At 39.5% G+C, this 144,179-nt stretch overlaps 3 protein-coding genes across 3 annotated transcripts; 1 reads left to right on the top strand and 2 right to left on the bottom strand.

Annotated features, from left to right (window-relative positions):
* Positions 1-39,388: 39,388 nt before the first annotated feature.
* slc9a8 (solute carrier family 9 member 8) lies at positions 39,389-59,360 on the bottom strand. Its single transcript, XM_006796324.3, has 16 exons — positions 59,030-59,360; positions 58,408-58,592; positions 57,242-57,322; positions 54,241-54,299; positions 49,694-49,777; positions 49,130-49,231; positions 48,807-48,841; positions 47,692-47,835; positions 44,616-44,757; positions 44,409-44,514; positions 44,193-44,309; positions 44,024-44,106; positions 43,828-43,939; positions 42,324-42,544; positions 41,453-41,599; positions 39,389-40,920 (listed from the first exon to the last, which is right to left on the bottom strand). Exons 1-16 carry the CDS (start codon positions 59,266-59,268, stop codon positions 40,807-40,809), a joined length of 1,971 nt encoding a protein of 656 aa, XP_006796387.2. The 5' UTR covers positions 59,269-59,360; the 3' UTR covers positions 39,389-40,806.
* An 819-nt stretch (positions 59,361-60,179) lies between these two features.
* On the top strand, positions 60,180-92,245 carry b4galt5 (beta-1,4-galactosyltransferase 5). Its single transcript, XM_006796325.2, has 9 exons — positions 60,180-60,712; positions 81,184-81,303; positions 81,865-81,978; positions 82,422-82,549; positions 84,449-84,565; positions 84,730-84,917; positions 85,009-85,131; positions 85,584-85,685; positions 87,987-92,245. Exons 1-9 carry the CDS (start codon positions 60,607-60,609, stop codon positions 88,132-88,134), a joined length of 1,146 nt encoding a protein of 381 aa, XP_006796388.1. The 5' UTR covers positions 60,180-60,606; the 3' UTR covers positions 88,135-92,245.
* Positions 92,246-97,987: 5,742 nt separating this feature from the next.
* emilin3b (elastin microfibril interfacer 3b) lies at positions 97,988-114,348 on the bottom strand. The gene is made up of 6 exons (XM_006796326.3): positions 113,670-114,348; positions 103,123-103,245; positions 101,947-102,227; positions 101,409-101,755; positions 100,918-101,268; positions 97,988-100,236 (listed from the first exon to the last, which is right to left on the bottom strand). The coding sequence occupies exons 1-6, from the start codon at positions 113,852-113,854 to the stop codon at positions 99,091-99,093; spliced, it is 2,433 nt and encodes an 810-aa protein (XP_006796389.2). The 5' UTR covers positions 113,855-114,348; the 3' UTR covers positions 97,988-99,090.
* Between the last annotated feature and the right edge of the window lie 29,831 nt (positions 114,349-144,179).

Here is a 144,179-nt window from a genome sequence, read left to right on the forward strand (position 1 = left end):
CGTTTTACTGTTTCTTACAAGAAACTCACATAATTTATGTGAAATTCTAATTTTATTATGAATAATCGTCGGACACGGATCGGTAAGTTTCTTTTTAATCTTTGCCTGGTGTTACCCAAGTTGCCAAATTGTTTGTAAAACAAAGTGAAGGTAATCTCAACCCGTCTGTTACAGGAATTAGCGACCCAATATAAGGACCACATGCACAGCTGAGCAATTTGCAGGGAAAGTTAAATAGACACATTAAATTTGAACTTCACATGACAGTTATGCATAAGCAAAGTTAGTGTTTCATTCAAATTGCAGTAGATTCTCTGAGTGTGATGGATAGTAATAGCCCCTCTGTTCAGCGACCTGTGAAAGAACACAAATGCTGGTAGTTATGACTAACAGTGATGAAAAGCTAATGTGTGATCTGCGTCAAAAATGCATCCATAAATCTCAAAAGCAAAAAAGCTTCTCAGAACCAGTTCTTAAAATTTTACCACTCTGGAAAGTTATGCTTGCAGACTTTTAACCCTTGTTCACTACAGATGCAATATGAGCTTCCATTTATGATTGGCCTGTGCAGTGCACTTTCTGCTGTTTTGCAGCAAAAATGATGGTTAAGTCTGTTTTTTGTAAATCTGAAGCCTTAGTGTGCAAACAAAGTGATGTCACTGATATTAAAAAGAAGCTAGATGGAGATTTTAAATCTGTGAATCAATATAGCTAAGTAGAAACATTTTTGGCAACATATCGCTTTTGGTTTTTGATATTTACAGTTTCTCTTCTCTTTGATGTGATCACTGATGGATTGTTTCATGGGGACTAATCCGTATGTCCTTGGTTGTGATACAGTATACTATTTCATGGGTTCTCAGCTAGTGCAATTTTGTGTGTGAGACACAGAAATGTATGAATTTGATGGCATGAACAATGCATTGAGCCTGCTGCTATCAAGGTGAGATGATGAAACTTTCTTAATTAATTAAATTCAATTAAATGAATTAAAAGTTCAAAGGATTAGTCTGACCTCAGAAGAATCACTGCCTGTGCTCTAGACTATGCTGCTTTCTTAAACTTGTTTAAAGAATTGTTCATAATTGTTTATTTTCCTTTTTATTATCAGAGAAATTTTATTGTGGGTTTTCAAGTCTATTAAAATGCTCTCCATCCTTTTTCTGCTACACATCTGGTCTGGGTCACCGGGACAGGAGTCTTAGAAGACGTCTTTCCCTCTTCCTGACCACCTGCTCTAAAACACCAAGGTATTTCCAAGCAAGTCAAGAGATGTGGGTTTGACTCGAGGAAGTTTCAATAGCATCCAACTGCCAAGGCTTCTGCCTTTCATCTTTTGTCTCCATGCATTTTCCTTTGACGTTGTGTTTTGACCGCCACCCGATCCACATTGCATGGGACCCTTACTTCCCTTCTTGAAGGCGTTGGATCCACAGGAGGGCTGGCCCATGTGGCTCATTTGAGTTGAGGCCCAACAACTTTGTGCTTTGTGACAGCTCTCTCCTGAAGTGGGACTATGTTACCTCTGGGTGCAGTACCATAGTCCACTGTTTTTTATACCATAAATGCCTTGTGAATCACATTTAGTTTGACCCCTTCACCCAGGTGTTGAAAAACACTAATCTTAACCTTTGTGATCGCAACAGAACATGGGGCAGGTGCTGAGTGGATCATCTACCAATCTGAAGAGATTTCTGAGTCATGCAGCTTGCTGCAGCTTGTGGAAAAGGATCCTTAGTCAAGATACTGAACTCCGAGTTAACAACAGTGCATTCATCAGAGTTTGTCCTTAGGTATAGATAAAAGCATTGCATGTGTATTGAATGTGTGTGTTTGGGTGAATGAGACTTGAAAGCGCATTGAGTGGTCAAAATTAAACACCAGTCCATTTATCATTTATAAACCCGTCAACCACGGTAAGATGGCAATTCATAAAATTCGGTTAATATTGTTCTATGTACAGACAGAGCTCTTCTATCTTTCAAGGCAATAACTTCAATTAAATAGTGTTTTCAGCACAATGCAAAAACTTCAAGGACCACATAATTCTCTCACTTTGAGCATGCAATTTTTAAAGGTCTTTTTTATGGTTCTCGAAGGATAGCAGACAAAAGAAATCACTTGACTTTTGCTTTTTCCATAAATGAATCGCATGACTACCACTTTCACTAACTGAACCGGTGACGAAGGGCAGTTGACATCACACCTTAATCACCAAGCAACAATTACACTTTCTTTCACTTCTTTGACAGCTGATGTAATTCTAAGGTTACCGCCACACATCACTAACCGCAGTATTATTAAAGCAAGGCCAAGAAAAACACTACTGTGGTTACTAACGTGAATCATCCAACATCCGCTCAGACGTTTAGAAAAGTAAGCCGGTACAGGGCATGAGCATATCTGCAGACAAATACAGTGTTTATTCACATGAATTTCAGTGCATTTCCTGGAAGCAAAGATGTTTTCATTAACAGAAATGTGACGCAATGTAAAAGGTGAAACAGAACTGTGGATTTAATTTTCTGATAAGTGTATTTTTCTTCTGAAAGATGCACTAAAGGTGAATATGGAGGAACAAATTTGTCATTGTGTAATGATGTGAAAGCAGTGTTTGTCTTACATGAAAGCGTTATATGAAGGCTGTGTGCAGGCAGGAGTGGTAGTAGGAGGACCCAATGTGCAGACACTCAGAGGCGGAACGTGAACTCAAAACAGCTTTAATGCTGAACTCAAAAGGGCAACAAAACTAGGAATACAAAAGACACTTACGCAGACAGAACACACAGCTAGATAAGGGTAGATCGCAAAACCGACAAACTGAAACACAGGGCTTAAATACATAGAGGGAGCAATCAGGGAATGAGTAACAGGAGGGAAACACAGCTGGGGCAAATCAGGCCTAACGAGACAAAGGAAGCGCAACCAAACGCATTTACATGAGACACGGACTTTCAAAGTAAAACAGGAAACATAACACAGACTGAACTTACAGACTTAGAGACGTGGGACCAGGGCAGACACAGACACGGAGATATAGCCGACAGGGGAGACAGCAACTAAGGATTACATAGAGACATAAACCATAAGACAGAACTCTAACAAAGAAACCAAAGACTATGTCAATAGAAAATTGTACTGAGTAGTCAGTATAAGCTTTTAGTGATATAAGTTTATTGATGATAGAATACTGCATGATGACCTTTTCCTTGTTTAGAACTGATTGTTCTTTATGAAACGTGTTCTGATATTTGTATCTGGATCTTTCTACAGCGATAGTAAGAAGTTGAACAAGCAGTTCTGACCTTGCACACACACACACACACATACATACAAACACAATCACATACGCACATGCTCATGTCACTGAACAAATGTATTCATTTCCCTTGTATAAATAAAGAACGCAGACGGTGACAGAGCACAAGTCTGTGAGTGTCTCTTACGTGTAGGAGAGCTCTGTCACTTGTCCTCGCGAGTAAAGACAACTGCAGTGTTTGTGTTTTCTAACTCGGGTATCTCAGCTGAAGAATTGCGGGGTGATTTTAAGAAATCCCCTGTCAGACTAGAAATGATCAATAATATAATAAACTCAAAAACCCTGGGTCAACGACCCAGGCATCCTAACAGAAAGTGCAATTAAAATATTTTCTCTCAAAAATTCATGATTAATAATAGTCTCAATACTGATAAAAAATAATTGTGATAATTAATATGCAGTCCGATATAAATTGTTCCAGAGATTTAAAATATAGGATTGCACTTTTTAAATTAAATCTGCAAGAAAGACTAACATACCTTCAGTGCAGGATTGATTCCAGTCTGAAAAATAGTAACTTACACATTATAAGCCTTTAAAGCTGGCAACCACACTGATAAGATCCTGACGATGACCCACAGTAAGTCTGACTGTGCACTGGTCTTACAGTGAAAGTATTCATTACACGTGAGCTTGGAGTTCTTACCTTTAGGCGACTGTGAATTCCTCACTAATGTGCTATTTCCTGTTGCTATTCCTTACACACAGCAGCACAGCTTGAGCATGAGATGATGTTTAAACCATTAGAAAGAAAATCCATCAGACACACACTCCACTAAATAATTTTGATGGTGCAGGGTTGTTATAATTCTGAGTGCAAATGAAAACCTCAAATTGCAGCTGCCAGCTATTTTCACAGTCAAACCAGGACATGGTAGCTTTGTAAATAGTAAAGTAAATAACACACAGCTTCAGTCATGCATCTAGCAAGCTTCTTCCAACTATGGTTTCTGACTCAAATAATATACAAATGCAAGCAAAAATATTAACTGCAATTTGTCTGGAAATCCAAATATGATTAGTGCATGACAGTTATTTGTTTGACAGTTTAGCCTTCAGCAAGAGTATTTTATACATATGCAGCAAGAATCTAATAGCCGTCCCCTATAAACACCCATCGGCTCTAGACTTCAGCTAGGATTGTCTTCTCATATGCAGTGCACTGTTTGATACACAGCCACACCACAGGGAGCATCTCTACTGGTCTATGCATGGCTGAGCACCATCCTAACCACTGTCAACGTAAAGAACTATCAGCAGGCATTTAGTCCTAATTATGTCCCATCATTGTAATTAGCTTATGTGTCAGTCACAGAGGCAAAAGACTGCAATACAAAAATGTCCTACAAAAACTCATGCAGTCTGTATTCCTATATTTAATGCCATCATTAATGTGATCACTGTGTTACATATGAAGTTAAATCATGTGATCTGTGTCAGCAACTTCTTGGTCGCCATGCACTCATGTAGTTGCAGTAAGTGTGGTCTTAATATATAAGAACATATAGTATTAATATAGTCAGCTGCATTAAAACTGATTCAGAGTGCTGAGATTGATAGTGTCATTATCAAACAGTCAGTGTAACAGATGTGGTGATCCATCCTCTTCATCTTATTAAAGATGTGGCAATGGAGCTTTCATTATTTAACCTCCCTGACTGACAATAGCTGCTTGTTGAGTGACATAGGTGACAAGAAGGTTCATTTCAAAGGATTCTTCTTGTGTACATCAGTTCTTACGAGTAGATGGAAAATATTTCATACTGTACAACAAACCGCTGTCATTCTCGAAGCAACACATTATGAGTGTGAGTTGCTGGTATCTCAGATGTGCTTTAGGCATTCTTTGGCATCTGCATTAAGATGTTTCAGTAGGGTCATCCAGTCCCAACTGGTACATATGGACACTTGTAAAGGGCACTTTGGCATCAGATTTAAATACAGTGAGTAACCACCATCTTTAATGCAAAGTTTATTTACTTTACTTTACCATAACGAGAAAAAAATAGAAGCTATAAAAACAAGTCTAGTAATAACACTAGGGTTTAAATGTTCTTTTCCCAAGTGTTTCAATTAGTGAGCTATAAAGGGTAAATGTGTTAAGTGTTGTTAAGGGATGCATTTAACCACAATCCACTTTCTAACCCTATTAAACCTCTTAAATAATTAGGTGCAGATCTTTTAACTAAGAATTTGATCTAAGTGACCTAAACTTGTTTCCAGTTACTTTGGTCTTGTTCTTTGGATCTTTGGAACAAGCTGCCAGCTGACCTGAAGTCAGTATTTGTGTGTGTGTGTGTGTGTGTGTGTGTGTGTGTGTGTGTGTGTGTGTGTGTACATGTGTTGACTTGTATTACATTTCTTTGTACATTTTACTCTGTTGTTTTTATTACTTTAAAGAAAAGTGTACCCACATAGGTTTACCAAATACGTTTTTGTCTTTAATGTTTACATGTAATGAAAAAAATATAAAAATAAAATGGGCTTTGCCATCTTGTTCCCCTACACCTAACAGTAATTTTTGGTGCGTGAACCTTTTAGTTTATAGCTGAAGAAAAAATGGGAAAAAAAGAAGAAGAGAAAACTAAGCAAGTGAAAGCAAAGCACAACAGTATAAAGTGCAAACCTCTCAAAAAGGGTATGACCCATACCGTTTTGGTTAAAAAAAGATAGCTATCTGCTGGCATCTAATATTATAGCTGCTGTTACATCAAGCCATCAACACCAGGGACACATTGTGTTTATGTGGCAGTATGGGAGAGTGTATATCATATAATCTCACTATATTACACTATTATTTAAAAGTATTATTTAAAAACAAAGAAAAACTGTTTTATTGTAAAAGTTCTACTGGGGCATACATTTATGTATTTAAAATCTTCTGTATTCTGTTTTCTTTGCATTAGGTATTGTTACAGTGTCAAAAAAAAAGAAAAGAAAAGAAAGAAAGACACTATTACAACAAAATACAAAACTTAAAAATTGATAACAATTACAGGAATCTTCACAATTCACCTTTTTTTCACAGAAATTTTCATTCACAGAAATGATGCAGTGACACATTCAAACATCATTGACAGCATAGGTGATTATAACAGCTGGCTGTTCTCTAAGTTTGTTGCTTTTAGTGGAAAGGAAGCATTAGACAAGACAGGAAAGGAAAACCTGGTGGAAGGAATTATGATAATAGAAGAAATGACAAAGAAAGAAGGACAATCAGACGTGAAAGACATAAAGCAAATATCACAAGAGATGCTGCATCCAGGTGCAAATAACTCTAACATGCTTCTTAAAATGCAGTGCTATTCACAGTGTGGGGCTATGATATGATAAACAGCAATCACCTGCAGACAATGTGCCTTAAAAGAAGCAAAAGGTAAGATGCTTTTTTTAAAGGGTTTTTACCAGAGAAACTGAATCAATCAAGCAACCATATAAATGTTGACTGGGTACATAAATCTTCTCTTTCTTCCTTCACATTACGCCTTCACATTTTAATTATGAAACATTTTCCATTAAAATCCAGTCAGCTGCATATGGAAGCCAGCAGTTCCACTGCATGTGCCGTGCAAGTGATGAGAGGAAACCAGGTATTGTGTGTGCACATGCACTGGTGTATACTATCCACATTTATTAAGCCTGCAATATTATATGGCTAATTGAACTGACAGAGTGTGAATTCAATAACCAGGCCACTCTGAGGATGTGTTGACCTTTAATGCTGATACAGCAGCCACACTCCATGGATGGATTGTGTTGGACTGTAATCGACATGTGAGAGGTTTAAACAGCTTTGGAGACTGAGGTGCAATAAGCCTCTTTTCAATACCATAATCACTTACCTGCTGCTACACCAAGTTGGTGTTGTATTGACAAATACACAGATAGCTTAAGGCACACAGTCGAGTGTTTGTGCATAGGTGATTGCAGGCGTGTATACTTTTGTTTGTGTTGCAGCATCTATGGGTTTTCAATTTTACTTAGAAATGGATTTCAGATGCATTGTCCAGTGTTTTGATGGGGTAACTGGGATGTGTATGATATAAATACAGGACTGATGGAAGCATTGAGTGAGTGGTGCCTTCAAATAACCATTGTCAGCTTTTAAATTGGTTCTGCCTATGCATTCCTCTTCTCACTGAGCGTAGAAAGGTGTGAGCGTGTAAAGATAGAGGGGTGCAGTGGGTAGAGCTATTAAACCAGACATTTAATTTAGCAGTTAATAAAAATTGCCTACACCAGTCATGACGTAAATGGCCAGGAGTATAAAATTCATGCAGCATAGGCGACATTTACAGAGAACTAATAGAAAGTCCTATTACACTGGAGAATGAAATCTTTTTCTCACAGTCGATGCATGCGAAGGCATGATAAACTTCAAGCAACACATAGAGTGATGCCATGAGGCAATTATTATTACTTTCGCTTATTTTACTTTGTATTTGTGTAAGATAGGAGCAAAGGTGGGCTTGGAATATGAGCACAATGTACTTACAATTTGTAATTTTCAGTTTTCTTGGGAATAAAATATGTTTTTGCACTGTTTCCTGATAGTTGGTAGTTTATCTTGTTTTTACTTTTTTAGACCAACTGAATGCATTATAAACAGGTCTTATACATGCTCGGAGACAACTGGAACACAAAATTTTAAATGCAAATACCAGTTTGAGACCATTTGTGTGGATGTATAAAGACTAGAAGTGTTATTTTGACTCTGCAAAAACAGCAGTAATGGCAGAAAAGTCCATTTGTTGAGGAAGTTTTTAACTATCAGAGTACACTTCATTTCAGTTTGGAATGATAAAATATATTTCAGAATCTGAACAAGTTATTGCCTACAAAAAAGAAGATAATTTATATTTTACTAAATTAATTATTCTGAAAGTAGAACAGTGGAACTTTATCACAGCATCCATAGCTGCCTCCTTTTCACCAGACCTCTCTATCTGTCATCCAACATCCACTCTGCAGTCCTTCACCTCTTCAGCTCTGCTCCTCAAGGCCTGAAACGCATCCACATGTCTCTTTTTTTCCATGTGATGAATAAACATGAAATATGAAAGACGAAGGGGTTCTATTCTTGCAGAGTTTATGATTTTAAAATGGCAAAGAAGTTTAGCAGTTTGAGTATTACAAAGAATTTGGATGTCAAGTTGACCTGTTATTTTAATGTGTTGTTTTCAGCAGTCTACAACGCCCGGTCTTGCCACTGCCAGGTCATTTACAGCTATTTATCTTACAGAGAGAAGTCTATTATGTGTCGTTTTATCAGTTTTTTCTCCTGTCCAGTTCTGCGTCACACATTTTGTTCTGCTGATATTGGTTGTAAGTTTATCCAACTGTGTCCAGAGGCAAACTGAACTCAGGGCTTCCACACTCAGTCACATTTGTACATTTGTCTGGTCATGTCAGACTCTGGAGAGCTCTCATTTGTTCAAACAAAATCAGTGTGAAATCAGGACAATCCCATGGGATCTTTCATGGACCACACAAATTTTATGAAAGGTGTAATGCTGTCCACATTTTTAAATACAGAATGAGTTGTTAGAATGTAGTGTATAATTGCATATCAGCTCTGTAGAATGTAGAATTCTTTTGCAAAATCCAATGCACTCAATCCAGTGCAATTAAGCATGCTGTTCTGTAAATGTATCTGATAAACTTATCGCAGTCAGTTCTCCAGGGTTTTAAAAAAAGAAAGTGATTATAGTGTAATGAGCTAAAGCACGCTGAAGACAAAGCTCACAAATGGCAATTCAATAACCTGTCCAATGTATAGAAAAAAAAGGTATTTTTATTTGGCACTCAGTAACTCTTACAAGAAATGTAAAAATAGCAAATTTCAGAATCACAAATTCACAATCTGCAAATGGTCATGTGACACAAAGATGGCATATAGATCATCCAATACTCATCCATTCTTCTTGACATACAGTACTGTGCAAAAGTTTTAGGCAGGTGAAAGAAAAATGCTGTAAACAAAGACTGCTTTCAAAAATGTAAGTGTTAATGATTGATTTTTCATCAATCAACAAAATGCAGTGAATGAACAAAAGAGAAATCCAAATAAAAATCAATATTTGGTGTGATATTTGCCTTCAAAACAGCATCAATTCTTCTTGGTAGACTTGCAGAGTTTTTGAAGGAATTTGGCTGGTGGTTGTTCCAAACATCTTGGAGAACTAACCACAGATCTTCAGTGCTGGGTAAGTTACTTTAAAAAAGTAATTGATTACTAATTACTAATTACTTAATCAATATTGTATTTAAAATACTTATCTAATTACTGTGTCTGAAAAGTAACTTAATTACTCAATAAGTAATTTAACTAAATACTTCTTAAAATCCCTATAAACCTTGAGTGGACAAACAATAGAAATTAAACTCTTTAAATAATAAAAAATAAATAAATTTAAAGACGGAGACTCTACAGTACGCAGCGGTAGCATCTCTTCCACAATGTAGCCTGCAATCATTTTTTTAAGCTCACCTTCAGATGCTTTCTGTGCTGCTGAAGTAAAATCACGTTTTGCCTGCTTAGCAGGAGTTGCCGCGGTGTTATCCATGGATGATGAACAAGGATCACTCAGAAGTGTTTGTCTATGCTCTCGTGTCAGGCGCTTCAGTAGATTACTCGTGCTATTAACAGCAGCCGATAGTTTTTACATATTACTGTAATGTTCTTGTCTGCTTGTTTCAGAAAAGTGAAGAGACGGGAATATGTCCATTTTATAAAACAGCCACTCGCTTCAGCTGAGTCCGATATCTTCCGCTTTAGAATACGACTATGCAGCAAACTGGCGCGAAATGACGCGCAGCTGCACTACAGCGATGTTAAAGCGGCAGAGTTTACTTTTAGATAAATTATTGAAATTAAATAATGATATTCAGCGAGTTTAATTATTTTACAATGTAACGCAAGTACATTGTAAGTAACTGTAATTAAAATGCCTAAAAATGAACAGTAATCGGTTACTCTATTTTTTCAGTGGAAAAGTAATTTAAATACTAACGCGTTACACCCAACACTGCAGATCTTCTGTGGATGTAGGCTTCCTCACATCCTTCCAGTTTCAGTTTCAGTTTCAGTTTTATTTGTCATATGCAAGTTAGCACAGGGTCAACATTGCAATGAAATGTGTTTTCCGACTCTTCATGTAATCTCAGACACATTCAATGATGTTGAGATCAGGGCTCTGTGGGGGCCATACCGTCACTTCCAGTACTTCTTGTTCTTCTTTACGCTGAAATAGTTCTTAATGACTTTGGCTGTATGTTTGGGGTTGTTGTCCCGATGCAGAATACATTTGGGGCCAATAAACAATCATTTATATTTCTGAAAGCATTCATTTACAGCATTTTTTCACACCTGCCTAAAATGTTTGCAAAGTACTGTACATGCTAATCAAATCTATGTAATGTGTACTTCACAGTTTTGATTGTTGCTACAATGAAAAAACCATTTTAAAATGCAGTTTAAAGTTTTATTTGAACTTTTTAATTACACCAGTCATTACGGTACACACCATATCACCACACACATAGAGGGAGGGTTCCCACCAAGACCCTGGTTCGTACCAGGGTGGCCGGCCTATTGTGGGATTGGGTGCCCTTTGCCTCTGGTCCTCTGGGACTCTCACCCTTTGGCCGTGAGTACCCCATCTGGGCCCTCCCTCCTTCTCCTGCTGGGATGGATGTGTGGATGTCACTGAGATGTGTGGCCTCGGGTCTTCGGTACTCTTGGGGGCCTGGTTCTCCTGGATCTATCTTTGTCCACACACATACAGGTGCTGTATGTTTGCTTTTCTTACAGGAGCTGTTGATGATACGCTGTGCATTTCTATGTGTACTCTATCCTTTTATTATATTTTTCCCTATTTTCTCCGCCCTTCCCTTTTTTTCCCTCCAGCTCTACCTGCTGTAGACACTGTCATACCATATCACACATAATGTAATAACTGAAATAACACAAATACAAAAACAGCTCTGATTGGATTAATATATGTTGTGACCATTTGCTTATACAGAGTTTTAGTATCAACATTTGGGTTCTGCGAATGGTTTCATTGTTTTGCTTCATTTCTAGTTGTGTTTGGGTTTATGGTGTTGGTCAAGTTCCTTTTAATTTTGTATTGTTTTATGTGGCAGATATTTCCTGGTTGGTTTCTTTATGCTTATATTCTCACTTTTAGTTGTTGGTACTTTTTGACATGTAGTAGTTACTGTTTGCCTTAGTTGTAGGTTATATTCAGCTGCTTGAGTTTCAGTTTATGCTGTTTCCCCTGTGTTCTCTTATGTATTGCTGTGAAGTATATGTGCTCCATGTTTTCCCTGTATTAAGTGCTTTCTTTTGGTATTAATTTTTCTCTCATGACATCTATTTCATTTTCCTTTTGTGTCATTATCTCACCTAGTTTCAGCGATATCTAGTTCCCAAGAGGTCTCCACTTGTCTCCTTATCTTCAGTGTATATAAAGCCTCAGTGTCTGTTCACCCCAGTCTTGTGTGTCTCTTTTTGTGTCCCAATGAGCTTTTGGTTTGTTTTTAAGCCTGCCTTGTGAGTCCTGCATTTGCATCCTTTTCTATTCCCTGCTTCACACTCCAAAATGGCAATCGTTCTGGGGTCTTTTTGAAGGTATTTCCCACTCTACCCACTGTCATCCTAACCCAGTCTTCTTTGAACTCTTCACATGCAATAGATTTTACATTTTAAGAGCAGGAAAGAACAAAATAAATGATAAAGATAATGAGTAAAATGGATAATGATGAAGTAATACATTTATTATGGAAGATGGGAAAAATAAAGTTTTGTTGCACTGGTCCAAAGAGCCACCATACAATGCTGTTATTCTTTGATCATGACATTAAAATCTGTGGCTCCATTAGGATTGGTAATGACTAAATCAAATGTCAGTCTGTTCTTAAGCGTACTCTGCTTTGCTTCACCTGCCTCACCCTGTTGCTATGCTTTTATACTAACAGCAGGGCTGTCAGAGCTGTCATAGTAGTTGCAAAATTGCAGTACTGAACTAAAACATTATGCATGTGCATTAAGATAATACTATGATTATTATAATTGAAGTAAAAATATACATGCCATATGGCAATTGTGCAAATAATGGTTGAAGTTCTTAAAGATGGGAAAAAATGAGTGTTGCTACTAGTTTACTTTCCTTATTAATATTTAAGAGTCATAATTGGGAGAGGTTATCTGTCATTTTCGAGTTTAATAACTTTGAGACTGACACCCATTGGTTTGTCCTTGCTAAGTGGAAAACAGCTCGGATAATTTGGTTATCTGCCTCCCCATCTTAAAACATTAAAAATTTGCTAGTTTTGATTAGCATTCTTTCCTTATAATTTGCTCTTGATCAAAACATAAACAGACCGTCCGTATTGAAAGGTAAAAGGAGCCGTCCTCAAAAAAGAAAAATCCCACCTGTTACTGTGGAGTTGTCACTGCTACTGGATACTCTGCTGGAACACAGTAAAGCTGTGGGTTGTGGGAATGACCCATAATATTTATCTAGGGGTCTAGATTTATGCTTGGAGTGCACTGCCATGTAAATAATTTGCATTTACTGAATATGTACTGACTGAGTACCACTGTTCAAAAGTTGAATAAAGAAACAAACTCATTTTTGCCTTTTTTTTTTTTTTCAATTAAAACCACTTTGTAGAACATCACATCAGTTACAATGTAGAATTCATGTCATTCAAAGTTTACAAATGACAAAATGTTTACACAAAAGCATGACAGCGTTTACATGATATCACCCCCTACTAACACTACTTAATTTACTGTATCTTCTGAAAAATTACCACTTTTTATACAGCACAAGACTTAAGAATATTTAACAAGAGCAAGTTTCATTTTTTTCTGGTTTTACTACCACACTGTTCACCAAAATGCAGCAACTCTATAAATAGAAGGTAGTTCTGCAAAATCACTCAGTAGGATGTTTGTTCTAATTTGCTATGACCTCAGAGTGCAACCGACCGCACAGCAAATACGAACCATGGCTGATGTATGTGCTTTCGCTCCTCTTTCGCTTAAGCTTTGTTTGGCCCAGGAAGATGGCGCCTCAACCAAAAATCCTGGCCACGCCCCCTCTCGTGACATCACGCTCCAAAGCCCTATATCTTCTTCTACAATCTAAACAAGTGCATTAAATGGTTGATAAATGGTGATTCTAAATTGGCCACAAGTGTGAATGAGAGTGTGAATTACTGTCTGTCTTTGTGTGTTAGCACTGTCCAGAGTGCAATACGCCTCTTGCCCTATGACATCAGAGCTGTCTCGATGAGGGTTGTACTCTGAGTGCATTTCAGGGATGTTGTTTTTTTTTTTTCTATTTTCTTGCTTCCAGTCATCTGACGATTTACAGCTCTGCATAAGAAACAGCTGTGAATGCATTTTCTGAAGTCAACAGCCACGTTTTGACACTTTGTAACTTGTGTCATTAGATGCTATTAGCTGTATTTACTGGCTAAGATAACTGGATTTCCATTGGGGAAAATGTATATACAAGTACGTGTAATTTAATTGTGTTTTGGGATGGGGCTTTTGTTTCCTAATACTGCAAATCATCAAATCATTAAAGGTTTTGGCTAGTATTTGGGTACGTCTCCATTAATATGAAAACGAAAAGATATTTCATAAAGTCCCCTGAGGTGCTAGAAACACACACACACACACACACACACACACACACACACACACATAAACATATTTTTCTGTTTGCTTTCCATATGTCAGTTTAAGTCATGTTTGTATCTACGTCCCAGTGAACAAAGTTACATAATCAAAACCCCAACAGGGAGAAAGAAAAAGAGAAGAAAACATAACAGAAGTCATTACGAGATGAGGCTAATTCTCCTCTTGGCTCAGGCCCCTGACGAGATTCTGAGATGCTTAAAATAACCAGAGTCAGCAGCATCCCACTGTGGACCAAAGTCAGAGAGAGAGTGATAAATCAGCAGCCTGATGTGGCAAATGCAGAGTGGAGGCAAGTCACCAGGCTGTACAAATGCAATATATGTGGTTACATGTGTGTGAAGCATTAATAAGTATCATATTAAATCTTGATACTTTTTGGTGTTACTTATATTTATTTTATTTTATTCTAAAAATAATCCAAGGAAATTTTTACTTTGGTATTTGGATTGCATAAAGTACTTAATTTCAAAAATGTAATGAGATCTAAAGTGTAGATGGGATGCAAATATGAAGTGGGTGAAAATTATTGTACAGGTCAGTGGAACGAATGTATGTCAGTGCTGGGGCACAGGAGAGGGAAGGTGAAGCCACAGAGAGCACAGAGGAATCAGAGCACAGCAGTTCTTGTTTTGCCTGATATCCTCCTCAGTGACACCTTCTTCCTCAGGGTATTGTGACGTCCAGAGGACATGTCTAAGCAACTCTTATCAGGCTTTACAACACACACACACACACACACACACACACACACACACACACACACACACACACACACACACACACACACACACACACACACACAAACAGTATGAGCCCCACTCAGGCCCCAGCTTAAGAAAAGTGTCCACAGTGTGGGTGCATGATAACAAAACTGTTCTATTTGATGCCTTCCTCTTTCAGTACAGATCTGTTGCAGTTATTTGTCTATTTATTTGTTGCAGAGGCTTCATGCTCAGGCTAATGGCGTAAGTGTGACCTCTACAGAATCTCTTCAAACATATATATGTGGACTGCATCATTAGGATGCCTCTCTGTCTTCAGATCCCCAGTAAGCTTGGGACCATTCATGGTTCATTTAAAGGCGAGCTATTTCTGTGCTGCACATCATGCGTAACGTAACATGCATGAAGGCATGGCATGCTTTTGGCCTTCATGGCACTTAGATTACATGGCACTATTGGGACTATATGTGGCTGTAGCTGAAGTGCAGATAAATGTCACTGCAGGTTTAGGCAGCCTGCCATGTGGGTATATGACAGATGAAGGTGACATGGTAAGTAGACGAGATCGGGTTGTTATTGTTGTAATGTTAGAGTCTGTTTGGTTAGAAGAACTGACCTAAAAAAATGTATTCTTTTAGGTTTTTGTTTCACACTACAGTAGACATGTTTTCCATTCTCAACCCAGAGGGACAGCTCAGGTTGAGCGATTTCAAAACAAAGTTAGAGAAGCAAGGCTGGGATGGTTTGGTACAGATAAGGATTAGGGCCACACACACACACACAAAATGGGCACGTCTTTTTTTCTTCTTTTCCAGAATTCTGAGAAATTATTCAGAATTCTGACTTTTTTCGCAATATTACCCAGTTACACTAGTTTTTCCAGAATTCACAGAATTCTGAGAATTTTTTTTTTTTTTTGTGGCTCTAATCCTCTTCTGTAGTTTGAACATGTACAGAGGAGGGAGAGTGGATATATATGAAAAAGCTTGTAAAAGATGGAGATGCCATGGGCGGGGGAAAAGATGAAGACCCCAGAGAAGATTCATGGAGATAGTGAAGGAGGGCATGCAGAGGGTTGATGTAATAGAGGAGGATGTAAGGATAGGATGAGATGGAGGCAGATGATCCACTTTGACGACACCTAAAGGGAGAAAAAAGAAGAAAAAGGCGAGCATGTCTGTGTAGATTCCCAGTCATCCACGCCATGGTAGTCTCAGGAGAAAGAAAGCAACTGTATCAAGAAAAATCAAAATTACCCAGATACACTAGTTTTAATACCTAATTAATGCATTACTAATGTGTGAGATATTAATTTATTATTGTCTTTGTAATCGAAAACATTTACTTTCAAATTGAATATACTTTAATTAAACACATAATTTTGTGTTTTCATCTTATGTATATTGTACTTAATTTAATAATCTATTTTACAAATCTTCATTATATTTTTTAATTAAAAGTCCTGGAACAATACTCAAGCTTATTCTAGTCTACTTTTGTTAGACTAGTTTAATCATGGAGCAACTGAATAAAAGACTACATTTTTTAAACCTCTGAAAATTGTCTAATAAAGTGCAGCTATCTTAAAGGTATGCTACTTCATATAGGAGAGGGTTAAGTGTATATACATCAGGGCAGATATCCCAACAGCAGACCATGATGCCTTTCAGCCAGAGACTGTTTATCAGAAATGGATGTATTTATTATGACATCAACCACTGGTTAGTGAAATCCTGTCTTGAAGCCTTAAACTCAGTCTTTTCGTGGTGTTTTGATACAGAACGTGACAAGCAGGGTGGATGTGACTGAAAAACAAAGTGACGCTGTACACTCGTGCTACAACACTATATCCGGTGCGACAACATATCCTGCTTTAATAAAGCTTGAAACTAACAACTGAGACCATAAACTCTTGAAGTAAGGCTGTGTTTGTAAATGGAGTGAGCCGCAGGGTTATTTACACAAACATTTATCATTTTTTAGCTAGAGGATCGGTCACCTGTGTGTCACAGAAGTTTTCTTTTATACACTCTAAGCTTATAGCACCACATGAATGGAATTTTAATACATTTATCTCTTAAAAATGTTTGTAACAAATACATGTAACTGAAGGTTAAATGTTTACAATACAATCTAGAATGCATTAAATCAAACCCTGAATATGTGTAATGAATGCATATGTTCAGGGCATGTTGTTGAATACGCTGAGCAATAGTCAGAATAGATTTAGAGTAGAGTTTTTATAGATGTGGCCAGCAGAGAACACCATCAGGAAGAAGGAGCACTAGAAAACATCAGTGTACAATGGGATGAAGCAACAACTGGAGCAGATGTAGAAGGTACAGTCCAAAGTGGTCCCAGTGGTAGTAGGAGCATTAGGAGGTATAACCTGTCTCCAGCAGATTCCAGGCACATTAGCTAAGATACGCTAAAACTCCCAAGCCTCTGGTAGAGAATCTGAGCTTGAGGAACATGCACATGCACCCTCACCCATTTTATTTAAAAAAAATGTAAATACAATTTGTATGCCTGTTTTTTTCTCTTGTATTCTTGAATCTATTAGAAGACACAAATTGAGGCGATGCCCTTAAGCTGGCCAAAGCTCTTGCTGTGAGTCCTGTGTTTGTGCCAAAGATGTGGTCTTATGGGTAGGACAACATCTAACGAGTTTGTTACACTGAAAGGCCAATCTATGGCTGCCATAAGATAATGACCATTCACCTGTGAATCATGATTAAATAGTAATTCATTTTTATTTTTCAGTGATGCAAAGCTAATCTAGTAGAGTTCAAGAATATTTTTTATAATGGGCTCACTTATGAGTACCTCAAACAATACTTGAGTTAATGCACCACTGCTTGTGTTTCCATTTATTAATAGTAAAGTCATGTAAAGCCAATCCAGTGAGGGACCTCTATCAAACATTTTATATTCACTGCAAGATTTTCTTAGATGAGGGTGCATTTACATATAAATATCAGTTCACTCTCCATTTACATTATTTAATGACACAGACACACAAATATGCAAAAAAAAGGGAAAAAAGATGATTAACTGGCAAAAATTAGATGCGGAGAAAAAGAAAAGGAGTTGATGAGAATAAGGAGAAAGCACAGGCATTGCGAGGCTTTTTATTGAGTGTGTGCTAGTGCGAGTGGAACAGCTGGAGGGAGCAGATGTTACATGGTGTCCCAGGGGTTGCAAAAGGCCACGCACCATCTCGCATCTCCCAGTACTTACAAAGACAGGCTGGCTTAAGGTGAGGACTAGACAGGCTGAATGCTGCAGGGGCAGCGCAGGGAAACACGCTCACTCATCACTGACTCTAATTAATGCTGAGAGATGCAGTGCTGCACACCAATCTCCAGCTTAGCTCATTAAAAGGGCCAGCTCCTCTGCCGTGTTTTACTCATTCCTGCTTGGTGTCTTTGATTTTTCTTTTTGAAATGATCGACCTTTTTTTTCATTTTTACATATTGGTCCAAATTATTTTTTATATACCCAGTTTGTTTCTAATGATTTCAAGTAGTTTTCAGTTCCAGGAATTTATTACATTTCTTTTAAACATAAGGTTACCAGATTCCAGGATATTTCCGTAATGCAAGTAATTAACAAGGAAATATTGCTGCATGAAAAAAAAGAAGCCGTTATTCAGACTTGATTGCTCTGAAATTAAGCACAGTCTTAAAAATGACTGTCTCTACAGTCGTCCTGGTGCACTTATCTGCCTAGAGTACTGAGTGGCTTGTTGGTGGGGATTTTTACACCTTACAATTAAGCACAGTCATCCACAGACCTTATGACATGTATTTGATACATGTAGAAGAACATGAATTCTCATCGCCTACTATGATCACATACATACTGTAAGAAGACTGTATTTTTAATCAACCACATGAACAAAACAAAAACAATTCTCTAAAATCCATCAGGTACAGGCCAGACCTTTGCAGGTGAACTTTAAACAAGTTCAGTTTAAGTAGATCCAAACACAATGTGAGAAAAGCTTTTTAACATGTTTAAATTGTGGTAATGATCTTAAGCTGAAGGCAACTGACTTTTTTTAGGCTCATGAAGACAATTCACTTATTATTCGAGGGTATTTAACCTCCAGCAATGTGGCCACCTTGGAGTTTGAAGGTTGTTGACACATCCTGCCATCACCGAGTAATTATGGTCAAATGGGTCAAAGTGTGAGTGGAGATTTAATATCTCAAGACTGCATTATAGACTGCACTGATGGTTGGTGTCAAAGTCCCCACCTGTATTCATTGATGGTCTCTCTGTTTAAAATGTGAACATTGGTACCCTCAAAGGACTGCCTTTCCTCCTTAAAGTACAAAGGAGAAGTGTCTCTCCATGTTGTGCTATGTATCTGTGGAGTCGATGTTTTGTCTCTCCCTGTTTTGCGAGTTTCATGCCTTATTAAAGTAGAGACAACTCAGGTGTGCATGACTATCCTGAGCTGGATCACTGAGAACCTGAAGATGGAAATAGTGACAGATAAATGAGGAGCAATAAATTAAGTTAGAGGATAGAGGATGTGGTTTTATAAAGGCCTTGTGGCGTGGTCCCGTGTCCAAATTCCTATAAAACCTTGTGCAAATATACTTTTTCTGTTATGTATTGAATGACAAGAGCATTGTATTGGTGCATGTTATGTTCACATTCCATACATTTTTATTATAGCAGGTAACTAGCACACTATCACCTTGTAACGTGTGACCAACTATTCATTTCATATTAATTTACCCCAGGGGGTGTATATTTCACAAAGCATGGAAAATGCCTCCGAAGGTCTGTGATAAGAGTTCACAATATGGAGTTATAATGCCGCCACCTGACTTTCTTAGCACCTGACTCATTGTAAGTCACATCACTCCTCATAGTATTTTAGTCAGGCAGCACCCTGCACTCACGGTCAATTACAATCCCTCTGCTGCTTTATGGGGTGTTGTTTGGTAGGAATGCAACGGGTGTTTATGTTAAAGTTAATGTTACTTTCAAACAAACAAAAAACAAAACAGAAAAAAAAACAACCTGTCCTCGAAAGAAACACAAAGGTAATCCCATTTAACTTGTTGTAAACACTCCTGTCATGTCAAACACATCAGCAGACCGAAAACATGTTAATTAATTCAATTATTATAAAAAGTAAATATTTAAAATGAAAGGCAATTCTAGAAAAGAGGTGACAAATGCGTAAATTGCATGAATATTGCTGGTTTGTTTATAAAATCTGCCTAAATAACAAAACATATGACAATACTTTAAGCACTTCCTGATATGCCTGAGCGCATTCAAGCATTCTTCATAGAATATTTGCATTAACAGGGCAATTTGTATACAGTGTGGTCGTTAAGAAAAGCTGTAGGCTTGAAATGCCATATGCAGTTCTATTTCCTTAAGAACCTATTAATTTTTGCAGTAGCATGGGATCATGACACACACAGGAATTACCATCAAGTGCTTAATGTTCATATGGCTGATACAGACTTAATTTTGATGTGTTTACACAAGAGTGTGTTGAAAAAAAAAGAAAAAAAGAGGAAAGAAGAATCCAATATCTAGACATTTTCAATGCTAAACCGGTGCTGAGGGGATCAGGGTAGGTGGCATTTTCTCTCTTGTCAATACACAGAACCCCACAGGCTCTCAAACAGTGTCTGCAATAAAAAAAAATAAAAAATAAAGAGGGGTGGTGGGTCTATAATTCGCTAAGCAAGATTGCATATTTTGAAAGACCTCATGGGGGATGTCCATGTATTAAAAAGTTTCAGCAAATATGCCCTTGGTTAGATCAGCACCCTGGACAGCAGCCAAGCAAACCTCTTGATTTAGTGAAGCAACATCGACATGCAACATCTGCACAGAGATGCAGTTAGTGTGTCTCGCTGGCATCTGGGTAGCTTTGCTGTCCTGACCAGGTCAATAGTGCTTCTTTTTCTGCTATCAAATGCCCGCTCAAAAACTGTCAAACACTCTAATGTATGTTAATGTGTCCTCCTTTCCATCATCTCTGCTTTGTTCTGCTGCATATAGAAACACAAGTGGCAGCTTTGGCCTATTTAAACTGCTGTAGCGATAAGAGGTGCAGCTGTGGAACTGTGTCTGTTATTAAACATCTATTACAAAATGCTAATGTTTAACCAGTAGAGACAACTCGATCCCCTTAATTCTGAATAATAAAGGTATTGAACTGGAAAATCGAAAGAATTTTAAGTTGGGGATTTGTGCTGTTGATTTGAGCAGACTGGCTGGTTTCATAAATTCCTTCTCGACACCTTCTTACAAAACAGCCGCAGGTGTTATCCCTTTAAAGGTGTGCAGTTGTTTTTACATATGTTTCTACTCTTCTTTTTCCCAACAGGGAAGTGTTACATGTGTCCTTAACAGGCAACATACTGTTTAACATTTAGATGAATTGCATGGACCCATGACCTCGATTCAGTATCAAGTTCCTTTTATTTAGGAGCAGAACAGTAAGGCTACAATTTAATACTGACAATAAAAGTACAAACTTAATGCAAAGTTACACCCTTGATTTATTTTTCTGAAAAAGAACAGCTTCATCTAAAGGATGTCAGCTGTGAGCATGACCATGAGCTTATGTGACACTTTGGCCTTCAGAGGGAAAAACACATTTCTCTCACATTCTCTGCTTCGCTCTCATTATTATTGTGCTTTTCTTTTATTCCTCATTCTGTCACTCTTCATTTCACTCTTTGCCACCTCTGCTTCCTACTGACTCACACACAGTAGCCCTGTCGTGATGCGCACTATAGCACTTTGTCATCGTGTTAGATAAAGGGGCAATTTGTTGATGATGCACATTCCAAGGTTGTTTTACCACTCGGGGTGCTTGTCAGAGAACATTTAAAATATACAGCCAGGGCTTTGTGTTGAAAAAAATGGATGCCAATTTATTATCCAGTGTACATATTTACACATAAATCCTGCTTTATGCTTTGGAGGTGAATCCCCAGAAAATTGAAACCCTATCTAAAGGGTAATGAAAGTTTCACATAGATAATAAATGCGTAAATACAGGTTTTTGCTCAGTTGTCAGTTGCAGACATTGAGCTGCTTTATTTATGTGCACCTGGCTTAGAAGGAGGTCACTGACCTTATGAATGCCCTTGCCTGCCAGTATTTGATAAAACTAATCTATCCATGATGAGACTTACTCATGCTCATCAGCAGGCTGTACCTTTCCAGCTGACAATTAGGAGTTAGAACTCCTCAAAAAAAGAAAAAAACAGACACAACGTTACCCATTTCACACTGGTCCAAAGTCTAAAGTCTGATCTTTTTAGTAAGCCAGAAATTCTAAGTTTATGGGTTAGGGTGTTCTATGAAGGTGTCATTTATAATGTAGCAGAACGAATGTCAAATACAGATCCATATCTATGATATTCAGTCACGACCACCTTGGTTTGCAGTGTCCATCCTTCGTATGTCACAAAAACAGCTCCAACATTCCGAAGAATGTGCTCCAAAAGGGTGGAGCTGAAAGATGCCCATCTTTCAACAACTTGATGCTGGCTCGTGTTGTGTCCCTTCTTTGGACCATTGTTGATTGATACTCATCACTATCTAGCCTTAATATTTCAGAGATGCGCAAATTAAGTTAACCGACCATAAAAACGTGACCTTTTTCCAAAACTGGTCAGTCTTCACTCCTGCCAAACATCAAATCGATCGTGGGTCAAGAGTTGGGAGTTCGCCTTGTAATCGGAAGGTTGCCGGTTCGAGCCCCGGCTTGGACAGTCTTGGTCATTGTGTCCTTGGGCAAGACATTTCACCCGTTGAAATGTCCTCTGACCACACCGGGCCCTCTGACCACTACTGGTGGTGGTCAGAGGGCCCGGTGGCGCCAGTGTCTGGCAGCCTTGCCTCTGTCAGTGCGCCCCAGGGTGGCTGTGGCTACAATGTAGCTTGCCATCACCAGTGTGTGTGTGAATGGGTGCATGACTGGTTGTGTAAAGCGCTTTGGGGTCCTTAGGGACTAGTAGTGCTATACAAATACAGGCCATTACCATTTACCAAATCGGCTATCCCAAACAAAAGTTTTGGTACTTTAACATATCAAAATTGAAGCAGTAGAACTTATCATTGGTTTTATGATAATAATGGTTAATGTAGCCTCAAATCTACAAATGTAGTTTCTAGGTCTTGGTGACTACTTCTCATACTTCTTTGTAAATTCATTGGATACTGACATTGCAAACCTACTGCAATGTCAGCATCCAAACATAGTGGCTGTGTAACTGTGTATGGCTGTGTGAGCAGTGGGCACATCTGTAAGCTAAATAGCTTAATGTTATAAGCTACTTGATCTATACCTATTTGTCTTCAGAAAAATGCAACCAATTATATATTAGAGCTGCTGAACACACTTCCCTTAAATCTTGGCCACTGGCAGGCTTTCAGGAGCTGATCTGACTAAGGCTTAAAGTTGTGGGAATTTTTTCTTCCTGTGTTGAATAAGTAATGTGTAGGATGTTAATTAAGTGTAAAAAGTCAGAGGTAATATATTTAAATTCCTGCAAAAATATGCACAGAGACGATCATTAATTCCACAATATTCAGGTTTTACTTCCACTCCACTATGCTTTTTGCATGACTACATTATAAAAAGGTGAAAACCTGCAGTAAATGCTGGGGTCAGCCCCACAAAGGAGCTGTTGAGGGCTGTCAGTCTTCGGTGATGCATCACACCCTCTGTGGTGAACATGAGTTGTGACCTTCATACCTTCCAGGGTTGGTCTGATAAATCTGATTGATATGTTATGTGTCATTGCATTATGAGTTACTGAAACAACATAAATTTGCTTTCACATTATATGTTCAGCTCCGAGCTGTTGCTTTTGACAAATCAGAAAGAAGGACGGTTCTTTTTCTTCTCCTTCAGTTTCTTGAAGGCAGTTTTAGGTGCATTTTGCACTGGGTAATGGATTAAGAAAAGTGCTCAGTGCTGAAGCCTTCCAAATCCACTCTGAATTCTGAGTGAATTTGCTTCCTAATTCAGAATACCTTTAGCTTGATAATATGTCTCATTATTTATGTGCGTCTGAGGTTTTGAAGTACTCTAAGCCTGTGAGTTGTGTCTAACACTTGTTAACAGCGTTTATCCTAAAATGTCGGCTGCTGGTATGTGCAGCTTGGCTTCACCCAGAAGTGAAGCATTGTAATGTTGCTCACACGCCAATCTAATGTCACAAACTAGTAGCTGAGGTGCTGGTAGCTGACACACAGGAATTGGTGGTCACTTTGGCAACTGAGCAAACTACTGGTTTCCCTAATACACACATTAGTAACACTGGGGAGCCTTGTAAAGAAGAAGGCTTCTGGTTAATGTCAGTTCATAATAGTTCATAACTGAGCCCGTTTAATGCTGCTAGATGCAGTAGATGTTTCCAAACTACTGATTTTGCATACGTGCTTAGATTCCATTAGGGGATGGATGGCTGATAACTTTCTTCAGCTAAATGAGGAGAAATCTGAAGTCCTTGTTTGTGCTCCCAAAAAATTGGTACCTTTGGTTATGGAAAACTTCGCTACTCTCTCGCTACTTTTGCCAAACCTTCTATCAGGAACCTTGGTGTAACTTTTGACTCAGCTCTGACTTTGGACACGCATGCTAATTTATTGGTTCACTCCTGTTTTTATCATTTAAAAAATAATGCTAAGCTGAGTCCCATTGTTTCACACTCAGAACTAGAAATGGTCATCCATGCATTTGTCTCATCTCGTTTGGATTATTGCAATTCTTTGTTCACTTGTTTAAGTAAAGCCTCTGCAAATCATTTGCAAGTTGTTCAGAATGCTGCCGCAAAGTTTCTGAACAAATCTTCTAAATACTCCCACGTTACACCCCTGCTGATCCAGCTGCACTGGCTCCCCATAAAATTCAGAATCCACTTCAAGATTTTGACATTGACAGGGCTCTGCATGGACAAGCACCAACCTACATCAGAGATCTTTTACATCAGTACATCCCCAGCAGGTCCCTGAGGTCATGTGATCAGGGCTTGCTGGTCGTCCAACATACGAGGCTGAAAACGAAAGGCGATGTAACTGTGGCCCCCAGACTCTGGAACTCCCTTCCTTTAAGCCTGAGATCTGTGGACTCGGTGGTTTCATTTAAAAAACAGCTAAAAACCCATTTTTTTTTTAGCTGTTAGCTGTAAAAACCCAGAAATCAACCAAACTTGCTTTTGGTTGATTTATGTTTTTATGTTTTAGCTTTTCTGTGAAGCACTTTGTGATTTTTCTCTTGAAAGGTGCTATACAAATAAAATGTTACTTTACTATCTGTATATAAATGATGGATATGCAGTCTCAGTAAGAAAAAAGAACACCCTCTAAGGTTTTACATATCAGGGCATAGTAAAAAATGATCTGGTCCTACCTTGTAAATGTTAAATTCCATATATATGTTCCCATACAGCTTGATTATGTAGCATGCAAAGAAGATGAATAAATATACATGTGTGTATATATATATATATATATATATATATATATATGCGCACACCTTTGAATGAATGAACGAATGAATATATATATATATATATACATATATATATATATATATACATATATATATATATATATATATATATTCATTCATTCATTCATTCGGACGTCGCCCGGATCAACAAGGTCCGCGTCAGGTGTTGAGGAACCAGGGCACCCTGACGAGAAGTGGGCTACTGAAACAAGAAGGTATCGGTGGGCAAGAGACGAAAACAGGGCGTTGTTGGAATGCTACTACGCAAGTAACCCCGGTGGAAGGGGCTACATGAATAGGATGAGGGACCTATGGATTCTTCGATACCCAACATCCACAATGACGGCGAAACAACTAGTAGCTCAGTGTTCCAACATTCGAAAGAAGGGACTGCTTTCACAGCTAGAGATTGACGAGGTACAACATAAATGCTATGGCAAGGAGGAGTCAGGACGCCAGGTCAGGGGGGAGATATCATCACCCCCACCCGAGATTGGGTACATAGTCCCAAGTGTGACAGGAGAAGGATCGTTGAGTGCGAGAGGAACTGACCTGAAATATAGGATCATGGCCAAGCTTGAAACCTGGATCCCCCGAAGCCGGTTACCAAGATTACGTGAAGTACCCTCAGAAGGTCTGCTAGAGGACAACGGACTACGGACAATACCTACAACCACAATTACCGACACTAACAAGCTGATCTACAATACAGCAGCAGTGATCAGTGAGATGCTTGGCTACAAGTTGAACAGCCACAAGGGGCAGTACCCTCCATGGAGAAGGAGGTTAGAGGGCAAGATCAAAGTAGCACGGAGGGAGGTTAGCCAACTAACGGAGTTGCAGAAAGGTGCGACAAAGAAGGTGCATAAGAAATACAGCAAGCTGTCCATACATGAGGCCTTGGAAACTGCCAAGCAAAGACTCACAGCCTTGGCCAGCCGCTTGAGGAGGTACACCAGAGAGATAGAAGGCAGGAGAATAAACCAGCTGTTCTCCACAGAACCAGCAAAGGTGTACTCTCAGTGGCAAGGGAACAATAATAAGAGAACAGCACCACCAAGGCTGGAGACGGAGCAATACTGGAAGAGCATATGGGAGAAGGACGCAACCCATAGTACTACATGAAAGCTCCTGTCAGGCAGGCATCATATCGGCTAAGATGAACAGGCACATGGGTCAATACATGAGCAGGACACAGAAAGGAATTGGCAAGAATACCGGAGGTGCAAAACACCAGCTACTGGTTGACAGAACAGTCAGCCGAGACTGCAAGACCTGACTGACCAACCTGTGCACTGCCTGGATTGATTACAAGAAGGCCTATGACTCAATGCCCCACAGCTGGATACTGGAATGCCTAGAATTGTACAAGATCAATGGAACCCTAAGAGCCTTCATCAGGAACTCAATGGGGATGTGGCGTACAACACTAGAGGCCAACTCCAATCCCATAGCACAAGTCACCATCAAGTGCGGGATCTACCAAGGAGATGCTCTGTCCCCACTGCTGTTCTGCATAGGCCTGAACCCCCTCAGTGAGATCATTAACAAGACTGGCTACGGATACTGGCTACGGATACCGACTACGGAACGGAGCGGTTGTCAGCCACCTCCTGCACATGGATGACATCAAGCTGTATGCCAAGAGTGAACGAGACATCGATTCACTGATCCACACTACCAGGCTATACAGCAATGACATTGGAATGTCGTTCGGACTGGAGAAGTGTAGTCGGATGGTAACAAAGAGAGGGAAGGTAGTCAGAACTGAGGGGATTGAACTACCAGAAGGCAACATTGCAGACATAGAGGACAGTTACAAGTACCTGGGGATCCCGCAGGCGAATGGGAACCATGAAGAGGCCGCTAGAAAAGCTGCAACCACCAAGTACCTGCAGAGGGTCAGGCAAGTCCTGAGGAGTCAGTTGAACGGTAAGAACAGGATCCGGGCCATCAACATGTACGCCCTGCCCGTGATCAGGTACCCTGCTGGGGTAATAGGCTGGCCAAAGGAGGAGATAGAAGCCACTGACATAAAGACAAGAAAGCTCCTTACTATGCATGGAGGGTTTCACCCCAAGTCCAGCACCCTGAGGCTGTACACTAAGCGGAAGGAAGGGGGCCGGAGACTGGTGAATGTCAGCACCACAGTCCAGGATGAGACAACGAACATCCAAGAATACATTGGGAAGATGGCCCCAACTGACCGAGTGCTCAGTGAATACCTCAGGCAGCAGAAACCCAAGAAAGAGGAGGGATACGAGGAACCATCATGGAAGGACAGGCCCCTGCACGGTATGTACCACTGGCAGATAGAGGAGGTGGCTGATATCCAGAAATCCTACCAGTGGCTGGACAAAGCTGGACTGAAAGATAGCACAGAGGCACTAATCATGGCAGCACAAGAACAAGCTCTGAGTACAAGATCCATAGAGGCTGGGGTCTATCACACCAGGCAAGACCCCAGGTGCAGGCTGTGTAAAGATGCCCCAGAGACAATCCAACACATAACAGCAGGGTGCAAGATGCTAGCAGGCAAGGCATACATGGAACGCCATAACCAAGTGGCCGGCATAGTGTACAGGAACATCTGTGCCGAGTATAACCTGGAAGTCCCGAGGTCAAAATGGGAGATGCCCCCAAGGGTGGTGGAGAATGACCGAGCTAAGATCCTGTGGGACTTCCAGATACAGACGGACAAAATGGTGGTGGCTAACCAACCGGACATAGTGGTGGTAAACAAACAGAAGAAGACGGCTGTAGTGATTGATGTAGCGGTTCTGAATGACAGCAATATCAGGAAGAAGGAACACGAGAAGCTGGAGAAATACCAAGGGCTCAGAGAAGAGCTCGAGAGGATGTGGAGGGTGAAAGTAACGGTGGTCCCCGTGGTAATCGGAGCACTAGGTGCGGTGACTCCCAAGCTAGGCGAGTGGCTCCAGCAGATCCCGGGAATAACATCGGAGATCTCTGTCCAGAAGAGCGCAGTCCTGGGAACAGCTAAGATACTGCGCAGGACCCTCAAACTCCCAGGCCTCTGGTAGAGGACCCGAGCTTGAAGGATAAACCGCCCGCAGGGGCGTGCTGGGTGTAGTAGTAGTTACAGTGGCCCTGAGAGGCCAAACGGACTGCAACTTCAGAAAACACTTGCAAAAAGAAAAATGCTGCAAAAAGAAAAATGCTGCAAAAAGAAAAACACCTGCAAAAAGAAAAACACTTGCAAAAAGAAAAGCGCTGCAAAAAGAAAAACACTTGCAAAAAGAAAAACACTTGCAATAACAAAAAGCGCTGCAAAAAGAAAAACACTTGCAAAAACAAAAAGCGCTGCAAAAAGAAAAACACTTGCAAAAACAAAAAGCGCTGCAAAAAGAAAAACACTTGCAAAAACAAAAAGCGCTTGCAAAAACAAAAAGCGCTGCAAAAAGAAAAACACTTGCAAAAAGAAAAACACTTGCAAAAACAAAAAGCACTGCAAAAAGAAAAACACTTGCAAAAACAAAAAGCGCTGCAAAAAGAAAAACACTTGCAAAAACAAAAAGCGCTGCAAAAAGAAAAACACTTGCAAAAACAAAAAGCGCTGCAAAAAGAAAAACACTTGCAAAAAGAAAAGCGCTGCAAAAAGAAAAGCGCTGCAAAAGCACACACAACACAACGGAAATAGGAAAAAACACAACGGAAATGTTTCTGGGGAGACAATAATCAGACGGACCAGTTGACCAAAACATGCTAACAAGTGCACTGGGACTGGGAGACACTTCAACGAAGTGGAAGCAGAGCGGCCAAAGAGTAAACTTCCAAAAGTAAGTTCTGAATATTATGTCACTTATTTATGTGCAAATGTTTAATAACAAGGAACATTAAAACATTACTGTTGGCCACATGCCGGCAAAGTTATGTGACATTAGCGATGTTTGTACTTTCAGCGTTTACTTTGTTTTAAAGTCTTTACTTTATACGCCGTTAGATAGTCGACCTTAATCTTACAGAGAATGTGATGATTTTGTGGATAATTAAAGTCACTCATATATCCACAAACACAACAGGCTGAAAGTCAGTGATGCTGCTCTGTTTGCAGTCCTGAATATCACGGCACAAGCAGGATTCACTGCACTGTTAATGTTAACTATGTTATATTGCTGCCTCTGTTCGGTGGTGTTGAGCCAAACGGACTTTAACGTGTGTTTGAACAAGCTGACGGTTCACTCATTGTAGCGACTTCCACAGTTGCTAGAGCCCGGGGATGGAGCCCGCCTATTTGCCTGACGCGCTGTCAACTTTAGCAATAATGCGAGAGGTGGAATTGTTTGCTTGTTTATTAAAGTGTTTACAGAGTAATGTCATCTCGAGATTTGGACTCTTACAACGTCACAGGCTCTAATGTAACAAGACGAAACATGTTGTGCAGCGGTCAACAAAAACTACGGCTACCCAGCCCTCCTCTCTGTCAAAATCAAAACCAGTGAATGACAGACTGACAACGCCCTCTTAATGTCACCGCTAGCACCCACGTGACTCCCATTACACATCACCATAGCAACCAAACAAATGAAAACCCAGTGATCATCAAAAAATTCAATACATTTAATTATGGTTCCTACACTCATTAAGCTGAAAGAAAGATGCTTTAATCACAGCAGTCACACATGTGTCCACTGTACCAGCTGGGAACTCTTCTTGTTCAGCACTCGTAATAACACTAAATCCTCCTGTTTGTAGCAGTGTATACACCTGAGACTGTCACCTGTCTGTCTGTCCTGCACTCTGTCTCTGTTTCTTTCTCTCTGATTGTGGAATAAAAGTATGAACATGTATTTATAAGTTACACTTGTGTTTGAATCCTGCAGCTTATCACACATTTGATTTCCATGTGTGACGACTGCAAGTGTCCAGAGTGAGGACAGACTGAGGGACCCACTGCTGCACATCATCTGTGAGGCTTTGCACCCCCAATGATCCACCAGGAGAAACTCAGCAGTGTGTGAGGAAGAGGAGGAGGAAGAGCCAGCAGCAGCTGACAGATGGAGAGAATAGACAGACTGTTCCCTGTTTGTGAAGGACTGCTAGGAAAGTTTAACATAACTAATTGTCTGTCCTGAATCAGTCTTATTAGGTAATGTTCAAATAATGTTATCATCCCAGTGTTTTCAGTGTGGGAGAAAGTACTCAGGGCCTTCAAGTTACACACTATGAAAGGCAGCAACAAGTTTAATATTCAGAAACCTAAAGTATGTATCAGCAGCAGAATGGAGCTAAAAATAAATGTTTGTTTCAGTTCTATGAAGCTTTGAGTATTTTGGATCAGTAGCACTGCTGTGTTTGTTGCATCATATTGCTGTAATTGTTTATATGCTTTATATATTCTGAGGTAAGTTGATCTATAGTGTTACATCATATTCTATAAGGATGTTATGTGTTTGTAGACTTTCTGCCCAGTTTGACCCATTTAGCAGAAGTCAGCCTGTTTAAGGCTCTGATATCTATTCTGTATGACTTAAAGCAGTTATGACATGGTCTGATTTTCTCACCCAATAAAGGAATATTTCATATATCAGTCTACTCTTCATTCTATCAGAAACAATTATCACAGCTCGTACATTTGCTTCTTCCACACATATGTAAGCATTGAGCCAAATTTAGTAATAATGCCAACATATTAAAAGAACAATATTCGTCTCTTATATATAATACATCTATATATACACTGTCACAGATACTTGAGTGTCTTTAAGGGAAGATTTAAGGTGATAGGAAATATAAATAAATGCAACTTGAATCTTTACTGAAGCTCAGTGTTTGACACAGAGTTCACTCACATGTGCTGTACCAGTGTACCTGCACATGTGATGTGACAATAGAAGTGATTTGATTTGAGAGTTCAAACTCACTGCTGTAATAACTGATAATGATTAATATAATAACTATAATATTGGCCATCTCATATTTACACTGACTTTAGTCTCATGAACAACATTAGCTAATTGTTATTTACTAGCTAATCTTATATGACTGTTCAGTACAGAAATGAAGCCCAACAATCACGTTTTACAGTCCTGTGGTCTCAGCCTCAGATACTTATTAAATCACACAAAGCTCGTGTAGAAACAAACAAACGAACAAAATATGTTCTCCTTCATTTCTGTCAACCACACGTTTCCGCTGTCATGGTTGCTAGGCGACCGTCCCATTTCAGACCCTGAATTGGGAAACAGTCCCTGAATTGCTGTATCCCAATTCAGGGTCTGCAGCCTTAAAGTACGCAGCCTCAACGGTCCTCAAGGGCCGCGTACTCAAAGACCGCTAAGGCCGGAAGTGTCAGGCTTGTGAAATGGGACATCTAGCCTCCGTCGCGCTGCCCAGGTTGCCTAGCAACCATGATAGCGGGAAACGTGTGGTTGACAGAAATGAAGGAGAACATATTTTGTTCGTTTGTTTGTTTCTACACGAGCTTTGTGTGATTTAATAAGTATCTGAGGCTGAGACCACAGGACTGTAAAACGTGATTGTTGGGCTTCATTTCTGTACTGAACAGTCATATAAGATTAGCTAGTAAATAACAATTAGCTAATGTTGTTCATGAGACTAAAGTCAGTGTAAATATGAGATGGCCAATATTATAGTTATTATATTAATCATTATCAGTTATTACAGCAGTGAGTTTGAACTCTCAAATCAAATCACTTCTATTGTCACATCACATGTGCAGGTACACTGGTACAGCACATGTGAGTGAACTCTGTGTCAAACACTGAGCTTCAGTAAAGATTCAAGTATCTGTGACAGTGTATATATAGATGTATTATATATAAGAGACGAATATTGTTCTTTTAATATGTTGGCATTATTACTAAATTTGGCTCAATGCTTACATATGTGTGGAAGAAGCAAATGTACGAGCTGTGATAATTGTTTCTGATAGAATGAAGAGTAGACTGATATATGAAATATTCCTTTATTGGGTGAGAAAATCAGACCATGTCATAACTGCTTTAAGTCATACAGAATAGATATCAGAGCCTTAAACAGGCTGACTTCTGCTAAATGGGTCAAACTGGGCAGAAAGTCTACAAACACATAACATCCTTATAGAATATGATGTAACACTATAGATCAACTTACCTCAGAATATATAAAGCATATAAACAATTACAGCAATATGATGCAACAAACACAGCAGTGCTACTGATCCAAAATACTCAAAGCTTCATAGAACTGAAACAAACATTTATTTTTAGCTCCATTCTGCTGCTGATACATACTTTAGGTTTCTGAATATTAAACTTGTTGCTGCCTTTCATAGTGTGTAACTTGAAGGCCCTGAGTACTTTCTCCCACACTGAAAACACTGGGATGATAACATTATTTGAACATTACCTAATAAGACTGATTCAGGACAGACAATTAGTTATGTTAAACTTTCCTAGCAGTCCTTCACAAACAGGGAACAGTCTGTCTATTCTCTCCATCTGTCAGCTGCTGCTGGCTCTTCCTCCTCCTCTTCCTCACACACTGCTGAGTTTCTCCTGGTGGATCATTGGGGGTGCAAAGCCTCACAGATGATGTGCAGCAGTGGGTCCCTCAGTCTGTCCTCACTCTGGACACTTGCAGTCGTCACACATGGAAATCAAATGTGTGATAAGCTGCAGGATTCAAACACAAGTGTAACTTATAAATACATGTTCATACTTTTATTCCACAATCAGAGAGAAAGAAACAGAGACAGAGTGCAGGACAGACAGACAGGTGACAGTCTCAGGTGTATACACTGCTACAAACAGGAGGATTTAGTGTTATTACGAGTGCTGAACAAGAAGAGTTCCCAGCTGGTACAGTGGACACATGTGTGACTGCTGTGATTAAAGCATCTTTCTTTCAGCTTAATGAGTGTAGGAACCATAATTAAATGTATTGAATTTTTTGATGATCACTGGGTTTTCATTTGTTTGGTTGCTATGGTGATGTGTAATGGGAGTCACGTGGGTGCTAGCGGTGACATTAAGAGGGCGTTGTCAGTCTGTCATTCACTGGTTTTGATTTTGACAGAGAGGAGGGCTGGGTAGCCGTAGTTTTTGTTGACCGCTGCACAACATGTTTCGTCTTGTTACATTAGAGCCTGTGACGTTGTAAGAGTCCAAATCTCGAGATGACATTACTCTGTAAACACTTTAATAAACAAGCAAACAATTCCACCTCTCGCATTATTGCTAAAGTTGACAGCGCGTCAGGCAAATAGGCGGGCTCCATCCCCGGGCTCTAGCAACTGTGGAAGTCGCTACAATGAGTGAACCGTCAGCTCGTTCAAACACACGTTAAAGTCCGTTTGGCTCAACACCACCGAACAGAGGCAGCAATATAACATAGTTAACATTAACAGTGCAGTGAATCCTGCTTGTGCCGTGATATTCAGGACTGCAAACAGAGCAGCATCACTGACTTTCAGCCTGTTGTGTTTGTGGATATATGACTGACTTTAATTATCCACAAAATCATCACATTCTCTGTAAGATTAAGGTCGACTATCTAACGGCGTATAAAGTAAAGACTTTAAAACAAAGTAAACGCTGAAAGTACAAACATCGCTAATGTCACATAACTTTGCCACATTACTGTTGGCAACATGTGGCCAACAGTAATGTTTTAATGTTCCTCGTTATTAAACATTTGCACATAAATAAGTGACATAATATTCAGAACTTACTTTTGGAAGTTTACTCTTTGGCCGCTCTGCTTCCACTTCGTTGAAGTGTCTCCCAGTTGTGTTGTGTGTGCTTTTGCAGCGCTTTTCTTTTTGCAGCGCTTTTCTTTTTGCAAGTGTTTTTCTTTTTGCAGCGCTTTTTGTTTTTGCAAGTGTTTTTCTTTTTGCAAGTGTTTTTCTTTTTGCAGCGCTTTTTGTTTGTGCAAGTGTTTTTCTTTTTGCAGCGCTTTTCTTTTTGCAAGTGTTTTTCTTTTTGCAGGTGTTTTTCTTTTTGCAGCATTTTTCTTTTTGCAAGTGTTTTCTGAAGTTGCACGGCACATTCTGCACCACATCTCTGTGCGTTCATCATTTGTTTGAAGCCAGCTCACCTCCTGCAACCACTTTTCCGAGAATACGCGCTTCTTTTGTGGTTCGGACTCCTTCTGACATTTCTTTGGAGGTGGAGGAACATCACAGTAATTGCTTAAAGGAGCTTGCTTCTTCGACATCTTTAAGAGTTCTAAACAAATGTCTGTCCTCCTCCTGAAAATCATTGTACGCAAAAATTATGTACGCAAACACGCGTTGCAACTTCTTATCTTGTGCGCGTTTTTTATTTTGACAGCGAATGCGCACCTGTGGACCACTTATGTGCAGCCCTAGTTATTTAGCTCGTCATATTGCAGCCACAGAAATTCTTTTGTCCATGGAACCATAAAGCTGCACTTTCTTTTTGCCTTATAGTCTGATTTGTCATAACTTTTCCGTTTTGTGGTAAGCTTTTCTTTGGCTGTCACTTCTTCACCCTGACCTGTCTTATTTGGCTCAGCAGAACTAAAATATATATCCTGCTGCTTTTACACACGCACTCACATAACGCTCAGCGATTCTCTGCGAGATCAACCTCTCACATGTTTAAGCTTGCTGCGGGAGATTTCACTTGTCATGTTTGCATAGTAAGCTAACGATTGATAAGACGATGTCAGAGGAATTGGTGCAAAAATTATCATTACTCACCAATCAGTACTGTCGCTCTCTATACACAGTTCGCGTGATTGCAAAGTGAAAGCAAAAAACAAGCGCAAATTCAAACGCGATTTCAATATGTCACATATTGACAGTGGCTCACCGATGCCAATGACATAATTACCCAGCTACATTTCCGAAAGAATGCAAAAGCATTGACATATATTTTTCCTTCCTACGATAGGCCGACGGGCAGGGCAGAGATAGATTTTGGTAGCCCGACTGGAAAAAAGCCCCGGGACGTCGGGCTAGCGATTTTGCGAGCCCTGTATCTGATTGAGGAATCACTCATCTTTGGAAAAGAGAGTTTTTTTTACAGAGAAATGGCTCTTTCCAAAATAAAAGCTATACTATACGCTTCTTCTGGGGTATATTCTCAGCAGCATATTAAACATATCAGGTCCCCATAAGGAGAATCATGTGCTAACGGCTGTCTAAATGACTCGGGTAAAGTTTGTAGCATGCGTGCTTGTTGTTTTTGTCTGCTTCCACTTGTCTGTGCACTAGGATGATGTCGGCATAAATGTGCAGTCATATTCGTTGTGTTCCCACTAGTGCTGTCAGCGTAAATCTTGTTGAAATGACGTTAACGCCACAACACGGCAAATCTCCGTTAATGAGCTACCGCGGATCGCCCCGTGCGTGGGGCTGGACGGCCAACACGTTAACGAGCTAACTGCGCTAACACACTAGTTCCCACCCATGTAATTGAGCATTGCTGGCACATCCAACATACTGTTTTACTTTAGTCCATGACGCTCTTACCTTCAGGGTCATACGTCACATGAAAACCAAAATAGTTCCAAACACCAGATCTGAATGAGGGTAGGGGAGGTTCAATTTGCCATGTTGCAAGGAGAGCTTAACTTCTGTCTCGCTAGCTTGCCCTCCGCTCAGTGAATCTGCGTTCGACTACTCCGCCTAGGCTGCACTCTCTAGCGCAGATCTACTGAGTGCTCAACACAGACAGCACCGTCAGAAGGAAAGTTGATAAAATAAATTAAAAATTTTGTATTGTTCGATACATATGCGTACCGAACCAAAAGCACTGTACCGAACGGTTCAATATCGATACGAGTATCGTTGCACCCCTAATATATATATATATATATATATATATATATATATATATATATATATATATAAGCTAAATTAACCATACATATCTGTACCATACATGAGGAAAGCAAAAACGTGCTGCAGTCTAGTAAAAGAATAATAACAAACAAGCACTAAAGTGACACAGAGCTGAGTGAATAAAAAAAAAAAAGAAACATACAGTTGAATTAAATGAAAATCCGACAAACTCCTAACTCCAGCACTGGAATAAATAGTGTTTATGACAAAATAATGGCTTATCCTCAAAAGTGATGTTCAGGTGAGTGACAGGTAGGTGTTTCAGTGCTGTGCAGAACACATTGGGCGTAACTATTGATGTTACAGGATGTCTAATGAAATGTCAATAAGGTTAGCCACAATAAGCCTCTAAATCTTGTGATCTAATTACCACGAAGTCCATATGTGTATTATTGATTACTCTCATTGCCGCCATTGACTTTACGTCTCTTTGTGCTGAGTGGTCAATTCAGCCAGTGAATAAACACTTCAAGCTTTCTCTCTTTTGTTATCCTCCGAGCACACATTTGAGAAACAGATCATTACTTTGCACAGACTAACAGTGCAGTTGTTAATTCCTTAAAAACAAAGTTCATATATGAAATAGAAGTACTCACCGGCACAGTTATTAGGCACACCTGTTCAACTCCTCTTTAATCAGCCAATCACATGGCAGCTACTCAATGCATGTAAGCATGTAGACAAGGTCGAAACAACCTGCTGAAGTTTAAACCAAGCATCAGAATAGAGAAGAAACATAATTATTAGTTGCCATTGATGCTGATGCCAGAGTGAACTGGTATTTCTGAAACTGCTGGTCTACTGGGATCCCCCCCCCCCCCCCCCCCCCCCATACATCCATCTCCATGGCTTATAGAAAATGGTCAGAAAAAACAAAAATATCCAGTGAATGGCATTTCTCTGGGTGAACATGTTTATTGGAGGTCAAAGGAGAATGGCCACAATGCTTTGCTTTGAGCTGATAGGAAGGCAACAGTAACTTCAGTGGAGTGTGGTGACTTTTACAGAAAGGTAAGCAGAGATGATCACAGCCCCACTATTAGTATCATCACTAATCATGATATTGACCTGTTGCCAATGAGCCTATTAGCTGTGAATTGTTCCTCCAGCTGTTTCCTTTTAGTACCATTAATTTAGTAGTACAGCCTTTTGTTTCTCTGCTTAGCTTTTCTGAGGCATGGACCTTCTGTGATACACAGAGTTTTTCTTCTACACCATGTTTACCCCTGCTGATGACAATTTTTTGTCTTCTCTTTCCTATAATCTGTGTTTTGTCATTGTCTCCCCCGCCCTGAGCCTGGTTCTGTTAGATGTTTCTTCCTTTTAAAAAGGCATTTGTCCATCCCACCATCGCCTGGTGTTTGTCCAGAGGAATTTGTCTGATTGTTCAGTCTTCTTTCTAATATTGTAAGATCTTTTTTATGCACTATAAAATTCCTGGAGGTGACTGTTCTTGATTTGTTGTTGATTTAGTGCTGTATAAATAAACTTGAACTGAGCTGTCTACCCTAAGGCTTATTTTTGTGTGCTAAAATCCAAATTCCTATCATTTGGGGATTTTAGATTCCATGATTAAATGTGGCTGGCTATTGTCATCTTACTAAATACAAAGAAGCCATCATATGAAATGTGATTTCATGTTATTTTGTTATATTCAGTTACATAATCAAGGTCAAAGAATGAACACTTCAAGTCTTGCATTACTGAGTGAACAGGTTGAGCAGAAGTAACGCTAATGTTCTTTTTATACATGACTTTTTCTCTTTACTGTACAGCATATTGGTTTAATATTTAAATGTATAGATATTTCCTTTAAAAGACTGCTCACAACATTTGCAGCCCCAGCGACTGGATTTCATGCAACAGAATCCAAGTGCAATACATTCTGGTACAGGGCCCATTTTCATTTTGCTTCTCCATGATATGCTTTCTGTATTCCAACACCTCCATGTCCAGTGAAAACTATGACAAACTAAGATCAAACCACACTCAAAACACCTGGTGTGACATGTACTTTTCTTTGATGAAAAATCTGAACTCAACCATCCAGCCATCTGCTGCCTGTTGTGGCTGTGTTTTCTTTGTCTTTATTCCGGGAAAGAAAACACACGCACCCCCCCCCCTCCAGACAAACAAGGATCACTGGGGGCAGCTGGTATAAGTATTTGCTTTGCCTTCCGAGGTGACTTTATATGTGACAGAAGACAAAAAGCTGTTGTTCTTTTACTTTGGTTTTTCTCTAAACGAGCGCTGATGCAAAGACTGCTGGTAAACTGTACTGATATATACTAGTAAATAAATTGACATATATTACTCTTTGTGGTGCAAAAGAGTAAAACCATGATGCCCAGATATATCGCTTAAGTTTATTTTTCTCCATTAAACCACGAGTCTCTGTTTAAGTACTGGATATTTATGTGCTGTACTTCTCCCGGATGGTCTTTCCTCAATTTGCTTGCTGCCTTTGAACATTAATGTCATAATAGTGAATTACTTTAGCAAGTTTCCATAGTTAAAAGCTGAAGCAATTCTCAGCATATGGAGACTGCTGTGACATATAGGGAAACTATAAAAACTGTAGCTTCTGATTCCAAATATGAGCAAATTAACCAGTGAAATCCCCTGCTGTAGAGCTGAAATCGAATTCTCATTTGCGTGCATATGCATGTGTGCATAATCAGAAACTGTAAGTGTGCCAGAGTGGGATATTAATTCACACCTATACCAATGTAATGCAAATTCCATCAACATATTATTTATTTATTTTTTACTGTTTGGCAGAGGACCAGACTCAATTCAGTCACTCTGCAGTTTTTAATTTTTCCATCTAACCTCAAAAAAAAAAGAAAAGAAAAGCTGTCCACTTGCATGTAAAAAAACAAACACAAAAAAATTGTATACAGTTCAAAAACTCTTTTCCATTAGATTAAATTTTGTCCTCAGATAGAGAACACTGTTTACATATAACAAATGCACAAAATCAAAACCATGCGCAGAGATATGCTGTATGTGGACCAACTGGCCGCATTCATTTATGTTCTACCTCCAGTTAAACACTGTCACTTCTTCATCAATATGCCTAATGAGTTCCCACAAGATGGTTCAAGGGTATAATAGTCTGGTGTTATCAGGACTGGACATGAGAGCTTTGACTGTATGGGTATAGGATAATTTCCCAGCAGGATAATGCATTGACCTTTTTATGTATTCTAATTACTCTGTGGACCAGTCTGGCTTCCTGTCTATGTCAGACACATTTAACCTTCCACTTCCACTTACTACAGTCTATGAACTAATTAGTTCCTGCAGCTTAAGAATGGAAAGTGAACCCTGCAAAAATAATGCTCAACGAGTGATTATCACTGAAATTCACATTAAAACCTGTTAATGTCTTAAACACTGTGTTATCTAAGATATATTTAGGAGACATGAGTGCACAAGTTGAATTTTATTCATATATTATTTTATCCAGAATAATAGTGTGCTATAAAAAGACGTGACTAATATTTCAAGTGAAAATGTGTGAAACCACTTACTTTACGCACCTAGGTTGCCTAACTCCAGTACTAATGCATTCAATTATTAACAGTATTATTTTTTTATATTATACGTTATATTATATGTATGTGTGTATATGTGTGTACATATGTGTACATATATATGTGTATATAAATGAGAGAGATATTTATTTCTTTATTTTTATCATCTTGTGGTACTCACAGAGCTTGTATAGAAGCCATTATCCATAAACGGCACATAAATATTCTTCAAATAAATACAAAAAAAAAAGACATTGCCATCTGACATTCATTGGTGCCCATGATCAAAAGAAATACTTTGTGAACAAGGTCCACTTTTAGACAGTGTAGTGACAGAAATCTTACCCACAAATCAGCATAAACACATGGAAGTTAATTGTTTTTAGAGCTAAAGTATACATAGAAATGAAAGCAATTTCCCATTTTTCAGAGAAATAATCTGGAATTTAGCATTTAATTATTAGTTTTATCCCACCTGCTAAACTAGTTTTAACTCTCTCCTGCATTTGTTTTGGTGCGCGGTACTTGGTCCTTTTTAAAAATCTTTATTACATATGTATCAATATATATGCTTAAAATTTACTCAGAATAATTAATTAACAAAAATGTGGAGACTTGGAGAGAATTAAATCCAGTTGAATAGCTATTCAAACCTCTGGCAGTATATAAACATTGGCGCCATTGTATTGTATCTTTCCCCTCACAATCTTTAAAACTTCCATTGTACTTTTAACTAAGCAAGGGACAAATAGAAATGACCCATACAAATGGGAAGAGATAAGGTGCTTTAGAACTGAACATTTTCATCACAGTATCACTTGAGTTTTCCCTTGGATTGAAAGATTCATACAAAAAAAGAAAGAAAAACACAGGAAAGGTTTCTGAGAATCAGCAAAACTCTCTTCCTGCTGTTCAACATGTCAATGGTGCATACAATCAGATATCCTGCCAATTTCTTTACAAAGTAACAACATGTTTTTCTCATTCAGTTTTACAGTGTTAAATGTGAGTTTTACTCAGGCTGTGACTTGACACATTCCACACATTCCTGTGGGGGAAATGAAAAGTATGCTCATTTTCACAGAGGGACACACAAACCACAGCCCACACAATGTCCATAAATTGCCTTACAAAAAAAAACAAACAGTGAAAGTAATCAGAGAAGTTCGGCTTCTTCTTCGTCGTCCTCAGAGCCCGACGGCCCTTGTCGAACTTCTTCGTACCACTTGTTGGTCAGAGTCTTCATTTGGATCCGGCCATGTAACAGGTCCTGTTAAAACACATCGGACACACAAAAATTTGGCAATATGTTGGAACGAACATGCACATACAGAAATAATCACACAAAGATGCAGAGAACTGGACAAAACAAAAGATCTGGAAACGCAATGGCCCTGCAGTAAGATCCAACTTGCTAAACAATCTAATGTTCAGTGTTTTTCTGTTACTTTGGTGCATTTCTTAGATGAAAAGACCTGCTTGTTCACATGCTTGTGCACATCATAAAAGGAATTTCTCATTCTTCTAACCAATATTGGCAACTTTTTCGCAGATGGTTCATGCAGCCATCTTTACACATTTCCTGACGACACAGATTCTCATCCAAATCAAAACGCCCATCCTCCCCTCGCAATGAATAAATACATCATGATAATGTGAGATATATATTAATTGTGGATAAATCACAATGACTGGGGACAAAGCATGACAACTGGAAAATAATAAAGTATTAACAAAGGATTGTGATTGGGTTTTTTTAAGCTTTATGTGCCACACAAAAGATTTCTCCCCGATTCGCTTACCTCCTGTGTAAGCCTGCGAGTGAAGAAGGGGTTAAGGTACTTAGCATCCAGCCACATGAAGCCCTTTAGGTCTTGCCTCTGGTAGATTTGAGCCTCATACTCCTCCTCTGTCAGTTCTGATAGATGCTCTGACTCAATGGTATTACCCTGTAGAGAAAGATGAGCACAGAGGCTGAAGTCATATAAACATATAAAGCACTTAAATGAGAGGGGGCAACAACGCAAGGAGGAGAAAAATATGAACGCAGGAAAAAGTTCAAATGGCAGAAAAGCGGTGAGACTGGTGAGTCAAGATCACACACAGAAGGAACAAAGACGAGAGGGAAAGAGCAAAGGGACCAAAGAGTGAATTACATCAAAGAGGGCTGGAGACCCGTAAGGAAAAATAGGGATTTGATAGATCTAGCAGCTAGTACCTCAGGGGGTAACACTTAGCTTTGGAAGACATCAAACATGCAAATACTATACATGCAAGTCATGGAAATACACCACCATTAGCTTCAAATGACCTCAATAATAGGATCTGCTTCAAAAGAATGACCCATTATATTGAGCTAGAGCTAATACAGTTAACTGAAATATTAAACACAAGAGCTTGATCTGGGAAAATCTTTTTATTAGTGCCACTGGCTAAGGTCTATTTGTGCCTGTCAGAGGTTTGGTGTTTTCAAGTGTGAATCTCTATGATAGCAGTCCATTCCCCCTCACTGATTCAGTGTCCTTCACAATCAACCCTTTGATGTTTTTTCCCTCTGAAGTGCGCAGAAAGAGCCTGATGGCAGATGAGAGGATGGCGCAGCTAGTACCAATACAGACAACAAACTCTCTGTGTGCCCCCGTGTACTAGAACCCTGGGTGCTTCAATCATTACCATCTTTTGTGTCTTGCTGAGATTGACGTCCTTCTTGTTTTTACGCCGTGACTGGCTATCCTCAATGTCCATGATGCGGATGAGTGGCATGGTGCCACCCCCGAGGAAAAGAATGGTAAAGAGCACGATGATGATGGTGGTGGTGCCGATTAGCTGACGCTTCTCAATGGGTTCCAAACCCAAATGAAGGCTCAAGGCATAGGGAATAGCACCTCGCAAACCTAGCAAAGAAGGGAAAAAAAAGCAGAATGAATGGAAAAATAAAATATTTAGCATAATGGCTTTCACAAGAAATGGTTATTATATAAAGCTCGATGTGTTTTGACTTTTTCCACATTTTAGTTTTAATGCACAAGATATACAACAGGAGCACATCTCTGTTTAGTTAAATACATGATGATGTTTATTGTGTTCAAAAACAGTAAGACAATGGTTGTCTGCTATATCAAAAACTAGAAGTTTAGACTTACTAAACAGGCACCGCAGTGTGAAGTCTTTGCTAAAAAAGTTGGTCCACTTTTTTCTCTTTGAGCTTTACTGCTTCAGTGCTTCATACACCCACCTTTATTTTCAATGACAGACTCAGACCTCCTCAGCATGATTGATAGCATCATAGCACAAATTTCTGGAGAGATTTTCTGACTATCTTTAGAGACGTTTTTTCAGATGCTCTTTGCTGTAGTGGTGTGTTCCTCTAACTCTCTCTTTGAACTACCCCGACTGCATTCCACAACACTCAGCCTGCTTGTTCTGGTCAGTTTTCAATTCTTCAGAAACTCTTTGCAAAATTATCACGATAAAATATTTTGCTGCTAAAGAGTCTTGAGACTGGAAGTCATCTTGTTAAGCAGTACTTTGTTACTCCTACAGGCACTTTTGATGCAGTCGACAAATTTATTGTCCGACCTCACAGTGATCACAGGTTTATTCACTTCTGTTGCGGTGTCTACTAAACAAACAAAGAACGAGTTAATAAATAAAGTCGAAGCAAAATATTCATTTTATCTCTAAATAACTACACAGAATTCAGTGACTATCTTAATCTTGGAATACAGAAAATGCTGCTTCAGTGATGCTTTTCTTTTTTCACTAGTTGTCGCATTCACTCGCATCAATTTGAAACTCATGCATTGTCTCGTTATCGCATTCCCAAAACACAATGCATCTCACATGCAGTATGTAGCAGCGTTCTGGGACACTAAGTTTTACCAAGCCAAAAAACATAAATTATGAATTCATTTTTATATTATAAAGCAGAGAAAAAGAAATCAGACATTCTTTTGATAAGGATAAGCTAAAATCAGTGAATTTTAGATGTCCATGTTTTATCAAAAATGTGATAAACGCAACCGATTTTTCCAAAACAGCTGCAGAATAACACAAACTCTGCTTTCATTTGCAGCTGGAGATGTGCGCAGTGTGTTAGTGTAATGAGTGTGGTTTAGACACCAATAAAAAGATGACGCCCTGTAATTAACAAAACACATTAGTCATGTCATCTTACCACTAAACCACATGATGAACATCATCTTGGGTGTGATCTTGTGGTCCCTGCAGAAGTTCAGCAAAAATGACAGAGGGAAGATGTTCACAGCACGGCCAAGAAGAACCAGGACCTACAGAGAGAGAACAGCTGTCATTCCTGATTACCGTGGGAATAAGCAGACAGATTAAAATGACATCAATAAAAGACAACTTACTATGCACCAGATTACAAATGACATTTCAAATTTATGAGGAAAGCTGAAGATGGAGAGGCCGAGGAACGCAAACACACACGTCTCTGGAGAAAGAATTTAAGAAAACAGTGAAAACTTCTGATAATGACAGCCAGTGGTGAACTGGGATGCTAAGCGAGAATCTACTGACCACACATAAAGGCCACAGTGCGCAGTGTCTGCTGCATAAGGATCTGGGTGACAGGAGATAGGTTGTGATGGGTGTAATGAGACATCACAATTCCCGCAAACAGGATAGACATTATTCCTGTAGGTGGAAACAGATGGGAGATGGAGGTCAGAGGAAAAGTCAAACATACAAAACTATTCATGTATTCATTATGTGCATGTGATTGTATTGACCCACCAGACAATTTGATTCCCTCTGCCAGTCCATAGGGAAGATAGGCAAAGATGATCATCATCCCAAACTCCAGCGATGGTGTGTTCCTCAGGTCAAAGTGTTTCAGAAACTGATTCAGTAAGTTAGGAATTGAAATAAGGCCAGACCAAAAAATAAAATTCTTACACATATAAAGTACAAACAGATGCAAGGAGAATGGCGGCTGGATACAAGAGCTGAGATGAGTCCAGTGAGGGTTCCCAGTGCAGCAGAACCGAAAAACATGTTAAGGAAATAACCCAGAGCTTGTAGAAAAGTCTCCCAGCCTGTTACCGTGGAGTTGTCTGAGCGGGAAAAGAAACCCTCCGCTGTGCTGAAAAACAAAAAAGGGAGGAAAGTAACAAATTAAATCTCAGTGGCACTGTGATGCATTTAGTCTTGTAATATCTTCAGCTGACACTAGAGGGCAGAAACACTCCACCAAATTAGGAGCTGGAGAGAGCAGGCATACTGCAACTATCACATTCCTGTTGGTTCAACTGAGACATTTCAACTTGTTTCTTTATTTTCATCACAATAAGAAACAAACTGTAAGACAAAAGTTCCCAAACATTTACTGTGATCTGGGATTACCAGAAACACCAAAATCTCTTATAGCGTGACAAATGATTATCTTGTTGCTGGCACCAAAAATGTTGCATGTTGTGTATTTTATAAATATTAGTTTAGCTGGGTTCACAGTTTACATCCTATTTATAATCACAATGTTTATTAACAACCTTCCAAGGTAAAGCATTAGCTTCTGTGTGGCGTTTGGAAATGGCTGGGCCAAACTACATGATCGCTTTCTAAGAAAACCACTTTGTTGGGTGCTAACAATAAGCACACTGCCAGGGCTGCTCAGTCAGCCTATTTATTATTTATGCACTCATTTAGACCTCAGAGACACCCGGATACTTAAGATCACTTTGCACATTTATCCTGTAGTGAGTAGGAGAGATAAGGAAGCAATAAAGGGAGTGCAGATACTGAAGCTAGTGTGTGAACAGGAATCCCGAACACTGTTTCTGTCAAACTTGTCTGTCAAGTTTCTGTCGCCTGTCTGAGGTACTCAGTAAGCAGATAACAGTAGGAACTAGATAAACATTTCTGAGTAGCAGATATTCTGAATAAAATCTAAAGGTGCGTCAAGACAAACTTCAGTGATAAGTTCAGACATTGACCACTTTCAGCCTTCCAGCCACTGGGTTTCATCCTTTTCCCGATTTTGATGGCAGCCTGCTCACATCCAGTAATTTGATGTCTATAAAAACAAAATATATTGCTATTTCTATCCTCTGCAGTCTTACCCATGAAAGTAAAATGAGTCATCTGCAAAAACTAGGTCAAGTTCAAAGGTTGGAAAATGCCTGACATCAAAATTTTAAGCCACCGGTGTGTCACTGTTGGTGTGTTTAAGAGGTCTACTGCACTCAACCAAATAATTAAGCCTTGAGGACAATATAAGTCAGCACAAGAGCACATGACTATATGTTTTAATATGAAAAATATCCCTCTCTCTCTCTCCTTGCTTTCTCCTCATGTAACCTGGTCGAGGCAGGTGGCTGTCCTATCTGAGCTTGGTTCAAGAATGTTCTTCTTGTTAGAATAGTTTTTTCTCTCCTCACTATTGCAAACATCAGTATTTAGTATAACGTGAGACAGCAGGCTATACAAATACATATGCCCTGAGATCCTGAGTTGAGTGCTGTTATGAATGAAGCGCTATATAAAGAAAATGAACTGAAATTTAATTTTAAAAAATACTGAAAATGTAGGCATTTTATACATATACATCAGTAGATCTTTATTGTGTTACTTAATGATGTATTTTTCACAGAGTTGTATAGATTGTATATAGATTGTAACTCTTGTGGTTGGCAGATCATGCTATTGTTTCCTGTTTCTGTTCAAAGTGCAATATGCCACCCAATTTAGAAAAATGATAACTTGCTCTTACATCCTCTTACAGGATGTAAGAGCAAGTTGGTTATCACAAAGATGCCTCTTAGACTTTGCTCACCAAAGGATAATTAAAGGTCCCTTCTGTCAGTATTATATTATCTGTTGGTGTCACTAATTTATACCCAGTTTGAAACATGCTTGTGAAAATTTTCGCAGTAATAACTGCATTATTACCTAATCCACCACCCATTCTCTCTCAAGTGTTGTGCGGAGGAGCTAAAGCCTATCACAGTGGCCATAGGATGAGAGGCAGGGTACACCTTGGCCAGGTTGCCAGTGTGTCCGAACATAAACAATGGCTAATGTTTATGTTTATTCTGTTAACTTCATGGTCTTCTTGTAAATGAAATGCCACTGTTTACTTTAAAATGATTGCATTTCCTTCTCTTCTTTTGTGAACTCAATGGCCTTTGTTTCAAAATGGGAAAAAATGTTAAGCTTATTTTATGCACCAACAATGTGATTGAATAAAATTAAACTGATCAGGAGAGCTGCAGTTCAGTAAGTGCTGTAATGGGCTAATATGATTTCAGCTAAAAGCAGGTACTGCTATTCTGATCCCACTTTATAGCTAGTATTTGTTTGCATTTTGTCTAACTGGTACCTGTAAAAGCAATCTGAATGAACTAATAGCAGTCCGTGCTTGTAACAAAGGTTGAATTACTTTGAAAACTGAAGAAATCTTAGAAGTGTAGTACTTGTGATGTTTTGAAACATGTAATTTTTTGCTGATTTCTATGAGCATTTGGGCATCTTTATTTGTTGTTATATGACTGCCACAGTAAATGTCTATTACAGACCACAAAATGCCACAATGGACCTTAATGAGGTGATCACAGTCAAGCAAGTTGGGCATATTAATATGTTTTCATATGAAACAATTTTTACTATAATTAAACATAGCATCCAGTGAAGTGTTTTAAGAATTGAAATATTGACACTTTTGGAAATCCTGCTGATCCTTATTAGCTAGAAATTGTTTTAGTCTGAACAAACAGCAGCAGCTATTGCTTTATCGTGCTAGTAGTGCCTACATGCCAAGGTTATTAAATGAACTTCATCTGTACAGTGATCAATGTAAAAAGCTGTTTTAATATGAAAACAGAAGTTTGGATTTGGCCTCAGTTGCTGTTAGATTTTAAGACGCTATGTTGTGTTGTACATCTAACCCTTGTATAACATCTGCAGAGTGCAGACTCTATGCATGCTGTCCTTAGGCCTACTTTTTGATAAAGACTGGGAAAATGTAAATGTGCCAGTGTGTGCAATGGAGAATATTCAAGTCATGAAGGAGTGTCCTTACTTGGTGAGGACAATGGAGACAGCATCGTTGAGAATGCTTTCACCAAACACCAGCATATTAAGGACTGGGTCCACGTTGAGTGCATTGAATATGGCAATGGTAGCTACGGGGTCCACAGCTGAGATCAGTGAGCCAAAGGCAAAACTACAGCAAAGTAGAAGGGAATGAGAAAGATTTACTTCATTCATAAAAGAAATTAAGACACAAACACATATGGGCAGTATAAGAGGAAAAACATTTCCAAAATAAATAAGAGGAAGCAGGAGACAAGAAATATGATTTTTACTTTCTCTGACTTTAAAAGAGTCAGAATGCATACAAAGTAGCACACTTTAGTACTAGGAAAATAAAACATTAGAAGATTATCAAAAGTTTCCTGGAGAAAAAAACTGACAAAAACCAACCAAACAAAAAACCGCAGAAACAGGTGTAAAAATGGAGCAATTACTCAAGAAGTCAAGAGGCTGTATTGGGCCTTTCCATCAGAAAATCTATTAAGCTATGTACCCTACATTCTAAAAAATCCCCCAAATGTAAACTCCTTTAAGTTATTTCTGAGTTATATATTTTGCTTCATTCAAAAACAAATAAAATACATAGGCTAAAGTACTGCCGGAATGTGCTAGTTGCTAGAAAAAACACATGGGTGTGGAGTAACATGCTGTGTTTGTACTGGATATGTCTCTGGTAGGTGGATTATCCTGTTACTTTGAACTCCTAAAAGACAAACCCTTCAGATGCAGAGGGCACAGTTCAAACTAAGTAGGCAGAGGGTGTTATTAAGAATAGAGGGGGGGAAAAACAGAATAAGATAAGATAACCTTTATTAGTCCCACACGTGGGAAATTTGTTAATTTCCCCACGTGAGTAAGTTACACTAGTGAGTAAGTTTTGACCTTTTGTGGCTCACGTAAAAAATGGTAAATTCAAAGAATTCACACTAGCAGAAAATTATCTCAGCTCAGTATGTGATTTCATCAGTGAAATACATGTTTAGTCCAAGACTAGGCTTTACACCTGTCAAGCAAAACCGAGCCAAGTTTTATCTGACACAGAAAAATTCCATCACAATGAAGTAAGAAAGCTCACAGTAAATGCTTAGAAAAAAATCTCACCTATCAGTCATGGTCATCTTATAGATAACATCAGCCTGTGAGGAGGATTATCAAAAAAAACAAAAAAACAAAATCCCAGATTGTTAAGCTGCAAGAACATCTGATTACGTCGATATCAGTGTTACAGATTTGTACAATAAGAAAGTGATAATGGTGATGCAGCAATAATTTATTTTTGAGCATATCCCATTAAACATTTCCTGTACTAACAAAACCCTGACAGAACATTGAAAATATTATATCATGAGGTCACATACTCTTTAACTGAATGAGGGCTGTGTGTCACGGGCCTGTGTTGATTACTAGATTAATAGAAACATCACCTGGCCAAGGAAATAGATGCCTCCTCCAACTATGAAGGCAGAGATAGCTGTGCCGATCACAGCAAAGAGGGTAATGGAACCAATGTTCTGGAAGAAGTTACCCTGAAGACACAAGAACATGCAGGTTAAGTATTAGGTACTACCAGCATAAAAAAAATTATAGCATAATTTCACAGAGAGTTGTAAAAAACTAAAAAGACTGTGACCTTTTAGTTGTTTGGAAAAAATGAAGCCAGTTAATAATATAAAAAATAAATAAAATATTGATAAAATAAAAACAAAGGGAGCAAAAACTCAATTATCAAAACAGAAAACACAGACAGGTGACCTGCTTAAGCCTCTTGCTGCTTTTGAATGATTTGTAGTTACTGCATTTGTAAATGTAACACACATACTAAAAGGCTCCAGCTTATTGCTGGGTTGCTCAGACTTTTGGTCTCATGAGTCTTATTCCGTCACGCCTAAAGGTCAGTTTTGTCCTTTATAAATATACGTGTTGGTTTGTACTGCTCTAAGAACACGAGGGTGCTGGTTGTGTAAATCCAGCCTCATACACACACGTACCTTATGTAAAGAGTATCCAGATTCAAAGATGATTGGTGGCAAAAGCAAAAGGAAGAACATGTTGGGTCTGAACATTTCCTCCTCCTTTTAGGAAAATAAAAAACAAAACATTTTATTGCTTAATAAACTGCAGCAGAGAGGCGACAAAATGCTGCCTTTAACCTTAAATTAGAGCTGCAAACTGGTCAATAGTAACAAACTGATGAGGTACAAGTACAATTGCAAGAGTCATTACTGTAAAATGAGACATGTACAAGCATTGAGTCATAGTTTCAAATTTAAAGAAAACATTTGAAAACGTTAAAGGGAAATGTAACTGGTGCTATTCAAAGAAAAACGGCACTTAAATAATTTGGACTGTTACACATTTGACATTGTTAATCTAAACAGGAATTCTTAGCAATACTGTTAAGTATTAAGTATGTACATGCCAGTAAATGATAAAACACTAACTTGTGGTTACGCATTCAACAAACACTCCAGATTATTCATCGGACACATGAAAGCCGGTACAGTGACCATCAGCTGACCTAATGAGTCATGGGGGAGGAGAAACTGTGAGGGCAAGGGGGGCTGCCTGAGCTGTTCTAGTTACAGCTCTTTATCTGACAAAACAAATTTGGATGTCGACTCCTCAACAATGAGCACACACACACCCAACAGGTATTTGTCTAAGGACCGCCTGCCCTGCCTTCCTATTAGGCAACTCACCATTCTATAGAAGCTTTTAAACATGCTCACTTCAACATGCTGTAAACAGGCTGTGAGCTCATCGTTCATATAAACAAGAACACACACACACAGGGACCTTGGCTCTCTGATTATTTCAGCAAAATAATGCAATCTTTGTTGCTTCTCAGCTAAATGGGCCAGCCTCCAAGATCAGGCACAGGCATCATGTGCCCATGCCTTACGCTCTAGCTGCCAATGTGTCTGTGCATCATGCACCGTGTGTTCTTGTGTTAGCCAAAGTGTGTTTGGACGGGTGTGTCAACACAGTATGCATTAATAAATGTTCATGCACAAGTTATATTTCTGAGCGGTTGATACAGCGGTTGCTTCTGTTAGAAAGTTTGAAAAAGGCAGAGCCATATTTACACCACTCAGTCAACAATCTCCCTCTTTGTATTATGAAAGCCTGTCATCACAGCTGGTTGAACCTGAATTTCAATCCCAACAACCCCATTAGCAGATGGACGTTTAAACAGTTATTGCCACAGTTGATGTGGCTTTCCTGAAAAGTATTGCAACAGGCTGGCAACGCCTGAGTGTGTAATTAGATCGAGGACTTTTTTCTCACATACACAATCCCCATTCCACAATCCTCCAATTTACTATTTTTGAGACACTATTTTTATAGAATTTGATATCAAACACGATAAGTAGTTTATTAACTACTTGTTTTTATTAAGTAGTTAATAAAAAGGTTTAAGAACTTTTAGGGGTAGTAGATTTTAATTGAAAATATGCTGGCATAACTTCTTGCATAATCTTCTGCTTTTAGGTATTTGTTTTTTCCCTTTCTAAGTAATCATTTAGAATTAAAAGAGTATAACTGGAGTGATATAAGATGAGACAGAACCACAAAAAAAGAAACCAAACGTGTGGGTGCAGGAGCAGTCATTTTAGTTCAGATGGTAAATTTCTCAACATCAACAAAACCATGGCTACAAGCACAGAGGGTCAAGCATTGAGGACAGCCTGCGGAGGATGTACTGTATGCTTATGCTAAAAGGCTATGCCCTTGCTTACTTTGTTTTTCCAAAACATTCAAATTTCAGGAAAAGTAGACCAACTCTTGCTTCCAGGTTACCAGTTTCTCTCGACATTTAGGTCAAGCAGAAGTCTTCAGGCCAGGTGCTCAGGAATGAATATTAACACCGGAGATACATGAAAGTATGCCATGCGTGCACTGCGACCTGACGTCTACCACTGTACTCCCGAGGCACCAATGCACGTGTTCCTTTAATGCAAATAAAAATGCCAACTGGGAGGACTGCACAAGTGCACATTGGTTTTTCTCTACACATACCTCAAAGGATTCTCATTAATTTGCAGGTAAGAGACTGGTTAAAAGTGGAGTGCAATAAATAATATTTATCAATGAATAAAACAATTAAATAAATTGTTAAATAAAACAGTCTAAAGAAGAAAGAGGTGTTCTTTAGAATTTTGGGTCAAACAAATGTTGTTGGGCATTACATTTATACTGACTGACAAAACACTAGACTTTAGGCAAGATAGCGCTGCAATCTCCTCCTGAAACTATGGAGAAAGTTATGGACTGATGAGGAGTAATGAGATTTCAGAAGCTGAAAGGAAAGATGAAATGGATAAAACCAGAAAGCTGACGATGGGTATACTCTGGAGAAGAGCTGATACAGAACTTGAACTAAATGAGAAAAGATGAATGCCAACGATGAAGAGAACACAGTTAAAAGAGAGTTGAGAGATAACAAAAAATATGAGTGCAGATGTTGAAGAGACCTTCATTTATAGTACAGGGTCCCTGGAGGCTTGATTTTGACAACCGGTGAAATCACCACATAAAAAAAAAAGCACAAAAAAGCCCCTAAAACCACAATTAAAACTTCTCTCATTCTGTCGCTCTCTCTCTCTCCGTGGCGTGGGAGACATCTAATAAAATATGTGCAGCCCTTTGGGGCTAAAACACACCACTGCTGCCACTGAAGCAAAGTGACAAGCCCAGATAGGACAATACAGAAAAGCTTAAACAGAGAGAGAGGTCTTGTTTGGAGTACAAATATTCTTGTTTATCTCTCTCTGTTTTGGCGATGAGACAAATTTCTACTATTGTAATACTTAATACTAGCATGCTACTTCCACAGTCTGTGTCAGAAAACATGGGAGAGACGGGGGGGATGAAGGTAAGTATAAAAAACTGAGAGGCTTTCCCGGCATGTGCTAGAAAAAAAAGCATACAGGAAAAGGCTCTCTTTGTATGGTGGGTTGTAGTGAGTGCACTGAAGATAGAAAGCTCAGTTGTCAAAAGCAAAGACAGCAGATTGGTGGTAAAAAGGAAAGAGCAAATCCAGCAATAACAGGATGCTGCTGCCTGAGGGAGTTGTACACCCTTCAGGCAGGGTATAAGGCAGTCCTCCAGGCTGGCGAGATTAACCAAGTGGGCCAGCTGTAGAAATGCTCTAGTTGGATGAGGTGGCGCCAGCCTTACAGGCAGCTACCAAAAGACATTGATCAGGGAGAATAGATCCCTTTAATTAACTATAAAAATAAAGCACAAACCTACAACCAAACGTACAATTTCAAAACAGCTGCAATTGAAAGTAAACAATAAAAAAAAAAATCCTGCTTACAGAAGCCCAGTTCTGCCACTGGCAATCTTACTTCAAACTGGTTTCATCGTGCTTCATGGAAGCTTTTTAAAAAACAAATAGGTCAGACATAATTCATTTGCATTGTGTCCTAGGTCTTTTCAGGTCTCAAATGGGCTATAAACCACTTAGCATATCCATGCTCCTGCAAAGAAGCAGCTGCAAGCCATAGTGTAATTCATATGACTTTACTACTATTGAAGTCACTGCTGCCTGGACATAGACAGGAGAGCAGGCTTGTTTGCTACAACTTAAACACAAATACAGACATAGCAGTCTAGAGATTCACAGGACTGGGGCAATGTGTGGAAAGGGGCTCCAGGGGCTCTGGTTACTAATGTAGATGACTCAGCAATACCCTGGGGGCTCCAAGCTTAAAAGACAATGGGACCCTGTGTGCAAGAAACATTGGCATAACCTGTCCTCTTTTCCTGCCTCCCTTTCACTCTGCATATCCTTCCCTGTACCTCTCCTGTTCACTTGTTTTCTAACTCACTGGCAGAGAACAGGGAATGTTAATTAAATGGTCCGAGAACTGCGGGGGGGGAAAAGGCTTGTGGGGGGGGCGGGCATACCAAGCACAAAAATGGTGCATGTTACAGGTCAATAACAAAGTTTGCATGATATGAATGATGACATTTGTGACAACAGGAACCAGGAAATTAATGAATGAGTGAAGAAAGAAATACGATGCAAAGATGAAAAATGAAAGCAGATGTTTAGGGCAGGCGTGGGAAGGGATTTTCTAGAGAATTTGTTGCATGACAAGTTACTACAAGTTACAGGACTGTGCATTACGTAGGAGTGCAACTGCACTAAATATGATCAATCACTGTATCTATCCAAAGTATAAAATGGGCAAAGGTTTTAGAGAATACTTTTGTATATTTTTTGTGCATTTGTGGGAATGTAATTATTTTACTCTATACTAAGAAAATCAAGCAACACTAAGAACCACACATTTTGAATCTGAGAGCAGTGAGTGTGTGTGGAGATAAGAAAGGTTGCTATGGGTTAAGCTGTGGACATGCACTGCATATGTGTATTTGTTTGTGTGCTTGCAGTGTAGACGAATGTGATTATTTTACCTAATGCTAAAGTAATCAAAACCAAAAAAGTTACATTTTAAATTTGGACCAAGTGCAGTGCTGACAGAAGAAAAGAAAGACATGTTGAAACCCAGTAAAACCATACCTTCCAGTTGGCCAGTTCCTGGAACTCAATGATCTTAATGAAGCCTCCCATTAGAATCCCTGGAAAGAGTAAGGAAATACCAGTGTTTGAAAAAAACAAGTTTACTACTTAATTTCATGAAAATCACGCGACACATGCTATTTTAGTGGTTTACAGTAAATACCTCATAAATGTCATCATAGTTCAAATATAACTTGTTTAAAAGAGCTATGGTTATACTTTTGTCTTTGAGAACATCCTGCTGGGGCTTCCGCTCTCTTTCTACACAACCCAGCAGAACATTAATTAAAAGGGTGATGAAACACAGAGCTTTGTAAAGAGTCGAGAAAAGGAGATAGATAAGATGAAGACAGAAATTAAACACGAGCCTCAAAGCTGTGTGTAAGTCCTAGATATATTGGCAGATGGAGAGTGATAGTGCAGAGGAAGACATACAAAGAATAGATAGGGGAAAAGGAAGTGATGAGGAAGGAAAAGCAGCCTTTTCTGATTTGTAAGCAGTGCGTTATCTCTCTTCAGCAGAGTCCCCTGTGACGAGGCCCATCTTATATGCAGCAAGCAGGTCGTGCAAAAGCAAAAGGCCTTCAGGGTGAAGACAGATGGGTGTCACTGAATTATAGTAAGTGTAACTGCACAGACATGTAAAGAGGAAGCTGGTGGAGAGAATTAGAAGCAGAATTAACCTAAATTGACCGCACAGAGGAAGCAAAGCTGCACCTCAGGAGAAAAATTAAATACATCTTGGTTTTTTTTTTGTTTTTTTAAATTAAGTACTTCTTAAATATTGAATAAGGCTGCAAATGGCGCCAATGAGTTAGTGTTTGCTCATCTTAAATCACACAGACAACCTAAAGAAAAATTATTTCCCTTAGGTCGTCTACCCTGTTTCATTTTGTTGCATAACACAGATGAAAACTGAGTCTCTGTGTGTGTATAGAACATATGAGTAATATATGAAGTCTTGTGAAAAACTAATTACCCCCCCACCCCTTAATGCTGCCATAAGAATTAACATAAAAATGAATAGACTTTTACTGTAATTGTACATGTACAACGAAAGAGGTAATATGTCTGATTAACTGTTTATCAGCAAGTGTGTGTTACCTCTATAAAAGCTGAAGCCTGGGGTGTTAACCCAAGTGCTACATCTCAGACACTACAGCCCTGAGTGAAGCGTGTTAGAAAAAGACTGAACAAATACCGCTTGCTTTTAACAGCTGCCAGGAGAAGCCACTTCTCTTTAAAAATGATTTGATCTTGTTTTGCAGCCACAGGATCTGGGTACCATGCTGTTGTGGAGTCAACCGTGAACTCCTCTGTATACCAAAGTATTTTTGCTTTAAATGTGTGGCTATCTGCATGAAAGTTAAAGGTTGGCCAAAATTGGCTCATGGAAAAGGACTGAATGGCTGAAAAAAAAAAAAAAGAATCAAGGTGCTGCAATGGCCCAATCAAAGTTCAGATGTCAACCTGATTGCAATCCTTAACAGAGCTGTGCGTGAAGAAATTCCAGCAAAATTCAATGAAGTGAAGCAACGTTGTAAAGAATTTCCTCCACAATGCTGCGAGAGATTGTTCATTTATACAAAAATCAATTACTTCCAAGTTTTTGCTGGAAAGGTTCTTCTACAAGCTACTGATTTGTGTTTTTAACAAAAATGCAAAGACATCTCAACATTTAAAATAATCCATATGCTTTAGTGCAATTCATCTACTGTCTGAAATAAGCCATTTCTGCTCTTCTGCCTTTAAGGCCACACCAATTTGAAGGAAAATTACTTCTGTTTGGCTGCTCCTCACAAACAGAAGGTTCAAACATTAGATGGTTGAGGCTGCTCTGCCGTGAGCTCTTAATATCCGATTGAGGATTAACCTCTTTGACATAATAAAGTTCCTTACAGAACGTTCATTGTAAAATGCTAAAAACTGGTGATTCAGATAAATCTGAAGGCTAAGCGTTTTATCTAAATTAGGCAAGGCAAGTTTATTTATATAGCAAAATTCAACAGCAAGGTGATTCAAAGTGTCTTACAGAGACATAACAAACCAAAAACAAATAAAAAGGATGATTTAAGATGAAAAAAAGGAGCAGTAGATAAAATCAGTAGTTAAAATATAAGTTTTGAAATTTAAGCTTAAAAGTAAAACAATGCGGATTTGGTGCTTTATTCAAATGCAGATGAGTCAGGTGAGTCTTCAACCTGGATTTAAATAAACTGAATGTTTCAGCTGATCTGAGGCTTTCTGGGAGTTTGTTCCAGATATAAGGAGAATAAAAGCTGAATGCAGCTTCTCCGTGTTTGGTTCTGACTCTGGGAACTGATAAAAGACCAGATCCAGATGACCTGAGGGATCAGGAAGGTTCATACTGGGTCAGGAGGTCACTGATGTATTTTGGTCCTAAACCATTCAGAGCTTTATAGACCAGCATCAAAACTTTAAAGTCTATCCTCTGACGGACAGGCAGCCAGCGTAAAGACCTCAGAGCTGGACTGATGTGGTCCACTTTTTTGGTCTTAGTGAGGACTCGAGCAGCAGAGTTCTGAATGAGCTGTAGTTGTCTGACTGATTTTTTAGGTAGACCTGTAAAGATGCTGTTACAGTAATCAAGCCTACTAAAGATGAATGCATGGACTAGTTTTTCCAGGTCCTGTTGAGACATCAGATCTTTAGTAAGATAGTAAGCTGACTTTGCTATTGTCTTAATGTGTTTTTCTAAGTTTAGGTCTGAGTCCATCACTACACCCATATTTCTGGCCTAGTTGGTGGTTTTTAAATTAAATGGAAATATGTTGACATAATATATATATATTTTTGTGAACCTCCTTATTTAAACATAAATATAAATATTTATATAAATATTACCTTATGTAAACATAAATATGACAGATAACAAGAAATACAATTCTGCTTTAATTACTTGGACAAATACACTTATGATGTTAAAATTTTAGCATGATGCCAAATGGAATTACAAATATAATACATAAGCAGTACTTACCTAAGGACACAACAGCCACACTCTCTGGAAGAAAATGTAGCTTGAACTTGATGAGCAGGTGCACCAATATGATGCAAATACCTGGGGGTGAGTGTTAGGATGTTAATAAAATCACACCGTCTCCCAAATATTACAGTATTTTCATCTTTTCTCAAGCTGCCTTCCTTCCAGTACCCAGGTGCACAGGGATGTCAATGAGAGACGAAGAGTACCATTGAGCTCCAATTAAATTTCTTAATTAAATTTAATTTCTTGGACACTGAATCCAGGAGAGATTTACTGATTAAATCTGAATTATTAGTCATATGGGAAATGCTGAATTAAATGGCCTGTATTTGTTACACATTCAATCATCCACTTATTCACACACACTGGTGACGGCAAGCTACATTGTAGCCACAGCCGCCCTGGGGCGCACTGACAGAGGCGAGGCTGCCGGACACTGGCGCCACCGGGCCCTCTGACCAGCACCAGTCGGCAACGGGTGAAGTGTCTTGCCCAAGGACACAACCACCGAGACTGTCCGAGCCAGGGCTCGAACGGGCAACCTTCCGATTAAAAGACAAACTCCCAACTCTTGAGCCATGATCACCCCGAGGCCAAATTCATTCATGCAAGGTAATGAGAGGCAACTTTACAACATATACAACTATGTGGCTTCTAAACTGCTCTCTGAGATAATTTTTCCATTTTCCTAGTTTAGTAAACATTTTTTTTCATATGTTTCTTTAAACCGATGAGATGTTTTCTTAGTTTACAACTAAAACTGCATGCTTTCGCAGTGTAAATCAGTCTAAATAGTAAGTACATGTGTCACTCATGATAGTATCTTGGTTTATAATCTGACAGCAAGATAGTGGACTAATGTGCATAATGGCTACTTTAGGTGGTATTTCATGGCCATTCAGTGTGTAACCACATCCTCTATATGCACTGGTATCATCCTAGATCCCCATCTACAAACCTGATTTAATAAAACACTAAATTGGTTCTCCATTATTATGGGTATGGGATGAATTATGCATGCTTTGTTAACCACAAGATGCATATTTCCTGCTGTAAAACAATTTACTTCTTTTGGTCTATCCTGTTTGCTCAGACAAACAGTGATCTTGACAGACAATATGGAGTCAGACTTATTCGGTGATGGGTGAAAACACACTAACCAATAACAAGCAGGCTGAAGAATATGGTCATCCCGCTGGACTGTTCTTCTTCTTGGGCCTTAACCCCTGTCTGCACTGGCAGAATGGGCTTGACTGTTGGGGGTGCCGGGGTAGTTGGCTTGACAGTAGTTGTTGTTGAGTGAAGGGTGTCATTGTAGTAGTTGTCGGTGGTGTCATTGGACTTACTGTAAGGTGACAGACAAGAGATTAGATTCAGAGGTGACTATGTCAGTTATCTCAATATGGCTCAGTTAGGTCTTGCATTTAAACAGCTGCCATTTTGATCTAGTCTAAGTTTAAGTTAGACAGAGCTGAATGAAGCACATAAAAACATTTACCCAGTTTAAACAGATGGGATACAGATTTTGTTTTGGTGGAATTATGTTTGTCTATGTATTTTTGTACTTGTAATATTATAAAGTATAAATATTTATTTGGCATCCATACAAAAAATGATTAAACTACTGAAACTACTTCTAGCTAGGAACAATGTGCCAAGTTAAATGGTAAATGGCCTGCATTTGTATAGCGCTTTACTCAGTCCCTAAGGACCCCAAAGCGCTTTACACTACATTAAGTTAATCCAAAGAGAGTACTGAAATTAGTTTTTGTCGTCTCTGACCTGACCGATGACCCATCCTTCTGTAACTCGTTTGAATCGAGGTTCGAACCATGTTCTGTTTCATGGTTTTCTACTGACTGCCCTTCCTCGGCTATAATATTGTCCTGTTGTTTCACATTTCCTCCATCGTCATCTCTCTCATGCAAGGCAAGTGAGTTTTCCCTCTCTGCTCGCTCTGATGCACAAAAACTTACGAACAACAGAAAAAAGGACAAGACTTTAACAATAACGCCTCTCATCCTCAACCGACTCTTTTAAACATTAAAGCTACGTTTTGTAATTAAAAAAGATCGTCTGTTTCATGTCGACAGCTCCATGTATCTGTTGACATTTCGACTCTACTTCCGGTTAAATCTTTTGCTGGGAGTTGTAGTTTCTTTAGCTACCGCGCAAGGCGGTATTAACTAAGGTTAAGGGAACATTCAAAAGTTGTTGATGTGTTCGTTTAAAAAAAGATAGATATAGATATTTGGTCCCGTGAATAATTCAACTTTCATGTGTACGTACGAAATGTTGGCGTTTACAATTCTTGTATTTCCACTTTCCCATGAGCCATTGTAATCTAACGTCAACCGTCTTCTTGGTGCTTCGTGGGTATTGTAGTTTTATTGTGGCTTGCGCTGTTTGCGAAGTACCAGATGTGTATTACATAACACTAAGACACCTTCCACCTTGTAGTCAGTCATATAAGATGCCTGCGAAGATTCTGCTATCTATAAAAAGAAAAAAAATAAATGGTTTGCCCAAATACGTAATAGAGGTCTGTGTTTTAAATGGACAGACTTTAGGGCTTCTAGGTTAAAAATAGTCTTGTATTTACATCCAAACAGTGGTCACAGTATACTCATGGAAGGAGGGAGTGGACACCCAGTATTTACGTCCCCTATGATTTTTTTAATCCCAATATTGCTAATAAATTAGCCAACTGTCTAGCTCAAGTAGTGCTGTGAAAAGCTCTTTAACCATTACGCCATAACGGGTGCAACGTCTATCGAAGCGGGCATCTTATTCGAATTTTTTCTCGCCGGTGTTACGTCGGTAAACGTCGGGCGCGTACATGTTTGCTAGGCCCGAGCTGAGCTGTTGTGAACGCCCACTTCAGCTACTGCTGCTTTTTTTTTTTTTTTTTTTTTTTTTTTGCGGAGGGACAGCTCCATTCATAGGGCTGGGCAGGCGAGGCAAGGCAGAACGCAGGAGCGGCAACACCATCGGCGACTAGTGTGAAACCCAGATGATGGTCTCACAGTAAGTGTATCAGGCCAGTTCAAAGCGTGCTGCCGTTATCAGACCTTTCTTCATCGGACCCGCAGCGAACCTAAACCAAAACAGTAATGGAATTTAAGTGCATTTCCTAAATATTGGTGGTCCTATACTCGCCCTGCCGCGGAAATAGACGGACTTCCTAGACGCCTGGCTCACCGCTGCCGCTGCCGCTGCCGCAGCCCTGCCACTCCACTCGGCTCATTTAACCCACACCGCCACCGGACTACTGGCTCTGGCATCTGGATACATCGAAACGGATCTGCCATTGTTTTAGAAACGCGAACGTGCCTGTGTGTGCTTCTGTTGCCTGTATAATGCCGACACATTTGCGGTTCCGGAGAAGGTCATTCCTTGGGCTTTTATTCCTTTTTACGCTGTCCACCTCGGCACTGTATTTCATCTACTCCGCCCCCGGAATCGGTAAGTCAAGTCAAATTGATGAATTTATTCCAAAAATTGTAGGTGATGAAGATGTAGTGAGGTTGTTTGTATGGGCTGTTAGGTCATGTGTGACAGCTTGGCTGAGAAAAGACGTTGCCATGCGCCTGTACTCATCTTCCAATCTATGATGATGATGATGGCCATCTGGGTTGCTGGAGCTCAGTCTATAATATCCATGTACCTGGACACTATAATAATAGCATTACTGATGAGCGTGTCTATTATATTCATCCCGATGTTAGCAGGCCTAACGGCTATGATTATATTGCTCATCGTATCGTCAGGGACCACAGAAAAAATGTGATATTTTGGCCCTCATCTCTTATACCCTGATGTCACTGATAGACTTATCAACGCCGAGTCATCTCAATTTTACAGTTCTTTCTCTCTTTTTTTGATATACTTTATGAATCTTGGATACATGAGCCTTAATGACATCTGCGGTGTCAACCTGAGCATAGGGATCACTTACAAGCGAGTCATTCCTAGATCATATGCCGCCTGTTAGTCACATGCAATTGTGTAATATCACATGTCCTGAATACCTCCTATAATTAATTCATTAACGTTTCCCATCATCTCCACCCTTCTCTTCTTCGTTTACTCTCTGTGTGCCTTACTGAGTGTGTGTGTGGACATCCCCGTCACCTCAGCATCTGGCACATCCTTGTTTTAGGGCCTTGTAGCTTCAGCCGTGGCCCATTCATCCTATCAGCCTGGATAACTAGGCATGCTATTTTGGACTAACACCAGCTAATTCTTTCGCGCTCATCATATGTACACTTAATTAAATTTGGACTTTTACCTCTGCTTACAGTAAGTTTCCACTAATTAGCTTTAAGAACATTGACAAACCTTAATGTCACCCAATAAAATATGGACCTTGCCAACAATTGTTCCTTTAGCTGGACTTTAAAACGCTGACGGATATGATAAGAAGCATATATTGTCACTGTTTACAGGGTGCAGTGAAGTTGCAGGTGCTCTGACAGTGACATTACAAAACACATGCATGCATACATCCATACATAGGCTATGCCCAGTCATACACACGATCATTTTCAGCCTGTCACAAAACCATATAGCATAAGGGGATAAAAAAACAAAACAGAAAAGGCAGGCTATGATAGGGCGTTTTTTTGTGTACAATATGTAAATGAGGAGCAAAATCATGGCTTTGAATATTATTCTATATTTAGACAAGGAGAAAAGGAAAGTAAACATACATTTTTGAGGAAGTCAAGACTGAAGTTAAAAGTGCTTAAAAGTTAGAAATACTTTGATGCTTGACTATTTACTGACTGGATGTCCTGTTTGGGCTAACTGTGTTGGTAGTTAAAGCCAGGCTCTCTTAAAGCATAGTGAAGTAGTAACTGCTTGTTTTAGTTCTATTCTTAGATGTCACAAATCATCAATCTGAGCCAAAATAAACCAAGAGATTGTTTGTCTGAAGAACAGCTTCTTTCCTTTCTTTTCTCCGTGTTTGAATAAAATCGCAAGACAATTAGTTTTTCTACCCTACCACCACCACCACCACCACACAAAAAAAGAGGATGGCATAGAATGTAGTGGACTTTTGTCTTTGCTTATTATAAGTTTCCACTAATTAGCTTTAAGAACATTGACAAACCTTAATATCACCCAATAAAATATGGACCTTGCCAACAATTGTTCCTTTAGCTGGATTTTAAAACGCTGACGGATATGATAAGAAGCATTTATTGTCACTATTTACAGGTTGCAGTGAAATTGACGACATTGATACTCGCCTAATAAAATATGGACTTTGCCTCCAATTTGCTCCACTAACTGGATTTATGGACGGTGAGAGAGATGTCACTGCGCACAGGGTTGCAGCAACATTACAAAACACAGGGTTGCAGCAACATTACAAAACACATTGTTGCGTATGTATGGATACATGCAGTCAGGCGCATGATTCACTTAAACAAAACTATACAGCCAAAGAAAAGAAAAAACAGTCAAGACAGGATGACATGAGGCGTTTGCATGTTTAATGTATAAATAAGGCGCAACAGCATGGCTATGCATACATAGATAATTTCCATATGATCCATAATTATTTGTTTTTTTTTCTTCTTGTTTGACTAAAATAGAAAGACAATTCCATTACCAACACTACCACCAACATTACAACCAGCACAAAAAAAAGATGACATAGAATTCATGTGATCCAACTGTAGCCTTTCTAAAACATCAAAGAAAAAGCTTTTACTTCTTCCTCATCTAAATGGATATTGATCTATTCACGCTTTTTACAAGCTTTGGACAACTTAATCAATAATCAAATCAATTCTCATATGGAGAAAACATTGCTGACAGGAATAGCCTGTGTTGGGTCTGAGTAACAGAGACCAATGATTTCTCTAAATGTGAAAATCCTTCATTTAGTTGACTATTTTCCAGCTCGAGCATTGATGGTGTCTAGTAACTGACAGAGAGCTGCACATGCCTGTATTCATCTTCCTAGGTGTCAGCTATTGTGTGGCTGTAATGGTCACATGGATTAATGGGGTTTGGTTTAGAAGCAGAAGAAGAACCAGAAGCGCCAGTCTATTAATTATAGATGGTAACCAGGAAAACAAGGCAGCTTTGCTGCTGTTACTAAAAGCCTCACTTTAGTCTTTTACACTTGGGGAGCCTGGGTGAGCTCTGGCAGCAGACCTTAACTGAAGGTTTGTCGATGGTGCTTAAAAAGGGAGTGGTTTGTTCTTTATTTTTAATCATATGTTGTGATCTTTTACCTTTTACTCACTGGCAGTGTTATTGATTCAGAGACATACGCAGAAGTTTCACATTCTGTGGTCAGTGATGCATCAGTGAGCTTACACATAAGTATAAATTGAACATCTGAAACAATGACACAATGATACAGTTCGAATGAAATTTCCCCAACAGAATACATCATTTTGAATGGCTTTAATCTCTTGGACCTACGTGCCTACCTAAAATAAGTTGATAATAATATGATACAGACAAGTTTGAATGATAAATCAACAATCAGACATACAAAATGCTGTTACCTGGTGTGTATACTCTGAGTATTAAAAACTGTCGGGTTGATATTTTAATGTTAGTGTTGATTTGATAAACTGTGACCACACTCTCCACATTGTAGTCTGAACTTCCCTTAGCTTTGACCACATTTTTAAGATTTGAACAATGAAAATGCAGTTCTCGGAATGTTTTTCTGTGAAACGGCTGCTACATTCTACACAAATAATCCAAGAAAATACTTAGGAGTAGCTTTACTTTTGCAGTTGTTTTCTCCCAGCATGCAATGTGCGTTTAATAAGTTAAACAACAAAATCCTGTACCATTAAGCAACACGTATGACCATCTTTCCAACCCTTGATAAATATATGAAATACATCATTTTGGGCTGCCACACATTTTAATATGAACTGAAAAGTAAATCAGAATAGTTCAGAGTATAGAGAGGAAATTTCACAATTAAAAAGGGCAAGAGGGTTAGGAGGGGAAATGGAGAGGGGAGGATGAAAGAGCTGAACTGAGCTCCTTTCCTTCTGCTGGTTTGCACATTGGGGAACCCATCCAGAGCACCTGAACAGGGCTTCCTATGATACTCAGGTGGCTTTAGTGCACCATGCCCCAATTTCACAGCTTACTCTGTCTCTCTCTTTGCCGCTCTCTGTGCACTTTCTCCCTCCCTCAGTTTCTCTGTCTGCATGTACTCATATGCACTGATACCACATCCTCTATGTTGTCCCTGACCACGGATGCTGACTGACGCAGACTGGGGATGCAGGGCACAGCTGGGCGTGATAGAAGCAGTTTATTTAATTAAAACATGTGAGGATCCCACTGGAGCGAGCGCTAGGGAAGACACAGCCTCTATTTATAGGTCTGAACACCGACGCGCACACACACCTCCATATCCAGGGAGAGCAAGGAAGACAAGAAACCAGGTGCCTCTCTTTGACACTGGAGACCCTGTTTACCCTTCCATCAATATGGAAAAGTGCAGGCGAAACTCCTTATGTAATGACATTTCCATTTTACCTTGTACCTGACTCAAATCTAGGTGTGCCCTGATGATAGTACACACCTTGACAGTGTGTGTCATTCATGTTTTTTTTATAATGTAATAATAAGGTATACTTTATTGATCCCCGTAGGGAAATTACTCCTCTGCATTTAACCCATTCATCCAGTGAAGCAGTGGGCAGCCACCAATACAGCGACCGGGGAGCAGTGTGTAGGGACAGTACCTTGCTCAGGGGTACCTCAGGGTAGCCGTTCAGTGGAGTTGAACCCCTGATCATAGGGCAACCACTCTACCTACTGAACTATTCCTGCCCCTGCAATTTTTAAATTGACTACTACAAAGCAAACACACACTCAAGTTATGTGGTTACCACACATCCTCTCGGCTGCACAGGAAATATTTGTCTTGCCCTAACTAACTATTTAGAATTTCTAAATGTAGACGGTCAAATCTAATTTGAATTTGCTAAAATAATCTATAAAAAATATGTTTTTTTTGTTTTCTTTTGTTTGTTTGTTTTTGTTTTTTAGCAATATCTGCAGGGTTGATCTTTTCTTTCACCGAAACATGCTTCGGAAATCATAAAAATTTCTTTTTTAAAAACTCATAGAAACTCTGAGAAAGAATATGAATTAGGTGTGAATCGTGAATCATATCTTTTGCAATGTAATGACATCAATCAAGCAATTTCTTATCTTGCGCTAATGAAAACCACACCTTTCATTTGCAAAACACATTTTAGCATGTTTGAATTTCAACATATTGGTAGTTTATGGCTACACATTTAAATGATGTAACATGTGGCGTTTTGTGTGTTTAAAAACGTATATATTTATTGCTATAGAATTATTCCCAGTGGATGTCAGTGGAAATGTAATTTAAAAAAATCTATTTCTTGTAGCTTATTTTCTTACAATAGATCACCACTTGCAGAATGCATTTGCAGTTGATAATCTAACTTCAATCGCAATGTCATCCCTTGTTCGCTTTGCAGTAGTACTATAGTATGAGAAATATATGCTGATGGCATTCTCCCCACCCTGTCTCAAGAAATTACTTGCAGAAGGACCACGTTCTGAATTTTTGCTTGGCATTGTGCCCTTTCATCACTTTACGGGCAGAGCCATCAGGGCAGTTCTATGTTGTCATGCTGCTTGCAGTGTGTTTCTGAGAAAGCTGTTTTCCCAGAGCAGTTTCCATTTCCTCTGGCCACGCCCACTATGTGTTGCAAACTTGCTTGATTCACTTATGTGCATCTATTTGTTTGTGCAGCCACTTACTGCCTGGAAAAGTTTCCAACTTAAGTTTCTACCTTACTTCGGGATCATTTGAATCCTAATTTGAGTAAAAAATTACTTCTGAGGTGGGAAGGTTTACGGGAGGAAGACTCTTATAATGATAAGACAGATAATATTTTTAAATTTGCAGTTTGGAATTTCTAGGGAAGCCCACATTAGGTCTGCATAGTACATGTTTGTAACAACAACATGTTCAATGCAGCCCTGTTACTCTAGTCTGAATGGGGTAAATCATTAATTTTGTCAAGGTGCATTACACTTTAGTTCATTATGCTTAATGGATTTGTTAAATTGGTACTTTGACTAAGAACAAACAGGCGGTTGATGAGCATTTTAAGTACCACTAGAAGAATTAAAATCCAAATAAGTACTAGTTGTAGTAAAACTGCCTCTGTTAAGTCTTGTATTGTTGGTGTTTATACTCAGAGTTTAAAAGCATGGCTGATGGTAACCATAGAACTAAAAATTGGCTGTACTCCAGTAGAGATCCACTTGTAATAATAATGGTGTCTGTGCACTGCAGTGTTAAGTGAGTGTGTATGCGCGTGTGTATTTAAGTGCAAGTGAGTAGAGTTGTCTGTGGAAAATGCGGCCTGTTGTGTGTCATAATACTTGGAGCCCATTTGTGCTTGATGGGTCGGTTACTTCTGTGCTGATGCTGGTGTCTCAATGTTAATGCCTGTGCTTCTCTGGCACTCTTAAAGCAATTTATCCTGGTCCTAGAGGTCCAGTGTAGTACTATTCTTACTCCCTCTAACACCTTCCTGCTACATGAAGTTGCTGGAATTAGCCAGCAACCTCAGGCTAATTTCCAGAAGCTAGAGAGAGCCAGGGTGAAATATTAACTGTGTGCCAAGCTGCCTCAGGTGGATTTCATTGTGAATAGACAAGCGTGCTGAATAGGGATTAATTATGTAGCTTTAAGTTTTGTGACTCTCTTTAGACAGTTGCAAATGGACGTCTCTGATTTAATAGTAAGTAGAAAACTGTATGAAATCTAAACACACACACAAAGTTGAATGCCTGAGAGTCCAGACACTAAAATTCCTCTACTTTGGTGTTTGACATTTTCACTGCAGTTGCCATGGTTCCCTCAGGACTTGTTCCCATCCAGGACTGACTAGTTTTTATTGTCACAGGAACCAAAGAGACAGACCATCCTGCTTCCCATGATGGTCTGTATGATGACAAATCCTCATTGATACAGCCATTATAGTAATTTGGGATTTTTGATAGAGACATTTCTTTTGGATTGAGATTGTATAGATAGGACCTCTCAGTAAACTTCAATAGAACTAGTATAAATAAAACAAAGTAACCCTGATGACTCAGAAGAGCGCTTGCCTTGCCTTTCAATAAACACATATAAATTGTTATTTCTGCTTCAGTGTAGACCCTTTTCATATGTGTAAATGCATGTGCATGTGACTTAAAACTCTGCCACTGCAGGAAGCAGTAAACAAGATTAAATTGATTAAACTGTAAGCACAGTGAAGAAATGAAAATATCCTGATACATGTTTATTGTGTGATATTCTTTACATGGCATGTTTGAGTGAAGTTTTCAATATATAATAAATATAAATATATTGACAATCAGTGTCCAGCCTACTACTGGTCATTCCTGATCTTTCTAATTTCCTTTATCGATAAATACAACTTTTACATACGGGTTGCAGACAGTAGTGTGAAAATACCAGTCATCAGTTCCAGATATGTCACCAGATATTCTACTAAGATATTCATGTACACCTCTCTAGGACTTACAGAGAATAGGCAAAGTGGAGTAACTAGTGAAGTAGAGTAATGGTTTGGTAGAAATTGATGATTATTAACTGGCACAATCTACCTGAGTATTGCTGTTGTTGTTGTTCTTTAATGAACACAGAGCTAGCATCATCTAATGACTGCTATCAGCACGATAACGGCCATGTATGCTTGAAACACATTTTTATTTCCTGGCTTTTAATACAGCATGAGAGTTATTTGTTAATTCATATTTGGTGTTTGCTATCAATACAAGTACCAAAGTACTTGACAGCACTTTGGTCAACGCTCCTGTTGTAATTAAATACACTATAAATAATAATGTACAAGCTCATTTAATTTTAGACAGGTTGCCTAAATGTGAGAATGAGTTCCCTGTGATCAAATAAGCAACTGGAAGGGATAGCTCAATAGGTAGAGTGGTGGCCCCGTGACCGGAAGGTCCGGAGTTTGAATCCACTGAATGGCTACCCTGAGGTATCCTTGAGGTAGGTACCGTCCCTACACACTGCTCCCCAGGCGCCCAATGGCTGCCCACTGCTTCACTGAGTGAATGGGTTAAATGCAGAGAGGAATTTCCCCACGGGGATCAATAAAGTATACATTTATTTTATTTTTTTATCACCAGATCTCGATCCAAAAGAGCGTGTTTGGGATGTGGGGGAACAAAAGATGAGTAACTTGAAGGTGCTGCCCACAGATCTGCAACATCTGTGTAGTGCTGTCATGTCAACATGGATCAGAATCTCAGAGGAATGGTTCAAGCACTTTGATTTTGATAGAGGCCACAAAGAATAAAGGTGAGGGTCTATTCGGTAGTAGTAGAGAGAATCTAATACTGAAGTGAAACGTGCTGAACAGTTCACTTAATCTCAGCAGTGTTGGTTTAATAAATTATGATAAAGAACCTAAACTCTGATTTACTCAAATTTAAAATGTCTTTCTCATTTTATTTTATTGGTTTGTTCCTGTTTTTTTTACTTGTAGCTTCTTTGAGATACAAGTAGAAGGGCATAGCAAGCACAGTCATATGCTCAATCATTTTTCTGTAAAATGACTCCTTAGCTGCCTGGATATTTGATCAACAGATAGCTAGTGGAGGTGAGCGTTGGTATACCACTGCTTACACCTTGATTATAGTCTGTTATGGACACGGACAGCTAGAGACAGTACAGCAGAGTAGTCATTCCTCTTAAACCTTGATTATACTCTGTTGCGGACAGTTGGAGACAGACACAGAAAGTAGTCATTCCTGATATTCTTCTTTGACGTCTGGGACTGCATCTGGGACACATGCACAGTTGGTGTATTGTAATGTAAAATCCCTGGGGTGGAGTTCAAGCATTCTCAAAAAATTAGCAGGCACATGTCAGTACGGACCTTCGCACTCAGTGTATGATGACAAAGTTTCAGTTGCTCAGACCCTAACGGACTCTCAGAAACAACAAAGTATAATTAAGGCCTTAGCTGGAGGGCAGTGAGTTATTTTAGAGGCTTACTGAGGGTCTTGTGTTGGGGCACTAATCATTTATGTAACCTAATCATCTGGGGGAGAATCCCAGTCTTTGTTGACCTGGTCTGAGCCTCCCTTTGTTTTTGAGACGGTTACCGTGGTTACTTTTGGTCAAATGTTTGAGGGCAGTCAAACATGCTGGTGAGGCATAATCCAAATGCACACAGTGTGTTGATGAGTGACGCACTGCTGATTCTAGGGGATCATTATTGCAGGGACAGCATTGGTTTTAAACTTTGCTCGCAAAAGCCATTTACTGAAAGCAAATATTCGCTGTCTAAGCTTTACATGAAAACATAGTGGAAATTCCAGTTTTGTTTCATGGAGACATTAAACTGTAAAGTTTTGCTCATCTACCATTATTTGCTTTAAGCATATTCCATTTGGACTAGTTTCTATACCTTGACATAAAAATAAAGGTGAGGTAAAAGTAATGATAGAGTCACAGCAAGCTGTCCAGTTCTATCCTTAAAAAGTAGTTATGCTTCATGCTGTGGGTGCTCTTGGCCACAACAGATTACTGGATTCAGTGGCTGCGTGTAATTATTGGAAAAATCTGCTTACTTTTGCTAAATAAATCACCTGACTGACACATGACACTGACAAACGCTTGTGTCATATAAGTGTACATGAAAATGTCTGCCAGTATGAAGTGCAACCTTTGCAACCTTGTAGCAAATCTGGTCACCCCTGATCAAAGAATGTGGGAGAAAGGCTGATTATTTACCCAATATGGACTTACAAGTAACTTTTGACTGAAATCGTCAGCATTGCCAAGTGTACCTGTAGCCATAGCTGTTTTACAGCCCCTGTGCTGATTTAAAAAATAAAAATAAAGAGTGATTATTAATGTGTGTCTGCAACAGATATCACTGTAACCAGAACTATATTTATTAGGGGGATTTAACCGTCAAGATTCCAATTCATTCACTTCATGCGCGATCTAAAAATTTATGATAAAATAATGAAATTGAATATTGTCAAAGGACAGCTTCACATCATGTTATACAAAACCACATTTCTGGCCATTACTCAATACGTTAAAGCAGGAACTGAAAAGTAGGCAAAGGTGTAAAGCTGCAGTGTTCAGTAATATTGTTTGCTACTTGGATTTTGGAGTGATTTGCATTTTGCAAATAAAAAGTTGTAATGATTTTAGAGATAAACCATTTCATCTTTTTCCTGTTCGGGTATCTGTTTATATCAAATAACAGTCTAGTAACAGTATTAAATTATTAAGCTGTTTTCCTCGTTGTGAGATCTTGGAGTCATCTTTCACATGTAAGGCAACACAAGGCTCAGCTTAAACACTGCTTTTCTATCTTTAGAAGATAAACATAATTCATACATAAATATAAATGTAATGACTTGGTATTTCTTGGTTAAATAACCCATGACTTTAGGCTCAAAGGTGATAAAATTATCTTTTATTTTTTATTATTATATTTTTTTATTATTATTATTATTATTATTATTAAAATGAAAAAATGCCTCAACATTAATCATCTGTTTAATCTGCTGTCAGTGCAAAGTGAATCAGTACAGCTGCACCTGTTTGTCTGTTTATCCAGCACCACTTCCTTCTTCCCCATTCATTTGGCTCAGACACGGGAACAGTAGGGGAAATACAAAAAATTGTGTTTTTTTAAATCTGTGCAGGGTTTCATCTGAACAAGGAAATGTTCTAATGAAGTTAAGTAGAAATGCATGGCTGAGTAAAGAGATTTGTTATTTCCATATGCATCATTTGCATTAAAACAGAAGTACTATTATTCTCATGAAATATTAAATGTATCAAATGCAGCTCCAAAGCCTTAGCAGTTTTTTTTTAATGTTATCTAATTAATGCATACATACACATGCATGCAGTATAAAATAGCACAGACATACATTATTTATTCCATATTATTAACTTGGAATATCATCTCATATGTTTTCCAAAATCATTACACAGTTTATGTTGCAGCTAAGCAGATAGAGTTTTTAATTTAGCATTGATGTGATTAACCATAATATCGAAGAGTGTTTCAAATGTGGGCATTGAAACCTCGGTGCTGTGCACAGTTGATGTATTTTGAAGGATTTCGAATGGTAGCTCTAGCGTGCCTTGTAGATAGTTGAATGTGTATATCACAAGGAAAGGTTGCGTTATTCTGCATCTTGTTCCACTATATGTCACTACTACTATTGTGCAGCGTGCAGCATTTGCTTGCCGCTCTGGCCCATTGCTCAGTCAACAGGAGTAACCTCCAGCTGTGAAGAGACTTCAGCTTTGTGGTGGGGGAGATTGGTAGGAAAATATCAAGCAGCAGGAAATGTGCTGTACAGTGTATGTTTGGGGGTTGGGGTCCATGTGTACCTGTCTGTGCATGTCCTTTGTTTGCCCATTATTAAGAGCCACTGCAATAACACAGGAATTCATTGGACAACTGCCAAATATAAAAGCAGGAGGAAAGGGGTGAGATGAAGCTGTGGGTGTACTGGAGGAATGAAGCAATGCCCTGTCTTAGCAACACTGCAACTGTCTTGCATATTGTGACTTGGCAGTTTTTTCGTCATACAGATCGGAAGGTCAGTTGGTTCTACCAAGGTTAGATGTGCAAAATAAGTAAACTCTACAATTTCAGATTTTGTGAAATGAAGAGGCAAGAAAGGAAGTTGCAGGTCGGGTTAGCTGGCGAAATACAAGAGAAAAACAGAAGCATCTGGCAAAAGACCAAAAGCTACGTGAAAAGAACCCAGTCATGTTGAGCTGGTTTAATGATCTGCATAGTTGTATTTGGCAGGAACTGTTTTGTTGTTCACAAAACGGGCACTTGAGATATTCTTGGCATACTACAGTAGAAAAAAAGTGCAGGAGAAAGGAGGAGAAGGGCGCTCTCCAACTGGGGGCAGACTTGCTTCAGAGGGCTAACAGCAACTGGAAATAAAACATGCTCTAAAATGATAAAACTTAGATTTTTATTGCTCCTAATCTGTGTCCTGGCACTTAAACTTCAGTCCGAATGCTGAATATTCCATTTTGTTATGCTGGGAATTACATAAAGAAATTCTGTAAACTGTGGCCTACAGTATATATTTGTTATTGTTAATGAAGTTGTGCTTTTAATAGTTGTGCATCCTTATTATTATTATTTTTTATTTAGGCATGGAGCAGTTCTGAAACACTATAAAACTGTGAAAGGCTCTCTTAAACGTCATAGAAATCCACCTATAGTTGGGCACAGGCTTCCCTGTAGCTAGCAATGAAGTCACCAATTTACTTTAGAGCTAAAAATAAAACTGCCTATCAGGAGAACCAGAACATTTCCTGGTGGCTCTAGGGTTTTCTGCACGAACAGTCAGCTTGTCCAGCAATAATAAAACAGCTTTCAGAATCCCGGCATCAGGCAGACTTTCTCACTTTTGTTGCAGTTGTGCGCCTGTTAGATAAACAAGGAGCTGAATTTGTTGTAAAGCTTGATAAACCAGAGGAGGGCTGCAGATTCGATGTGATTATTCTCAAGATGTTTATCACTTCAAGCAGTGCAGTTCATGTGGGTACACTTAACACTTTAATACTTAAATAAAAGTATGTTTATTAAACCGTGCAACAAGCAATGGTTTGTTTATTTGTTGTTTTTTAATGGAGGCGGTTAACTACTGTCATCAACGGCAGCAGATAACTCTCTGGTATAACATCAGTTGTAATACATATGACCTCTTTATTTCCTTTTTGTAACTGACCTGAAGAGGAACCATAGGTTTTCCTTCACTTCTCACTTCTCAGTGATTTCATTGTTCCTCATGTCATGTTGCCACCCTGTGATCACACACCCAGTCATTTCTTTCATTCTGATCTGAACTCTTTTCGGACAAAATCTTGGACCATTTATAAACAAACATTTCCCATAGTCATGATTGAGTGAACAAACTGGGAAATAACCTTCTGTTTCATCCTGCCTGCTCTTATCACTTACAAAAATGTCCCATTAGGATGAGAATGTGAGCGCGCACTAGTAAGGGAGAATCTCTCTCCATCTTGAGCTAACACCCATATGTATCAACAATCTGTCCATCTCCCTCTTTTCCTCTCTCTTAGTCTTTCCTTTAGATCTGTTTTCCAGTATTTGCCAGCAGCAGGGTGAAAACAAGGGGTCCTGGCACCACTGTGTCGTTTATGTAATTCTCACTGCCACTTCTGGTCCCCCATGCTTCTCTGCCATGTAGTGGCTCAGCAGACATAACGAGTCAGGGGGGGGGGGTCAGATATGCAGACAAAAAGGCTGATATGAGCATGTTCACATTCACAGACACACACACAGACACACACACATATCCATACATTTGGGAGAGCAGAACAGATGGAGGGACAGAATGGCTAGTGCAAAACCAATAATGAACTCAAACTGCACCTCATGTTGTCCCTGCTGGCATGTGTTAGTGTATACTGTGTCTGAGCATGATTACATTATGTGGCTTTTTTTTTTTTTTTTATAAATAGACAGCGATAATTTTTCCATTACAGTTACACTTTATGTACAGTCAATTCCTACATCTATAAAATATTCTATTCTACATTTCATACATATAATATAGTATGCCTGTTTCCTGCAGTCTTTCAAGAAGTGTGTTTCTTCTTCCAGCCACAAAGTTTCAGGCATTTATGTCCCCTCCATCTTTGCAAATTGCTGGTTAGTTTCTTTAGCACAAACAGAGCTGACGCTAAACAGATATGAGATGTTTTGCAAACTTTGGAATACGACAGGCATTTCCAAAGAGTGGTTCTAAAGCCCCAGTAACGTTCGCGTATCACGTCTTAATCCAAAAATGCTACATCCAAAATGTCCCAGTTAAAAAAAAACACTGTTTGCATGACCCACCTTAAATCCATTTTCAGAATTATAGTGATCGTATAAATATAGTTGGTGACTAACGAGGGAAGTTCAAAGCAAACTTAGAACCTAGCGGTCAAGAATGAGGCAGTCTCTGTAAGAAGGTTTGAGTTTCAAGCAATATTCCTCTCTTAAAACATTCACATTTAAAGCTCTTTAAATTCAAAAGTGAATAGGAAGGGAGTTCCTTTTTAAAACTGGTGTTTTCCCCATTTTTACTCTGCTTCCTGTGCTCACAGTCTTTGAGCACATGAATCATTGATCAGTATTCACCTCCAATTTTAGATCAATAAAAAAAACAAAATATAATGGTAAAAATTTTGCTAGAGGGTATAAATCCACTCTTACGTCTAATCTCTGTAGGTATTCCCATTTGTTCTTATCTGAAAAAACTGAATGTAGGATTTATGTTTCTCGTATGCTCATATCTGCTCATAATGAATGAATAACTTAACCTTTGATTATGTATCTATTCTAATGTCTGATATCCCAGAAGTATGAAAAATAAAAAATAAAATGGCAAAATGTAAATACAAGCATGTTATGGGAAGAGCCAGGAAAAGGACCATGATCATTAACAGGAGGGAAGTTAAGTTCTTAACTTCCTCCTTGAGGTCAATTCAGATTTAGACTTTTTTTTTTCTCTTATTTCTTTTTCCTTTGTCGACATGCAGTATAGGGATTTCAGAGCGCACTGCTTTCACTTCTGATGCAAGTCACACACAGTATGAAACTGATATTTTCACTGACAGTAACGGTGGCATAACAAAAGAGTAGTTTACTTTTCCAGACATCTCTCCATAGCAGGCATTTACCACCAGCAGAGATATTGTGGAGGGGGAGGCAGCATTTCAGAGATACTGTGGATAACAATGATTGATTGAATTCAGTTGTTACAAGAGGAGGTTAGAAGCTTTTAGAAGGCAGGGGGGTGGTTCCCACGTCCCTGGGAAGTGGGCACACAGCCATGAACATAAGTACTGACGTCATTTAATTTACGGTAAAAGAGTACTGATCTTGTCAAAAAAAAAAAAAAAAAAAGGCGTAGAGTGCACTAAGAATGTAGACTTTAAGGCATTTTTCTTTTTTTGGGAGCAGGTCTGCATTCCTGTGCACGTGACGAGCATTCTGGTCAGTGCACGCATGATGGTTTTCCTGTGATTTTATTTTTATACACAGCGCTATTTGGAGTTAGTCTAGATGTAATGTGAAACAGACTCTGTGTGTGTGTGTGTGTGTGTGTGTGTGTGTGTGTGTGTGTGTGTGTGTGTGTGTGTGTGTGTGTGTGTGTGTGTGTGTGTGTGCTCATCAGTGTGTCATGCGTGTGTGTGTGCAGGGGAGCTGTAAGTTTAGTGGAAGCTTCCTGATCTAGTTATGACGAAGTGTAACGTAGCCGTAACTAGCACAGCTGGCATTCCCTTTGTTCTTGTTGGTATGTTTCAGATTCTCTGAGCAAAATCACATTTTCATTTGCGCAGTTGGTCAGATAAAAAACGAAAAAGATTGACCATTATTACTCTCTCTAACTTTCTGTTTTGTTTTTTTTTGTTTCAGGGTTTTTTGTTTTGTTTTTTTTGTTGGGGGGGGGGGGGGGGTCACACCTATCAATGGGTAAAGGGAGGGGGGAGGATGTAGAATGTTCTCTGTGGTAACACGGCATTGTTCATTTCACATGTGCGTGCATTTGTATGGGTTCACTGACTGAGGCATGGCTGTGGGTGGTGAGTGTCAATCCACTGTAGCTTATGTATTTCTCACCATCATTTGCAAACAGTCCAACAAGGTAATAACAAGTGTTTTCTTGGCGTGGCTCTGTCGGTGTCAGTGATATACAGCTGCATTAAAATGAACATTTTGAAAATGACTATGGTGCATGCATGCAGAAAGCTTTTCTGGTCTGAGGTAAAAAAAAAAAAAAAAAATGCCTTTCAGCTCTTATCGCCTAGCTAGCAGAACAGGGGAAATCACCTCCCACTGCTGAGCTGTATCAGTGTGCAGTTAATTGCCTTTTTAGAGAAAAAACAAAGGGGTATGTGCGTGTGTTTACTTTTTTTTTTAGTTCTTTCCATTTTCTTTTTCGATTAACCTCTCTCGCACTACAATATGATGCAGGGTCGGTGCCTGGAATTGTCCCCATAAGCCTGCAATCCATCATTCAGCTCATTTGCTTAAAATGAAAGCAACAGACGGACTTGACAGAAAGTGATACAAACCACATTACACAGAGACGGCAGCACAATTAGATGAAGGGGGAGATAGAGGAAATGACAGATAAGTGGGAAGAGGGAGTGATATGGAGAAAGAGACAAGGATAGGTGGGCTGTGCTTGGCGTGACGGCTGGATGTTCTCTGAGAGCTATAGAAGACAAGGTCATTCAAGGTTGCCTGTTGTGCTTGATGGGTTACAGTGAGTGGTGCTGATGGGATGAAGAGCTGGAAGGGTTTGGCTGGGGAGGGGGTCCTACATGTCTCCATGTCTCATTTATATAGTTGTATATGCCGACACTGACACACTGACAAAGCTCTGTGGTGATACATGCCTCCTCTGTCCTGATATGTCCAGTGTTAATGGCCTTGTGTTGTAACCTGCTATGTTAGTTTCCTCTAAAGCCAAGGTCTCTCATGGCTATTGCATTTGTCACAGTTTATAGCCTTGCCTACCTCACCATAAACCATTAATCCAGCCTCTAGAGTGCATGTTAGATGTGAGAGAAATTGTAAGCCCACTGCTCTGTATAGCACAAACCAGTGGGCACAGCAGATGACAGTGTTGACCTTTTTTTATGTTGCTACATGGCTGTGTTTTAGTTTGTAATTTCGACTAGTCACGATTACGTCGACTATTAAAATCGTCGACGACTAATTTAATAGTCGACACATGGTTTGATGCTTTGTAAGATCCCAAAAGACGCAGGAATAAGTAGTAGGATTTAAGAGTGTAATAACGGACTGAAACAGAAGATGGCAGCACTGCATGTACAAGGATGCCAGCTGCCGTTAAACCCTGAAGAAGAACAAGCTGTGTCCCAGAATTCATAGCACGGCCCAGCGCAGTTGTCAACAATGGCGGCAGCTAGTTAGTTTTAATGTTACTGTTATTATTCTTTCTGGGTCACAAAATAAATTATTAACATATTTTCAGGCGAAAATGTAGCTGTGTAAACCTAAAATATCTGCTCAGTTTATCAAGACACCACATACTTTCAAAAGCGCTCCGACGTTTTCGGAGATGTCTGTTACCCACCAGCTCGATAGCGAGCCGGGGTTCAATGCTAACTAGAGCCGGTGAGAACACCGGACTCCCGGCAAATCGTTTTCAAACCCACCGTCTTTCGCTACTCAGGTTAAACATGATATACAAGTCACTTAGATAACTTAAAAATGTTATTGTTTGGCTTTTTTTAGTATTTTATTTGTTCCTGATTAAATCGGTTTGGCTGAGATTAAAGTTACAGTTTTTACACAGTTGAATAAACGTCAAGCAGATTAAACTCCATTGAAACAATCTGCAAATGTCATTAAAATTTAATAAACTCTCATCTTGTCTTTATTTTTAGTTAGCACATACCTTAAACACTTAAAGCTGTAAGCTAATGATAGTTATATAAGTGCAGATGCATGCTGGTGCAATAAGCTGTATGTTTTACGTCCAATGGATGCATGATCTGATTAGTCGACTAATCCCAAAAATAATCGGTGACTAGTCGACTATATATATATATATATATATATATATATATATATATATATATATATATATATATGTGTGTATATGTATGTATGTATGTATGTATGTATGTGTATATATATATATAGATAGATAGATAGATATATACATATATTACGCCAAAGAAAAGACTTCTTGGCTTTGCTTTAATCTTTGTATGCTGCTGTTTGGTACAGTATGATAGGGTAGTTAATATATAATATACTCACGGTAAAATGAAAGTACACCCTTTTTCAATTCACCACTTTCAGGTTCTTAAATATCAGGGTATAATGATAATCTGGTACTCAACAGGTCTTTAAATGGCACATCTTTACTACTTCCATAGAAATTAGGAGGGTTAGTACTAGCCCATTGCCAGTCTTCCCAGGAGTGTACAGATACCCAGGAAATTCATCCAAAGAGCTGGCCGTGCAATGTTTACAGAAAATCCAAAAGAAAACCCAGGAACAATATCTCAGATTCTAAAGGCTTCGGTTGGCATGTAAATGCTAGTTTACGAAGAGTACATTCATATTTCTTTAGTCTTGTTCTGACTTGGACAGGTTGCAGGGGAAAGATATTCTTTCTAAGTTCAAAGAATAATATGGCAGTATGGCTTAGGTTTACAAAGGATGTTTTTCCAGAAAGAAGTCTTGTGACTTGTGGAAAAACATCCTTTGGACACATGAGACCAAAGTGAGGATGTTTGGCTTTAATGCACAGCAACACATTTAGTGAAAGCTAAACACAGCATGTCAACACTAACACCTCATATTAAATGTCAAGCATGGTGGAGGAGGGGTGATGATTTGGGCTTGTTTTGCAGCCACAGGCCTAAATTCTACCGTCACCGAGTCAACCGCAAACTTTTTTTATATATTGAAGTATGAGGCAAATGTGAAGCATCTGTACGATAGCTAAAGCTTGGCCAAAGCAGGACAATGATCCCAAGAACGGACTGTCCATAAACCTCAGTGAACAGAAGTAACGGTGTAAAGAAGAGTGGACCAAAGTGCTTTCACCACAATTTAAGAGTCTTCTCATTTGACATTGTTTAGCTCATTTAAAATCTGCTATGATATACACCTGCTTATTATGTTGTGGCAGGGTATTTTTTTGGCTTTTTAGTTTTTTTTACTGTATATTCATATGCTTGGCAGGCATGAGAAAAAGACTTGTCAAAATATGTTGGTGGCTTGCACTGGGTCACACTCCAGACGCCTCTTAGCCTTTTTCCATCCATATGGTGCCTCAGAAGGGCATCAGTTAATGCGTGTGTGTGCGCATGCATGTTTGTGCGCACATTTGAACATGCATGCGTGTCGCGCTTCCTCTACATGCTACAGTGCAAGTGAAGAGAATCTGTTGTCTGTTCCATTGTCGTCTTCTGCGGTTCCAGCTGCACTGTACAGTTTGAGTGCTGCAGAAGTAAAATGAGAACATTGATTTCAGCTAACGCTCAGCCACTAGTCTCTGATCCTGCAAGCCTGGCATTTTGTATAAGATAAGATAAATGTGATGGAAACTGTAACTCAATTACCATGACAAATCACATCCAGGGGATTTCTAGCTCAGCAGTATACATGCCATCCACACAGATACGATGTCCGCAATAATGCAGATCATCTTGACACTGCCGGTGTTGGACACAGAGCTACAAAGGCAGAGAAGTTATTCTATGAGCTGTGTTTTTGCCTATTTTGTTTGACTTCTGAAACTTGATTCAGTGTTTTAAATGTTTTTTGAATGTTTTTAAAGCTTCTTACTATGCACATAGTATGTCATACTTCTTTACTGTACACCAAAGAGTGCATGCATCACTAGGTGTATTCAGCTATTCACAGTTAGTGACCAAAGTGAGGATGTTTGGCTTTAATGCACAGCAGCACATTTAGTGAAAGCTAAACACAGCATGTCAACACTAACACCTCATATTAAATGTCAAGCATGGTGGAGGAGGGGTGATGGTTTGGGCTTGTTTTGCAGCCACAGGCCTAAATTCTACCGTCACCGAGTCAACCGCAAACTTTTTTTATATATTGAAGTATGAGGCAAATGTGAAGCATCTGTATGATAGCTAAAGCTTGGCCAAAGCAGGACAATGATCCCAAGAATGGACTGTCCATAAACCTCAGTGAACAGAAGTAACGGTGTAAAGAAGAGTGGACCAAAGTGCTTTCACCACAATCTAAGAGTCTTCTCATTTGACATTGTTTAGCTCATTTAAAATCTGCTATGATATACACCTGCTTATTATGTTGTGGCAGGGTATTTTTTTTTGGCTTTTTAGTTTTTTTTACTGTATATTCATATGCTTGGCAGGCATGAGAAAAAGACTTGTCAAAATATGTTGGTGGCTTGCACTGGGTCTAATATCTTTTGTAGTTAGACAGTTAGACCACATAACCCCCTTTTGTTCCACTACATTGCTTGGCAGGTTAACCACTGTTGTGGTGTTTATTTAGGTCAGTTTCATGCTGACTGGAACGCTCACTAAGCCTCTCTGGTGTAGTTCCCAATTATAGTTAGGAATAAATCGACTGAACTGTTATAGCAAACAGATCTACTACATAATATTGTGTCAGCTTGATGAGATGTCGCTGGTACAATAGAAATCTCACTACAATCCCAGATTGGCACATTCTCATTCACCTAGAATCTCTTGCTACTTCCTGTTTCCTGTATGTGACTACTCTGTGCTGTGTAGTTTAACCCACATCCTATATGTGCCTGTCACATTTTCTCACGAAAAAGAGTGCTTCATAACGATACAGTGGTTTCCAGACCTTTATGACTGGAAATAGCTTAGTGAAATAGAGTAAAATATTGCAGAAGGAAGTTAATCAATCATTAAAAATCTATTTTCATTTATTCCTCCTTCTTAAAAAAAGTTTAAGTTTAACCTCTTATCCCACTGCTTCTCTTCAACATAGATTAACATGCCATCGGTCGGCCTCTTGATATTTAGTTGGGAAATTCCCTCCTTACTAAGCACACCCATGCTGTTTGCAGTGCAACCGCATTTCTTAAACATGAATATTTTTTGAAATAATTCTCAGAAAGAAGAAGTGAAAGGATAAGTGATCTGAGAATGAATACATGCATTCTCAGACATTTCATACATTTTTAAAAGTGGTTTTGCATTAACATAATATGATTCATGTCTGTGCTTGGGTTTCTCAAATACATGCCTCGAGTCTGTGTTTAATAATAAAGTGTATTAATTCTTTTTTTTCGCCTGTTTTTTCTTCTGTCCATAGTGAATGAGTATGTGTTTATGGTCCAGGCCAGAGGGATCCAGATCAGAGAGAACGTGAAGAACATTGGAGCTCAGGTTCTGGAGCAAGTAGTGAGGGGGGCTTACAGCATAAATGGCACAGGTAAAAACATGCCCATGCACACTAGTTTATTAGAAATGTTTAGCACAAATGCTGTTTTTCATATCCTCACAAGAGAATGAGTGCAGTGTCAAACAATGTTTAAATAAGGAAGTAAAAGAAAAAGCGCTATGGTGTTTTCACAGTTAAGTCTGTTTGCTTTCCAGTAAGTGACTCATGCTTGCCTTTACTACAAAAGATATTTTGAATGACAGTGAAAAGCTGTCGGTAAAATACAGGGTGTATCAAAAAGAATCAATCAATTTCAAAGTCCTTTAGTTCTGCAGCTGTTTGCTGGTAATGACTGAAACACGTGCTGTTGGAAAAAGGGGAATTGTAAGTTTCACGTGATTGCCTGTTGGTGGCATTAGTGGCTCCAGACATGCTCGCCAAAGTATGGGACAAGTTTGACTATAATACAGACATGTATTCATATTGTATAAATTACTGTTAGCTTCTGTGTACATTACTTTAGAAAATGTCCACCTCCTGAAATCATTTTCTTTTTTTATACACGCTGTACATTAAAGCATGAAGCCGGTCATGTTTTTTTTTCACTTTCAGATTATTCTTATGACTTCAACTTCAGCGAAAGCGATGCTCTTCCCACTACATACCTCCCCGAGGGTTTCACCTACCTCCCCTCACAAGTTTGCCCTGAGAGGCTGCCCTCCATGAGTAAGTGCACTGTTAAAGTTATGATTTTAAATTTAATTTGAATTCTTTCCTTAGAACCAAACTCCTTATTCTGTAATAACAAGTAGGTAACAAATGAAAAACAAAAGGCTCTCAGTGGAAATGTTCCTTATGCCTCTGTACTTATTTGTTGTAGTATTGAGCTGTGAAACTGTTCCAAGAATATGTTTTATATTAGCTTTGATTGATGACGCATCAAATACAGTATTGTGTTATAGCACAAGCAGACAATTTATGTCCCAGATTTCTCAAATGTTGCAGGCTTTGACATTTTCTTAGTCACATTCCTATGATCTTTTTCCTCTCGCTACTGTTCTTCTTTACTCGTACACCGTGTCTCTTATATTCTCCCCCACGCTCTTGACCTTTCTTGCTTCATGACTGTTGCTTGACTCCCTCTCACTCTCTCTTTCCCCCACGCACAGAGGGCAGGTTGGAAGTGAATATGAGTGAGATATCTCTTGAAGAAGTGGAAAGATCCTTGCTGGAGGGAAAGCCCAACATTGCCCCTGGAGGCTACTGGAAGCCCACAGACTGTTTACCTCGCTGGAAGGTAAGTGCCCACTGAAAAAAAAACAATCTGTGGCCGGTGGAGCAAGAAATAGAGTGGCTTCATAGAATGGTTTGTATATTGTTAAAGCACAGCAAACAGAACTTTTTGAGGAATGTTGCTTAACCCTCCTGTGACATTGCAAAGAGACATTTAAGCCCTGCACGCTATAGCATGCATGTGCTCTTTACACTTGGGTTTCTATTGAATTGTCACCTTTTTATAGATAGTTGAATGGTTGTGCAAGTGTTTCCGGATGACTTTTTCCATTTCGTATATAAAAGATGCCTCTCACACAGTGCAGCAGCATTAGGTTTGTAGCGCTGGACCTGCTAAAACCCGCCTTTGCCCCACAATAACACCGATATATGTGCATGCTTAGTTGCTATGTTTTTTTAACACGTTGCTAAAAGTAATGTAGGCAATAGTAATGCAAGAGTTTCTACTCTGAGTGTTCAGTGTTTCAGTGCAGAGTTTGCATAGCAATGTCAAATGAACAGCAAAACCTTAAAACTGGAATGAAGACAAAAATATTGTTTCCACAAAGGTTCTGTTTTTTTGTGCGTTTCTGGGGCATTAGACAGCAGCAGAAACTCTCCATGAGAACACGAGAAAGGTGTGTTTATTTATACACAGAGCATAGCATAGCAGGAGTTACTTCATAAATTACTTATGATAAATTATCAGACACTGAGACAGGATCGATCTGAAATCTCACAGCAAATAAGTATTATGTATAATAAATAAGCAATAGCAGTTTAATAATGGTCTGATCTGTTGACGTCTATGCATGTGTTTAGCACACATAATATCGGTCAAGTACTGTGACTGATTCCGGCATGTCTGACTGAAGCTGTGAAGAACATGTGAAGCTTAGCCATAAATACTATCACCGTAACATAAGTAAAGCCAGCAATATAACATATTCTCTACCTCAACAGGGCTTTAATGTCACCATGGAAAGGAAATGATGAGAGGAATTATCAGAATTTCTCCTATGTGTACCTTTCCTTTTATGCCCTTTCTTTTATTCTGTTGCTCCCTGTGCAAATAAGATTGATGGAGCTCTTCTATTTGACATTCAAATTCCAGAAAAAGTACACATAAACACAAAGTACAGGAAGTAACCTAAATTCCAGCCTGCGTTTGTGCTTTGCAGTATTGTTTCAGTCTTTAATCTTTAGCCTAACAGTACTTTTTTTTCTGCCCAGTAGAGTGATCTTGCCTTCCATCTGTCTGTATCTCTCTCACATTCCTTTGCCCCAAAGGACCGTGTATGGTCTGACAGCATTTTTTCCCCTGTTTATCTCATTAGCCAGCAGTCTTTCTCTCTCTCCCCCTCTCTCTCTGTCTCTTTCTCTCTCTCCCTCTCTCTCTCTCTCTCTCTGTCGCTTTCTCTCTCTCTCTCTTTTTTTTTTTTACACCTGTCTCTTTCTTAGCGTCTCCTAGCCAGTTATATTCTGTGAATATTTCACTTTTTTATTGATCTTCAAAAGAAAGTGCAAAACAAGAACAACCATTATTACAAATCTATGGAGAAAAATAAATGCTACACAGTCATTCAGCAGCTCAGTGGGGTGTTTTTTTTTTTTTTTTGGGGGGGGGGGGGGGGGGGGGGGTCGGACTGATCCATGTCACTTCTCATTGTGGAAATGACACTCTGCCAATCTTGTGATGAGTCAGGTGCTAATTGGAATATTTTAGTGGTTTCACACAGCACACACTAAGATACTGATCAAGATATCCACATCAGACATTGGGGAAAGTATTATAATGAAACATGTCAGTATTAGTGTTGATTTGGACATGTAAAGGTGCTATCTACGCTAACTCTACTCTAAATTTATCCCTATATCTTTGCAATTTATTCAAGTCCCATGTTATTCTCCTTTGTGTACCTAGGTGGCAATCCTAGTTCCCTTCAGGAACCGACATGAACACTTGCCCATTCTCCTGAGACACCTGGTGCCAGTGCTGCAGAAACAGAGACTCCACTTTGCCTTTTATATAATAGAACAAGTAGGTTCACTTATTTTCACAATCAATCAATCAATTGAATTCAGAGGTAAACAACTAAATGAATTTCATCTCAAGCCACTGTTTTATAGAAGTTATAACCCATTATCTTCCCCCTTTTTTTATGAAAAGGCAGCTATACCAAAGTATCATCTTTTTTTCTTTAGGCGGGTACAGAGCCATTTAACCGAGCCATGTTATTCAATGTGGGCTACAAGGAAGCTATGAAGGACATGAACTGGGACTGTCTGATCTTCCATGATGTAGACCATCTAATGGAGAATGACAGAAACTACTACGGCTGTACGGACATGCCCCGACACTTTGCGGTCAAACTGGACAAGTATTCTTACATGTGAGTCCTGATTATTGTCTTTGGGGAATTACAGAGTACATGTGTTCGGATGCAAAAAATGAATCTCAATATGCATAACTGTCCCTCAAAGGCTTCCGTATAATGAGTTCTTCGGCGGTGTCAGTGGCCTGATGGTTAAGCAGTTCAAAAAGATTAACGGATTTCCCAATGCGTTCTGGGGCTGGGGAGGAGAGGACGATGACCTGTGGAACAGGTGAGGGCAACTTGTACAGACAAACACACACTGGCCTTTCTGATAGAGCTGCAGCATGTGGTTAACAGTAGTGTTGACATTAGGCATCCTCAAGTGATGAGGTAGGCCATTTGGCACATAGAAGGCTTTTGTAATTTATTGTTTTTTCCCACTTCGGCCCAGAGCGTTTCCCCCACCTACACAACTCACAGGCAGCTGTACACACAGAGTAAATCTGTGTGTACTGTAAATACTGATTCTCTTGTATATTTGTTTCCATGAAATCCTTCCTTTTTGCCTTTACTATGAAATCTTTCTGATGTATTTGGAGCATGTTATTAACTATTTACAATATTATAGCTCAGCTATCAGAGGCATTATTGTGATAATTATTATAGCAGGATCATAAACACAATGCCTTTTCCTCCCAACTGTGTACAATATGGATTAAAAATTTAAAAATGTTTCTGTAGGGTGCAGTTTGCCAATTACACAGTAAGCAGACCACACGGAGACCTGGGACGCTACATGTCCATTCCACATCACCATCGTGGAGAAGTGCAGTTCCTGGGAAGGTTAGTGTCCTAGGTTTTCACAGCTCACTTACAAACAGTACATAATACACACTCCCAACCAAAGGAGGAAGCTGATAATTGCAATGAGGCTTAGACTCATGTGATGTAAGCCAGTCACATGAAAAGCCAAAGCAGTACCTTTGATAGAATTTCCACTCTTTTAAAGACTTTGCATGTGATATGCTCCTATGCTTCAGGGCTAAATTCCTGAGTAACTTAAAAATGGCCCAAAGAGTAAATGTTTCTTTCATATAATTTTACATAGTGCCACAGTACTAAGTGGAATTTATTTTTCACTTTCACAACTTTAAAATAAGCTGTAAATTTAAGCTTCTCATATACTCATATCATTTAGAGATCTACTAGAATACGTTTGCATATTTTATGTCAAATTATTTTATCCCCCCCTGTTTGAAATATTATGTTTTAGCGCCTTTCTCTTCTAAGCCCAGCCTGGTGGTCACTTTGCCTGACTAAACTGAGGCAGCAGGGGTGTAGACCTCTGCCTCAGTTTAGTCAGCTTTCACTTTTACTCTTTAATTTACATGAATGAGGATATTTGTCACACAGTGCAGCTGTTTGTTAAGGAATTTCTGCAGTCCAGAGCTGGACTTTGGCAGCTCGCCTGAATGTGAAGGGTGGTTTCCATTAATGAAGTCGAGTAACTTTTATTCATATCACACCCTGATATGAATTGATCCAAAGCACTTTCCAGCTTTTTAGTCATCTAGTATGCAAAAGTTTTCTTCTGTTGAAAAATGCATGAAATCGATGGTACAACATAGCAGGAGACTAAAAGAGTGCAAGGGTGTATATATAGTCTGTGTTAGGCCTGCAGCAGACTCCCCCCTTGCCAACTCTGAGATATTTTAGAATTGTTTAAAAAAACCCGCTGTGGTTAGAATTAGGGGTGGGTTTTTATAATCGATTTATCGATTAAAATCGATTCTGGCTTGGATAACGTAAAATCGATTCATTAAAATCCTGAATCGATTTTTTAATATAAATTTATTTTGCCCAAAATGCCAGAATCTCTGGTGAAACCTCACAAAATTTCAACAACCACCAAACAGCTAAGACAGTAAATGAGAGCAGGAACACGGATTCTGCACAAAGACTTAAACACACAGCGCGACCCGCGGATCAGAATCAGTTAGATGTCGCCTTTCTCACTGTCGGGGCTGAAAGCCGACAGCTCGCTGATTCTGATCTGTCGGCGGGTCCGCACTTTGTGTTCACGCCCTTTATGCGCTGATTCTAAAGCTGTTAGTTTGATGTCTCTCCAAACAATATTAACCGAACCAGCAGCAAAAGAAGATCCAAACTACGCTTCACATAAACATCGTCATGAATTCACTCTGACTTTTACTGTTTTGCTTCCAACACGATGCACAGCTCTCTCTCTCTCTCTCCCTCTCTCTCTCTAAAGATCTGTTTTCTTCAATATTCGCTTGCTTGTTACGCACAAGTCTACCGTTGTTTACAGCGCTGTCGGCCGCTGTTTTTTTTTCCCTTTTACATTCTTCCGAAAAGAAAGCCTCATTTCTGCCGTTCAATACTGAACCAATTTAAACTTTTTAAAATTATGCAAAATGCAAAACGCTTAGCTGTGTCTCTAATAAAAACCGCTGTAACGTCAGAGGTGATGTTCATGTGTTGATTAATGGTTTTCTTTTGTTTTTGATGTACTGCAGAATATTTTTATAAAATCCCAGGCCAGGAAAATCATCTTCATGTTTTTCTGTGTTTATCTTCAGCTACTTTGACACAAAGGCATCTGCTGTGATGCTCACACCTTTGATAAAGTCTTGCATGTGTCAGCTTCCTTTTTATAGATACAAAAATATGTAATTGCAGTGATCTGAATTATAATATTTCTGACTGTCAAAATTTCCCAGATTCAAATCAAATTGAATCGAATCGAATCGAATTAAATCGAATCGTGGATCGAATCAATTCAGGACCTTGTGAATCGGAATTGAATCGATTCTAGAAATCAGTGACGATACCCAGCCCTAGTTAGAATCAGTGGCTGATTGAGAGGCAGTGGGCTCTTGCTTAGTTTTGTTGAGGCAACTGCTCATTCTTTGTCAAACTTGTAGCTTCGCACATTTAGTGATGTACATAAGTAGTAGATTACAATCCTGGGCCACAAATAAGGTATTTTTGGCTGTTTAGACAAGAATCACTCCATTCGGCACAAACGCTGGACTTTTTACATTTTGCCATCCTTTTCACATGTAATGAGAGAAAAGTGCTTCTTACAGTGTTCTGTTTTCTCCTCTCATTTTGCACCTGCAGGTATAGTCTTCTCCGTCACTCAAAGGAGAGACAGAAGGTGGATGGTCTTAACAACCTAAACTACTCCCCCCTAGTGTCCAGAAGGCCTCTCTACACCAACATCACAGTCAGCTTGAGCAGAAAGCTTGCACCAATAGCTGACTACTGACGTAGGCAGAGCTGGACTTCAAAATCAAAGTCCTTTGGGACATCAGCCATATCTCACCAGTTGCAACACTGCTTAGGACTTTTTAGTTGACAGATTTACTGCTTTGTTTATTTTGGTTGTATGCAAAAAAAAAAAAGAAGGAGAATCAAAAGCATATGTTTGATAAATCATATAAGAAAATAGGGATAAATGCTGCACTTGTTTGTGCCACAGTCCATCACTCCTCTCATCTGGGCTTATCTAGACTTCAGTCTCCACATGCCTTTTGCACCATTTTGGCCTTCAGCATTCATTCCTCAATTCATTTTCTTCTTCTGTCCATCACTAGCTCCACGTGGCACCTCTGTGCTCGATGATTTCGATAGGTTATGGTACACATACGTTTAAGTGCACGCAGGTATAAACACACACACACACACACACACCACACATGCACGCAGAGTTTGGCTTAAATGTGCTGACATTGTCCTAAGGCTATGACTTTTTTTTTTTTTAATTACTTTTTCTCTTGCACTTCTTCTTTCATAAATGCAGTACGCCTGTGAAAACATTTGCATGCACACATAACACGACACATCATCTTTAAGCGAGTGGACTCTTGCAGCTGGTTCTGCATACAGTATGCCAAATCTACAAGAAAAGAGAGCAAGAGAAGACGACATAGGGAGTTAGAGGCTGTGGTTATATGTTGTATGTGAAATAGTTTTTCTTTCTGAGTTTAGAGAATATTGTTTCCTTAACCATCTCTTGTGTTTTGTCTTTCAAGCACACGATTTAAAGACTGATGTTTGCGTAATTGCATGGAATGTCCTGCCTGCCTGCAAGTGGCTGTATGTTGGAGTGCAATGTTCATCCTGTTAGCAATAAGCTGTAATATCAGACAGCAGAACTTTAGCCCTGACTTCCTCACTATACAGATGCAATAGCGCGGGTGCTAGCATGCCCTCATTGGACTAGAGAGAAGAAGTGACTGCGTATGCAAACTTCACACTCAACCCAACTTTGCCTAAGCAAACATGCCACCATGTTCAGAAGTTGCGTGTGCCTGTTTGCGTGTCTGTGTGTAAGTGAGGGAGAGCTATGCAAATGGCCTGTATGTATCTTGTTGTCGGTTCAAAGTTATCGGGGTGACCTCCCGGGAGACTTTGCTTCTGAAGCTTTGACCGGCAGGTTGCAGACCTCACTTGGCATGCGGGTGTGAATTCGGGCCAGGGAGAGATAAACGCTTGCCGTTTTTTATTTTTAGGTTTCGCGTCTTCAATGTTTACTCACCTTCATTGTGACAAAAGAGAATTGGAATTAGAAAATACTTGATTGCTGTAACTGTCACTGGTGTTTACAGAAGCATTTGCTTTGTTATTTTGCAGATTGTGTAGTCTTTGTGATACTGTTAGCCAGCCCTGCTTCACTTTGGGCCCTGTGAAAATACAACTACCATTCGATGGCTGCCTTTACTTTTTAAATGACACCTCTTTCTTTATCAACATTTCGATTGGGGGAAAAAAACACAGCTTGTCTCAATCCTTATCTGAAGTGTCAGGTTATAACCACTGATTAGCTTTGTTAACTTGTGGCCAGGCTTTGGCTTGTGCGATTTCTTGTGAAATTCTTTTTTTTTTTTGGTGGAGGGAGTTGCTCTAAACAGAGGTTTATGTTCAGTGGCATGCAGCCTTTCACTGTGCATTAGACACAGACTCTGGCAGTACATAGAAGTGTAATGCTCCTCTCTGATTTGTGTATTTGACAGTGTTGATTTCAGTAAAATCCCAATACTGTAAATGAAGTTCCTTTTTAATATATCGTACAGACTTTACTGTCCTCACTGTCTGTCCTCTAGTCATGCAGCTACTTCATTTCACACAAATCGCCTTGTACGCATTACTTAACATGTACCTTTTTGAGGAAAATATTGGTGATTGACTTACTGTTGTTCCCACAATGAAATATGGAGCAAAGAGGCTGGACCTCATTTTATTTATTTTTTTGGATTATTTTCCTTAATTGTTCCGTTTTTATTTTATTTTGCAGTTAATGTGACAGTTTAATAGGTGACACAAACTGATATAGATGCACTGAAATGTAGTCATGCGTAATTGTGCGGGACGGTGAGGTTCAGGTCTGTGTAAATGAGGTATATTCCATTTCATTCGGATTCAGATTCCCTCTTAAGATAAAGCATAGATAGATAGATAACTGCTTCTAATGAAATGGAATGGGACCTGTAGCCTGGTATTAAATTGTAATCTCCTGAGCAGACATATTGGAGGAGGCCATTTTGTGTGACAACCACAGGAAGAGCAAGACACAGAATCAGACAATGCTACTGGTCACTGTCTTTCACTGATCACCTCCATTATACTAATTGATGATCAATGGTGCTGACCTTTCAGAGGTCCCTTCCAGGGACTCTCTCTGCGTGCTTACTGGAACTAATCCCAACATCACAGAGGCTGGTATTGACAGGCAAAACATCCTTCAAACTTTATATTTTAATTCCAATTACAGGAGCAGATGTTGAGCATGTTTACATCCATACATTTGTAAGCCTGTTGCCTTTCCACCTTAAAGTTGATCCAAATTGCCGCAAGCAGAAGCACGTTTACTTCCTAGCCTATCACCCAGGAGGTGTCCAGTGGAAGTCACAGACAGTAGCAGCATTTTAGTTGAGTTTTCTTTTCCACGTGCGTTTGAGTGAAATGGCTAAACCTTTCCGAGGTCTACCTATCCTCCTAGGTTTCAAAGTTTCTGTTTTGTTTTGGGTTTTTTCCTTTTGGTTTTGCAGCACTGATGACAAAATTATTTATAGTGACCTTGTTGTGAACAACTGGTAGGTTATTATTCTAGGTCTTGATACCTACATAATGCACTGTATATTATATCTTTTTTATGTTTCATTGCTTTAAATTAAAAGCTAGGTGGACTTATAGCAAAAGCCAAATGGTTTTAAATTGAGTGTTCAGGTAAAGAGATGGACCACACGGGACCTCTTAATACAAAGAGGCCCTCTGATTGAGGCCTGGTTAGGGTCAGTATTAGGCTCTATACTCCACAATGAAGAATGAGCAGCTTCATAAGCCAACACCATCTTTGAGGAGACTAGTACACAGCTTTGACTATTTTGTGACCTTGCAACAAGGACAAGTGAGTCAGTACTTCTGATTTGATCTAAAACAGTAAGTAGATTGATTTCACTTGGTGATAAGAGCATGTTGGCTAGTCTTGTTCCAGTTCTATCTACATAAATAAAATAAACCTGGTGTCAGTCCAGACCCAGACCAAGACTGCTGCTCACTAAAGAGTCTTCATCGTTCCATTATCTCACCTCATCCATTCTGTGCCAGTTTAAATGAAGGGACCATTCTTTGGGCATCTGACAAAACTGGCAGCCTTAAAGCTTCTTAATTTATTGCAGTGTTTTTTGGGTTTGTTCTTGTTTTTGTTGTTTCGTTTTTTTTCCATTCAAGTTTTTATTTTATTTTTTTATAAGCAAAAATATTTAAATTGAAAAAAAGTGCATATCAAGATAATTATCATTGTAAATATTGTTGTGTGTAGTGTTTTAGAAATTCTATAAGGTCTTAATTCACTACAGATGCTAAAGAACAAGGCTTCGGGAGGGTTTGGCTTGTGGGTTTATCCGGTGCCATTTAAGTGCTAGTAAAGCTTACAGAGTGACATCAATGTTTTTACATCACTGCTTCCCAGCACAGACTTTTTGTTTCTGATGGAAAGAATAACCTCATTTCATAAATTTTCAATTCCTCTCACGATCTCAGAGGTGTTCTGCATCCCGCAGACCTCCCTGTATTTTAACGCGCTGTCGCAATGCAAGGCACACGTCGTGGCAGACGGACACGTAAAATCCTTTGATGAATTTAACTGTCCTTGTGTCTGCACGTGACGTTTCTTTTTAATAGTGACAGCAGCTGAGATAAGGCGCAGGTCACAGGAGAGCGCTGCGGGATAGCAGTGTTTCAGCCAAAAAAACAACACCTTATGCTTACAATGCAATGAAACACAGGCACCCAAACCAGCGACCACAATCCACTCCAAAATCCACACAAATTATTTTTTTGTATGAAAGCTAACTATTAAAAAAAAAAAAAAGAAAGAGAAACAATACAGCTAAATTTAAAATTTATCTCCTCTGATTGTAAGGAGAGACGATCTCCTTGAACTGAAGCCATTTGAAGCCACTTGTCAAAACTTGATGTCAGCCTTATGTGGATCCGTTTGTGTATCGGCATATTATCTTTTGATTATTGAAATTTGTATGATGGAGATTTTTCTTTTATACCATCATTGTTATTGTCAGAGTACACCAATAAAAGTAAAACTTGTAAAGATAGCTTTCTGCCTGCCTGTGTGTTTGTTTCTCTGTCTGTGTTGAGATCAATCTCCATTCTGGGAGCTGACTGGAACGGCTGCCTCTTCCCAGTGTGGTCAGTGACTCTTAAATATTATAAATCACAACAAGGATACACTTCGCACACGACGACTACTTCACAGTGTAAACACGTACACGCAGACACGCTTGCTCTTAAGAGACCTTCAGTTTATATTTCATCACTTGAACAAGATGCGGAACACAAACTGGCCAAGTCGGTCAAGAGCAGCTAATACTGGAGCTCAGCTGGAAGTTGCATGCAGTAGCTTGAAATGACCTCCGCTAGGCTCCTTAATTAATTTTACTAAAAACATAAATGCATGCACGAGTGCAGAAGGGCTCTACGTTGACAGCAGGGGATATAAACGGCATCCTGTTCCTTCTAAAACTCCTTCCTTAACAGAGGTTTTTTGTCTGTATTTTTGGCCTGTGGATCTTGTGATTCACAGTTAACAACAAAGTTCCAGTATGCTGCGGCCAGATTCTTCTTTTTCTTTAAGTGCAGTCCTGTTCTTCCCCACTGATGTCACTCTGAATGCTCTGCTGTCAGTTAATACTGTACAGACCGGATCCTCAGACAAAAATGATCCTTATTCAGACCCTCTGACTTATCACCCAGCGGGGGAAAAAACAAAAACAAAATGAGTAAAACCCCAGTGAGGTCATTTAAGACTCATTTAATCAAAGCAGCTCCAGCCCTATGGCGTTTAGCACATTTAGCTGAGTATCTCCAGTGGTTAACAGAAGTGACATCTGATATTGAATTATCTTATCAGAAAAGGAAATGCAAAACGACAGGGAAGAAACTCAGAGTGAATTCCATGGACTTTGTGCTCCACTTCTCACAATGGATCCCATAAACTACACATGCACAAGGAGAGGGGTGTGCTTTATTATATGATGTGCTTGGAAGTATGCAAAAAATATACTTGCTTCTCTCCTGCTGTGTAAAAGCAGTCCCGGTGTGCGTGTGCGTGTGTGTGTGTGTGTGTGCGTGCACGCAAGTGCGAGACAAAGGGATTTGGCAGACGCACAGGAGCCTGGCTGGAGCAGCCACATCCTAATGGAGTCTGGGAAACACAAGGCTTTGGTATGCTAACGCCAGTGTCACTTAGCTGTCAGACCCACGCACAGGGGGCAGCTCTTAAGATCTCAAGAACTGTTTTGGCATTCACACACACGGGCATTCGTTATGATTCTTTTGAGTGTTGTGCCATTCAAAGGTTTTGCTCTCATCTGTTAGTGTCTTCACCTAACTATCTATACATACACACACAAACACACACACACAGCTGTGTGTGTGTGATCTATGAGCTGACACCATGCATTCAGGGGCCCATCCTCTCATAGCTGGTTAAATCACATGTTTGAAAAATGGAGAACAGTGCCTTACGGGGTGCACGGCCTGTGCGTGCGTGTGTGTGTTTGAGCCGCTGCCTGCACGACAGCAAGAAGCAGCGGAGTAGAGAAAGCAACAGCACCCATGTGTGGCTGTCGCATGGATTTGTAACATTCTTTGGTATTACATAACGGTCTGTTACAGATTCAGGTATGAGCCTTACTCCGGCATAAGAGGAACCGGCTCCCCTTCGCCCTGTTTAACGTGCTTTTCTCTCGTCACTCTCCCACTTCTTCTGTCTCTTCTCCGGGTCACCAAGAGGACAAACCTTTGTGTAATCCCGCTTCCCAAGAGACGACAGAGGATCCAGCTGCTACTGGACACCGGAGTTCAAATTTACACTGCTGCAGTTTTTTAAATTTTATTATTATTTATGTATTTAATTTTTGCCCTGTTCAAGCTCACAGTTTGTTCCGCGTGCCAGCCTGCGAGCAGCATGTGAGCCACGATGTCGCCTCTGCAGCTCCTGTTATGTCTTTCCTGTCAGGAAACAAGACACGCAGCTGAGAGACAAGATGGCTGTAAACACATCTGTTTCCACTTCTCACATTATTCATCCCCCTTGACACTGTTGTGCTTTCTGTCTCAGTGTCCATCCCTTGCACTCCTGTCTGCCCTGCTCTTGTCACATCCCTGTCTATCAGCGTGAGTATTCCACCTCAGCGAGCCGGGCCCGTTCTCTCACCTCCTCCCAGTGTGGTCATGACTCCACTCTTTTCTGCTTTGTTCACATTTCCCGCTTTTTCCATGATTTTTTTCATTTCTCACTTCTGCCTGTCCGTATTACATATACAGTGGGATGCAAAGGTTTGGGCAACCTTGTTAATAGTCATTATTTTCCTGTATAAATTGTTGGTTGTTACGATAAAAAATTGTCAGTTAAATATATTATACAGGAGACACACAGTGATATTTGAGAAGTGAAATGAAGTTTATTGGATTTACAGAAAGTGTGCAATAATTGTTTAAACAAAATCAGGCAGGTGCATACATTTGGGCACCACAAAAAAGAAATAAAATCAATATTTAGTAGATCTGCCTTTTGCAGAAATTACAGCCTCTAAACACTTCTTGTAGGTTCCAATGAGAGTCTGGATTGTGGTTGAAGGTATTTTTACAAACCATCTCTAGTTCATTCAATTTTGATGGCTTCCGAGCATGGACAGCTCTCTTTAACTCACACAGATTTTCAATAATATTCAGGTCTGGGGACTGAGATGGCCGTTCCAGAACGTTGTACTTGTTCCTCTGCATGAATGCCTTAGTAGATTTTGAACAGTGTTTCAGGTTGTTGTCTTGTTGAAATATCCAGCCCCGGCGCAGCTTCAGCTTTGTCACTGATTCCTGGACATTGGTCTCCAGAATCTGCTGATACTGAGTGGAATCCATGTGTCCCTCAACTTTGACAAGATTCCCAGTCCCTGCACTGGCCACACAGCCCCACAGCATGATGGAACCACCACCACATTTTACTGTAGGTAGCAGGTGTTTTCTTGGAATGCCGTGTTCTTTTTCCTCCATGCATAACGCCCTTTGTTATGGCCACATAACTCAATTTTAGTTTCATCAGTCCACAGCACCTTATTCCAGAAGGAAGCTAGCTTGTCCAAATGTGCTTTAGCATACCTTAAGCGGCTCTGTTTGTTCTGTGGGCGGAGAAAAGGCTTCCTCTGCATCACTCTCGCATACAGCATCTCCTTGTGTAAAGTGCACCAAATGGTTGAACGATGCACAGTGACTCCATCTGCTGCAACATGATGTTGTAGGTCTTTGGTGCTGGTCTGGGACTCTGACTGTTCTCACCATTCGTCGCTTCTGTCTATCTGAGATTTTTCTTGGTCTGCCACTCCGAGCCTTAACTTGAACTGAGCCTGTGATTTTCCATTTTCTCAATATGTTCCTAACTGTGGAAACAGACAGCTTAACTCTCTGAGACAGCTTTCTGTATCCTTCCCCTTAACCATGATGGTGAACAATCTTTGTCTTCAGGTCATTTGAGAGTTGTTTTGAGACCCCCATGTTGCCACTCGTCAGAGAAAATTAAAAGAGGAGGGAAACTTAAAATTGACCCCCTTAAATACTCTTTCTCATTATTGGATTCGCCTGTGTATGTAGGTCAGAGGTCACTGAGCTTACCAAGCCAATTTCAGCTCCAATAATTAGTTCTAAAGGTTTTGGAATCAATAAAATGACAACAGTGCCCAAATTTATGCACCTGCCTGATTTTGTTTAAACAATTATTGCACACTTTCTGTAAATCCAATAAACTTCATTTCACTTCTCCAATATCACTGTGTGTGTCTCCTATATGATATATTTAACTGACATTTTTTTATTGTAACAACCAACTTATACAGGAAAATAATGACTATTAACAAGGTTGCCCAAACTTTCGCATCCCACTGTATAGTACTTTGCAAAAGTCTTGAGCCACCCTTCACTTCTTTATATTTTCCCGGGGAAATGTGAAACAGCTTTAACAGAAAGATGTGCAAAAACATAAATGGAAATAAGTCAATATTCTGTAAGACCACCTTCAGTCTCCAACACAGCCTGAACCCTCCTTGGCAAGCTTTCGTCAGGAATAATACTTCAAGACTTCCTGAAGCACATTCAAGGCTCTTCTTTAGATAATGGGAGCCTTTTTATCCATTCTCAGCTTAATAGACCCTACTAAGTAGCCACTCACTGTTGTACCTCTTTTATGATCTCTTCCATACATAGTGGTGATGTTTTGAACCAAAAATGTCGAATTTGGATTCAGTTCTCCATGACACCTGTTGTCACTGGTTTTCAGTTGAGTTCCAATGTCATGTGGCTGTTTCACTTCCTTTGAATGGCTTCCTGACAGAAACAACCTTCCACAGAGGCCATTACTCACAAGACTTCAGTGAACAGATGCGTCTCTGGGGTCCTTACAAGGCTTTTTCCAATTTCACGCTGTGATATCTTTGATATTTTATGTAGATTCAACTAAAGAAATGGAAACAAATGATTTTAATTGCATTTTTATTTTTTTTTAAAGACTGTCGGAAAGCCTGGAGAACTTGTTCAAGACCACTTACAATATTTACACTTACAATAGTCTGGCTTCTGGGAATCAAATTCTAAGGAAGTGTGACTCACATCATGTACATATTTGGCCTTGACTTCGACGTACAGCCACTCTGTCTGCACTGTATTGCTCCTGAAGCACTTTTTAAAAACTTTTTTAAAATCTAGCCTCTGGATTTCCTTATTGTCATTGCTCCATCCTGTTCTGGTTACTGTAAGATGTTATCTTTAAAAGCTATGTGCTGACGGCATACAAAAGGTCTGCTGACGACGCTTCAGTGGAGCAAGGTCAGCAGGCCTTTTTACAGTTGATCTTTCCCAGCTTTATTCATTCATTGTGATTAAGTGTCACCTGATCTTAAAGTCTGCCAAACTCTTCACCAAGTGACTTTATTTGTTATCTGACTGCCGTGCAGCACCACAGTCTTGTGAACTGATTTGTTTTGCAGCTTTAGCACATCGTTCTCAAACTATTTTAGTCACGTCCGTATCAAATGAGCTCAGACTTTCATGCATCGGCTTGGTTAAGTCAGCGGGGTTGAACAGCTTACTCTGCTTAGTCAAGCATCAGATTCTTCAATCCTATATGCTTCACTGCAAATAATGATATATTTCTGGTCCCCATTACATGCTGGCAGCTACTTAATCACGGAGGGATGTTACTGTCTTTAACTACGTGCTGACTCTGTAAAACCTGCAGTGCAGCAAGCATATTGACTTAGTTGTAATTCAAATTATTTTTGCTGTTTTAATTATGTGGTAACTTTAAAAAAAAAACTCTTAGAAGGAGAAAGTTTACTGCTCTGTGAAGTGGACAGTTTAATGCAGTTTCAGCTTTTGTTTGCTGGTTACGCAGCCTTTTAATGAAGGACACAAACAGACTGTATAAGAGTACAATGTTTTTTAGATCTTTTTGAAGAATATTGGGGTGAAACGGACAAAATCTTGTCAGGTACATTTTTATTATCCCTTTCAGAGAAATGGGCTAGAGCTGGCTGTAAAAAAATAATCATTATTCCAGTGTTACATCAGATTTTTATGAAAGTGTAGATTAAAAAAATTCATTAGGAATGCTTTCTACTGTGAAAGTTGTCATGACATACTTTATTTTTACAGGAATGGCTACATGTTAAGAAACAACAAAAAGAAAAAGGCCAAAAGGTTTCCAAGGTATTGATGGGAGAGACCTAGATGATGTTGTTTCTGCTATACCACAGCACAGTGTGACTCAGCGGGGTCAGGGTAGCTCACTGAAGCTGAAATATAGTGGAGAATTTGACGGGTTAGAGAATTGGGTTTAACGAGAAGTACTTACCACCCAATTTCTAATTATAATAATTAAACAGAAAAAATGAACTTGATAAACTAGATGATGTACACAGTTCCTTACGCTACAACAGATAAAGTTGTACTTATTGTTTTAGACTTTCTCTACTGTCGACCACGCCGTGTTGTGTGTTCTCACTGCCCCCTAATGGTGAATTATGGAACTTCTCTGCAACTTTGAGCCAAGTGGCAGCAAATGAACACAACAGACAAAGCAGAGATATATTTGTATAAGGCATTTTTAAACGTGTAAAACAAACAAAGGTTTACAAAAATGCAAATAGCACCAAGTTGACATACAGTATTTTTTTTTAAACAACAACAGAAAAAACAAGGCAAGTGTCCACACAGAGGTTGTTGAGTGTGCTTCTCAGCAAAAACCCATAGCAGCACTGTGTTTTGCTGTTTTTTTCTCTAATGCAAACAGTTTAATATCACAACAATCCAGTCACTTCATATAAGTTAAACAGGTAAAATGTCTAAACAAAACAATCATGATCAGAGAAATGCCCTCTAGAATAAAACCTTGAGAGAAAATATCGCCCAGCTATACAACCGTAGGCGTGTCTTTGTATTCTGTGTTGTCCTCTTCTCTTTCCAGATGACTCAACTAAACGCCCAGGACATCTGGAGGAACTGGGATGAGAAGCTCACAGGGAAATGACTTTCACTAGTTTGGTTAATTTGCATCTGTGCAGAGTGGGTTTAAAAGACAGGAGACAGAAGCAAATGAAGGCTAATAAAAACCACACTTAAGTCTTAATTTTTAAAAAATTCTGTAGCTGAAATGCTACTGGTCTCCTTTGTGGTTGGCAGCATCCTTGACCTTGCAGTCTTTGATGTCATCTTTCAGCTCAGCTAGCTGTTCTGCATGGATTGCCAAGGTACCGTTTACTTGGGACAGGTAGGAGTCAGAGTGTCTCTCAAGCTCCGCCCGGATCCGTTCCAGATGATCCGCCAGCTCGCTCAGGTTGTTGCACTGGCCCTCTACCTGGGTCACCCTGCTATCGACATCCTTTACCTCTTTCTGCACTTCTATTGCTGTGCTGCGGCAGCCCCGTAGTTCCCCGGCCAGCTGTCTCTTCAATGCCATTAGCTCCCCCTTCAGCTGGACCAGTCGCCTCTCCCCAGCTCCAAGGAGGGAGGCTTGGTGGCCCATGAGTTTGGTGATTCCTTGCACTTGGTTGACGAGTTGGTGCTCTCTTTGTTCCCATGTGGAATTAGCATGTCCCACTTCACTTGCAATAAAGCTAAGAGAGTCCTTTAGGCCCTTCAGAGTGCGGTTCACAGAGTTGATGTTGACCTTTAGCAATGTGATCTCTCCTTGGATAGATCCTTCTGATTCCTCCTGGGCAATCCGGAAGAGCAAGTTCTGAATGGTGTTGTTTAAGCGATCCAGCTGGTTAGAGTGAGAGTCCAGACGGTTTGTCATCTTCTTTTCCATCTCTTTGCACTCGTCCTCTACTTGAGTGCCACTGACACCTCCCGCTGGTGGCGTCGAGGGTGGGCAAGAGGTGGTACAGAGGAGCTCCAGGTGTTTTAACTGTTTTTGAATTCCATCCAGATCTCCTTCAACTCTCCTCCTCACCGACTCAATCTCGGTCTCCAGCGCAGGGACCACCTGCCCCTCCAGAAGAGCCGGGGCTGTGGCGTTACTCAGTTCCTCCACGGCCACAGACACTTTCTCCTCCAGGGTCTTCAGCTTGTCCTCAAACACAGTCTTGAAACCATCCAGACCACCAGGAAACCCTTCAATCCCGTCAAAACTACCACTTGTGGCATTTATTCGGCCCTCTATGTCCACCAGTCGAGTCTTAATCAGGGTGTCTATGTGGATGGTTTGGTAATTCAATGCGGTCTGGAGCTGCCTTTGTGACTCCGTCAAACCTTTAACCGACTCCTCCAGCAGCAACACACGATGAGAAAGACTGCTCACCTGCAACAATCAATAACTCATTAGTTGTTGTGTAAACCATGTCATGGCCCAACAAACTGCACTCATAAATTATTACAATTTAGTGATGTGACCCTTTCTGGATTTCAGCTGGATTTGGAGCAGCCAAGGTATTTTTAGTACCTTTCAACAAATCTCCATAATAAAATTTCAGTATAGTGTGTTTCAAAGGTCTGAGAGTGAAACCCTGGCTTTTTAGCACATATGGAGTCATCTCTAAGGTGGGGCTTCGAACATAGAGTGGAGAAGCACTCTTTTCACCACTCTGCATTTAATAATTAGTTATTATTTTTCTCCTTTTTAAAATCTTTTCTCAGGAATCCGAGATTAAAGTCAGAATTCTGACTTTAATTTCAGAATTCTGGAAAAGAAGAAAAAAAGATGTCCCCAACTTTTTTCGGTGGCCCTAATCCTCTTCCGTAATATAGCAGACTGGTGTTTTGGGAAATTTTTCATTGAGCGTCAAAATTTGCAATAATGCAATAAGGTTTCAGCAACTGTCAGGAGATAAAGCTTAGCCTAAACATTTGGAAAACAAAAACTTTCAATTTCATATGTATGGATAAAGCACCAGAATTATTCGGGATTTCAATTAATAAGCAGATTACTGATTACAGTTTATTGCTGTTATATTGTTATATTACAACCCCACGTATGTCATACCTGTCCGCAGCAGCTCTCAGTGAGTGTTAGACCCTGAATCTGAGCTTGCAAAGAACCCAACTCCTCCCTGAGCCCAGTTTCTTTGCCATCCAGAGATTGCTGGATCTGTTGCTGGCCATCCATGTGCTCCCTGTGGCACTCCCTCTGCACCTCCCCGATCTTCTGATCACAGTGCTTCTCGAGGCTCGTCAGACGGCGCTCAAAGCCATCCAGGATATCAGCCCTTATATCTGCCAGCTTGATATCTAAGAGTTCATCCAGAAGAGATCTGGTGTCAGGGCCAGGGATGGGCATGCCTATAGCTCCTTCCAACAGTTTCTTCAGCTGGCCATCATGACCCAAGACCATCCCCTAAAGATGAACAGAAGTCAGATCAGAGACTAAATTTAATATTTATTGAAGGAATAAAAAAAAGAAATGAGGCATTATTTGTTTCAACTATGAAAAAAAATGTATCAAATGATCGATCAGCAGGCATTATGGCACAGTACCTGAATCTCCTCTAGAATATGAGTCTTGGCCCGCAGCTCATCCCTAACTTCTGTCACTCTCCCTGCTAAATCACCAAATCCAGTAAAGCCTCCTGCTCCATCCAACCCATCATGAGTCCCATCTGGGATCAGCCCAAATCCCACAGCAGAGTCGGGCGCACGAGGTCTGTTCGGTAGCAAGGATACCAGAATTTTATTGGTGTCTTCCCGGAGTGATGTGCGTAGTCGGCCCTCAAGACCAGTCACCACCCCATTAAGAGTGTCTAGACCCTGGGTAAGGCGACGCAGGTCCTCTTCGATACGGTCCAAGCGCTCACCAGTTACACCTGAAATGCCATATTTGTTGCCTGTATTTTGAAGGCAAATCACAGAAAAGGGAATGTTTTAGAGACATTCATAAATATGTCAAATATGAGGGAAATAAGTGGTTTCAATTACAGAATAATGCGCAAACATTCAAAAACATTGCAGAGTTAATGACAGTCGTTAATTTAATACTCCAAGACTTTACAATAAACCAGTTGGAACCTCTTCTCACCATTTGTCTTTCCTGTGGGTATACCAGGGAAGGGTTTTCCTGGCTCCAGCTGGCCTCCTCCAGGCTTATGCTCAATAGGGGGTCTAGGGCCATGGGGGAAGCCCTTCACACTTGGGTGATGGGGAAGAACTGCACCCTTGAAAGGTGGCATTACAATATCTGGATGCGACGTGGGTCCATCGTAACAGTTTTCTCCAGAATAGCCGGGACAACATTTCCACTCGAGCTCGGTCACTGTTTTAAAACCAACCTTGTATTTTGGCTTGTAGAATGTCCTATACCTAAAGGAAATGTGATATAAATGTGCTTACAATAAGTGATTAAGCAAATGTTATGAGTGAAATATATCAGGTTTTACTGTTAGAAGTACTTTTGTTTTCATCAATCATGAGCACAAATACAGGATGGAAAGATGGCGCTGAGCAGAAATAACAGGATTTGGTTGTTCACTATGAGATTAGACAGGGATTAGAGGAAGATTAAGAGATTAAGATAATCGTGGTGTAAATGATGGCATCAGGGGATTGGACCTGGGATAGCACCCAACTTCATTGTTATTTAGTTTAAGCTGAATTTTCTATCCATTGTGAATCAAAGTCTCTCTTTACACACACACACACACACACACACACACACACACACGCACACACACACACACAGAAAATCCACTCTTGTTCCCATTGTGTAGTCTTTCGAAAGGTATATGAAGACATACTGACTAGACAAAACTTTGAGAGCAGATAGCAGAAAGGTACATCTGCCTAAGAACAAGTTAAAGCCAAGTTAAAATGTTTTTTTTCTTATGCCTTACTTTCTCATGTTTTCAACAAATAATAAGAAAGCAGAACAACAGCTTTCCAGAATTCTTAATAAATAAAAAACAGATCTTAATCATTTCCATGCACAGAGACAGAATTGGTAACACAGATGTCCCTGCATTTTATTTTATTTAGCAAAATAAATAAAAAGTAATCAGCAGTATCACAAATGTGCATTAATAAGGATAATATATAACACTAGAGGGCAGTATTGACGTAGAGTATGTTCTACATTGTGCTGCAGTTTGCCAAATATAAAGAAAGAACGACATATTTAAACATCACTACCAAACTCCTAAGACGCAGACTGAACTGTAAAACATCTGCAGCATTGTATTACTTCGTTTGATTGACTCACATCACAACAGGACATTTCTGACCCCAGATACACTTGGTGGTATACTCAGCCTTCACGTAGGTTGCCACTCCATCCTGCATGATGCATGTGATGTTTCTCTGAACTACATAGGCGCAGTGGTTTCTGTGGGGAGAGCAGAGGGATGTTACAATGCTAGCAACAATAAGATGCCAACAGCCCCTGTCTTGCTCTGTGTCCATCACACTGAAGTACTATAACTAACTGTGAATTTACAAATGTGGTTCAGCAGCAGCACTATTAATTCAACAGGGCAGTATACAGTAGACTTAAACGGCTAAAACTTTAGCCACTTTAAGATACAAAACATGCCAGAAAAAGTAAAGCTGTAACTGCAAACTCTCAGTGTATTGAAGTCAAGAGGAGTCTGTTTTATTGTGTATAATTAAAACTGTTGGAGTGTAACAGGGAAAATTTAACAGAAAGCTATTTCTTCCATCAAAAGTGTTGAAAGTGATGAAGATGCTTCATAAAACCTTCTGTAAGATACTATTGACCCAGTGTTTTAATCTTTGCTTTGTTGTGTTTAATCTTTTACAGCTCATTCTTCTTTTGGATTATGAATAAGCCCGTGTTGTTGTGTTTTTCTCTTTTTATTGGCACTTCAATAAAAAAAAAACAAGAAAAGTTTGCTTTTGATCTAGCTGATAGATGTTAATAAAAGATCTTATAAATCAAAGAGAGCTTTTCATTGAGGAGCTACAGCTGCAGATGGACTGAGGACAGATTCTTTCGCTCTTTTTCAATTTTTTTTATTTTTAATTTTGACAATTTAAATGGATTTTTTAGTTACTTGTATTCCCAATTACTTTCAGGTATAGCTGCATGCAGTATACTACAAATACCCACGCAGGGAGTTGTGTTTCAGTTGTGTGTGGAATCATAGATTGTATATAAATGTATATTTGAGGTAGCCACTTTGGCAACACCCCTTGGTTAGTGAAGTCCTGCTGCAAAGGCTTAAAGTGAGCTTTGTTGTTGTTGCCAAGTTGTTGTATTGGAACAGGATGATAAGAGTGAAGAGCAGCTCTGACTGAAAAGCTGAAGGATGCTGCACACTCATCAGTCAGTGAAGTGCAATTGCTAAATGAACTTCAGTTTACAAAAACGGCATCTTTTATATTCATTAAGACGAAAATAGCAAGTGAGGCCTTAAAGTCATCCAGAAAATATTTACTGATGTGGATAAGGAAGTTGAAGAGTCACTTTCCAATGGACTTCCACACAAGTGGAAGTCATATTGAAACTACAGGAATTTCCCACTGGTGGAAGCAAGTGCTGAAACATTTCAACACAAGCTCCTTTATTCAAAAACTATTTTAAATACATGTGGTGGATGTAATTTGGGAATGCAGTGGACAAGGAGAGACCACCCATGAATTTTTACCCAGCAGGAGGAAGATATGCAGTCAGCATCAAAGACTGTACCAGAGTGTGTTGTGGTGTTGTTTGATGTTTGTGTGCAATGAATTCCAAACTTCATTGTTAAAATTAGATTTATGTGTTTTTCACATGCTTTACAAGTTGCAAATGCACCGTGTCATGTTCAATTTCATACAATGCTAGTCCAGTCCTGCACGAAAACCACGCAAATAAGTATACTGTACAGCCTACATAGTATACTTTATGTAAGTATACTAAGACAACTGAAAGTCCTTTTAGCTTGTTTTGCTTCTTTTAGTTACGTAGGGTAGTTGAGCACCAAAAACATTCACGGAGACTGTTTTCAATCCTGGAAGTGCTCAGATGTGCACTAACTTCACTGTAACAACTTTGAGCAGTTGTTGCATCACACTGAACTTTCCCTGTCCCACTCGCTCTCACTCTTCATAGCCAGTGCAGCTATAGCAACTGCTAAATGTTCCCCTGGACTCTGTGCAACACAGGAAATGATGATCTGCTCTCTTCAGGCTCACATGTGAAGCATTTCTTACATTCAGAGGGGAGCATTTAGCAACACATGCGGCACTTAGCATTGCTCCACAGCTGTTTCAGGACTAATAGAAGTGTTCGGAGCAGCAGGGAGGGACACGGGGGCCGAGGCGGGTCTACATGCCAAGTTAACAGGTTCAGAGGGCTAACAGAGAGGGGAGGCTGTTAGAATGTGTGAGAAACCACTGCGCCGCTGTGTCCTTCTGCAAATGTGTTGACAGTGTTTTCAGCGTGTGTGTGTATGTGTGTGTCACCACTCTCCCTGTGTTGACATATGTTAATAGCAGTAGAAGGTAGAGGGCAAAAGTTAGAATGACAGAGCTCCTTTCATACCAGCCTGACAACCTGCTGCCAGGTCATGGGTTGTTAAGGAAGTGGCAGTTACGACCTTAACTGATGTGGTATGATGGGAGTTCTTTAAGTACTTTTAACTCCCGCATGCAGTTTACTACTTGGTGCAAATGATTTTCTTAGCATAACAAAAAGGGGAACTGGCTGGAATAATGTATTAGGTCATTGAAATAAGAAATGCAAGCTTAATTTGACAACACAAATGATGCTGCATCATCTTTTCTGGCTAGTTTTTTTCAAAAGCTGGACTCCTGTAACATTTCTGTTGTTCTTAATAATTTGCTTTCATGCTGTTTTTCTTCTCCCTCCCTACCTGCAGGCTCTTTTCTTTACCAGGCCAGAGGGACTTTAAAACTGATCACTCCCTGTGCTGTCATCTGCTGTTCGCAGTGAGATCTATTGCAGACAATACACATAGTTTTTGGCACCAGAGTAAATGACTTTTTTAAAAAAAAAAAAAAAAAAGAGAGAGAGAGAGAGAAAGAGAGACGTAAGCAGTTAGATTCTTGTACAAATGTGTTTGTCAAAGTCACATGAAGATTTTGATAGCAATTTCTGCAATATAGAAAAGGTATAGATACTTTCAACCTGAATATTTCAGCACTACAGTGAATGGCTTCAGTATTATTATGTGATATAAATCCAATTTAATGCCTTTAGTTTTTTCATCTTACATCTTCAAGGAGCTTAAAGACTTGTCTCTGTGTAGCTCTTAAAAGCTGGTAGCTGATAGTTGCTGATTGTGGGCCACATACAGCATATTTTGATCTTTAGTCGTCCCGACCAGTGAAACTACATGATAAATATGTAAAATTGCAGAAAAGGTTATTTTACTATCCTGTAATTATAATATATTTTTGTTCATTTACTGTGGACTCACTAATAGTGGGGACAAAGGAACTTTCCTGTCATTAAAATTGTTTATCTCTTTATTACTTTGGAGTAGAATGAATGGGTTGGTTAGTCTTTATCAGCAGGAAAAACTGTAAAACTTATGAAAATACAGTTAAAAGTTTGAAATCTATGCACTCTTTCACATTATCTCAAGCTGTCCAGTGGGCTGAATTTCACTCTTTGCTGGGCCTGGTTTGGTCCCCAGGCCTTCTGTTTAAAACCCCTGATATAGAGAATAGTAAGTGTGTGACCATTTTCACAGCTGTGAGATGTAACCCACAGACTTCACACCATGGCGAAAAGTGCAGCAATCCAGATGTACATGAGGGGGGGAAATGGTTCCCTGTCCACAGTTTTCTGTTTCTGCTTCACATTTTTTTTGTCATTTTTCTGTCAGTGTCATTTGGGTCTATGAGTGATATTTAATCCTCACTGTCTTCCATACAAGGGGGGTTTCTGGCTTTGTGAAACTCAGAGTTGAGTGCTGATATAAATCCCGTCCCTTTGCGCTGCGCTGTCGGTCAGGTCAGCAGCAGGTCGCCTTTGCTGTGTGAAAACCTGTTTTTACAAGACGAATGTTAAGTTTCAGCTTGAAAGCCTGAAAGCAATAATACAGTCAGCTGTAGAGAAAATGACACATACTCACGTGTGCAGATTTTATAGACACATAATCAAGCAATAAAGACCTTGGGTTATATCTCACATCCACAGAGACCACTCAACTCTGCAGAAAGAAGACTATACAAACTTTATTCCAAAAATATGAACCCTCGATGTGGAAGTGGTCATATATGAGCAGGAGCTGCCTTTAGTATTTGTTATTACTCTAGCCACTTCCAGCAGCTGCAGAGTAGGTGAGAACTTTGTTTGGGCTGCTTTTGTGTGTGGGAGGATGTCCAGCTGTGAGAAGGCTGTTAATCTGGACACTTTGGGGAAAAAGAATGAGAAGTCCTGATGTGTATGATATGAGATCAGAGAGCTATAGACAGAACAGTGAAAAGGTGAGAGAGGAGTGATAGCCTATTCTGAGCTTTTTCCATGCCTCATCTGTCAGCCAGTGTGGTACAAGGTCACTGCTGTTAAAAAGTATAAATACTTTCTGGTGTGTTTGTTTTAGAGCTTGTGGGGGACAGATGAGAAGGGTTGGCTGCCCATAAAGTACCACAGAGTACAAGTCACCTAGGTCAAGTCGAGTTTATTTAGAGCTTATAGTTAAAAGCAAATAGCACTTCCAAACATGCAACACACCTGATCATAATATAGAGTAGAGGTGAAGCTGCAGTTAGACACCATGGTGGCTCTAACACTGTGAAGCCTGAAACATTAAATAATTGCCAGAAAGTTAATATATATATTTTTTTAAAATGGTGAGTTTATTGAAAGTTATGGCAAATTGAAAAAAAGTCATTAATAATTAATTTGTTTTTAATTTGTATAATTTTGCTACATCCAGTATTTTTGTGCAATTTATTGCTCAAACACTTGTTGTGCAAAAAATCACACAGATGAAGGAGAGGTCTCAAAAACTCAGGTTATAGGGTTAATAAATGTATTCTAGTAAATAACCTATTGACCAGTACTATTTATTGCAGTGATGAGTTGGTGAGGCTGACGCATTGGCACAGGGAAGTCATGCCTCTAAATGGACAATCTCGAAAAAGACAAGAGGTCTACTGTATGTAAGAAATGATTGACTACACACTAGTACATTTTCCTATTTTATTTTGTAAATGTGATAATTCTGCACCTTCTCCCATCAATTTAGACTGAATTACTCATAAAACTCTGGAAAAAGGAAGATTTCCAGACATGAGATGACAAAAACTGAAATATTTAGCCAGAACTTAGAGCCCGGTGAGCTCCAGACCCTGCCCATTATCAAGCATGCCACAGTGAAGCATGGTAGTGGTATCATGCTGTTTCGCAGCAGCAGTGACAGGGTGACTAGTTCAAGTTGAGGCAATGTCTTTGAAGATAGTGTACACAACATGAGACTGAGACATGCGTTCAACATGACAATGAAAGGGTGGTTTCTGGATGTCTATGATTGTCCTTAAGTTCCTCAAAAAAAAAAATAAAAAAATAAAAATCAAACCCTCAACAATATTTCTGGAGAAACATGTAGCTAGTTTGTTTACATGTGTTTGAAACAATTTCTTAGGAAAAGGGGAAGAACCTGCCCAATTCCAGATGTGCAAAGCCTGTCGAGACTTATGCAAGAAGGCCTGAGCTTAGGGCTCCCAAAGGAGATATACTAAGTTTCAGTTTCAGTTTTTGAAAATTCTCGGGGTATGTTTTTACTTTGTTGGTAAGGTGCAATAAATGGATATCAATGACACAGTAATCACTTTTTGGATGAATGAAAATGTTAATCTTCCAAATAATCTCTTTATTTTGGTAATAGTCATTTAACTTCACTTACTTAACGCTAAATTTTTTTGTGTGTTATATGAAACTAACAATTGATGTTTTTCAAAAAAAAAACCAAAAAGAAGGCAGGGAAACACCCAAAACTGAAAGTCTCCAGTTGATCCACACATTCACTGAACCACCCAATCCCCACTGAATACACAAACTGAATTTGTGTAAACTATGTTCTGTGTCTCCAGACCTAATCTGACCTTGCACTCTTCCTTTTCAATCAGTATGAAAAGTCTTCATCTCCATTCACCACGACAGGAAAACTGCACTTTCCTTTGTCTCTCTTGTCTCTCTCCCTCCTCCTTACTCCGAGTATTGTCTGTTTTTGTGTCACTGGACTATGGCATTTGTGACTGCTGGTCTGGTCCCACTGTAAATGTTTGAAGTATAGCGTTTCAGCTTAAAAATCCTTTCATAGCCTCCCAAGAGAAAAGCAGAATTCCCATCTCAAATTCACATGTGGAATGTGTTTGGAAAGTATTGTTGTGGCTACACCTCCGCAGTTTGATGAGCCTGAACAAATCACCTCTCATTCACCCTTTCCTATAAATTTTCCTATAACTTCAGGTTATGTTTAATTAGTCAGTGTTTCTCTTGCTGTGTTGTACGTTTCCCCTCTCCCTCATTCTATATATCACAAAGCTCCTCCGCCTTGCCTCATCATGTCAGGCTCTTTACGTTTCCCTATACTGCCTCAGTTGTTTTGACATGTGGCACTAAAGGGCTTACCTCACTCATTACTAACCACACTCTCACCTGTAGGAACTCCTGACTGCTTGACCCGAGTCCATTGCTTTTGGGTCCGACAGATTTATGAAGAGTGGAATGGATATTGAAAAAAATATGATCTTTAATAGGACCATTGGTCTAACTCCAAGGCCCATCTCTTTTGATATATGCTTTTAATGAAGCCTATTTCCAGCCAACTGGCAGGTCTTGAAATTCCCATGGTCCAGGGATTATTAAAACTGTGCTTATGCCTAATGATTAGAGGTAAAGGCATGCTACTCCCAGCTTTAAGACCAAAGGGATCACTTTGTCATTCGGAGACAGGGTCAGCTCCAAGCCAGCTCTAGTCATCATAGCTTAAACTCAAGTGACTACACATGCTTACATTTTGGAAATTAAGCTGTTAAAAGCAACAACATAAGCTTGTGTACATGTAGATGTACTGAAAAAATAACTTTACTTATCCTCAGGCATTTTCCAAAGTACATAATCTACTTTGAATAAGCTCTCTGTGCTTCTGAAAAGAACGGTTTCAAGCAGAATTATTAGATTTACAAAGCAAAGGGGTTATTGTGTATGCAATAAGAGTGAAATAGTGTAAGTGTGATACTTTATTTAGCTGTACACATAGGCCTGATACACTGAAGAGACCAGAATATCAGTTATATGTAACCTGCAACACAAATCTCTTCACAGGCAAATAAAAATAGAGCTATTCTCTTTTTATTCAGAGGCTTTTATGAGAAGATCTTTTGATCTGTGTATTAGCCAAGTATGAAGAGTCACAGGTTATCAGCCAGACTTAGCATAAAGACTGAAAACAAGAGACACGGCAAGTATAACTCTCTCCAAAGGAGAACTCCTGTAGCTGGACTTATTCCATTTATTGATTCCCCTTCTGCCCCATTTTTCCCGCAAATTTCTATTACATGTAAATTATAAAATGCAACAAAAAAAAAAAACAGACTGCATTCTTACCAAAATGCTAATCTTTTCATAAACCAGTACGTTTTTATGCCTACATCTGCTGACTAAAAACAAAAGTGAACAATAACTTTACCTTTTGTTGTAAATGTCTTTTAGTCTTAAAAAGTTAAAGCACACCTGTACATGCCAGCTGTGGCTCATTGGAAGACTTTTGCATAAAAATAACAAAGCACTGAAATCTAGATGCTTTACTTTAATGATGTAAGTTCTCAGTTACACTTTGCTTGGGATAATTATTTGGAAATTCGCACCAGAATCAACACCCTGTCCAATTAACTATAAACTGAATCATAATCCAACCTCATTAAATACCTTCAATATTTTATAAAAAGCAACTAATCTTTTTCACTGTTCTTACATAAACCTGAGTACTTTGGCAGATGGATTTTAAAAGAAAAGTGTCAGGTAGCTTGGGAGTTTGCTGCATGGTCTTTTTGACCCTTAGCAGGAGACCGGCTCCATTCTTGCTCTCCACTGGACATTTAAGATAAACGTACAACAGCAACCTCTAACCTTTAACCTCTGCTAACTTACTGACCTTTCCCCCTTGATCTCTGTCCCATACATCAAAGAAAAAGCCCTCAGATATGTCTGTAATCTGATTGGTAAAGACATGTGGCATCTCCCAGGATGCTGTTTGATTTATCCAATACCCATTTCCCAGTGATGACTATGTATGACTCTTGGCACCTGTTCAGTGGTGATGTGTGAAAAATTGTCATTGTTTTGCTAATCCTAAAAGAACTTCCAAAATACTCAAAAAGTGATTTCTTTCACTCATTTTTTCCTCTTTCCCAGACCTTTTGTTAAAAACATAAATCACAAAATCTGACCTTCCTGAGCCACAGTTTAACCTTTGGAAGAAAATTAGCTTCTTTGCAATAGAGCTGTGACAGGTACAGTACTGTAAATGTCTAAGATGTCACAGTCACCCACTGGGGGGCCATATATTTTTCTTACAGAAGCAAGTGGTTGCACTGAATGAAGGAATGACTGTGAAATCAAATCACTCGCTTTGCTGCCAAAATACAGACAATAATTCAACATGAAGACAAAAAGTCTGGGGTGTTCCAACAGCTGAGAATTTTTTAAGTCTCGTACTAAAAATCCAGTGAGGTTTTGTCCATGTCAGTGTAGTCAAGTTAGAAAGAGGAGTTAGACTTTACATGCTGTAAATGCGCTCCAGTGAAGTCCTTTAGTTACACTTAAATAGGCATTCATAAACACACTCACTCACTCACACACACACATACACACACACACACACACACACACACACACACGCACACACATCATAACGTGTTATTTTAAAGTGTCTATTTCCATTGACTAGTCAGGCTGACAACAACTGAGCTCATATGTCTGTAGTGGTGGTCTGACAGCAACACACTGTGTCTAAGATGTGCCTGCAGCTCCTATATAAAACTATAGTTGGACTCTCAGAAACAAATGGAGCGATACTACCAGTTACCAGCAACAAGCAGTTCCTGACTGTATTTCATTATTGATCAATTTGTTTTGACTGGAAAGTCTATTACATCTGGCTAATCAACTAATCTTGTTGTGTAAGATGGAAATCTGGCACGACGGCCTGTATAAAAATAAGTAAACCTCTTTGGCAATGCTGTCAAAAAGTAAAGGAAGGTATACAGGTATATAGCTACCATGCTGTAGATAAGAACACTTATGACCTGAATAAAAAAATTTAAGTGCATACATTAAATCATTATAAAACTGCATTGGCTTACTGTTTAGTAAGCAAATTCGAGTTTGGCAATTTAAGCTTCAGCTCCCTGTGACTCCAAAACTGTCATATTTATAGATTTGTGTTGCCAATTATCTGAAATCGCATACTTATGTTCAGAATTTTAGGGCATGTGAATGTTGGTGAATAAATACCTCCGAAAACACAAGATGAATGTCCATTAGAAACAATTTATACAGATAAAGTCCAGTTCTTACCATATAGAATTGTACAAAATATATGGGGTGCAAGAGTCTGATTGTATAAATGTATTTCTGCAAGAGTTGTGTTAAGTAAGAAGTTATTTTAGTTAGTCAATTAGGTCAGTTTAAAAAAAAAGTGGTAATCTTATAATAGCTGGGGAAAATCCAATATTCAGATTAACTGAATAGTGAGCCAAATATAACGGGATGAAAGGAATATATTCAGTTTTATAGTTAAGTGAGAAAGTTAAAGGTGTAGACTCAATATAGACACTGCATTCAGGTTGAGGGATGCTGAACAGTCTGTTGGGTGGAGGTGAGCATACATGGCAGACTAAGTGGGGCTGGGCAATCAGCAGTCTTCTGTGGCAGTTTGAGTGAAGCAGCAGGTAGCTAGGGAGCTGTCCAAAAGCATAAATGCTCTTGTGGGAAGCCAAGCAAAAGAGAAGGGGAGGAGGAAGAGGGAGGAAAAACCAAAAGAGCCCTGCAGGCCAAACATCAGGCATCAGGCAAAATATATCCACAAGTTTGTTTCATCTCAGAACTTCATTCAATAGCGTTCATAACTTACACTCTTCTGTGTGTGTGTGTGTGTGTGTGTGTGTGTGTGATCTTTACAATATGTATCTGCCATGCAGTAATTAAAAGCAGATGAACACCCCTCACCTTTGTGTTAAATCTGGAAAAGTTAAATATTTTTCTACTTAACTCAGGGTAAGTTCATTTGAAATCAGTGTCTAGCGACTGGAAGCCAGTTGTGCCACTCCCTCCTGACAGTGTGTGCCAAGCTGTACCATAAATCTTGCCCCTAATTGAGCCCCCTCGCCCCCCCACCCCCACCCCTTTACCACACACACATACAGTGACTGTGAGGAATCAATACCCTTGTCATCAACTCTGCACCCCCTCGCTGCACCATAATGACCGTCATGATGGCTTTGTTTTCACTGTTGCTTCGTTGTTGCACTATAGTGTTTATCCCCAGCCACAGATGGTTTTAGGTGTGAACCACAGAAAAGAGGCTGATTTTGAATAAGACAGAAACAGAGCGTCAATTCAGGGATCTGTTACCAAGCTGATTCCATAACTAAAAACATATTTCTGCAACTCACTGGTGACATGGGTTTCTCGAGGGAAAGACAGTATTAGGTGGGTCCTGCTTGAACTCCAGCTACTTGGAATGATTTTAGAATTCAATACCCTGCACCTTGGAAACACAAATAAAACATGCATTTGTTCCTGTTATGTGTCCAAGGTGGAGAACTTACTTGTGACGGGTCATGGGCTTGTTTGGTGAGTGGTGAGGGTTGAGTCCAGCCTTGTAGAGGTTGTATCTGTTTCCATAGAAAGGGTTGACATGGCCTCCATAGAAAGTCCCTTTACTGTGAACAACAGAGAGGAACACTCCCAGGAGAAAGACCTGTGCTATTAGCTGGCACAACTTGGTCCGCATTTTGTTTTTCTAAGTCTTTTCCAAGGCTAATCCAGAGTCTCAAAAATTCAACTGTCAAGAGGAGAGGGGTTCAGAAGTGGTAGTCTCAAGTTCCTCTGGGTGTTGTGTTGCTCCTTGGCACATGGAAAGTCTTGTTTTCTTCAGTGGGCCCTGGAGGAGGCATGCAGTCCAAACAGCTCTAGCATCAACAGCATCTTGTCCTGTACATCTTCAGGTTGCTCACTAACAAAATTCTGAGCACGCAAGACGGAGCAGGGGGAAAACTGATGATACTGAAGAGGGAGGGGGAAGGGAGAGGGGAAGGAAAACAACACAAAGGTGTGCTGGAGGAGGCGAAAGAAGAAAGATGAGCGCAAGAGAGAGCAAAGAAAAGAGGGAAGATAGTGTCAGTCTGTCTGTTGGAAAGTTTCAGCTCCATATACACAAATGCTGTGTAGGAAACCTGCTGCCGAGGCTCGACCCTCTAAGTAATCTGCTCTCTGCACGAGTGAGGGTGTGTGTGCAAGCAGCAAAGTGCTGCTCTTGCTGCCTCTGAAGGGGCAGGCAGACAGCCTGTATTTGCATATCCCACCCCAACTCCAGCCCGGTGGCTCGCACAAAGAGGGGGACTGACTGATATCAATTGATGTCCTGCTCTTCTTTCTCTCTCTATCGCACCATCACAAAAATACAAAGTTGTACATGAAGATACTTCACTTCAAAGCAGACTCCAATAAGTAACAAAAAAAGCCGCTGTCCTATTCTGTTTGAACTTTTTTCACCCACCCCCCATCAAGCATTTTTAGTTGTTGTGTATTCAGTCCTTGAAAGATTTTATTTCTTTACCCAGTTCTTTTCTTTCTCCATCTGCTCTGGGAGCGGCTGTACATCAAAGCATAGCCCCAGTATGCAGTGCCATGTGCGTGGCTATGGCTGCAGCCAGCTAAGACGCTGTAGATCTGGACACAATGGACCTCCTCCTTGCTTCACTGCGGTCAGTCATTAAATATCCCAGGCACAGCTTCAGTTGAGAGTCACGTCCCAGCCCCCCACTTATGTCTTACTGCACATCCATGTGATTCTTGAATTCATGCATAAATGCCTGCGTCTCTAAAAAGTATTTTCTGGGATTTAATCGAGTTCAGTTTCTATGATAAGTGAGAGTGATTGTCCTCTATCATTTTTTTGTGAGTTGTAAAGATTTACATTACATAAACCTTTAGTAAAAGGAGACTAGCTTGTGCTAAACTTAATTCAATAAAAAAATAAGCACTTTTGAGCTTTTTGATAGCAGCAGAATGTATTCAAAAAAGGCTGGAAAATTGGTACTAAAAAGAAAAACACATTTTGCAACATTTTTACAACTAATTAGGTAAACTAAAAGCAGGTAAGCAACATGGCTCCCTATAGAATTGGCGGCTTACACATATGGAAAGGCACCATCAATGCTGAAAGGTTCAGGACCAACACATGCTCCCATGCAGACATCTTTTTCATGGAATGCTTGAAAGAGGCACAAAACAATGCAAAATCACATACTGCATCTATTACTACAGCATGGCTTCTTAGAAGCAGAGTCCAGATCTTTCACCAATTGAAAACATTTGCTACACCATGAAATTAAAAATATAAGAAGGAAGATCCAGCACTGTTGAGCAGCTAGAATCCTGGATCCGACAAGAATGTGACAATATTCCGAAAAGTCAAACAACTGGTGTCCCCAATTCCCAGACTATTACAGACTCTTAAAGAACATAACGATACTATATAGTAGCAAACATGGCCTGTTCCAACTTCTTTGAGATGTGTTGCTGCCATCAAATTGAAAAAGTGCCAGTATTTTTCCAAAATGGTACAGTTGCTCAGTTTAAACATTTGACACATTCGCTATGTTCCGTTGTGAATAAAATACGGATTTATGAAATTTGCAAATCATTACATTCGGTTTTTATTTCCATTTTACACAGCATCCCAAGTTTTTCGGAACTACCGAGTAGTCCCAGACACATTGTAAGAAGACACTAAAACCAGAATGTTGTCATTTTTAGAGTTAGTATCCAGTTTATATCAATCCTGAAGGACCAAACATTACATAGCACTCAGCTGTTACAGTGACGGAATCCAAGATGGATCTAACTTAAGGAGAAGTTTGCCAGAAATAGGCAGTAATCCTGAGATATAACGGTGTCATTATGTTCCAGAAGGGTCACAGAGGATTAGCATAATACACTAGAGAGATGCACAGAGCATTCTCAGTAGCTGGTAGAGGGACTTGGTGACTTTCATACCTTGCTTTATTGGTCACAGCTATTTTTGGCGGGGGTATAAACTCTGGCATGGACATGCTGCCAGTATATCTTGGCTCCATCCCAGTTTTCAGGTTTTCTTAATTCTCATGTTATTTATAAGAGGATGACGAAGGGATTGGCAGCCAACTTATATGCATGTGCGGCTCATTTTTAAAGTTTAGAAGACAGACTTGGAGGAAGAAGCTGCTGTTTGAATTGACCTCTTTGTTTGGATGGCTGGTTTGCAGTCCCCTTCTCACCTGTGTGTGGACTTTGCACCACTTAGGCTACTCTATTTAGTCTTCATTTACAAGTCAATAAGAAAGAAAAACACACAGCTTGGTGATATATATAGAAATATTGACAAGAGCCCCTCAAACACTCAAGCAGGTGGTGGATCTATTGAGCAATGTAGGCTCAACAGATCCAAGTGGGTAAACAAAACCTTTGAAATGCATTTCGGAGTTATGGTTCTTTATGGCTTTTGATCTTATTCCATAATTTGCCCTACATTTAGCTTATCCTGTTGCACTTTTGTTGACCTATGCTGCACAGACTCACATGTCTATAGTTTGTGAAGATGAAGCATTTTGCTTCCTGCTGAAGATGAACCCCATTGCTCCAGAAACTGTCACCTCACACTGGCAGGGAGACAGTGAGAAGGAAACTATTTTAAATCTTTGTCCATTCTGGCAGAAATCGCTGCAGTGAAATACCATTTTTCACTGAAATGACTGGCACAATTTTAAACAGATGTGTCCCAGCATACTGTCCAGATGTCAGGGTAAAATGAGAAATATCTGGGATACTGACTTATGCTAGTTTGATAGTTTATGATCATTTGGAACAAAAAATAATAATTCTGGTCGTTATTACTGTGGTGAACAAACACTCGGGCCAATAGAGGCCAAAGAAAAAAAGCCAAAGAAAAAATAAAGAGTACTAATAATGACATAATTGCAGTGTACTGTGTAAGAGCCAAACATAAAATGCTCTGCTTGAATGATGCATTACTCAGCCAAAACAGTTTCTGTTCACTGTAAGTCTTATGAGTCAGGATTTACTCAATTTGTTTCCTTCCATTTATTTATTTTTTTATGTATTTTTTTTCTAGCTAATAGCAGATACAGTATTTCTGTGTTGCATCTGTGAGTGGTTTTAGATAAGTATTCTTATCTTGCGCTGAATGACTGACTCCATACCCTGAGTGGAAATCTGAGAGGAAGTTCATACAGCTTTTCAAAAGTCCACGGCCTCCTGAGCATTTGGCTAATGCAATATAAGTCAGTGACATTTACACTGCACTATACTGTAGGGGCAGTTTCCTCATTTTTATTTGGTTTCAACTCTGGATCTTTTTCCAAGTGACATACAGCCCGTTTTCAGTTTTTTCCCTTAGGGAACAAGCTGTGAAAGGAGCCTTCAGTTTGCAGTGTCTCTGTGCACCCTCCTGCAGAGGTGAGATACAAAATGAATCCACTGCAGTGAAACAGGACACCACTCCGTTAGTTTGATTTCCCTAACCCCTCCGTGAACCAACCCCATCATTTGCTATCAGTCTTCTCTAGGGTTTTTACAGACACTTTTATTAGATATAGACACAGGGGCACAGGCACACTGAGGAAGAACTACAGAAATGGGATGGATTCCAGGTCAGTGACATCAGCTACTTAGCAATGAGGACACTCGATCGCTTCTTACAGTAGTGACCTGGGATGCAACCCAGTCTTCAAAAAGTAACCAGAGGAATCAGGAAAATAGCTGTTATTTATGTCCCTATGTTATGTCCCGAGCTTTGAGAGTTGCAAGACTGCACATGTATACTCAAAACCGCACCCAAGTGTCCAACAAATGCCAGCAAATTCAGCAGTAATGTCTCTAAGTGTATTTTGTGTAAAGTTACCCAAAACCTCTTCCTCATGAAATGTATTCATTGTTTGGACACTTGGTGTGTTGATTCCCTGTGGTGATATGACTCTCCATTGCTTGCACTGTAAAACGTCCTTTTTAACATGTGACACCGGCAATAAAATCAGGCCTCCATCTACAAGAGTTCATGATGGATGGTGATAAATGACCTGCTGTAAACACTCTACAGGCACTCTACTGGTGCTTTCTAGCTAAAGAAAAAGGAAATATTCTGTGTTGTCTTTGGTATGGTAAGATGGTGCGTACATAAAATGATCTGATTTCACTACCACAAAAAAGGGCCTTGAAGTACATTTTCCATTTTGCTAATAAGCCTCTTATTATCAGGGTGATTGGACATATTGTGAAGGACTCTTTTGGTGAGAGTATTTTGCTAACACAGAAATAACCTTTGTTCATGCTCTTCTCATGGGTTTGAAGAAGGCTCCGCAAGAAAAAAGTGATGCCACAAAGATTGTACCGGTCTTAATTTAGCAAAATGTAATCTAAATAGATATCCATGCAAGGAACAAAGACTTTGGTACTGAAAGCTTTCTGGATTCTGCTTGTAGTCCAAGTTCTATTGATCACTGATGAGAATATTTATGCACAAAATCTATTTTCTATTGATCCTTCAAATAAAAGCAGTGTTTTCACGGGAGTGAAAGTGCCTATCTGTGATGCAAAAAGGCCCTTTTCCCACAACAGAACCAGGAGAAACTCCTAAAGATGTTTGTATGGGAATGAAAAGGCATTCCAGAAAGTATACATAGATGATCACATTCCTCTTCCTCTCATCTGCAAAGTACCAGAACAGTTTTTATGCTGTTGTCATTCCATGTGAGCTATGCACCAGAGTTTACTTTCATTCCAGTTTTCCAGACAAGACAGAAAGGCGGTGAGTTGGGGCACACAGAGACCCCTTGGGAGTTTGCAACAGAATGGGACCTTTTGGCAGAGGAAGCATCTTTGCTTCGTGATAATACAACTTATGCCGTAGTTCCAGTAAGACCAAATGACTGAGAAACTTCCCATGCTTTTATCAGGAGATGGGGAAAGTCCATTACTGTCTGTTAATATCTGCAGGCTTTTTCATCAAAGGCTTGGTTTCAGTTTGTAACACTGAAGAAGGAATTTTTTTAATACACTACAAATAGAGACTGTTAATTTCCAGGTCTTGCATAACTTTTTACACTAACCACATTAAAAGGAATCCACAAATACTTCCACTTAGGGAAGACGCTTTAGAAATATAAAGGTCAACTTTAATTGTAGAAAGACAGAATGACAATTCCAGTATCTCTTATAAACACTGTTCGTACTATAGACACTACCAGGCCAGCAGCCACGCTGATTTTACTGTCTGTGTTACATTTAAGATTTGCAATCCTTTGTGTGCTGAAAGAATGACAGACATTATTTTTTTAATTACTTTGTGTGTTATTGGCACTATTTTTTCATACATCAACCATAAAATCCAATTATAGAATTATTCACTACATGTATTATAAATCTTTTCTCAAATGGCATAAAAAATCACACAGCTCTTTACAACAGAAGGTAAGATAAGATAAGATAACATGAACATCTTGAAAAGTGTAATTATAGTAGCCATTGTGATGTAAAGCCAGTTTTGCTAACAGTGCTTGCCAAATGCTTCTCTTAGCTTGAAAACACCGCTGCTACTTATTTAGTGCCATCTCCACAGCAGTCCCGATTATCTGCCCAGAGAATATCACAGAAACATTATTAACAGTTCAGATCTTTTGCACATTCCCCATATGCATCATTTTCACCAAGTTGGTAAAAATGGAGGACATCCCCACATCAAGTGCCATCAGCAGTGGATCCCCAGTTTAATTTTCTATGGCTGGGCTTCTTGCATGTCACACTCACATACTCACCAATTCTTTTTCTCTGGGACTTTGTAGATAAGTCTTTTTCAGACATTTTAATTATGTTTCAGCAGAGTTACGTGCAAACAGCTAAATGTAATTTTTTAATGTACATTTATCTGCATTTTCACTGATATTTAGATTAGTAGTTATTTGGAATACTGGAAAATTCAAGAAGTCAAAAAAAAAAAGCTGATTGAGGTGCCGCTCGGTGCCCGCATACCAGATCATTTTTCATGCCCGGACTGCCAGTGAAAGTAGCTGAGGTCATTTTTCTTTCAGATGTTGTTCGACAGATGCCTTGTGAGCCATTGTAACACTGCTGCTTATTTCTGAAGTTCTGACACATGAATGCTAATATTTGTGCTTACAGACTAAATTGATTGTGGGTAAGTGTACAGAAAATTTGGCTCCCTGCAGCTTTTCACTCCAGAAGAAGCTAATGATGTATGTGACCAACTGTAATTTCAGTTAATCACAGTGCAGTCATACACATACATTTCCTGTAATCATTTTAAGAAACATTTACCACAAATATACATATAGATTTCTTTCTTTTTTGTCTACACACTCCACATGCAGCAGCCAAACATTAGAGAAGCTTAAACACATTGTGTTCATGTAACAGCCTTATCTTAAAAAACATTCAGGTCTACGCGCTCTATAGATTAGACTCCTGTAGAAATAGTGATACAGAAAGCGTAACATCAGGGTGGAGACTGAAAATATAAGCTGGTTATCCTAAAACAGACTCTGCATTCATGATACTAAGATAAGGGCAATTAAATAAATCTGCTCCACGTGAATTGCCTCAGTGAATTCTACTCCTTTCTATACACCAGTTTATTCATGTAATCCTTGCCCTCTTGCCATCCATTGAAAACACCTGACCACTTCAGTGAGTCTGTTCATTCTTGCCTAATAACATTTTAAGAAAGTACAAATAAGAGAGGGCGCACCGATTTGGTAAGATGATCTAATAGACTGCTGCAAATACACTATGCTGCCTGTGCTATGAAAATGGTTCAACAAATGAAAGCATCACACTCTGTTCTTGCAGATAGGTTGATTAGATTTGGCTAATTTGTTAAAAAGGGATTTGGTTCATTCTGAATAGCTGTTCTTGCTTTGAAATCGCAGTATTAGTAATGCGTGACTTGTTTCTCAGGTAGTCTTTCTGGGAAAACTGACTTCCAAATAAAGCTAATGATCAGTCCTCCACATGAATCTCTATATCAGCTTAAACACGCTGACCTATAACTGCCACGTATTGACATTTTAAGTCACTAGAAAAAAATAAACAAAACTACTCAAACTCCTGAGATCTAGACCAGCAGTGGCTATATGAAGCCTATGGAATTTATGGATCAGTTATATGAAGCATGAGCTCATACCAGCAAGCACAGCATCCCCGCACTGCCAAATGTGGTTGGTGCAAAGCAAAATTACATTGGATTTGTAATCAGTGAGGGTGCGCTCCATGCACAAACACACACACACACACATATACATTGGGTTCATTCTCCCCACTGGGTACAAAAGTTTGCATCCACTCCACATCTGGTTTACATCATAGCCAGACCACCACCACCACCCAGCCTAGATCTATCATCCGTCCCCCTCTCGCTCTCTCTCTCTCTCTCTCTCTCTCTCACACACACACACACACACACACAAGCCCGTTCAGCTATCTTAATGAGGACCTTCATTGACATAATGCTTTCCCCAGCCGCTTACCCTAACCCTAACCATTAAAAATGAATGCCTAACCCTAACCCTAAACCTAACCATAACCTAATTGTAACCCTGACATTAAAACCACATTTTGAGCCTCAAAAATGCCTTCAGATTTGTGAGGACCGGTTTGTGTGTCCTCACAAGTGACTGTTGGTTCTCACAAGTATAGTAGAATGCAGATTTCGGTCCTCACAAGGATAGCTAGACAGGAACACACACACACACACACACACACACACACACACACACACACACACACACACACTCAGATAATCATACTCAGATGAATGTATGTGAGTGCATACATTCTTAGATTATATACTTCCAAGCATATATAAATATATATTTCTAAGCATAAATGACAATCCAACAATATAAACCTAACATTCAGTGTCTCATTTGATTACACTTTGGTTAAAAACCTATTTATTACTTATTTATAGACTGCTGACTCTTCATAATTTTTTTCTCAATAAAAGTAACATTTTAAAACTTTTCTTTATAGGATATCTAAAGAAGCTTTATTACAATTTACCAAGTCTTGCTACTCAGAATCCTACAATCACCTGCAATTACTTCAACTTTTTGTGCTCATTGTTTGAAATTTCGTTTACAAAAATCACTGGTCAAATCTTTCTTTCTCACACTCATCTCGGGGTTATTGTTGCTATGTAACATTAATAATAAAAACAAAAAAGAAAAAAAATCTTTGGCTTCTCATTGTGTGAAGTTATTGGGGACAGATGATATTATACTACTGCCCACAGTACTATGTAAACTGTGCCATTATCTCTTGTCATGTCTATCATTTATGAACTGCAACTGCTGGCACACACATACACGCTTGCCCACACACCCACCCACCCACACACCCACACACACAGGGTGTGTGGATGTGAGCATGTTTGCAAACACTTAGTCTTTTTAATTGCTGGCTTTGTTTTTTATAGTAAATGCTGGTGGGGGTCGGTGGTCTGCACAAAATATGAGGTGCGTTGAGATGAACAGGCACTCACAAAGAGCCCCTTGTTTCCTCAGCAATGTGTTCTCAGTTGCAATGCAATTAAAGACTAGTTTACTGGCGAGGACCATGCTTTTCTCTGCATGTGACGCAATCCTCCAGGTTTGCCCAGCTGAAGGCTGAGTGATGGGCATGCACACGCAGCAGCAAGCACAAAAAACCAGACACGTGTATGTGCATACAGGGGGAGACGCACACGGACTTGTGCATGCCTGCGAGCATGCATATACACCTACACACACAGACGTCATTTAAGCTCAGCCAAAGCTGGCAGAAGGAAAACACTCCACTTTACTTCAGCACAAGGCATGCCCTGTATGAGGTTCTTATTTTACCAACCTCACAATAATGATAAATCTCGATGAGTCACAGAAACTTTCACATTAATGGCAAAGATTATATATATATTTAAAAAAAAAAGGTAAGGGTGGAGTAGTTTATATTCAATTTTTTCAACTCCTTTCTTTATAAGACTTTAAACCTAGAAATGCATCACAGATTCTAATCAAGTGATACCTGATTGCTTTATCAAATCTACAAAAGTTATGTAAATATGCAAGTTCTTTTGCTTTCTTTCTCATACCTTAATTTCCTATACCCAGCACATTTGTTTTACTTGCATTACATTTCAGTAAAATATCCATTAATCAGCCACAAGTGATCATTGTTATTCACTCGCCTTAGTCAATAAAAATTTAAATAGTTCTCACCGTTACAACACAAGCAAATCACTGAGCGTGAGTATACGGTGTGGTTTAATATTATTGGACCTCAGTCGGACCAGTCTCCACAGCTCACACCGGTACCATACAGGTTGTGTGTTTTCACAGAGAGAGCCCCGCACTGTGCTGATGTGTCTTATGATAGCACTACAGGGTATGTGAAAGGACATAACTTCCTCCATGTGTGTAAGCAGTAGGCTTTACCGTTTCTCACTCCCTCTGAAATCTCTCCAGAAGCAAAAAAGACACACATCATAAAGAAGGATTAGATGGACTTCAAACAGGCTTCTACAGGACTGGGCCACTTGGGGTCAGCTGATTAGGGATTTTTTGCAGTGGCTTAAGGGGGCGAAAAGGTGGAAGTAGCCTTGTCTATGTTTTTTTTTTTATGAAAAGTACCAGCTATGAACTCTACTATCACCTGGGGTTGCACTAACACATTAAAAATCAAATAAATCAGTTCGGTCCACAGGCTGTAGTTGTTTTCTACTGATAGCTCCCTCTGTGATGCTCTCCTTGTCTGATGTAGAGGTTGAATCTCACAATAGCTGCTTTGTGGTCTTGTATTTGTTCACTTTCCTGTGGCTTGTGGTAAAAACACCAGAAATGATCCAATCACTCTTACAAAGTTGTGTTTTATGTGTAAAGATTTACAGTATGTGTTTGCATGCTCCCTCGTTTTGTAAGCTTCTGAGTGGGTTGTTCCCACAGACACATGACTCACATGAGACTAACACTTAAAAGGGTCATAAACTTATAATACTAAAGCTTAAATGATTGCCTTTCCTTTCCCATATCATTAAATATCACTGATCTGTCTGTAAAATCTTATCGGCCTCATTTTTCATTTCTCACCTGTTCTCCTGTCCTGACAGTATGCAGTTTACATCCGTCTCCAATCTTTCTCTCCATTCCTTCCTTCAGATATCTCCTTGCTCCCCAACACTACTCTTTCATCACTCCATCATAATGGAGGAATTTGATTCTTGAGACTGACCTCCGCAGTTCTCCAGCCACAGTTTGGCGTGCTTTCTAAGCTTATCGTGCAGTGCATTAACTGTGATCAGGGCCCGTATCACCACCTTCTCGGATGTGGTCCAAAACCTCCCTGTACAATGAGAGCATGCATCAGGAGTTACAAAAGCATTCGCTTTTCCACAGTGTCACTGACTGGTGCCAGCTGGTTCCTCCTGGCTTGTCCATATAAAAAGGGATTAAGTGAAAAAGCCCAGTGGAGTGTCACTTAAGAGCAACAAAACCCTAAACGCCAAGCCACTTATTTTAAATCTCAAAATTCATCTAAATGTAATCAGTCACTCAGTGGAGGGAGAAAAAGGAAGTTAGTAAAGTTGAATCAGAGCTGCAAAGGAAAGCACGACCATCAAAACACACACAGAAAAAATTGCAGTACGTTAATTGCAGATATGTTCAAAACTATTGCATGAAAACCGTCCACTGGGTGTTCCCCCTGTTATTTTTTTTTAGCTTGAGCTACATTAGTGTTTTTTGACTTTATGATTTGTTGGATTTTTCCCTGGGAGAAATTTTCCACATATTTTCCACACACCTTCAACTATAGAGTATTTAAGTAATCAAGTAATCAAGTAACACTTTGTATTACTCACTTCATTCTAATTCCACTTTGTCTTTTACTTATGTCATTAGTTTTAGTTAAAAAATATAAAAAAGCGACAATAAGAATTCCATTCTGTTGACTTTGGCACATGTACGACATTATTTACTGTAAAATCCACCCATCCAGGCTACACTACTCATTAGAGTATGCAGAGATGCCAGGACCTCTAGCTCTTCTGAGGGGACACTGAAGCATTTCCAGTGTGTCCCATGTGTTAACCAGACAATAAAGGTTTCAGATTGGATAAAGCTACAGTTTTATTTCATATCAGAACATTTTTTCAAAAGTTTTTTCTCATCAGATTTGACACAAAAATTCAATGGGAGTTGGGATGGGATCAGGGGTCAAGGTCACCTCGTCCGAGACTGTTTGGCAGATGCACCTGTGGTATCAATTAGAAAATCCTAGGCCAAGTTTTCAGAAAACCTGACCTCCACCCTTGTCCTTGAGTTCAAGGTCACCAGGATTTGAACTTGTCTGAGATTTTCTAGCAAATGCACTTGTGGTATCAATGACAAAGTTGTTCTTCAGGTACTGGATTCACAAACTTGGGTGTCCAAGTCAACAACACCAAATATATTTTTATAATTAAATGAAAAAACAAACAAACAAACTATTACAAAGGCTTACAATAGATTTGAGTAGAATAGATAACCAGAAAAACAAAAATATCACATAAAGGTGTTAAAAAAGCATGCACAATAGTGTCAGTATATAATTAAAACAGATTGTTGGAGAACGAAATAAAGACACATCACGCTTCCATTTAAGTTGCTGTGTTCCTTTCTGGATAGAGAATCTGCCCAAGGAGCAAAATGAATACCTGTTGTTAGAGCTCTGTGGTCTGCCTGTGTGTTGAGTTTATAATTTATAAACAGCACTGACAAAGAAAAAGAAAGAAAGAAGAAAAGCACTTGGCATGAGCTGCAGAAAAAGAGGGGCCATTTACTATGCTGTGATCTAGGACCATGAGGAAAGCTTTTATCACCCAAACTAGTACAGCTTCTAATCTCTCTCATTTTTTTACCTTCACCACCCACCACTGCACTCCCACAACACTCATAAAAACTTGTTAGTATTGTTCCGCAGTAAATACATCAGGCTGCCATCAGTGATGTTTACAAGTTTTGTACTGAGTTTCTTAGCATTTAAAAGAGGGCTGAGAGTATTTATTTGCTGTTATAAGTCATCACTTCAGCACACCACTCAGCAAATAGGTGGAGAATCAGTGCAATAACACTTTCGCGCCTGTTTTTCATTCAATTTAAATATCGCAGAACCAAGTTTTCACTGCAACACAAAAATGGTCAAATTTTGTCTGTGAGTTTAAGCTTTGCTTTTTCTTTTTTTCTTCCCTAATTTCCTGTGAGCTCAGCAAAGCAGACATGTAGTAAAGTAGGGCTCATATGGGCTGCAGTCTAAAGCTGCAGATGCCAAGAACCCCTGCCCTGCATACCTGAGGGAGCTGAGACAGGACAGAGGAGTCAAAGAAGCAGCATCAAACATGCCGCCAATCAGCTTAAATGCTGCTCCAGGTTAAGGGTCTCTCACCAGTCTTTGAACTAGAATCAGTAACATTTTTTTTCTGTGCAAACAGTGATTGCACTTTTCCTTTTGTGGGTCACAAAAGGCTTTATTCATACTAGTAAACTAAAAAATAGTAATAACTAAGAGCAACTGAAGGACACTATAAAGCAGAAGCACTATCACCTCTGCACTTTCCTGGTAAAATCGAGCTACAAGACCATTTCAGAGTGATAATTCAGGAACATAACACATTTTTGATGGTCTGCAGCTGTGTGTGTGTGGTGGTTATAAAATGCACATGTACAGAGCCATGGATCTAATAATGGCATCAATAATGCTATACAGCAGTATAATAATGGTACTGTGGTGCAGATTGTGTTATATGTTAGATTTTCTTTTGTTGCACCAAGTAACAGCATCAAAGTGGAATGGACAACTGTACTTGGGTGATAAGTATCAGCCAGCTGTAAAGAGCTGTACTTCAAGGGTTTGGCAGCTAATGGTGTGTACCATTTGAAGTCAGAAGTTGGAATTTCTAAGTTCCCAGTAAGAATCCTCAACTGGAATACCCCTTAAAGTCAAACTTCCAGCTTGGAAAGTTGGAGCAGCCCCACCAATCCTGACTTGACAATCCACGATGAAGGCAGTGCATCGTCACTGCTGTGCATTTTGGACTGGATAAATAAGCTGTAAGCAGCACACTGACCAGGCTTTGGCCATGAATTTGTTGACCAGTGGTCAAGGCAATTTGCTTTTCAATGATCATAAAACTGAACTCCTGGTCTATTGTTAGTCAATGATGCTAGCTTTGGTCATTAGGCTAATTTCAATTCAATTGGAGGGATGACTATCTGCCATTACCAGCTGGGGGTGAGGGAAGGGAGACAGGATAGCCATAGATTAATAATAACTAATGTTTAAAGGCAGAGCGGTGTATAAATACATAGCGAATGAAAAACGTGAGTGAAGCCCTAACTATAAGAGAAAGGAACCTTTAAAGCCATAGCTTAAAACTTGGAAGGGTTTCCATGGTCCAAATGCAAAGTAGAACCTGGTTCGACAGAAGAGGAGCTGAAAGCTGGAGGCCTCCCATTCTACTTTTAAATATCTATCTGAGAGTGAAGGGCTCTATTAAGGTGAAATAGTACTACGAGGTCTTTTAAGGTAAGATGGGACCTGATTATCCAAGACCCACATGTAAAGGAAAGGTTTTAAATTTGATTTTGGATTTAACAGGGAGCCACTGAAGAGAAGCCAAAATGGAAGATACATGTGTGGAGGGAGACCTGCAGTCAGCTCAAAGTGAAGAGGTCAACTGATGAAACATTTCTCCCACTGAAAACACAATGTACAGATGGAACAGAATCAACTTTCTGGGATTTCCTTACCTGGATGATTGAGCGTGTATGAAGGCATTGCATTGCACTGAATTGCACCATATTGCTTGGTTTTTCCAGTTTCTCCTCCCTTTTCTTTTATTACTAGAAATCACCAACCCAAGAGTGACAACAGTATACAACATCGATGAGAATGATGCATGTGAAAGACCATCTAAATTGCTTTGGCTTTTCTCTTTAGATAAGGCTGTAATATTAGTCCAATTGAAATGTAACTAAGCAAGTTATTAGTTCAAAATTTCTTTCTGCATTTTTAATTTTAATGTAGTCAGCACAGGTTTTTAATTTTCCAATGAATGTAACATACAAGCTTATCCACTAAAAACACGTGACAGGAAATTCTTTTTACTCTGCTTTGTTCTGATATTGAAATTTTTTCCACTTCTTCTTTCACTATTAACACATTTCCACGTACACATACACACGCACCCCGGACAACTTGCTGCTCCACATACCTGAGTGAATTATTCCAGTATACCTAATGGATCACACGTGCCACGGTGCACATTGGCACTTGGTCAAGTCACTCTCCACTCCCTGGGGCCGGGTCCAGTAAAAAGGCTTCTATAAATAAGGCCAACTGTTTCTCTGGAGCTCATAAATCTGAGGGAGCTGGATTTCTCCCCATTCTTGCATCTGGCGTCATTTGTCACATATGTGGTGAGCAATTAGGTATAAAAGCAAACCAGGAAACCCAGCAGAGGCCACACTGGCTGGTGCCAGCAGCCAGTGCTATGTTAAACTTCACCACAAAGAGCCCTCAATCCAGAGACTCCAGTGGGGTTCGAGGGAAAGCAAAAAAAGATAAAAAACGGGAAAAGCAAAAGCAAAAGACTAAGAAACCCAAGTACGGGCTTTCGGAAATGACATCATTGTTTTTTCAGTGAATGATGTGGCTGAAGTTACAGCACTGTGTCTACCACAGGCTACCAAACATTTAAGGCTGTGCATAGACTCCAGTCAAATTCATGCAAGTCTGCACCCTCAAACAAACAGAGCAATAGTCTATTACTGCAATTCAATATTAGACACTATTCCATAAAAGATGGCCAGTTTATGGTGTCACTGTGCAGCTTTTCCCGAGCCTGTTCTTTTTAGACTGATGTATTTCTGTCCTCTTATCCAAACAGCAAGCAACATTCAGTGCAAACCAAACGCTAAAGTAGTTGCTTCCTGTGTCACGCCCAGTCACTTCCTGGTGCCGATCACCCTGCTCTGATCACCCCTGTTGGGTTGTCTACTCCAGACAACCCAGCCAAGAAGTTTCAAAATCCATTTTTACATTTACTGTATAAAGAACACAAACTTGTACTATAAATACTGACATACTGTAGGGAAAACTGTGTCCACAAGACTTTATGTGACTTTGATTACATGCTTGCTACACATTTTGTGGGGGGTTTTACAAGGAGTGGACCAAAAAGCTCCCAATCCTTTTGCAGCCAATGCAAAATCAGAAACTAGCCTCTGCAGCTGCTATACCTTTCACATATTAACCACAAATAAGGGGCTTCACAGTGAAGGGGTTAAACAGCAGACCAACAATAATTACATAAAGAGGATTAGGCACATTAATGATTATAGACAGAACAGGACAAGTCAAGCCCGCAGGGTTTGCGGGTTCCTTAACTTAAATGCCTCTTGTCGTGATCTAATGTTTACATTTGTACTTCAGAATTACTGACTTAAAGCTCAGCCACATGGACACTAAAGCCACTTCCAGATCCCATCTAGTGTAAGAAAAAACATTCACCTCCACCTTCACTGGTATTCAGCTTCTCTTTCATCAGAACCCCTTCTGTTTCTGCTGACTTCCTGATCTGGCATGTTCAAAGTCAAGGACTGTGCTGAAGCACTGCACCTGTGCCAATAAACATAAAAGCATAAAAATCAGCACATATGTATGCACATGCAAACATATGTGCACACAGGGTCACACACAGATAAAAACAAAAAAGTTCAAAAGTCTTCCTTCTTCTTTATTATTACCCAAACATCTGTGACATAGCAGATCTTGGTTAATTGATTTGTTTCATATGGACGCACAAAATGTCTCTGTCTAGACATGTCTTAGTGCCCGAGTGTGTGGGCGAAGGGACGTCCCATATGAGATTTACTGACGTCTGAAATGGGAAAGAGACGGGCAGCAGAAGCAAATTCTTTCTATTACCAGGCTGCCCTTTCCACTCACGTTCTCAACAACAAACACAAAATAGCAACAAAATGCTCTCTTAATGGGGCTTTGACCTTCCCAGTGGGAAAGGGCTTTTGAATGCAGGAGCTATAATAGGGGGACGGGTGTGTATGGGCCGAGAGCAGAGTGGGATCAGTGATGCACACTGAGCTGTCAGACGTAAACCCTTCAAGCCGTCAACTACTCAATCCCGCTTCTATCCAAAGCCTCACTTCCCCTCCCACCACCACTGCTGTCTGTGGCATTCTTTCACCTTCCACCCCACTCTTTCTATATCTATACATCTTTTATTGCCACTTTCCCTCTCTCCTCTCTGGATGTCACAGGAAAAAAGAGGGTCTCTTTTAAGTTCGCTGACACTGAAACCCCATTTAAAGCATTTTTGTCATAACATTTTTTTTTCACAGTAAAACTCAAACCTGCGATGTGCAGTTTTAACACGGTCCTTTAGCAAAGTTAAAGCCTTTTTTTTATTTGCACATCAAACGTGTCTCGCATCAGCTGCACATTTTCAATATGCCTATGTGCAAATGTCATATCCTCTTGTTAAGAGACTCTGTGCCGACCTTTGACTTTTTCCTATTAGACGGAAGCCGTAGCAACAAGTTCAAACGGCTGTAGCACACACCCGAGACCTTTCTAGCATTTACCGGTTTATGAAGAATTAAATTTTCTTGTGTGTATATGCATGTGCCTGCGCAACTGTGCATTCTTGCACTGACGTTTAGTGCTCTGACACTTCACTCTAAGTGATAAAAACCATTCACTAAACACTTGGAGCCAACTCTTGGAGCTCCTGCATCACAAAAAAAGAATGTAATGCACCCAAATTAGACAAAGCACAATGCAGCTTCTGTTGTTACAGTGAAACTCGCCCCTCTATGTCCCCAACACACATCTGCAAAATCATTAACAGATGTCTAAAGAACCTCCTTCGGCCAGCCTATCGCAAACACACGCTCTACCTCACTATATTATTCCATTTTCTCAGTTACCATGTCTGGCTCCACTTCTCTCCATCTTCCCCTGCTCACATGCTTAAAAACACTCAGACCGCAAACACATGCAGACACACTGGGAGAAAAACATAAAGTTGAAGAAAAACTTGCTAACTCACTCATTCAAACTTCAAGAAAAACATTCAGTCTTTCTCATGTATTCTTTCTTTTTCTGCAGCAATCACTTGATTGTGGCAGATCTGGAACATTCAGAAGAAGAAAAGTATCTTATTTTGTACTTTTACATCAATGTGTTTGTTGAACACACCGAGCTTTTCCAAGCTCATTAAGCTGCACACCTCCAAAGAGAAAAGAACAGCAAGGGAACCCTGCATCATTACCCGCAGTCGGCCCTTCATCAGCTGTGCTGAATATAATTATCACCTCGTAATTGGTGGTCCAATTTTTCCCAGGCTAAACAGAAAGAGCATAAGGTGTGCCAGGGGAAGCGCTTGCCAGTCTGTAAAGCTGGATGAGGCAGAATTTGGTGGAGTAAGAGAAAAACTGGATGCAGTCCACTGTGAGACACAACTCACTCAGGAATTTACAGTTGGTCTCATAAAGCAAATGAAAAGCAGAACTCAAAAACAGCAGGCATAGTCATCCGAAGTCAAACACTGGGAGGAAGAGAGACGAGCGGCAGTAAAAAGCTCTGAATGGACTGGTAGACAACAGGCAGAGGAGCTGAGAACCTGAGAGGAACAGAACAACACATCATGTTTATTTATTCATTTTCAGCTATCATTAATAATGAAGTATTGCTTATTTAACACCTGCATATTCGTGCTTTCCCATCGCTGCTTTTAAATACATCGCTACTTGGCTGCAGGATCAGAGGAAAAGGGATGAAGTAAATTGTGTGTGGTTTTCAGAGTAAAGTGATAATGTCTATTAGGGCTTATAGGATTAGTCTTGGTTACAAGACTACAGACGAACTCTGGAATGCGTAGAGAGCGTGGTTATTCTAGTCAATCAGTACAAATCCACAAGGCATTAGTCTGCTGACAGATCAAGAGGTTTGTGAACCGGCGCTGCTGGTAAAGGCTGGAACAAAGTCGTCCCGTTTGGGCCAAAACTAATGGAGTTCTGCCACAGACTACCTCACAACCAGAATGTGGCTTAGTTACACTGGCACTGGATTAATTGTGTGTAAGAGTGAGAGTGAAAGAAGGAGCAAGGATGCAAGTCAAAGGCATGGGCTATTAACCATCGTAGCAGCTGTGCTGGCACTTGTGAAACCACACATTCATCACTCTTTGACTGAGTTATATTATGCTCTTGTACATTTGACTGTAAGTGCATGCATGGGGGTCCAGGGAGGGCGTAATCGGGTGAAATGCGCACAAATTGTTTCAAATCCATATGACTCCGAAAGCTTACAATAAATACAACAAATGGAGGGGAAAGGGTAAACGGAACCCAGCGTCAACAAAAAATCAAACGGTTTGGAGCCAAATGATCCTGAATGAATGTGTAAACAAAGCTGCGCTGAGTTTCCATCAGACATCTGAGTGAACTCTGAGCTGCTGCTGCTGGCCTCTCACTTCATGTTCCGATGTTAAATTAGCACTCCAACCACCAAGACTTTCCGGGAGACATGAGGCAAGATTGAAGGAGAATGACAGATGGCATGAAAGAGGAAAGACAGAGATGACACGTAAGGTCTTTGCTTGTTTTACTTTAGTTTCTTAGGCATTTGGCTCTTTTTTACTACTAGCATGAAGGGTCGACATTCAGAGTCTGGCTGTTAGGCTTTCTCATGGGGCGACGCACAGCAAAGGCAAGAGTCTTCTGTACAAGGAGGCCACAACCAGGCCAAACAAGTCCCTTTATTTGAGCACTCTTCACACATGCGACGGTGAGTACCAACCAGGGAAAACTGGAAAACTAAATTTATGTGAACAATAAAGCATCAGGCTCAGTGTGTGGTGCTGTATTATTATTTTGAGCACCTGAAGATTTTGACTTGTTATTCGTGAAAAGATAACTGATGAAACATTCTCTAAAGGTGCTTTGTTTTCATTTGCAGATGGCTCACTTTGAAGTTCTTACAGAAGATTTGCATGTTTATTTTTTTTATAATGCTCCGTCTGATCTTTTGGATATTAGTTTTTCTTTTTCTATGACTTTTTACTCATAGTCTGAAGTGAAAAATCTCCACCCACAGCCCCACTGGAAAATAATAACTCTGACTTTTCCAGAAGTTTGGCATTGACTATGTGCAGAGATAACGCTGCTGTGACAAAGTGCTGCATGTGTTTGGATAGCACAGGAGATGGTTATGTGTTATAAAAACAGGCTGATTAGAGGCATTTAGCAGGAACAACATATATGAAAGGAACACAAAGGGTCTGAGCTGGATGCTATCACATAATGGACAACATCTAAAAAAAACAAAGAAAAGAAAAAATAAACTCATAACTCTATAATTTGTATGCACACAAAATAAAATAAGTCCAAAAATTATATTATTCACTTTAACATGTGGAATTTTTCAGTTAGAGCATATTATAGGGGTTCAAATGATCCAGACCTTGGTACGGGTGACACTGGGATATTTGATTGTTAAAGCTGCAAAACAGATAAGGATGTTACAATATATTATAATCATCTGTCAAAATATAATAGCTGACAATTAGCTCCCTCCTTGAATTTGCACTGCATGTTTTATTAGTGAGTAAAAACTGATTTGGGGCTGCTATACCCTCTACAAAATGCTTTATGTAAATGAGATGGTGAAATCTTACTTTAGAAGTGGTTTTAGTTACAAGGAAATTATTTCTCTTCTAGCACATAAGTGCAGTGTGGCAACCAGTATAGGGAAGTTGAAAGGATGGTGGAGAAAGCTGCATCTGGTCAGAAGGAAAATCAACAAAAACTGTTGGCTGGATTTATACAAAATTAAATAGCTGGCAGTGGACAGATGCAAGGATACTGGTGGTCACACCCTTGTGCAATAAAGAGGATGTATGTTGTATCACAAGACACAATAAGACAGCTGATCAATTCGTTTCGCTAACTCATTTACACAAAGCTCATTTCCACATTTTGTAGAGGGTATAAGAGCCAAAGCAGTTGTTTCCCTTGAAGCGACAACTGTAATTCCACATTTCAACTTCATTCTCAAAATAGTGTTTTGAGAATATGATCAAAAATTTATATTTTTTTTACCATATGTGTCCCTAATAATCCTATGGATTTTATAATACGATTAATTCAAAAGAACAAACTGCAAACAAATCTGTTTTAAATATTTTTTCCCCTCTTGAAATGTATAAGATAAAGAATTAGGAGATATGTTAGTGACAAGCACAAATAAACACCTCTTGGTCATGGATTTTGGTATCATCTTGTCAATTATCACATAATGTACTGTATATCCAATGTAATATCCCTTTTACAATCTGCAAGGCAACTTGGAAGTTTCTTACAATTCCTGGAAACCAGATATTGCAGCTTTACTTGCAATATTTCTGTCAATCATATAACTGTGACCCATGTTTGACAGACCACAAGTAATTTCTCTGTCAGATCTTCAGTTTTACAGCCTGATTTGACACTTTCAAACACAACTTGTGCACAGATGGTTAACTGGGAGAGTGCTACAAACTTTTCGAAGCAACCGGGGCCGATAGATGACACTTTTTTCGTGCTGCATGCTTCCCAAATTTGGAACGGTATTGCTGCTGAAAGCCTTTTCCTGTTTTTTTGACTCTCAGATCCACAGTCGTCCTGTGATCTCACTGGCCAATGAGGGAACGCTATCCACTGAGAATATATAGCCTGCATGCCAAAACCTGTCCTCAGTTTAAACAGTGTCATTCTGGAGATGGACTCTGGGCTTTTAATGGCCAGGTACAGTATGAGGTTTAGCAGACAAGTCAGTGATATGTCCAAACCACTTACTTACTAAAGGAAGTAGTTATACAAAGTCAAGGATTTGAGAAAAGTTCTGTTTCAAATCCAAGTATGAAACAACAATTGGAATAATGGTTGGGGGGAGAGCGATTTCCTTGGAGTTTGACGTGGAAAACTCCTTGTCTTGATGGGCTGCTGATGATAATGACTGGGTTGCTATAATCCGGGTGGTCAAGGATCCCAGTTGTCCCAGCTCCCTCAGCCATGCCAGCTGGAAGCAGCAAGACTCTGGGAACCACTGGGACAAGGGGAACATAAGCCAGGAAACAGGGAACAGACTTCCTGGTATAATTGGTTGAATTAGCAGCAGAAGAGGCTCAGAACATCCAGTGGATTAGTGACATATTTGATAGCAATTTGGCACTGTTTTTGTGTGGAACAGAAACAAGAAGAGACAGTACCATGTGGGTTGAATGAAAAATGAAAATCATAGGAAACTGAATGAAATCCATCGATAATACAAACACAACTGGCTGAGGGAAAGACTTAATGTCTTCATTTTGGATTCTAACCATCATTAGTCGCTCTGAATGCATCTACAGATAACTGCAAGGACAGCACATGTCCGTCCTGTCCTTGCAGTTTCCATCTTCAAAGCTGTACAGATAGCTGACGCTACGAACCTTTCCAGTGAAAACAAGTTGCTACTTTTCTTAACTTTCTCAAAGCTTCTCATAAGTAATTGTAAGCAATAGTATTGTAATTATTTTTCTGTAAAACTGCAAAACATATTCTGAACATTAGAATTCAACATTATTGTGCTCCCATTTACTATATAGCTCAAATCCTTGGAAAGGAACATAAAAGAAAATAAAAAGTCACTCCCCCAGGGTTGGTAGCAGCCTGTATGAACCGGACAGACTTTGAGAGGGGGCATTTGGTTTGAATCATTTTGCTATTCCGTTAAAAAAGTCAGCTTGCAGACACATAGTAGACTCATAGAGAAATGTAACCACATATAAAAATGCAAATAATATCTCCAAGGAGACACACAGGACAGACATTTTCTCCAGGTGCAGAAGTGGATTGATGAACAAAACATTTCCATTTGTTTTGTAATTTTTGAGCAGGTTCATGCTTTAAAATGAATTGCACAAGCAGAGGAGCTTTTAGTTTCAAAGAGACTTTTAGTTTCATGAGGGGTATTTGCCAGAGTCTGCTGAAGTGCTGAAGCCTGATTGTGTGGTGCTGAACCCTGCATAGGCCTGTCCATGCAGTGTCCTCCTCAGAGTCATGTTGGATGCCACGATTGCCAAAGAAGCACTAAACTAATATGACTTTCACTGCAATAACTTATTGATGATGTGGCTGTTTAAGTTTTTCATTAGCAAATTGTATGAATTAGGAATATATTAAGCTGAGGGGACACAGTGACTTACATTTTTTTTAATCATGCTGCTCTCCACATCCAACCAAATATCAGTTATTTGACTTGAACTATATTTGATCAAACTTAAAATGTACCTCAATTAGTGTTTAAAGTACAATTAAGCAAAATACTCACAGACAAACAGTTTCCAAGGCAACAAGGTGTAAGAATAATCTGAAGTAAAACAAGCTAGTTACACCATGTGCTCTGCAAGGTCCACAACTGCACTTTCTTAGCTCCAGAAGGTGGCACTGTGGTTCACAAACATGCTCAAACATGCTCTCTAATACTGAAAGCAGAAAACTGGCTGTATCCAAATTCAAGGGCTGCCTCCTTTGAAGGACCTGGCCAAAGTCAGAAGTAAGCCCTGTTAAATTGGATGGCCTAGCCTACAACTGCAGCTCTTGTCACCTAGTAACCCTGACAGTAGTGGTGGACAGTATGTTTGACTGCAATACTTTTATTGGAGGAAATTAAGATGTTTTATTAGTATCTGGATCGAGTCATGGCAATGGATTGAGTCCAGTGGCATTACATCAGGACAACTGTCAAATGTAAAATCCAAAGTACCAAAATAAAGTGATTTCTCTCTTTTTTATCTTAGACATCACTATCATAAAGCTCCTAACCTGTCAATTATTATTTGCATACATCCTTTCTATTACTGCCATTACAGTCAAATATTGTCACCGAATGCTGTGTATACTTCAATCTCATAGAACAGCGTAGTCGTGTCTGTCTCTGAGGGTGTGTCCATTTCCCGTTAACACTAATTGAAGCTGGCAAGATGCAGCTTTTCTTTTTTTTGGTGGTTTGCACACTGTGGATAAGCTGCAGGTCTTTGACGGTAAACTGAAAGGATACCAGCGTGCGAGGCAAGCTGCTGCTGGTTCCGGTTGTACTATTCCTAGATTAGGTATGAACTGCACCTCAAATGGAAACACAGTCACCATTAGCAAGTAAACAAGCTTCGGTGAATTAGCATCGTAACAGATGAGTTTTCTCTTGCAAATCACCTCGGCCAACGTGTGTGATGTAGAGGAGATGGAGCATGAAAAAGTTGGTAATAGCTACTTTGATGATGATGGAGAGGAGACGGCTCAGCTCTGACGATATCTGGTCTGTAATAAAACAGGCAAGTTGAGCAGGTGCATGCTCAGGCAGTGCTTTCAGAATAACATCTGTGAGAATGTCTGAATGTAAGAAGTTTCACCGCCTGTTTTGCAGAAACTCCACTTTAATTTTTCATAATATTTTTTATATGTTTAATTCCTTCTGTAGATATTGTCTCTGCTTGCCTTTCTGGTTACTGCACACCACAGACTGAGTCCCTTTAGCTCATGTCATATAGCTCTGTACCTGTATGACTGTCTCAGAGACAAATATTAATACATTGCAACCACCATAATTGTCTGAAATCTTTAGTTAGATATATTTAAGGGCAATATCCTATAGTGATTGTGCAATATCATCATGGAAAACTCATCGGATGGGGGGCAAAAGGCTCTCAAAATCCCACCTGTCTGTCATTGAGCAAGTATTTATTTTGAATAAATGAGTGTTGAATGACTCATATTTATGCAAACTGATGTGTGGTTGTCAGATATTCCATATCTAATCAGATTTATCGGCTCATTTGCTTGCTCATTTGATCTCCACATGTGTTACTGTGAATATAAACTTGAGTGAACCCGAATACATGTAGAACTCCAGAATAACTAGAGTATTATCTGTGTTAATACCAAGGGGTATTTAACCCAATAACAGGAGCTTAAGTGATCAGACATCATTACGATGTTAGAGTGGACAGGGCCATATCGTGAAAGAGAAACATTTTCCAGATTAAGAGATTTTAGACAACTTTACCAATATTCTCATTGTTATTTAAAGTTCTTTCATCTCCTTTCCTGGAACAAAAGTTTGCACAGTTTGCACAGGTTTAGAGAAAGGTCACTGTGGTCAGACAAGGATGAAAAGCCAAGACAATTGTTATGTGTCCGGTTTGGATCTGGTTGGCTCTGGTTGGCTCTGGTGTTGCTTTCTGTGTTCTAAGATTTTGAAAGACACAAATCTTCCACAACAAATATTCACATCTGCAGACCAGAGCTAAGCACAGAAGAGATTTGATGCAGTAAAGCAGGGTGACACGCTTACATTTCCTAATGCAATAACAAAGTGAGAGAGGCCGAGAGAGAAAGTGAAAGTTAGAAAACCCGCGTGAGAACTGTATCTTGTGGTTGCTGCTGGATTTGATTATGGCACTCTTGCATTATATGGAAATGGACATGGCAAAAGAAGACAATGTCGCAATGTTCATTTATGGTGATGACTAATGGACTGTATCAATTTCATTTTTAGCTTATTATCACTAAATCATGTTCATGCATTTATTTCCTTTTCAGTCCAATTTGTATCCATGAGAGTGCTTTGTTAGTAAATAGAGCCCGACATGTCATTTCCCAACGGGGTGATTTAATTCTGTGATCTCCACTGAGGCCTTGATGGTGTGGTGCTGAATATGTCCATCTCTTGGATGAAAAAGCTTGTTTTCCCGTTCTCTGCGTCTCGTGGGGCCTCTCAACTTTATTACTTCCAGACAGTTCGATGACCGTGTACATGCGCATGCACATCCACACTTGTGGGTGTTCAGCCTGTAAAAGCACATCACGAGTTTGATACGAGCAGCAAGGCACAAAAACAGCTGCAATTCTGACACGAGGGTAAGTCGAGTCCTGCACAGTGTGGCCTTCTCATTTTTTAAACAAACATTAAATGGAAATTCCTCAACGCAGTGAAAGGAAAATACAAACACATAAGCATGTGGAGTAGATCGAGTGGAAAGTCATGGTGTTTCCCAGTCCGGGAAAACCAAGTAATCAAACCTTAGGATCAGGAGCTGTGCAACAAGCCTGTATCCTCGCTGATAAGCCAAAACCCTGTTCCTATCATGCTCTGACCTTTTGGTTCACAGAAACTTTCAGTAATCCAGAGAGATTTTTTGTGTTGCGTCTTTTCCAAAATATTCACTGCAGCAATAGCTCTCAAATCTGCCTTCAACGTTCTGGGTTGTTTCTGTGTGTTCTATGTTCTCCCTCCTTTTTCCTGCCGTGATGCTTCAGGTGCTGTGGTTTGCTCTCACAGAAATGCTTATGAGACTAATTCTTTTATTATCCTGTTTCTCTGTCTCATCCTTATAATAGTAGGTGTGCCCCACTTTTTGCCCAATTTACACTTCTAGTTGGATAAGCAGTTAAGAAAAACAGATGAAGGGAAGATATACATCCATGCACAAAAAGATCCATTCACCTTGGGTAACAAAGTAGGAATTTGGAAGCCAGGAGCCCTCCTGTCTGAGTGTCTCAGTTTGCACTGTTCTCAGAAAGAATTATTCGATCAATCACAGAAACGTGTTGTGTTGAAATGTATTTTATCGCCCAATTATTTGGAGCTTTTGCTACATTACTGTAAACCTTGCTTAACATCGTCTGGCAGGACGTTCAGTCTCACGGGATTAGGATGAATGTGATCGCTTTTAGATCAAACACATCCAGACAGATTAAAAATGGCCAATAAAACTAAAACCTGATGCAGCGTAAACATTTAGAGCCACGTTTAAAGTAAAAAAGGAGCCTGAAATGTGCAGACATTACGTCATTTGTCTTCATATAAACTTCCTCCATGTAAACAGTCACCATGAAGACAGAAGGCTGTACACAGATCAACGAATGTTTGAACTTGTTGAACAGTGTCTGTAAACCCACACCTGTAGAAATAGGTGTATGGAATGGTCATTAGTGGCACTCCTGCCATATTGTAACATTCTGCAGTGTAGCGTGATGCCAGAGATCATTTCTCTGACTCCACATTGATAGGAGTTGGAGTTGGAGAGACCGAGGCTCATAAAATGTTTTTTTCCCCCTCTTTTACCAACACATTTCCGAGCATTTCAATTCAAAGAATGCTCATGCTATACCCATTTTTATTAAAATAAATAAATGTTATAAGATTTGTAACATTTTTAACATATCTGTTAGTTGCCAGTCAAAACAAAGAGACTAGGCCACTCAACATCGTTAGCTTCTCATACATCCTGTTGGTGTATGAGGACCAATGGGGAAGACTCAAATACAGATGTCAAACTAATAAACAGTGAGCCTTCTGTGTGGTTGAATACAATGCCCCAAAAACAGAAAAAAAAGAGGAGCAAGTAGGACACCAAAGAAACAACTGGAAATAAGAAAAGGACCTAACCCTGACCCATTAGATAAATGCTTTACCACAGCTAATTAGAGTCACTGAAGAGGCTTCTCTGTCGTGTTGGTGCCTTTTGAGGCATTTTAATGAAATCTGACAAAATTTTTGGCTTGCTGTGTGGTTAATTGTATTAGTACACTGTCAAAGAGCCAGGGATCTGTTTGTTATTCACACATGAAGTGCATGGATCTATCTTGCTAACCAAGCATGCCTGCTATAGGCCGTGCCTTTACTCTAACCACTTACTTAGTCTACAGTTTGAAGTAATTTTGATCAAACTTTCTTTAGGAAATATAATGGAATACGCTCGTTTTGTCCCAGATATAATTTCATGGGATTACATTTCACTGGACATTAGTTAGCCAGGGATTTTACACACTAATTTGGTCGGACATCAAAGTACAAACAGATGCACTTGAAAGTGTCAGACTGGTCTGAAAATAATGGGATCTGGGTCATATTAAAATGCCAGATACTGATTCAAAAACACTTTGGACACATAGTGACAGCCCAGAAAAAGAACAGTACAAAAACATTTATCTTCTTTGTTATTAAAAGAAATCCAGCAGCTGTTAAACAATATGTTTGCTTTATTTGTTCCTGTGAGAAAGGATATGTTCAGAAACTGGCCGAATTTCACAGATCACACACAGGGACCAGGACATAAAGAGCCTTATAGTCCAGTACATTGGTATGCAGACTTACCCGTGCATGCACACATGCACAAACAAAAGCAGGCACCTTAGTTTAAGTGGACGGCTGCAGCCACTAAAGCGTGTTTGTTTTTGTGCTGATGGTCAGTTCCAATAGGCAGACTTTCAAAGCCGTCTCTAATCCGTTTGATTAGCTGAACCCAGGAACCCTGGCTGCACACAAAGAGCTCTTTCACACATGCAACCACTGCTTGCAGCTACATGTGATCTCAGGAATCTTTACATCATCAAATACTCTGCTGATCCCCATCTCTTTTGTCCTTGTTGGCAGATAAGTCTGAAAACTTGATATGATGTATTAGGGTAGATTATCGTGTACGCAGATGATTTCAAGCTCGGTAAAAACTTTTCTTTTTGTCTTTTCCTCAATAAAAATGTGACTGTTCAGCACAGATGACAAACTATGTTAAGAGATGCACAGAAAAAAACTGGCAGTCCAACAGACTGACAACAAAAGACAGTTCCACCTCAATCATTACTATTTTCTTTCATTAGGATAAAAGGTAAAAATGCACTCCTACAAGCTTACTGGATCACAGAAACATAAATGTTCAAATTAAACACATAAAAAGTTATGATACCCTGATTTTATGTCCCTCTCAGCTAAACCAAAGGGGTTCTTTGTTTCACTGTTGCAAATGTGCTTAAAAATAAACTGCCACATCACTCAAACTCCATGAGCCATAAACTTCCTGTCCTCTGTGAGCTGCTGCACCTGTCAAACTTTCCACTCTCACAGACTCGTCATTTACAGATTTTGAAACATTTAGAAAAAGTCACCTGCTTACTTAATAAACCAATGTACACAAATGCAGCCCCTGACCTTTTGCAGACTGTTCCTGTCAGCATATACTTTTGAAGAAGCAAAGACCCCATCAAGCGCTGGGATTCTGGGGAACTTTTGTATTACCTCGTAATGCATTTGCTTTGCTCCTCAATAAAATTTGCATTGCCTCGACTCACACAGAAAGGATAAGTCAACACATCTGATCTGCATTTTCCCCAAATTTAATAGAAACATGTTCACATGGAAAGAGCCGTGACGGAACCAGATGACCAGACGGAAACATGCGCAGGTCTAGAGTCACATATTTCTCACAAGATGACAAACTATAATCATAAAAAAAGAAATATTATAATAGAGACTAAATGCATTACAGTTGATGCAGACAAAAAGAAAGGCTGACTAAAAAAACACTGCAAAAGATGGCTTAGATATACTCGTTTAAAACAAATTTTAAGTAACCAAACTTTTTAAAATTTGCTGATGTTTGCATGGCCTGAAAAAACAAGCTTAACCAAGCTAGCTACAGTATTAACTGATAAAATAGCACTCCACCTTTGCATCAGCTGCACCCATCTGTCTATGCCTTAAAGCTGATGGCTTGTTAAGGCGGAACAGATTTAAATATAACATGAACATCTTCAGCTCAAGTTGTAAGTTTCACTTCTTGTTAGAAATACCTCATATTTGGTTCAGTTGCTCCTTGAATCAAAACAAAGCAAATAGTTCCCAAAATGTCTGAGAATGTGACCATAAACAGGATCTGTTTAACATATGAATAAATGGCAGCAGAAATGCATTCCATCTTGTTAAATTTATGTCAGCATGCCATTAGCAGCTCCCATGTGTTGCTATCTCTGGTCCTGAACCTGATAAGTAATGGAAGGGCCATCTGGTTTGACAGCACCTCTGACATCAAATGTTTTCTGTTAAAAGACCAGAAAAAAATCTCCCAGGGAGGACCAGCATGGTCAAAGTGATGTGAACACAGCCATGCAGTTGAAACCTAACACATGATTCAGGGAGTGAAGCATACGTTGTAAAACGGTGGTGATCCAAAAAACCACAGAGGAACCATAAAAACCTGTAGTGTGAAGAGACCGAGCGCTCTTCTTTGGTTTGCTTCACCCGCCCTGGATCAAAAATTTCACGAGTCCCCCAAAAGTTCACTGCTCACCCAATCTCAGTTCCACTGAACGCTTTTACATTATAAACTGGAAAAAAAAAATCAAGTGAAGAGGGAATGTCTTGAATTCTGTTTTCACAGCTTTCTTCTGGAGCCCTACACAACACAAGACCTTTAAATGGACAAACCCAGATGGTCAGAAACATATTTTGTCACATTTGTTTTGACACTATGTACCACCGTCTCCTACACACAAGCATAAATGCACCCACGTGCATGTTTTACAGCTGCCTTCTCTAATGGAAAAAGACGCTGTCATAAATAAAATAACAGAATGTCAAAACATTTAATGAAACGTGCATTAGCTATCATCCCCAAAAGACCAATTAAAAGGTGTGTTCCACAATTTAAGAGACTGTTCCAGACAAAGGCACTTGGGAGGCAGGCTGACTGAAAGCTTGTCCGCCTTTATGTGTATATGTGTGTGTGTGTGTGAGTGTGCAGGCTGTGCATGACTTTTATGCGACACAGAGGAGAGGCAGATCTTGGTTAAGAAGGGAGTGTCGGTGTGAAGGGACAGTGGAAGCAGGCGGCCTTGTGTCTCTTGGGTGCATCTCTGTTCTGCTCGCTGAATACGCAGCAACAGTTAATGACATGTTTTCACAAATGACAATGATGACGACGAAACAGATAGACCATAAAGCGTACATACCAGCAGAATTAACCAGGTTTGATAGGTACCCTCAGCTCTTTCTCTCCTTTCCCTCACTTTTTTCCCCTCTCTGTTTCTCATCTGGTGCTCCTAGCCAGCTGTGAGATTGCCCAACCAGCCAGCCAGCGTGAGACATCTGGGATACAT

Source organism: Neolamprologus brichardi, chromosome 20, assembly GCF_056152115.1.
Source record: "Neolamprologus brichardi isolate AB-2024 chromosome 20, ASM5615211v1, whole genome shotgun sequence".
Taxonomy (NCBI): Eukaryota; Metazoa; Chordata; class Actinopteri; order Cichliformes; family Cichlidae; genus Neolamprologus; species Neolamprologus brichardi.

Bases quoted from the DNA above. Each gene is read 5' to 3' on its own strand.
- b4galt5 (XM_006796325.2), top strand. From the start codon at position 60,607: ATGCCGACACATTTGCGGTTCCGGAGAAGGTCATTCCTTGGGCTTTTA. The intron at 81,304-81,864 runs GTAAAAACATGC...TTTCACTTTCAG, and splicing joins TTACAGCATAAATGGCACAG to ATTATTCTTATGACTTCAAC. The intron at 81,979-82,421 runs GTAAGTGCACTG...CCCCACGCACAG, and splicing joins TGAGAGGCTGCCCTCCATGA to AGGGCAGGTTGGAAGTGAAT.
- slc9a8 (XM_006796324.3), bottom strand. From the start codon at position 59,268: ATGAGAGGCGTTATTGTTAAAGTCTTGTCCTTTTTTCTGTTGTTCGTA. The intron at 47,836-48,806 runs GTGAGATTTTTT...ACTTTGCTGTAG, and splicing joins AAGATGACCATGACTGATAG to TTTTGCCTTTGGCTCACTGA. The intron at 44,515-44,615 runs GTATCCAGCCGC...TTACTGAATCAG, and splicing joins CTGGACTCATCTCAGCTCTT to TTTCTGAAACACTTTGACCT.
- emilin3b (XM_006796326.3), bottom strand. From the start codon at position 113,854: ATGCGGACCAAGTTGTGCCAGCTAATAGCACAGGTCTTTCTCCTGGGA. The intron at 101,756-101,946 runs GTGAGAAGAGGT...TTCAAAATACAG, and splicing joins ACCCACAGGAAAGACAAATG to GCAACAAATATGGCATTTCA. The intron at 100,237-100,917 runs GTATGACATACG...TGATTGTTGCAG, and splicing joins CTGAGAGCTGCTGCGGACAG to GTGAGCAGTCTTTCTCATCG.